Source organism: Dama dama, chromosome X, assembly GCF_033118175.1.
Source record: "Dama dama isolate Ldn47 chromosome X, ASM3311817v1, whole genome shotgun sequence".
In the NCBI taxonomy this organism is placed as follows: domain Eukaryota; kingdom Metazoa; phylum Chordata; class Mammalia; order Artiodactyla; family Cervidae; genus Dama; species Dama dama.
Genome location: NC_083714.1, coordinates 98,806,220 through 98,945,304, shown reverse-complemented (window position 1 = coordinate 98,945,304; position 139,085 = coordinate 98,806,220). Strand labels below are relative to the sequence as shown.

Genomic DNA, 139,085 nt, shown 5'->3' with positions numbered 1-139,085 from the left:
CTATTTTGGTTAGCCTAAAGTTCAAATTAAATCATGTATTGGCCAGAATGACTTTCCCATACCTCAATGTGTGAATATTTTTTCCATTATTTTCCCCTATTAAGTTGCAACTCTTTCCATAAGGAGCATTGATCCAATGTTGCCAAAGTGGTTTATTTGCCTTCTCTGGGCCCATCCATGTCCCTCGGTGCCAGGCCTCCTTTTCATTTATATATTTGCCTAGTTGTCCACGTTGAGGGAAAACTAATCAGATATCATGAACAGGCTCGGAAGTATGTTAAATAGGCAAATGCTTTATAGGTTATACATTTTATCATTCATATCCAATTGTCACACAAACATTGTACATGTGCTTTAAGTGGTACACTTAAAGCAAGCAGTGTTATACATCATGAGCAGTTTATACTCTGTGACAACTTTACTGGACAATTTTTCCATCCTGAACCTTGGAGTCAAAAGTCTGATTAGAATCAAAACAATTACTTTCTATTAGAGGTCTGTTTTCAAAATCAGGTCAATATTCCAGGGGGTCTTTGCTTTCTTAACAGAGAGAAAAACCAACTTTAGTCTTGTATCAGTTTACTGTTAGTACCTAATTAAATTCAGTCTAATCTTAATCTTGAAATGTACTTTTTTTTAATCCAAAATTTATTTTTAACAAACCTTTTTTTTTTTTTTTGTCACTTTCTAGATCCAAACAAACATGTCCTGTATTTATTCATCCAGAAACAACTGTAGGACAAAATTTAACATCATTTTTCTTCAACAAAAATAGCTCCATATTTTATACCTTCTCTTTGTCAACATACATCCTACTTGTTTTACATACCAAAATGCGCTTATGATTTTTACATATCACAATTTTTAACCCTCGAAAGTTTCAACAAGACCATGAAACAAGTGATTGAAATGTTACGCCAACATTTTCTGATTGGCAAACATAAGAACATATTTTATAACCTCAAAAAACATACATTTTTTTCATAACATAATTTTTCTTTAGTGGTACAATACATATGTTTAATAAACCCAAACATATTTGGTTTCCCTCTTGGTCTTACGAGAATACAAAAGTAGGTAATCAGTCCATGGATTATAGCCAGAATATCCAAATTAAACATTCAATCTTAAAACCTTTTTTTGGAGGTGGGGGGAAGCCTTTTTTCCTTTGCATAGTTAACCCAAGGCCGAAGAGCCAGGCAAAGTGCACTGTGTTTGTATTTCAAGGACGTGATTTTAAAAAAAAGGACATAATAAACGTCAATCTCAAACTTTTTCCCAGGCATATTTTTGTTTTCTCAGGGTTTGAAAAAAGTGTTTTATCAAGTTAGCTTTCCAGCATATGCAAAAAGAACCAATTTTTTAAATTTCAAGACTTTCATCTTAATCAATCTTCTCCAGAGTCTGAAGAATACTGTAGCCATACATTGTCCCCCCAAAAAAATCATCTTTCTTTTTTAGGCATAAATTTACAGCTGAAGTTTTTCTTAATGAATTAAACCTGTATTTCCCATTTTACATAAGGCAACAAGAATACCAATCACACAAATGGAATATGCACTTATATACCAAACGACAGATCTATCATAAACCCTCTCTGAGGGTGACCGGTACAGAGTCCCAAACAAACACGTGCCCCCCCCCCAAAAAAAAAAACGGTCCTCAACAGTAGTCAGATGTCAGAACCAATTGGTAAGAAAGCCCAAATAGCACTTCATGCTCACAAATGGTTCTCAATAGCAGACAGACATCAGAACCAATTGGCAACAATGCTCACATAGCAGTCAGTGCTCAGAAACGAACCTCAACATCAGACACATGTCAGAACCAACTGGCAAATAGCACCCTGTGTCCCAAACAGTTCTCAATATCAGATGCACATCAGAACCAACTGGCAAGAATGCCCAAATAGCACTAGCACTCACAAATGGAAAGGTTGCCCGTGTGCACATTGGTGAACTTACCCAGTCTTGGAGCGCATCAGCTCATCCCAAATGCAAGTTTCCATTCCACCAAGAAAAGCGTACGTTGGCAGCCAGTACCAAGCAGGGGAGAAACAGGGAGGATCCTCAAAGCAAATGGTTTCAGCAGCTGCTAAGAACATCCCCCAAATCCCCTACCCGGGTGAGCGAACCACAAGCAGCAGGCTAATACACTGTCACAGCTACAGCTCTCCTCTGGAAGACCCAGGAGAGCCAGGTGCCTTGAAAGCACAGGAGCCAGCAATAGCCATAGCCAGCTGTAGACAGCCATAGCCAACAGTAGCCAGCCCCACATTGGCCACCAAAATATGTTACCAAAAGGTATGTGTTGGGGATCCAGCTGTTCGCTGCTCAAAAGTCAGTAAACAGGCCAGGCTGGTGGAAAGGAAATTTTACTTTATTTTCAAATGCTGGCAACTCGGGTGGGGGAGGATGGTGGACATCTGTCCAAAGGCCAACTGCCCCACCCCCCACCACAAGCAGAGGGTAAGAGTTTTTATAGACAAAGTGGGGGAGGAGGGTTACAGTACAGTCATCCTAAGGCAAGTGAGGAGCCCTGTTCTGCGGTCCCATGGCGACCTCATACAGCTTATGGCAGAAACCTATCGGGGGTTTATACCGACCTGCCAATGCCAAGAGGCAACTAACGTCTCGTTAGGGGACCGACCAGAAATGGGCATAGCGTGTGGACCGAACCCTCCTTTCTCCGTCAAACTTTTCGGTCTCTTTGACCATTTCATAACTCCTTGGGAACTAGAAGTACTAACCTAATCTATTGGATCATAGGCTTTCAAGGGACTTGTAATCTATGTTGCTACTGTGTACTGTGGCCTAGGTTCCAAACTTGGATTGGTAGTCAGGAAGCGCCTAGCCTCACTAGGAATCGAAAGGTCGGAAGCTAGATGGAGCTCTAACTCCAAGAGCATCTCTGAGGTTAAAGGTTCCTCAGATTGGAACTGCAATGGGTTTTTTTTTTTTTTTTTTTTTCCTTTGGTAACACTGGCTCTTAGTGGACTAGAGGAGCCTCTTATACTGGTGTGGTGATGCTTGGAAGGAACATCTGTTTCATGTTCATATCAGTCATATTGTGGTCAGGAATATACTCAGGGTCGTGCACAGACACTCAGGTGATGAATGTTTCCGCCAGCAGTCTTATCTTGGGAGGCATTCCGGAAGGTTACCCTGATTGCACCCCGGGTGGCATTAGAGGCAAGCAAGGTTTTAATGGTGAAGAGCTGGACGTCAGGTAGAGATGCCATCAGGTCTACCCCTGGTGCATCCCCACTCCGTCTTGGTGGTGGAACCAGGAGGAACGAGTATGATGCCTGTGTCGGCGAGGGACAGACTAAGTCCGACCAGGAAGGAAAAGCTTTTGGTGTAAATTCTGTCTACACCCTCATCTAGAGCAGGGAGGGACGCCTCCAGTAGAAAGATGGCGCTGGTCGCTTTTTTTTTTTTCTCTCTTACAGATGGGAGCTAACAATTCCAGCCTCACTCCCTTGAACTGTATCCTGAAAAACTAGGATAGATTTGATCCCCAGGGCTTAACGAAGACACACCTGGTCTTCCTATGTGATACTGTATGGCCACAGTACCCACTGGAGGACGGCGAACGGTGGCCAGTTGGAGGGTCTCTTAAGTATAATACTGTTTTACAATTAGACCGGTTCTGTAGAAAGCGAGGGAAAAGTGATATTAAAAGATAGATTTCTCACTCAGTTGGCTCCAGATACTCGCCGTAAATTACCAAAATGGGCGTATGGACCAAATCAGTCTTTAGATAATCTGTTACAACTGGCTCAGACAGTCTATTATGGTAGGGAATATGAGGAAAAGAAAGGCAGAGAAAGACAAAGGAACAGGCGGAAGCCTTCGCAATGGCTATGAAAACCTTTCTTAAACAGCCTGAGAAAAATGCCCAGAGGGACCCAGGTGAAAAGGGATGGGCTTGCTATTACTGTGGAAAGGAGGGGCACCTCAAGCAGGATTGCCCTCAGGCATCTAAGCCACCCCCGGCTCCATGTCCGGTCTGCAAAGGACCACACTGGAAGAGAGACTGACCCCAGAGGCATGGGTTTCAGGGGTCGGACTCTCAAGACAATCAATCAGGACTGAAGGTGCCTGGGGGTCCCCACACAAGCTCCCATCCTAATTACACCTGAGGAGCCCCGGGTATTGATAACTGGGAGGCCAATCCATCAATTTCCTTTTAGATACTGGGGCCACTTATTCTGTGCTTACTGAAGCCCCTGGCCCACTTTTTTCTCGATCCACTTCTGTAATGGGACTGTCTGGATGAGCCAAAAGGTATTATTTCAGTTATTCTTTTTCTTGCAACAGGGATTCTGTGCTATTTTCACACGAGTTTCTGATCGTGCCAGAATCACCATCACCCCTTTTGGGGATGAGCAAGGTCCATGCCTCTGTTTTCATGAATATGGAGCCCTCCCTTTCTCTCCCTTTAGTTGAACAAAATGTAAATCCTAGAGCATGGGCTGATGGAAAATCTGTGGGTCGAGCACAAAATGCTATTCCTGTAGTTGTCAAGCTCAAAGACCCACACTTATTTCCACATAAGAAGCAGTATCCACTGAAACCCGAGGTTAAGGAAGGGTTAAAACCCATCATCAAAAATTTAAAGGAGCAGTTTAAGTTCCCTGTAACAGTCCATGCAACACTCTTATTTTGTGTATAAAGAAATCAAATGGTAAATAGAGACTAGTTCAAGATTTACAAATAATGAATGAGGCATTTACACCCCATGGTGCCTAATCCTTATACTCTATTGTCTGAAATTCCTGAATGAGCCAAATATTTCTCAGTAATTGATTTGAAAGATGCCTTCTATTCAGTGCCTTTGGCGAAGGAAATTTCTATTTGCCTTTGAGGACCCTACCAGCCAGCTTCTCAGTTAACCTGGACAGTTTTGCCCCAGGGATTTCATGACAGTCCTCACTTATTTGGACAAAATTTGTCACGGCATCTACAAAACTTTAATAGCTCTGAAGTGGTGGTGTTACAATATGTCAATGATATTTTATTCTGTGCTGAGACAGAGGAAGCTTGTTCACGAGCCTCAGAAGATTTCTTAAACTTTCTGGCAGGCTGCGGGTACAAGGCTTCAGGAGAGAAGGCTCAGCTTTGTCAACCATCTGTTAGATATCTAGGCCTAATCATATCAGAAGGGACTAGGGCCATAGGCCCTGAGAGAATTAAACCTATACTAAATCATCCCCTACCTATGACTTTAAGACAATTGAGAGGATTTTTGGGAATCACAGACTACTGTCTTTGGATTCCGGGTTATGGGGAACTTGCCCGGCCTTTATATGAACTTATAGCTGAAACTCAGCAGGCCCAAACCGACAAACTGGTTTGGTCTCCAGATACTCAAAAGGCTTTTAAGGTTCTTCAGACTGCTGTCCTGCAAGCTCCCACTTTGAGCTTGCCCTCAGGGTCAGAATTTAATTTGTTTGTCACTGAAAGAAAAGGTATGGCCTTGGGAGTTTTGACACAACCCCAAGGGCCTCACCAGCAACCTATTGCTTATCTAAGCAGAGAATTAGATGTAATTTCACGTGGGTGGCCCCACTGCCTAAGAGTAATTGGGGCAGCAGCTTTATTAGCACCTGAAGCTTTAAAAATGACTAATGGACGAAACCTTACTGTACTGGCTTCTCATGATGTGAGTGGAATCTTAAATTCTAAGGTTAATATTTAGATGACAGACAGTAGACTTCTTAAATATCAGTCATTGTTGTTAGAAGGACCAGTAACTAAGCTTAAAGTTTGTGGAAATTTAAATCCTGCCACTTTCCTTCCTGAAAAAGAGAATGAAACACCTGATCACAATTGTTCCCAATTCCTAACTTTAAACTCTGCAGCTCGGGAGGATCTAATGGATACCCCATTAGACAAGCCTGACATGGAAATATTTACAGATGGTAGTTCTTCTGTTCGGGATGGAAAAGCGTAAAGCAGGTTATGCCATGGTGACTGCTGAACAGGTTTTAGAAGCAAAATCTCTCCCCCAGGGAACCAGTGCTCACTTAGCAGAGCTTGTGGCTCTGACCCGAGCTCTAGAGTTAAGCAAAGGGCAGCGAGTAAATATCTACACCGATTCTAAGTATGCTTATTTGACTTTACATGCTCATGCTGCAATATGGAAAGAAAGACAGTTTAAAACAGCAACAGGAGAACCTATTAAGCATTTCAGAGATATCAAGAGACTTTTAAGTGCTATATATTGTCCTAAAGAAGTAGCTGTTATGCATTGCAAAGGGCACATCAGGGATGGGAGTAAAGTAGTGGAAGGTAATCAGCTGACTGTCAAGCCAGAAAAGTGGCACTTTACGAAACCCCTTCACTACAGGCACCTTTGATCTGGACAGGCCCTGTGGAACAGGAAAAGCCACAATATACTGAGGAAGAATTAGAAAGATATGAGAAAAGAAGAGCAAAGATTACTGATAAAGGATGGTTACAGTCCAAGGATGGACGATTAATAATTCCTGAAAATGCTCAGTGGAAAATTCTTAAGGGTTTACACCAGAGTTTTCATTTGGGTGCAGAGAGTACTTACTAGATGGCTTCTCCTTTGTTTGAAGGTAAAAATGTAATGAAAACTTTAAAAAACATTATCAAAGGTGTGAGGTTTGTTAGAAAAATAACGCAAAGACTGAAAAGCTAGCAAAATCTGGATTACCACGAAGTGGAAAGTATCCTGGAGAGGACTGGGAAATTGATTTTACTCATATGCCAAAAGCTAATGGATATTCCTGCTTACAAGTTTGGGTAGATACTTTTACTGGATGGATTGAGGCTTTCCCCTGTCGTACTGAACAAGCTAAGGAGGTTATAAAGATTTTAATCCACGAAATGATCCCCAGGTTTGAGCTGCTACGGAGCCTTCAGAGTGACAATGGCTCCACCTTTAAAGCTGCTGTAACTCAGGGGGTGTCTAAAGCCCTAGGAATAGAATATCACTTACACCGTTCCTGGAGACCCCAATCCTCAGGAAAGGTTGAAAAAGCTAATGACATTATTAAAAGACATCTGCGCAAATTAACTCAAGAGACACAGGACAACTGGATTACAGTTCTACCCATAGCTTTAATGAGGCCTCGAACTGCCCCAAAAAAGGAGGGACTGTCCCCCTTTGAATGTATTTATGGGAGGCCTTTCTTACGCACAGACATTGTTATAGACCCTGAAGCTTTGGAATTGACTAGTTATGTAACTCAGCTCTCAGCTTTTCAACAGGCATTAACAGAACTCTGGGAGACGACTCTTGACCCAGCCTCTGAGTCAAGCAAGCCTCTATTTGAGCCAGGAACCGAGGTCCTCATAAAAACATTGGGATCTGGGGGCCCATCCTTTGAGCCCCTCTGGGAAGGCCCTTACCAGGTTATTCTTTCTTCTCCCACAGCTGTCAAAGTGCCAGGGATTGATTCGTGGGTACATCACACTCGAGTTAAGAGGTGGCACCCTGACCAAAACTAAGTGATGTCATTTTATGTCTTTACATTCTATGCTCTGACTTTGTACTTTTCAGATGGGCCTGATAATCTATGTGAGCCTACTCCTGCTGACTCCAAAGATCCTGAGTCTGCCATCTGATCCTCAAGACAATGCCTTCCTGTCCTGGGCTCACTCCTATGCTACATTCCACAATCGGTCTAACTGCTGGGTCTGCGGAGCACTCCCCTCTTCATCAGTGGAAGACTTCCTGTGGTGGACATCTCCACTTCAAGGACAAGACTTTCTCCAAACCCACGAATACCTTCAACAACAATCATATGTGATGTCTCTTCTTCATCTGATGACATCTAACAACCCTAAAATGGACTGGTGCAAGACTTTGTACTTTAACTATGGACATAATGTGACTTTTAATTTTGATTATACATTGTCTCGGTTTAATGACTATTTTGCTACACATAAGACAAATAGGTCTAGATCTGATGGTTTTTTACCTGACGTTTATAAAATATGGGATGAGGTTATATGGCTAACTCCTAAAAAAGGACGTCTAATGCTGGGAACAAACAGAGTCATCCCCAAAAGTTAGCCAACAACTTAATTACAATGATTGGAAACAATTGGGATTACTGCCTCAGGAAATATGCAATGTAATCATTCCCGTGTTTTCCAACCACAATTCAGGTCCTCCCTTTGTCTGGCCAGGCACTGATTGGGACTGGATATCTCAGTCACGCTGGCTTGCTCCAAATGGGACTTATTGGATATGTGGCTGTTACCTATGGTCATGGCTTCCCCCTGGCTGGATAGGGAGATGCACCCTGGGTCTAGCCTTTACTCACGGCTTCATATTTTCAGAGCTTCCAGAGAAGCCTGCTAATTTACCCTGCCTTAAAACTCGGTGGGCAAGGTCTGTATTTCACTGGTATGATTATTTGGCTGCAGTGTTTGTTCCCTCTTTGGGAACTACAGATGTTAATGCTACGAGTGGATGCTTTGACTAATTTTACTCAACAGGCATTGCAAGATTCTCAAAAAGCTATTTCAGCTCTTAATGCTGAACAAGCACAAATTAGAAAGGTGGTTTAACAAAACAGATTGGCTTTAGATATTCTGACAGCTGCGCAAGGAGGAACTTGTGCCACTATTCGTACCCAATGCTGTATGTATATACCTGATATGAGCACTAATATTACTCATTTTACTAAACACATGAACAAGATGACTGGGGCTTTGGATACTGCTGAAACCTCAATTGCCTCACTTTGAGAGACGTTAACTAGTTCCCCATGGTGGAAAACTATCTTAATTACAATAATTCTAATTGTTTTGTTTTTGCTGTTTGCTTCCTGCATCTGTAACTGTGTAACTGGATTTGTTTCTAGTCACATGAAAGCTTTTAAGTTACAAATGGTTGCTCAAACTCCTGCTATCGCTGCAGCTTCTTCCAACTATTATTTGGGGCCCCTGGATCAGACATCATCAGTATGAGGATTAGGAGAATATGTTGCCTCACCAATTTAGGGACAACACCCCTTGTCAGCTGGGAAGCAGTTATGGAATGAGAATGACGCCCCTTTTCCCGAGGCAACATAATTCTCCTAAAAGAAAAGGGGGGAATGAGAGGGTAACAGGCAGGAAGGCCAGGGGTCTCCAAACGGAGGAAATAGGCTGCAAGTGTCAGACATTTTTATCTCTCTTAAGCGGCAGGAGGAAACAAGCTAATGATATTTTTTTCCTTCTCTATACAAATTTAAAAGGAGGTTTCTCGTAAGACAAAACCCACTGCAATGTTGTGAAGTAATTAACCTCCAACTAATAAAAATGATTGAAAAAAATAAAAATAAAAGGAGGTTTCTCTTCAAATACTGTGTTGCCATAGTGACACCTGGTTTCACCTGAAGCTAACTATTCTCAAACCTTGAGTTAACTGATACATTTTTCTTATGGAAATATTTGTCTTAAGCTATGTTAATGTGCTATGCATTTACCCCAGACTCAGTCTTAAAGTTCTTCCGCCAAATGGCTCAGAACCTACTTGACAAACCAGTATGTTATACTCAGATATTGTTCCCCTAATCTATGTAAATGAAATTATTTGTATGGTAATCTGCCCTTCTACAAGATTCAAGTCAATCGTTTTATGGCCTGGGATGAATCATCTGGTGCCATTCTGAGTTTTAAGACATTCCTTTCTTTTCATTAACAGACTGCTAGCGGCTATATTGGAGAAGGAAATGGCAACCCACTCCAGTGTTCTTGCCTGGAGAATCCCAGGGATGGTGGAGCCTGGTAGGCTGCCATCTATGGGGTCACACAGAGTCGGACAGGACTGAAGTGACTTAGCAGCAGTAGCAGTGGCTATATAACATCCAGCCGAAGACTAGCAGGGGGGTACTCTTTCTGCCCCCTTCTGATGCCTGTGTCAGAAGCTTTCTCTGTCTCCTTTATACTTTAATAAAACTTTATCACACAAAAGCTCTGAGCGATCCAGCCTCGCTTCTGGCCCCGGATTGAATTCGTCTCCTCCGGAGGCAAAGAATTGTGGCGTTTTATCGTTCAGCAACAACCTTTCACAGTCATCTTCAAATTGGTCATCAGTGGCCTGAATAGCATTGTCAGGCGAGTGTATGCTCCTCGGTTTTTGTCTCGTCACAACAAAGATTTGGAGTAGCGGACATTAAAGCCCCCCTCCATGTGTCACAGCTCTCGGGTCTTGGACAGACCGTGTTATAGCTCTAAGGTCTCGAACGGACCGTGTTATAGCTCTTAGATAAATCAGAGTTACAGCTTAGTGTTACAACTCTATTTTATTAGACAATAGCAGGAAAATCCATCTTCGAGGTGTGAGGGCATGTTGACCCAAAGACGTGAAGAGAAGAGAGCCCCAGCACGCGGGAGAGAGAGAGCTAGCTTTGGCTCCTCTTTTTATGTTTCTCTCTCCCTGGGCCTGTCCTTTGTAAATTGGGCCAGCCAGGAGTGCTGTTTGTTTTACCTGAGGTCCTCACTCCGGTCCTCAGACCTTCCTTTGTTCTATTTTTATGGGCTTTTCCCTTCCAGGTGTTTTAGCCACTGCCATTCAGGACTCCTTTTCCCTATTCTAACTACCTAACATTCCCTTCTCAAGAGATGGGAGGTCCAATTCTTTGGGAATAGGGGCATTGAGGTCTTTCTGGCTACTTCCTGCTGAACTGGGACGGCAAGTGGCATTGGGCCTCCCCCTCTTGCTAGTCTCAGGCCTCGGAGTCCTCATAGCGGTGTCCATCTAAGGGCGAGTGATATTTTCCATGGTCGGCTGTAGTTTTATATCTTGGTTGAACTGGCACTGCATGTTACAGCTTGACCTGGGCAGAGACAAGACAAGTTAGACAATTAACAGTACATGGAACAATCAAAAGCAGCATCAATATGGCATAACAAGGACTAGTAGGGGCATTAGCCAATTTCAAATTTACATTGCCAGGATGGCTCAAGTCTCTCCTTATTCAGAGATCAAAAGATCTATCTCCTGTCTGCTTTGGAGTACTATCCCTGCCAAGTTGTGTTGGCTCTTTAGAGCTGTCTTGAAAAAATCTTGTCCCCAGAGACCAGATTTTAGGAATATTCATTAGAATGGCACTCATTTGTAGTTCTGAATAGGTATCTGAGATCTCCCAGGGGTTCACAGGTGTATTGAGTGTCCTCTTCTGTCTTCTTCCATGGCTTGACTCGTGAGTAGTGAATCCAGGAGTCATGTCCTGGTACCTTGACTGCTGTGGGGGTAGAAAGTATTACAGGGTAGGGACCCTTCCATGTGGGCTGGAGTTGAGTCTTTGGGGACCCATCTTTCCAGACTTTAATTAGGACTTGAGTCCCTGGAGCATATAGTGGTGACTCCTTAGAATCTTTTGGGTCCTGGTTCATACCCCACACAGAGAAGGCAATGGCACCCCACTCCAGTACTCTTGTCTGGAAAATCCCATGGACGGAGGAGCCTGGTAGGCTACAGTCCATGGGGTCCCAAAGAGTCAGACAAGACTGAGCGACTTCACTTTCACTTTTATGCATTGGAGAAGGAAATGGCAACCCACTCCAGTGTTCTTGCCTGGAGAATCCCAGGGATGGGGTCGCACAGAGTCAGACACGGCTGAAGTGACTTAGCAGTCATACCCCACAAGTGTATATCCTGTTGGAATTGTCCAATGGCCATGGTATAAGACTGGAGGGTCTGAACCTCTGGATCTAGGAAGAGGTCATTGACATAAACAAAAGGTCTCCCATATAGCATCTCATAAGGACTAAAACCAACCTGTTCCTTAGGGGCAATACGGGTGCAGAGGAGAGCTATTGGTAAAGCCTCCTTTCATCCCAGGGAGGTCTCCTGGGTTATCTTTTTTTATCACTGATTTTAAGAATTGGTTGGCTCTTTCTACTTTTCCTGAAGACTGAGGCCTCCATGTACAATGGAGATAATAAGTAATGCCCAATGCTTTAGTGACCCCTTGGGTGACCTTAGAAGTAAATGATGTCCCATTGTCACTTTGTAATGACCTGGGCAGACCAAATCTTAGAATGATTTCGTGGAGCAGTTTTTTTGCCACCTCCTCAGTCTTCTCAGTCCAGGTGGGAAAGCCTTCAATCCATCCTGTGAATGCATCTATCATGACTAATAGGTATTTATACCCTTGAGAAACTGGCATCTGGGTGAAGTCCATCTGCCAGTCCTCTTCTGGATAGGCCCCACGTGATTGGATGGGCTGGGCCAACTGGGGTCTTCAAGCTCCTTGGGGGTTGTTTAATTGGCAAGTGGGACAAGAAGAGACCACTTGCCTTATAGTCGTTTGGAGTCCTGTTCCTCTGAAGGACCTTTCTAGTTGTCTTTGGAGGGCCTTTTCCCCTAAATGAGTGGTGGCATGAAAGGAGTTAACCAACTTCCATTGGAGGTTCCCAGGCAGAAAAAGGAGTCCCTCCTTTTGGAACCACCCCATATGATGTTCTTGAAAGCCTTCACTCTTAGCTTTAAGAGTCTCACCTTCGGTATATGAAGGAGTTTCTGGTAAATCAGTCTGTGGAACTAGGGTGGTAATCCCTATTAGGTCATGGTTCTGTAATGCTGCTCTCTTAGCTGCCTGGTCAGCTGCTTGGTTCCCTTGTGACACTTCCGTGCTCCCTTTTTGGTGTCCTTTACAATGGGAGACTGAAACCTCAGCGGGCAGATGGACTGCCTCCAAGAGTCTAAGAATTTGATCACCATATTTGATTGGGGACCCTCGGGTGGTCAAGTGGCCCCTTTCTTTCCGAATAGCTGCATGTGCATGTAGCACCAGAAAGGCATACTGGGAGTCAGTGTAAATAGCTATTTTTTTTTTTTCCTTTTCCCAGCTCTAAAGCTCAAGTCAGGGCTATGAGCTCAGCTAATTGGGCTGAAGTACCTGGTGGCAGAGGCTTAGCCTCTATGATCTCAAAATTGGGGACTACTGCAAATCTGGCTCTTCTTTTTCTATCCAAGACAAAGCTGCTTCCATCAGTGTACCAGATTTCCTCAGGGTTGGTCAGAGGATCTTCTGACAATCCCTCTCGGGGTTTTGTCCAGTGGTCCAAGGTTTCTAGACAGGAGTGAAAGGGGAGAGAACCCTTGGGGGTAGGCAGGAGGGTGGCTGGGTTAAGAACCTCACAAGGGGATATAGTGAGGCCTGGATGTTCCATCAGCATTACTTGATAGCTGAGGATTCTTTGACCAGACATCCATAAATCGCCTCTCCCATTTAGGAGTTGTTTTACTTGGTGGCTGGTAAAAATAGTTAGTTTGCCCCCAAAGGAGAGTTTTAAAGCATCTTCTATCATGACTGCAGTAGCTGCAAGATTTCGAAGAGGGGGGGGCAGCCTTGGGCGGTTGGATCAAGTCTCTTGGATAAGTAAGCTACAGGCTGGGGCTCAGATCCCAACCTCTGAGTTAACACTCCCAAGGCTATTCCCTCTCTTTTATGGACATAAAGTTGGAATGCTTTTTCTGGGTCTGGCAATCTCAAGGCAGATGCCTGAGTTAAGACCTGTTTTAGTGTAGCCTCTGCCTTCTTTTGAGGAGTTCCCCACATCAGTGGGATTGAATCATCTTGTCCCTTCAAGCTTTTATATAAGGGCTGGGCAATTAGACCATAGTTGGGTATCCAGATTCTACAATACCCAGTTAGCCCCAGGAAAGCTTGCAACTGTTTTTGAGTCGTGGGGGAGGGCAACTGGAGGATCCTTGTACCCGATCAGAGGACAGCCTCCTAGACCCGTGTGTAATCTGAACTCTCAGGTAAGTGACATTTGTCTCGACCATCTGTGCCTTAGCACGGGAGACTTTATATCCCCTCTCTGACAAAAAGTTTAGAACCTGAATTGCATGTTGTTGTGCACTTTTCTCATCTGGAGAGCAGATTAGTAGGTCATCTACATATTGTAATATTTTCCCATTAGGTCCCAGGTCCAGATCTAGGAGATCCCAGCTAAGGGCCTGTCCAAACAAGTGAGGGGCTATCTCTGAGCCCCTGAGGTAATACTGTCCAAGTCATCTGTTGGTGTTTTTCTCCTGGGGCCTCCCACTCAAAAGCAAAAAGATATTGGGATTCTTTAGCCAGTGGTATGCAAAAAAATGCATCTTTGAGACACAAGACTGTAAACCACTTGGCACTGGGTGGGATTTCCCCCAAGATTACATAGGGATTGGGTACTGTTGGGTGGAGGGGGACTACAGCTTCATTTATGATCCAGAGATCTTGAACCATTCGCCAGCTTCCATCCTTTTTTTTTACTGAGAGGATTGGGGTGTTACATGGCAGCCTGGTGGGGACCAATAGCCCACAAGCAAGGAATTAATTTATTAAAGGCTGTAGACCCTCTCAAGCCTCTCTTTTGAGGGGATATTGTTTTCGGTTAGGAAACCGAGTGGGATCTTGGAGGACAATGATGACCAGTTCAGTTTGGTGGGCTCGTCAGGAATTCCCTGGTCCCACACCTGGGGGTTAATTTTGTCCTCCCATAGTTTTTGGTCCCTCTCTATTGGAGAAGGTGTAATGGATTCTTCAGTAGTAACCAGGAGCTGTAGAGCTCTAGGGACTGAAAAGCTTCCCATCACAAAGGTAGTCCCCAGTTTAGTGAGTATATCTCTTCCCATTAAGGGAGTAGGATACTCAGGGACCACCAGAAACTGGTGGGAAAATATTTGTCCATCCCAGCAACAAAGAAGTGCTTGGGTGAATCTTTTAGTAGTTGTTTTTCCTGTAGCACCCAAAATGGTACAGGTTTGGGAGGAGAAGGCTCCGGAGTAGATCAAGAAGTAGGTAGCCCCTGTGTCAACCAAGAAATTTTCGGACCTACATGCCACATCCAGTTGCACTCTTGGCTCCAGCCCTGTGATGGTTATCTGTGACAGGCAGGCTAGCAGGAGCAGGCCGCTTCAGTCCTCTTGAACCATTGTGAGGGAAGGCTTGGCGCTTGACCTTGAGGCTCTTGGGTCCCCAGGGCAGAGTGCCACCCAATGTCCCAGTTGATGGCATTTGTGGCAAGCCATTCTAGGAGACTTGTCACGGTTTGGACACTCTTTGGCCCAATGCCCCGCCTGTCTACAGATTAGACATTTGCCTCATGCCTTGTCCTTCAAGGACTTGGGGTGTGCCATAGGGCTTCCCTGGAGGGTGGCCAGCATCTGGGCATGCCTTGTCTCTTTCCTTCTCTCCCTCTCCTGGGCCTTGGCCTCCTTCTCCTGTTCTCTGTTATAAAAGGTAATGTTGGCTGTCTGTACCATCTCATCTAAAGAGGAAGCAGGGTCCTGCTGCTGTAGCTGTTATAACTTAATTCTGATATCTGATGCACATTGGGACAAGAGTTTGTCTTTTAAAATCACCTGTCCCTCGTAAGAGTCTAAGTCCAGATTGGTAAACTTTTGGAGGGCCTCTTTTAGTCTTTCCAGGAAGGCAATGGGGTTCTCATTGGGCTCCTGAGTTATTGCTGAGACTGGGCACAGTCCCACAAGTAATAGGCTTTCCTCTGTTTCCATGGGTGGACTTCCTTAGGGGGTGAGTCTTTCTGAAGCTTATCTTACCCAGAACTGTTGCAACCTGAGAGCCAGGCGTCCCTGGGTCAGGGTGCAGATCCCCAGGCAGGCTGAGGCGTGACAGCCTCCTAGAGACTGAATCCCCAGGCAGGTCGAGGCATGACAGCCTCCCGAGAATTGGGTCCCTGGGCAGGTTGAGGTGTGATGACCTCCTGGGACCCCTGGGACTGGCGGATCCCCAAGCAGGTTGAGGCGTGACAAGCTTTCGAGGACCAGATCCCTAGGCAAGTCAAGGTGTGATGACCTCCTGGGACCCCCAGGCTGGAGTTTGGGCGTCCCCAAGGTCTCCAGCGTGACCAGTGCAAGGTAGGATTAAGGGGTTGAATATTATACAGTACTTCCCTCCCAAGGCCAGCTATTTTCTGGTTGTCCTTCTAGAAGATTGTAGAGGCAACCTTGTGGGCCCGGATGGGGCTGAGGAAAGGAGCATGAAACGGAGGGAAGGAGGCAGAGCACAACCTTTGAAAGAATGACATAGCACAAGGGCATAACGTAAACCGATTAAAACCAATTGGGTCCAAGATGACAAGTCAAATTCAAGTAAACCTTAATCTCCAATATGTAAGCCAAAAGACACACCCAGAAGTGGCAGAACAGCTCTAAGGCACTGTCAAGACAGAGGAATGGGTGATTCCCCAATGGCTGGGATGATCCTCCCACTCATTAGCATATGAATTTATCCCACTCGCAAAACCTAGCCAGGTCGCATTCCTTGGCCTGTACCCTGTAGAATGGGCGCTTCTCTCTGAATCTTTTTTTTTTTTTTTTTAATCCAATTTTAGTATATGTGCTGCCGAAGCGAGCACTTCTCTCTGAATCTTAACAAATCCACCTCTCACTTATCGCTTTGTCTATCACTGAATTTTTGCAATGAGACATCAGAGCCTGAGCTTCATTAGATCCTGAAGCCCAGCATCCTGGGCTTTGCTCGGGCTCGAGTCCCGGGAGAGAGCTGGACAGGAGGAAAGAGCAGTGGGGAAAACGTGCCAAGAAATCCCCTTCAAAAAAAAAAAAAAGAAATCCCTTTCATAGCCTGCCGGAAAATCTGCTAAATACTTGACCTGTGCTCACAGTTTTCATTGACCTGATTCTTGGCACAGAGAAGAGTAGGGACAGAAGAAGCCCCACCAGCTTGGGTAACCACTGCTGGGGCCCAGCAGATAGTGCCTTTGGGACATACCAAAGAGTAGCCTCTCCAGAGTCCCTCAATTGTGCCCACTGCCACCCGCCTGTCCGCGGGGGGTTCAGGAAACAAGAAACAAGAGATTGTAAAGGAGTTAAGATTTCATTAGGCATATGTCCCTCTAGCCATAGGAGCGAGGACCTCCTACCTTAACCGGAGGTCTTCAGGAATCTGAGGCTGAGCCGCGTGAGCTTTCTGCAGAGTTCGTTTTTCACATCATATTGGTTGTTTTAGGTATAGTTAATCTTCAGTTCCCAGGTCTTATAACCTGGCCTCATCACTTGCGAATCTCTGCAGCCTTGCCTTATTCTGCTTTATTGACGATGCAAAAGCCTTTGACTGTGTAAAGAAAGTGAAGTTGCTCAGTCGTGTCCAACTCTTTGCGACCCCATGGACTGTAGCCTACCAGGCTCCTCCGTCCATGGGACTTTCCAAGCAAGAATACTGGAGTGCATTGCCATTTCCTTCTCCAGGAGATCTCCCCGACCCAGGGATTGAACCTGGGTCTCCCGCATTGTAAGCAGACGCTTTACCGTCTAAGCCACCAGGGAAGTCCTTTGACTGTGTGGATCACAACAAACTGTGGAAAATTCTGAAAGAGATGGGAATACCAGACCACCTGACCTGCCTCTTGAGAAATCTGTTTGCAGGTCAAGAAGCAACAGTAAGAACAATGGAACAATGGACTGGTTCCAAATTGGGAAGGAGTATGTCAAGGCTGTATACTGTCACCTTGCTTATTGAACTTATATGCAGAGGACATCATATGAAATGCCAGGTTGGATGAAGCACAAGCTGGAATCAAGATTGCCAGGAGAAATATCAATAACCTCAGATATGCAGATGACACCACCCTAATGGCAGAAAGTGAAGAACTAAAGAGCCTCTTGATGAAAGTGAAAGAGGAGAGTGAAAAAGCTGGCTTAAAACTCAACTTTCAAAAACGTAGGATCATGGCATCCAGCCCCATCACTTCATGGCAAACAGATGGTCCAGAAAGAATGGAAATACTGACAGACTTCATTTTTGGGGGCTCCAAAATCACTGCAGATGATGACTGCAGCCATGAAATTAACAAGATGCTTGCTCCTTGGAAGAAAAGCTATGACCAACCTAGGTAGCAAATTAAAAAGCAGAGACCTTTCTTTGCCAACATAGATCTGTGTAGTCAAGGCTATGGTTTTTCCAGTAGTCATGCATGGATGTGAGAGTTGGACTATAGTGAAAGCTGAGCACTGAAGAATTGATGCTTTTGAACTGTGGTGTTGGAGAAGACTCTTGAGAGTCCCTTGAACTGCAAGGAGATCCAACCAGTCCATCCTAAAGGAAATCAGTCTTGAATGTTCATTGGAAGTACTGATGCTGAAGCTGAAACTCCAGTACTTTGGTCACCAGATGCAAAGAACTGACTCAATGGAAAAGACCCTGATGCTGGGAAAGATTGAAGGCAGGAGGAGAAGGGAAAGACAGAGGATGAGATGGTTGGATGGCATCACCAAATCAATGGACCTGTATTTGAGCAAGCTCCAGGAGTTGATGATGGACAGGGAAGCCTGGCATGCTGCAGTCCATGGGGTCCCAAAGAGTTAGACAAAACTGAGTGGCTGAACTGAACTGAAGTTTCAGTTCCACTGTCCATTTGTTCCCATCTCTTTGTGATCAGTTCTTGGAATTGTAGCAGCTTAAGTCGTGGGTTCAGCCTGGTTATCATGTACTTAACTTCTCCACCTGGTGTTTTGGTATCTATAAGACAGATCACAGGATATGGCTCTCAGAATATTATCTATAGCCCTTGAGAAAGAACTAAAGGTTCTTGACTATGCTTAAAGATTACATTATTATTATTATTTAGTCTCCTTTGACAGTTTCCCTTTGTTTCAGCATTTCTCACTTCTCTGATTAAACTTATTCTTAGACTAAAGTTTTCCACAGGCAAAAGGCAGGGAGAGAATATTGGAGGGGCAGGGGGGAAGGACCATATGGTTCTGCTCCATTTGACTTCCTAAGGCCCACATGACCTCACATTCCACGATCTCTGGCTCTAGGTGAGTAATCACACCATCGTGATTATCTGGGTCATGAAGATCTTTTTTGTACAGTTCTTCTGTGTATTGCCAACTCTTCTTAATATTCTCTGCTTCTGTTAGGTCCATGCTATTTCTGTCCTTCATTGTGCCCATCTTTGCATGAAATGTTCCCTTGGTACCTCTAATTTTCTTGAAGAGATCACTAGTCTTTCCCATTCAGTTGTTTCCCTCTATTTCTTTGCACTGATCACTGAGGAAGGCTTTCTTATCTCTCCTTGCTGTTCTTTGGAACTCTGCATTCAAATGGGTATATCTTTCCTTTTCTCCTTTGCCTTTCACTTCTCTTCTTTTCCCAGTTATTCATAAGGCCTCCTCAGAAAACCATTTTGTCTTTTTGCATTTCTTTTTCTTGGGGATGGCCTTGATCACCACCTCCTGTACAATGTCACGAACCTCCATCCATAGTTCTTCAGGCACTCTGTCTATCAGATCTAATCCCTTGAATCTATTTGTCACAGTCACTGTATAATCATAAAGGATTTGATTTAGGTCATACCTGAATGGTCTAGTGGTTTTCCCTACTTTCTTCAATTTATGTCTGAATTCGGCAATAAGGACTTCATGATCTAAGCCATAGTCAGCTCCTGGTCTTATTTCTGCTGACCATATGGAGCTTCTCCATCTTTGGCTGCCAATAATATAATCAACCTGATTTCAGTGTTGACCATCTGGTGATGTCCATGTGTAGAGTCATCTCTTGTGCTGTTGGAAGAGGGTGTTTGCTATGACCAGTGCATTCTCTTGGCAAAACACTGTTAGCCATTGCCCTGCTTCAATTTTGTACTCCAAAGCCAGCCTTGCCTGTCACTCAGGTATCTCTTGACTTCCTGGTTTTGCATTCCAGTCCACTATGATGAAAAGGACATCTTTTTTGGTGTTAGTTCTAGAGAGTCTTGTAGGTCATCATATCATTCAACTTCAGCTTCTTCAGCATTAGTGGTTGGGGCATAGATGTGGATTACTGTCATATTGAATGGTTTGCCTTGAAAATAAACAAAGATCACTCATTTCTGAGATTGCATCCATGTAGGGCAAGTTTTCTAATCTCTCTGTGCTTCCGTATATGAGCTGTATGAACTTAGGCAAGTTGCCTAACCTCTCTATGCTTCGACTTCTGAGCTGTGTGATCTTAGCCAGGTCTTCTGACCTCTCTGTGCTTCCGTTTTTGAGCTGTGTGATGCAAGGCAACTTCCCTGACTTCTCTGTGCTTCCACTTCTGAGTTGTGAGGTCTTAGGCAAGTTGCCTAAATTCTCTGTGCTTCCACTCTGAGCTGTGTGATCTTACACAAGTTGACTAACTTCTCTATGTTTCTATATTTGAGCTGTGTGATCTTAGGCAAGTTGGCTGACCTCTGGGTGCTTCCACTTCAGAGTTGTGTGATCTTAGGCAACTTGCCTGAGCTCACTGTTTCCATTCTGAGTTGTGTGATCTTAGGCAAGTTGGCTGACCTCTGGGTGCTTTCACTAGATCTGTGTGATGTTAGGCAAGTTGCCAATCTCTCTGTGCTTCCACTTATGAGCTGTGTGATCTTAGGCTGGTTGCATAACCTGTCTGTTCTTCCATATCTGAGCTGTGTGACATCAGGCAAGTTGCCTAACCAGTCCATTCTTCCACTTGTGAGCTGTGAGTGTTTAGGCAATAGCTTAACTCTGTGTGCTTCCACTTCTGAGCTCTGTGACCTTAGCAAGTTGCCTGACCTTTCTATGCTGCCACTGCTGAGCTGTGTGATTTTAAACAAGTTGCGTGTCCTCTCTGTACTTCCATATGTGAGCTGTGTTATCTGATACAAATTGTCTGACTCTCTGTGCTTCCACATGTGAGCTGTGTGATCTTAGGCATGTTGCCTGAACTCTCTATGCTTCCACTTCTGATCTGAGTGATCATAGCCAATTTGCAGGACCTCTTTCTGCACATTTGAGCTGTGCGATCTTAGGCACCTTGCTTAACCTCTCTGTCCTTCCATTCATGGACATGGATGGAACCTTCTCTCTCATGTCCTTAAGAGCTCTGTCATCTTAAGCAAGTTGAAAAAACTTCACTGAGCTTCCACATTTGGGCTGTGTGATCTTAGGCACGATTCCGGGCCTCTCTCTGCTGCCACTTCTGAGCTGTGTGAGTTCAGGCCAGTTGCCTAAACCCTCTTTGCTTCCACTTCTGAGCTCTGTGATCTTAGGCAAGTTGTCTAACCTCTCTGTGCTTCTACCTCTGAGCTGAGTGACCTTAGGCAAGTGGCCTAAGCTGTCACTGCTTCTAATTCTGAGCTGTGTGATATTCAACTTGCCTGAGCTCTATGTGCTTCCACATCTATATTGTGTGACTTTACATAAGTTGCCCAACGTGTCTGTGCTTCCATACATGAGCTGTGTGATCATAGGCAAGTTGCCAGACCTTGCTGTGCTTCCACTTTTGAGCTGGGTGTTCTTAGGACGTTTGCCTGATCTCTGTGCTTCCACTTTTGCTCTCTGTGGTCATAGCCAAGTTGCAGAACTCTCTGTTTTTCCACCTAGGAGCTGTGTGTTCTTAGGCAACTTGCTTAACCTCTCTGTGCTTCCACTTCTCAGCTCTGTCAACATAGGCAACTTGCGTTAACATCTGTGTTCCATATGTCAGTTGTGTGATCTTAGGCAACTTGCCTTACCTCTCTGTGCTTCCATTTCTGAGCTCTGTCATCTTAGGAAAGTTGCGTAACCTTCCATGCTTCTACTTCTGAGCTCTGTCATCTTAGGCAGGTTGCCTAACCTCTCTGTGGTTCCATATCTGAGCTGTGTGATCTTATGCAAGTTGCCTAACTTCTCTGGGCTTCCACCTCTGACCTGTGTGAACTTAGGAAAGTTGCCTGAACTCTCTGTGCTTCCACTTCTGAGTGGTATGATCATAGGCAAGTTGCCAGACCTTTCTATACTTCCACATCTAATCTGTGTGATCATAGGCAATTTGTAGAACCTCTCCCTTTTTCCACATTTGAGCCATGCAAACTTAGGCAACTTGCCTAACCTCTCTGTGCTTCCACTTCTGAGCTCTGTCATCTTAGACAAGTTGCTGAGCATCCCTGTGCTTCCACATCTGACCTGAGTGATTTTTGGCAAGTTCCCAGATATCTAGATGTTTCCACTTATGATCTGTGCGATCTTCAGCAAGTTCTCTGACCTATCTGTGCCTCTACTTGAGCTGTGTGATCTTAGGCAAGTTGCCTAACCTCTCTGTGCTTCCACTTTTTTTTGTTGTTGTTGTTGTTTTTGTGCTTCCACTTCTGAGCGGTGTGATATTAGCCAAGATGACTAAATACCCTATGCGTCCAAGTCTGAGCTGTTTGATACTATGCAAGTTGCCTAATCTCTCCATACTTCCACCTCTGAATTGTGTGATCTTAGGCATGTTACCTGACCTGTCTGTGCTTCCATTTATGAGCTGTGTGATCTTACACAAGTTGCCTGACCTCTCTGTGCTTCCACTTCTGATCTGTGTGATCATAGACAACTTGAAGAACCTCTCTGTTTTTCAACTTAGGAGCTGTGTGAACTTAGGCAACTTGCCTAACCTCTCTGTGCTTCCACTTCTGAGCTCTGTCATCTGAGGCAAGTGTCCAACCTGATCTGTTTCATCTTAGGCAAGATCCCGACCACTCAGTTTTTCCATATCTATGCTGTGTGTTCTTAGGTAAGTTCCTGACCTCTGTGCTTCCACTCCTCAGCTTTGTTATATTAGTCAAGTTGTCTCACATCTCCATGCTTCCACTATGAATTGGTGGTCTTAGGCAAGTTGCCTAAACCCTCATTGCTTCCACTTCTGAGCTCTGTGATATTAGGGAAATTGCCTGACCTCTCCTTGCTTCACTTCTTACCTGTGTGACATTAGGCAATTTGCCTAATCTCTCTGTGCTTCCATTTCTGAGCTGTATGATCTTAGGCAAGTTGCCTGACTTCTCTGTGCTTACACATCTGAGTTGTGAGATCTTAGGCAAGATGTTTAACTTCTTGTGCTTCTTGTGCACTCAGCTTCTGAGCTGAGTGATCTTAGGCAAGTTGCCTGAGCTGTCTCTGCTTCCAATTCTGAGCTGTGTAATCTTATTCAACTTTCCTGAGCTCTATGTGTTTCCACATCTGCATTGTCTGATCTTAGACAGATTGCCCAACCTCTCTGTGCTTCCATATGTCAGTTGTGTGATCTTAAACAAGTTGCCTGACCTTGCTGTACTTCCAATTTTGAGCTGGGTAATCTTAGGACATTTGCTTGAGCTCCCTATGCTTCTACTTCTGTTCTGTGTGATCACAGCCAAGTTGCAGAACTCTGTTTTTCCACCTAGGAGCTATGTGATCTTAGGAAACTTGTCTAACCTCTCTGTGTTTCCACTTTTGAGCTGTGTGATCTTAGGCAAGTTGCCTAACCTCTCTGTGCTTCCACTTCTGAACTGTGTGATCATAGGCGATTTGCAGGACCTCTCCATTTTTCCACATTTGAGCTGTGTGATCTTAGGCAACTTGCCTAACCTCTCTGTGCTTCCACTTCTGGGCTCTGTCATCTTAGGCAAGTTGTTCAACCTCTCTGTGTGTCCACATCTGACCTGAGTGATTTTTGGCAAGTTCCCAGACATCTGGATGATTCTACTGTGATCTGTGTGATCTTCAGCAAGTTGGCTGACCTATCTGTGCCTCTACTTAAGAGCTGTGTGATCTTAGGCAAGTTGCCTATCCTCTCTGTTCCTCCACTTCTGAGCTCTGTCATGTTAGGCATTTCCAACCTCTCTCTGCTTCCACATATGAGCTGTGTGATCTTAGACAAGTTGCATGACCTCTCTGTGCTTCCATTTAGGAGCTCTGTGGTCTTAGGCACATTGCCTGACCTCTCTTTGCTTCCACTTCTGATCTGTTTGATCTTAGGCAAGTTGCCTGACCACTCCATTTTTACACATCTATGGTGTGTGATCTTAAGTAAGTCCCTGACCTCTGTGCTTCCACTTTTGACCTGTGTGGTCTTAGGTAAATTGCCTGACCTCCCTATGCTTCCACATTTGAGCTGTGTGATCTTATGCAAGTTGCCTCACTTCTCTGTGCTTCCACTACTGAGTTGGCGATCTTAGGCAAGTTGCCTAACCTCTTCTGCATCCACTTCTGAACTCTCATCTTAGGCAATTGATAACTCTGTGCTTCCATATATAAGCTCTGTGATCTTAGGCAAGTTGCCTGACCTCTCCTTGCATCACTTCTTACCTGTGTGACATTAGGCAAGTTGCCTAAGCTCACTGTGTTTCCACTTCTGAGCTATATGATCTTTGGCAAGCTATATGATCTTCTCTGTGCTTACACATCTGAGTTGTGCAATCTTAGGCAAGTTGTCTAACCTCTCTGTGCTTGTGCCTCTGAGCTGAGTGATCTTAGGCAAGTTGCCTAGGTTGTCTTTCAATTCTGCTTACAATTCTGAGCTGTGTAATCTTACTCAACTTGCCTGACCTCCATGCTTCCAAATCTGTATCATGTGATCTTAGACAAGTTGCCCAACCTCTCTGTACTTCCACATGTCTGCTGTGTGATCTTAGACAAGTTGCCTGACCTCACTTTTATACCACTTTTGAGCTGTGTGATCTTAGGACATTTGCCTGACCTCTCTGTGCTTCCATTTCTGCTCTGTGTTATCATAGCCTAGTTGCAAAACTCTGTTTTTCCAACTGGGAGCTGTGTGTTTTTAGGCAAGTTGCCTGACTTCTCTGTGCTTCCACCTCTGACCTGTGTGAACTTAGGAAAGTTGTCTAAACTCTCTGTGCTTCCACTTCTGAGCTGTGTGATCTAAGGCAAGTTGCCTAGTTTCTGTTTGCTGCCACTTAAGATCTGTGTGATCTTAGGCAAGCTGTGTGACCTCTCCATGCCTCCACTCTGGATATGTTTGATCATAGGCAAGTTGCAGGACCTCTCTGTTTTTCCGTATCTGAGCTGTGTGATCTCAGGCAAGTTGCCTAACTTCTTGGTGCTTTCATTTCTGAGCGCTGTCATCTTAGGCAATTGCCTAACCTTTCTGTGTTTCCATATATGAGCTGTGTGATCTTAGGTAAGTTGTCTGACCTCTTTGTGCTTCCACTTCTGAGCTCTATCATCTTAGGCAAGTTGCTTAACCTATTGTGCTTCCATATGTGAGCTGTGTGATCACAGGCAGGTTGCCTAAGTTCTCTGTGCTCCCAACTCTGAGCTGTGTGATCTAAGGCAAATTGCCTATATGTACTTCCAATTCTGAGCTGTGTGATCTTAAGCAAGTTTCATGACATCGCTGTGCTTCCATTTCTGAGTGATCTTAAGCAAGTTGCTTACCATCTCTGTGCTTCCACTTCTCAGCAGTGTAATATTAGGCAAGTTTCCTGACTTCTCTGTACTTCAACATCTGAGCTGTGTGATCTTAGGCAAGTTGCCTATCTTCTCTGTGTATCCACTTCTGAGCTGTGTGTTCTTACACAACTTCCCAAACCTCTCTGTGCTTCCACATTGGAGCTGTGTGATTTTAGGGAAGTTGCCGGAACTCTCTATGCTGCCACTTCTCAGCTGTGTGATTATAGGCAAGTTGCCTAAAGTCTCTTTGCTTCCACTTCTGAGCTCTGTTATCTTAGGCAAGTTACACGACTTCTACTTGCTTCCACACCTGAGTTGTATATTAGGCACATTGCCTAATTTCTCCATGCTTCTGCTTCTTATCTGTGTGATCTCAGGCAAGTTTCCTGACCTCTCTGTACTTCAACATCTGTGTTGAGCTGTGTTATCTTAGTCAAGTTGCCTATGCTTCTACTTCAGACCTCTGTGATCTTAGGCAAGTTGCCTAAACCCTCCATGTGTCCATTAATGAGCTGTGTGATCTTATGCCTGTTGCCAGAACTCTCTGTGCTTCAACGTCTGAGATGTGTGATATTAGGTAAGTTGCCTAATTTCTCTATGCTTCCACTTCTGGTCTGTGTGATCTATTTAAGTTTCCTGACATCTCTGTGCTTCCACATGTGAGTTGTGCTATCTTAGGGAAATAGCATAACTTCTCTGTTTCCACATCTGAGCTGTGTGTGTGATTGTAAGCAAGTTGTTTAAGGTCTTGGTGCTTCCACTTCTGAGCTGTATCATCTTGGAAGGTCCCTACCTCTCAGTTTTTCCACATCTATGCTGTGTGACCTTAGGCACATTGCCTACCCTCCCTGTGCTTCCACATTTGAGCTGTGTGATCTTACACAAGTTGCATGACCTCTCTGTGATTCCACGTCTGAGCTGTGTGATCTTAGTCTAGTTGTCTAACCTCCCGTTTTCACTTCTAAGCTCTGTGATCTTAGGTTGCATAACATCTCTGTGTTTTCATAATTTAACTGTGTGGTATTAAGCAAGCTGCCTCAATCTGTTTCCATTTCTGAGCTGTGTGATCTTAGGCAAGTTGCCTACTCACTCTAGGGTTCCACTTCTGATCTGTGTGAACTAAGGCCTAAGTTTCCTGACCGTTCCGTGCTTCCCCACCTGAGCTGTGTCATCTTAGGCAATTTGCCTGACCTCTCTGTGCTTCCACTTCTCAGTTGTGTAATCTTAAGCATGTTGCCTGAACACTCTGTGCTTCCACTTCTAAACTCTTGTCATCTTAGGCAAGGTACCTAACCTCTCTGTGCTTCCATGTGTGAGCTCTGTGATGTTAGACAAGTTGCCTAACCTCTCTGTTTCCACTTCTGAGCTCCGTGATCTCAGGCAAGTTGTTTAAGCTCTCTGTGCTTTCAGTTCTGAGCTGGGTGACCATAGGCAAGTTGCCTGACCTCTCAGTTTTTCCACATCTATGCTGTGATCTTTGGAAAGTTGCCAAACCTCTCTGTGCTTCCACATTTGGGCTGTGTGATCTTAAGCAAGTTGCTGGACTTCTGTGTGCTTCTACTTCTGAGCTATGTCATCTTACGCTAGTTGCTTCAACCCTCTTTGTTTCTACTTCTGAGCTGTGATCTTAGGCCAGTTGCCTAAGCTCTCTGTGAATGAAAACCACAATCACAGAAAACTAACCAAACTGATCACACAGACCACAGCCTTGTCTATTTCAATGGAACTATGAGACATGCCACGTAGGGCCACCCAAGACGGACGGGTTATAGTGGAGAGTTCTGTTAAAACATGGTCCACTGGAGAAGGAAATGGTGAACCACATCTCAAGGCAAGAACCCCATGAACAGTATGAAAAGGCAAAAAGATATGACACTGAAAGATGAACACAGGCCAGTAGGTGCCCAATATGCTACTGCAAAAGAGTAGAGAAATAACTCTAGAAAGAATGAAGAGACAGAGCAAAAGCAAAACACCACCCAGTTGTGGGTATCACTGCTGATGGAAGTAAAGTCTGATGCTGTAAAGAACAATATTGCATATGAACCTGGAAAGTTAGGTGCATCAATCAAAGTAAATTGGAATTGGTCAAACAGGAGATGGGAAGAGTGAACATTGACATTTTAGGAGTCAGTGAACTAAAATGGACTGGAATAGGTGAACTTAATTCAGATAACCATTATATCTACTACTGTGGGCAAGAATCCCTTAGAAGAAATGGAGTAGCCCTCACAGTCAACAAAACAGTCCAAAATGCAGTACTTGAGTGCAATCTCAAAAATGACAGAATGATCTTGGTGTGTTTCCAAGATAAACCATTCACTATGACAGTAATTCAAGTCAATGCCCCAACCACTAATGCTGAAGAAGCTGAAGTTGAATGGTTCTATGAAGACCTACAAGACCTAGAACTAACACAAAAAAGATGTCCTTTTCATCATAGGGGACTGGAATGTAAAAATAGGAAGTCAAGATACCCAGAGTAATATGCAAGTTTGGCCTTGGAATACAAAATGAAGCAGGGCAAAGGTTAATAGAGTTTTGCCAAGAGAACGCACTGATCATAGCAAACACCCTCTTCCAACAACACAAGAGACAACCCTACACATGGATATCACCAGATGGTCAACACTGAAGTCAGATTGATTATATTCTTTGCAGCCAAAGATGGAGAAGCTCTATACAGTCAGCAGAAACAAGACGGGGAGCTGACTGTGGCCCAGATCATAAACATCTTATTGCAAAATGCAGAGTTAAATTGAAGAAAGTAGGAAAAACCACAAGACTATTCAGGTATGACCTAAATCAAATCCCTTACAATTATACAGTGGAAGTGAGAAATAGATTCAAGGGATTAGACCTGATACACAAAGTACCTGGGGAACTATGGACAGAGGTTCATGACATTGTACAGAAGGTGGTGATCAAGAACATCCCCAAGAAAAATAATGCAAAAAAGCAAAATGGTTGTCTGAGAAGGCCTTATGAATAGCTGAGAAAAGAAGAGAAATGAAAAGCAAAGGAAAAAAAAAAGAAAAGCAAAGGAGAAAAGGAAAGATATACCCATTTGAATGCAGAATAGCATTCAAACTAAATAGCAAGGAGATAAGAAAGCTTCCTCAGTGATCAATTGAAAGAAATAGAGGAAAACAACAGAATGCGAAAGACTAGACATCTCTTCAATAAAATTAGAGATAACAAGGGAACATCTCATGCAAAAATGGGCAAAATAAAGGACAGAAACAGTACAGAATTAACAGAAGCAGAAGATATTAACAAGAGGTGGCTAACAATGAGAAAATAAGGAAACAATTCCATTCACCATTGCAACGAAAAGAATAAAATACTTAGGAATATATCTACCTAAAGAAACATAAGACCTATATATAGAAAACTATAAAACACTGATGAAAGAAATCAAAGAGGACACAAATAGATGGAGAAATATACCATGTTCATGGATTGGAAGAATCAATATAGTGAAAATGAGTATACTATCCAAAGCAATCTATAGATTCAATGCAATCCCTATCAAGCTACCAATGGTATTTTTCACAGAAGTAGAACAAATAATTTCACAATTTGTATGGAAATACAAAAAACCTCGAACAGCCAAAGCAATCTTGAGAAAGAAGAATGGAACTGGAGGAATCAACCTGCCTGACTTCAGGCTATACTACAAAGCCACAATCATCAAGATAGTATGGTACTGGCACAAAGACAGAAATATAGATCAATGGAACAAAACAGAAAGCCCAGAGATCAATCCACGCACCTATGGACACCTTATCTTTGACAAAGGAGGCAAGAATATACAATGGAGAAACGACAATCTCTTTAACAAGTGATGCTGGGAAAACTGGTCAACCACTGGTAAAAGAATGAAACTAGAACACTTTCTAACATCATACACAAAAATAAACTCAAAATGGATTAAAGATCTAAACGTAAGACCAGAAACTATAAAACTCCTAGAGGAAAACATAGGCAAAACACTCTCCGACATAAATCACAGCAGGATCCTCTATGACCCACCTCCCAGAGTAATGGGAATAAAAGCAAAAATAAACAAATGGGACCTAATTAAACTTAAAAGCTTTTGCACAATGAAGGAAACTATAAGCAAGGTGAAAAGACAGCCTTCAGAATGGGAGAAAATAATAGCAAATGAAGCAACTGACAAAGAATTAATCTCAAAAATACACAAGTAACTCCTGCAGCTCAATTCCAGAAAAATAAGTGACCCAATCAAAAAATGGGCCAAAGAACTAAACAGACAGTTCTCCAAAGAAGACATACAGATGGCTAACAAACACATGAAAAGATGCTCAACATCACTCACTTTCAGAGAAATGCAAATCAAAACCACAATGAGGTACCAGCTCACGCCAGCCAGAATCACTGCTATCCAAAAATCTACAAGCAATAAATACTGGAGAGGGTGTGGAGAAAAGGGAACCCTCTTACACTGTTGGTGGGAATGCAAACTAGTACAGCCACTATGGAGAACAGTGTGGAGATTCCTTAAAAAACGGGAAATAGAACTGCCACATGACCCAGCAATCCCACTTCTGGGCATACACACCGAGGAAACCAGATCTGAAAGAGACATGTGCACCCCAATGTTCATCACAGTACTGTTTATAATAGCCAGGACATGGAAGCAACCTAGATGTCCATCAGCAGACGAATGGATAAGAAAGCTGTGGTACATATATAAAATGGAATTAATCAGCCATTAAAAAGAACACATTTGAATCAGTTCTAATGAGGTGGATGAAACTGGAGCCTATTATACAGAGTGAAGTAAGTCAGAAAGGAAAACACCAATACAGTATACTAACACATATATATGGAATTTAGAAAGATGGTAACAATAACCCTATGTGCAAGACAGCAAAAGAGACACAGATGTATAGAACAGTCTGTTGGACTCTGTGGGAGAAGGCGAGGGTGGGATGATTTGAGAGAATAGCATTGAAACATGTATATTATCATATGTGAAACAGATTGCCAGTTCAGGTTTGATGCATGAGACAGGGTGCTCATGGTTGGTGCACTGGGATGACCCTGAGGGATAGGATGGGGAGGGAGGTGGGAGGGGGGTTCAGCATGGGGAATACATGTACACCCATGACTGATTCATGTCAAGGTATGGCAAAAACCACTACAATATTGTGAAGTAATTAGCCTAAGTTAAAATTAATAAATTAAAAATATATAAATTTAATTAAAAAAAGAGCTATACAAAAAAGATCTTAATGACCCAGATAACCATGGTACTGTGATCACTCACCTAGAACCAGACATCCTGGAATGCGAAGTCAAGCGGGCCTTAGGAAGAAGCATCACTACGAACAAAGTTAGTGGAGGTGATGGAATTCCAGTTGAGCTATTTCAAATCCTAAAAGATGATGTTGTTAGTGTTGCACTCAATACACCAGCAAATTTGGAAACCTCAGCAATGGCCACAGGACTGGAAAAGGTCAGTTTTTATTTCATTCCCAAAGGGCAATGCCAAAGAATGTTCAAACTACTGCACAATTGCACTCGTCTCACATGCTAGCAAAGTAATGCTCAAAATTCTCCAAGTGAGGCTTTAACAATACGTGAACCAAGAACTTCCAAATGTTCAAGCTGGATTTAGACCCCATGGACTATATAGTCCATGGAATTCTCCAGGCCAGAATACTAGAGTGGGTAACCTTTCCCTTCTCCAGGGGATCTTCCCAACCAAGGGATCGAACCCAGGTCTCCTGCATTGCAGGTGGATTCTTTACCAGCTGACCCACAAGGGAAGCCCAAAGGCAGAGGAACCAGAGATCAAATTGCTAACATCCACTGCATCATAGAAAAAGCAAGAGATTTCCAGAAAAAGATCTACTTTGGTTTATTGACTACACCAAAACCTTTACCTGTGTGAATCACAACTGTTGAAAATTCTTGGAAGAGATGGGAATACCAGACCACCTTGCCTGCCTCCTGAGAAATATGTATGCAGGTCAAGAAGCAACAGTTAGAACTGGACATGGAACTATGGACTGGTTCCAAATTGGGAAAGGAGTACGTCAAGGCTGTATATTGTCACACTGATTAAACTTTTCTTTTTTTTTCTGATTAAACTTATATGCAGATTACATCATGTGAAACCCTGGGCTGGATGAAGCACAAGCTGGAATCAAGATTGCCAGGAGAAATATCAATAACCTCAGATAGGCAGATGACACCACCCTTATGGCAGAAAGCAAAGATGAAGTGAGGAGCCTCCTGATGAAAGTGAAAAAGGAGAGTGAAAAAGCTGGCTTAAAACTCAACACTCAAAAAACTAAGATCATGGCATCTGGTCCCATTACTTCACGGCAAACAGATGGAGAAACAATAGAAACAGTTAGAGACTTTATTTTCTTGGGCTCCAAAATCACTGCAGATGGTGACTGTGGTCATGAAATTAAGATGCTTCCTCCTTGGAAGAAAAGCTACGACCCACCTAGACAGCATATTAAAAAGCAGACACATTACTTGGCCGACAGAGGTCTGCTTAGTCAAAGCAGTGGTTTTTCCAGTAGTCATGCACAGAAGTGAGAAGTGGACCATAAAGAAAGCTGAGTGCCAAAGAATTGATGCTTTTGAACTGTGGTGTTGGAGAACTCGAGAGTCCCTTGGACTACAAGGAGATCAAACTAGTCAGTCCTAAAGGAAATCAGTCCTGTATATTCATTGGAAGGACTGATGCTGAAGGTGAAGCTCTAATACTCTGGCCACCTGATGCCAAGAACTGACTCATTGGAAAAGACCCTGATGCTGGGAAAGATTGAAGGCAAAAGAAGGGGACAGCAGAGGATGAGATGTTTGCATGGCATAACCAACTCAATGGACATGAGTTTGAGCAAGCTCTGGGAGTTGGTGATAGACAGGGAAGCCTGGGGTCACAAAGAGTTGGACATGACTGAGTGACTGAACTGAAATGTACTGAGGGAGACACAGCAGGGGCAGGGCCTCAGAAGAGCTGGAGCTGATACACAGAGGGCCTGCAGGAGGTTAAGAGGGCTGGGTGGGAGAGAGGGTGGACCAGAGCGGGAGGATCCTGGAGACGTCTGTGGACATTACAGAGGGCTGACAGGAGAACAACGCTCAAAAGAGCTAGAGCGTGCCTGTTTGATAGAAGTAGGGTGGGGTCTGGAAACAGCGGGGAATGGGGTCTGGAAGTCAGGAAGTGTGAGGCCTACGTGCACCAAATGGGCAGGACCGACGGAAGTGGCCTATAAACACAAGGGCTGCAGACCGAGATACCCTGGGTCTGGCTGGAGACTGGGTCCTGCACTAGCAGCTGTGTTGCTGTGGGGGCACGTGGTGGTGGAGTCTCTAAATTCAAGGCTAGGGCCCTGCTGTGACATTGAGAGCTACAGGCATGGGGCCGGCAGCCCATACCTGGCACTGAGTCCATCAAGGAGTGCTGCAGTTCTACCACCATCAAGGATCACTAGGTTCTTGCTGAGGCCTTGGGAGGCCTGAGAACTCAGCATTTGCACCCCCAGGGAGTGACTTTGTGTGAGAGAGAGAGCATTGCCACCTCTGTGCAATGGCTTGCACAAAAGGGACAGTTTGTGTGTCTCCCATGAGGCCATCAAAACCCCAGTGGAGGCGTCTCCCCACACATGTAGGTGTCTGCACACAAGAGACAGTGTTTGGGGCCAAAGTCTATCCAGGAAGTTCTCTTTCCCACAATCCCCACCACACCCCCAAATGAAAACTCATTTTCTGGTTATTCTGTGGTACTCTTAAATACTGAGAACAGTGAGCATCGCAGAGCACAAATATGGCTGTGGTGCAGAAGAGGAAACTAAAGGTACCTTCTTCAAGGAAGCTGGGTCTCCTGGATCCCTATTTCCATCCCAGGTCCCTGATGAAGCCACATGGAGGGGGGAATTATCTTCACAAATGCGGGGGCTGCTATCTAGGCAGACTGTTCGTTGTGAGGTCAGATTTCTCAGCCTTGGCAATGGGGACATAGAAGAGAGGGCTCAGAGGTACCACATACTGAACCACCCCCTCCACCCCAGCAACCTGTGTTCACTCCTTTTCTAAGCCCGTTCCTCTTCTGTCTGCTTGTGATTCACCACTTGGCCCCTGCACATCCTTATTCATGTACTATTCCCATCTTGATTCATAGACCCCCTCCTACTCACTCATCCACAAACCTTTATTAGAGACCACTCTCTGTGTGACTCCAAATGTGATGGTTCCCACATCCCTGAAGAGGGCTCTGCCCCTTGTCCTAGGGAGCGACTCCTAGGGGTGGCTCAAGAAGTACATACACAAGCATTTTCAAAACTGGCTTTAAATACTCATCAGAGCGCCATGCAAAGGGATTGGGGTGACAGCGTGTTACATATGTGAGTGGGGGTTGGGGTGCCCTGAGAGAAAAGGGACCCATCCATCAGGGCAGCTGGGGTGCCCCACCCCCAACCTGGGATAAGAGAACAGATAGAGGCCCTCTCAAGGGTCCCATAGGCCAACTGGGAGCCAGCCCTCCCTTCGAGGTAGATCATCAGGGAGGGGACCGAGGAGGAGCTCCCACAGTGGCGGTGATAGGTGGTCACTTCCTCAGTGGTACTGCTGATAGCTGGGGTAGCCTGGGCCTGGGGTACCCTCCTTAGGGGGCAGCTGGCCAGGGTCCTCCAGGAACGGGGGTGCTGGAGAGGAGATAAACAGGTAAACGTGAGTGGAGTAGACAAGACAGAGCGTTTCCCACCTTTCCCTGACCAGCTTCACTGGGTACTCACCATTGCGGAACTGCTGGGCAGTATAGCGAGTGAGAAGGATGCCAACACCCTCAATGAGGGCCAACAGGATGCCCCCCATCATTGCCGAGCCCACCATGGCCAATGGGCCACCTGGAGAAAGAAGGGGGCGGGGGGGTGGAGAGCGGTGAGAACAGGCAGAGCAGGGTGGAAGAGGCTGGGGCCTGGGGTTGGGATACTCACTGCGGGCAGCCAGCACAGCCCCAGTCAGTGCACCACTGGTGATGGAGTTCCAGGGATCTTCCTTGCCCCGAAGCCGCACCAGACCACAGTCGATGGTGGAAAACAGGCCCCCCCACACAGCGAAGCTACCTGTGGGGGAACCAAAGCCTAATCAGTGTCCATGGGGAGTCCTGAGAAACCATGGCTCAGGGACTCCCAGGGCCTGAATACTGTGGCAAAGACTGGGGAGAATAACCAGACATAAAGGCAGATGGCAAACTCCTAGAGGACAAACTCCATCTGTCTCTGTGGTAGCTCCTTCAAGCTCTTTATAATCCCCATCAGCACTCCCTTCACCTTCATAGGGAGCGGATACATGGTTACAAGCAGATTTGTCTGCTTCAACGTGGCTTTTTTTGGCCCTGTCATGGGACCTTCAAGATCTCAGTTCCCCAACCTGAGACTGAACCCAGGTCACAACAATGAAAACCCAGAATCCTAACCACTAGGCCAACAGGGAACTCCTGTCTATACGGCTTTTAACAGAGCAACTCTGACCATCCTAACTACCACATAGAATTGGAATCTGACCTGGGTTTCGGAGAGAAGGAAATGGGTGAGGAGAGCCAGTTAACAATGATAGTTAAAATATTTACAGAAGTCTTACCATGTGCCACGACCTGATCTACACACTGCATGTTACTTGATTTCTGAAAATTTATACTAGTTAATATTGTCAAAGTGCTTAGCAAGCAACCAGCACTTAGTAAGTACTATGTAAGTTACATAAACTACAAAACTGATTGAGGTGGTTACTGCTTTTATCATTCCCATGCTACAGGTGAGGTTCAGAGAGGTTCAGCCACTAGCCCAAGGTCATACAGACATCAGGGAAGAGCCAGGGCCTGGATTTAAACTCCAGAACTCACCCGTACGAAATGGCTGAGAAATATCACTCCCCCCAGGAAGCCCCAGGCAGAGTTGGGGCTAGAATCTGGACCCTCAACTTGCAGTCTAAGACTCCAAGGAGCAAGCATCCCCAACTCTGTTATCACACCTGTCTTCCCAAACCTCTCACCTCCAATCTGGGGGGCTCTGATCCTTACAGCATTGACACTGCCTCTCAATCGGTGCCGAATTCCCTGAGGGAAAGCGAGGAGAAAGGGAGTCAGAGCAGGGTTCAGGTCACTGGCAGATAAGGTGTCTAGTTTTAAAGAGAGGAATGGAGGCAGGAAACCTGTTAAGAGCCTCAAGGGTAGAGATGTGAAGAAGTGGCCAAGAACTAGGGCCCACTACAAGTGCTCCCAGAGCTATGATAGGAAGTTATTCATTCATTCAGTACTTAGCACTGATGTGCCAGGCGCCATGGTATATGCAGGGATACAGCAGTGAACAAGGTATACCTGGCCCCTACCCTCTCAGAGCTCACATTATAGTGGGAGAGACAGATCCTGAATAAGGATACAGATAAACAAGATAGCTTCAGGCAGCAATCGGGACCCTAGAGGAAATAAGATAAAGAGCTGAGAGGTGGCTGAGAGGACAGGAAAGGCCTCTTAAAGGAAGGGGGCATTTGTTCTGAGACCTTGAGGATGAGAGGGAAAAACCTGGACAAAGATTCAGGAAAGAGAGTGCCAGGAGTTGAGAGGAGGTACAGAGCTAGATAGAGAAAATGCAGGGACCTTGGCAAGTGGATGGCATTTAAAGTCATGACATTTGATGAGATCTCCCAAGATGGGAAAAGGGGAGTGTTATCAGACAGACAGAATTGATTATGTTACATTAAAAGCATTTGCTCAACTTTAAGGCTGTCCTCCTCCTGCCAGTTAAACTGTCACTTCCCTTTTCCCAGGCTTCTCACCCAGAATCTGACTCTAGGTAAAATCTGACTGACTTTGCACACAATTAAGTTTTGGTTTTATGACCCTTTTGACAGCACAGCATTTTCGAAGAGCTCCAGCAGGGTGAGGGTCAGAGGTCATGTTTGCAGTTCCCCCAAACTCCCAGATCCTGGAGCTAGGCTTGGCATACAGTAGGTAAGCAGACACCAGAATGAATAAGTGCACGCGACTGGCAGTTCCAAGCAGTTTCAGAACAGTATCCCATGTGGTCAGGGCAGGACCTCAGCAGCACCCAGGGAAGGCTAGGACTCACGACAGGGGCATTGCGGAAGCCCTTAATGGCCTGGAAGACTCCACCGCCGATAACACCCATAGTGAAGGCTCCACCGCAATCATCCACAATTCGCCATGGGCTGCAAGCGGGAAGGGGAGGATGAGGTTAATGAGAGCGCTCCCTCATGCCAAGTCACAAGATCTCTTTCCAACTGGGAGCAATTCATCACCCAAATGAGAACTAGCACTTCAGATAATACTGGGATTATTTCCCCCCTCATTTAAGCAAAAAATAATGCGAAGAGTGGAAAACATCAGTCTTGGCCCTGTCCACTCCTCCCCTTCACAGCCAACCAAGGAATCAACCAACTCCTTGACTACTATCAAAGATTAAATGAACTGATGAGAAGCAAGGAACTGGCACGTTTGAATTAAGCTACAGGTGTTGTTGGCACTGTTCCTAAAGCAGAATGGGGTCGCACCCCTTTTTCCGACAATGAGCACGTCCAACAAAGCCACGCCCTCTTCCCTTCTCACCCTCGCACAACTGGGAAAAATCAAGCACATACCGTGCGGAGGACCCAGCACCCCTCCATGACCACAATCATGGTCATGGCCTGGAGGCTCATCCAGGCCCCGCCACCATTAACCAAACCGACCTGGGAAAAACCATGCGTTTTTCCAGGGGATTTCCACTCAACACCGCACCACCCCCTGGCTGGAATGGATTCGACCAGCGTGTCTTTGACAGAGGGACTGGGAGGTACGGAATCAAGGGAAACATGGAGTGGTCCGTCCTCCACCGCACCTTCTCCTGCAGGCACACAATTGTGGCCCCTTTTAACGGAGCCCGAGTAAGAGAAACCAAGTGGAGAGGAGCAGAAGACAACAAAAGTCTAAATGTCTTCCGAGTCTGGGACGTGGCGCTGTGTGGCCCGTGCCTCCCCCACCCGCCTCCCACCCCTGGCCGTGGCGCCGCGGCAACAGTCCCGACACCTATTGCCCCTCGCTGTACCAAGGTTCCCGAGCATACTCCTCCATGGCGCCGGCGTCCGGCCGCGCAGTATCGCTAAACCCCTGCCGGGCCACACCCCCACTGGAAACGTATACAGGCGCCCGAGCTTTCCACCTATCCCAGGGCAGCGGTTCGGTTGTTTCGCCAGACTTCAGACCAAAGCGCACTCTCATTGGGTAGGTAGGTTTGCGTCATCTTTTCACTACGTGAGCGTCGCCCTCTAAGCTCGGGGAGAGAGAAACTCATTCTGTGCTTTGGGAAAAGAGAGTCGTCTGGTCCTGGCGCTCATAGAGACGACGAGAGAGAGGTGGCCAGTTGGACAGTCGTCCACTACTTGCGTGACTGCATTGGTAATGTTGGGGTGGGTGCATTTTTTGGAGCTGGAGGAAATGTTACACTGTGCTCCCCCATCCCAGCGCTTTGGTTCCTCCCACCCAGCCGTCTTTGGGGGACGTTGGGTGAAACCATTTTGGGTCGCGGGGGAGCCGCGCTTGGCCCCTTGGGCGATGGGCGGAGCCTGGGCCTAGGACGGAAACCCGGTGCTGGAGCCACTGGCCTGGGAGAGCAGAGTTGGTGAGAGTGTTGGTGATATTGCTGTTTACAACCCTTTCCACCTTTCAGCGGGTAGGGTCTGTCTCCCTTCTAGTGTAGATCGGTAGGTGTGGGTCCAGATTGAGTATATGCTGCGGGGAGGCGCTTGGTTACTCTTGTAACCAGATTCAGTCCTCATCTGAGCTGTTTTTCAGTCTGTCTGTCCTTCCCTAGGCCTGTCTGCCATCCGCTATGCCGCTGCCCGTTGCGTTGCAGACCCGCTTGGCCAAGAGAGGCATCCTGAAACATTTGGAGCCCGGTGAGAGAACTAAGAGAAGAGAGGCCTACCATGTGCCGGCCTTGACAGGCACTTTGTTGTGGATACTGCCACTTGATATCTAGCATGGGCCTATTGTGCACCAAGCAGTGGGGCGGCAGGCATTTCCTTGTTAACAATACGTATTACTGACCCCTATTCCTCTCCTATGAGGAGGAGGGGAGGTGGGGTGGGGAATAGACATTTCTTTTTTGGAGGGGGGGAGTAGACATTTCATCCTTAATACTGACAGTTGATGTGTATTTTGGGGTCTTCTGTAGCCAAAGTTTAACCCATCAGTTAATTCCTGGAAGTGTAATAAGGATAGCAATAGTAAGCTGACACCTATGGCAGCTTCCTGTGGGCCAAGTATGGTGGCAGGGTGCTGATACTTTGTTCTGTACCATACTAGTAGATAACATTATTTCAGATCTGCTGTGGAACTAGGCACTGTGTGCGTTGTCCATATCTTATTGTTCACCATGTCAATAGTTGACATGTATTTTGAGTCTACTTAAGTGCTTATCATACACATGTGGTTAACAGTATGTAAAGTAATGATAAGATCTATCATTTAGGCCTACTGTGCTGCTGTTGCTAGTATTTATACCTTATTTATCAATAATAGTAAAAGCTGGCATCTATTTTGGGCTAAGGTGTGTGCCAGGTACTAGAAAACTCATCTTATTTTCACTTTATTGATAAGCGACATCTATTACAAGCCTGTTGTGTGCCAAACAAAGATCTTTGGTTATTAATAATACTGATAATGATATTGATATGATATTTATTTTAAGGCTGTTTGCTACCAGGCCCTGTACTAACTGTATGTATCTTACTAACAATACTAATGACTGTAGCTGACATCAATTTGGGGCCTATTGTGTGACAGGCACTATGCTGTTGCTGACATATACATTTCATTGTTAATTATATCCATGGGTGAAATCTGGATAGGACTACTGAGGTCCAAGTACTCATACACCGTTCTTTATTCTGTTGATAGTAGCTGACAACTATTGCAGGCATTAGGAACTGAACAGATTCAGAGAAGTATTTGGATAAATCCCTTGCTGTCCAAACTTGCTAGTCAATATATAGGAGTCAGAAACCCCATATTTGCCAGCCTTGGAAGCTGAATAGATTTGGACATATTTTTAGGTAAACCCCTTGCTGTTGAAACTCATTTTATCCAAATTTGCATAGTACAGTGTCACATACTATTTGAACTCAGAAGCTGAATAAATATGGATACTTTTTTTTAAATGTATCTAAAGTCTGAAACCAGATAAGTTTGGGTAGTGGTACCTGTAAACAGAACAGATTTGAGTAAATTTTTGGTAAATCCTGATATTCGGATACTTGGATTTGGAACATGAGCAGTATTTGCTCTGGCATGTGAGACCTGGTGTGCACACACACACATAGCCCATGTGAATGTGAGTGTGTCTCTCCAGGCCCTGATTGCAGGATGGGAATCTCCCTGGTCCTTACTGCTGTCCTCTTAACTTCCTTGTCCTGCCAGAACCAGAGGAAGAGATCATTGCTGAGGACTATGACGACGATCCTGTGGACTATGAGGCTACCCGGTTGGAGGGCCTGCCACCAAGCTGGTACAAGGTGTTTGACCCTTCCTGGTGAGCCTGACGACATGGGGGTGAGGAGGAAGAGCTAACTTCTGACTTCACCCTTCCTGTGCTATCCCTGGGTAGGGGTAAATGGGGGCCACTGGGGAAGAGATCTGGGGGCGGGGCTCTTCCCTGTGGGGTCCTGGAATGGGGCAGGTATAGGCAGAGATTGGGGGGAGACGGGTTGAGGCTACAAGGAGAGATCTATGACATTCCTTCCCTCTCTTCCCCACCCCCCACTGCCTCACAGCGGACTTCCTTACTACTGGAATGTGGACACAGATCTTGTGTCCTGGCTTTCCCCACACGACCCCAACTCTGTTGTTACCAAATCCGCCAAGAAGCTCAGGAGCAGTAATGCAGGTGAGTTGGCAGATACAAGGGTGCCTCAGGGCCTTCTAGTGGATCAAGGAGGGGCGGATAAGACCAGAAGGCCCAGCCCAGGCAGGGGAGGCTGTTGGAGGCCGACGCTGCTGGAGGCCAAGGCTGCTGAGTTCCGAGGTGGGAGGAGGATCACAAGGCTTTCGTGTCCCCAGATGTTGAGGAGAAGCTGGATCGGAGCCATGAGAAATCAGACCGTGGCCACGAGAAATCAGACCGAGGTCATGAGAAGTCAGACCGCAGCCATGAGAAGTCAGAGCGGAACCATGAGAAGTCTGACAGGGACCGGGACCGTGGTTATGACAAGGTAGATAGAGAGAGAGAGCGGGACCGGGACCGCGGGTATGACAAGGCCGACCGAGAAGAAAGCAAAGAACGGCGCCACCATCGCCGGGAGGAGCTGGCTCCCTACCCCAAGAGCAAGAAGGGTAAGCTGGGGTGAGGCAGGGCAGGGAGGCACCAGGGGCCCACAGTGTAAGGAAACCCTCACTTGGCTTCTCGTGAGTGCCAGAGCCTAGGGCCTGGCAACCACAGGCTCCACTTCTGGGGATGGAAGAGCTCAGTGACACGGGACTCCTTGTGCCCCTGTGGAAGACCTTATTCTGCTACGTACTTCCACAGCAGCAAGCCGGAAGGATGAAGAATTAGACCCCATGGACCCCAGCTCATACTCAGATGCACCCCGGTAAGCGACCACCCAAGACCCCTTCCTTTTTCCTTGACTCACTGCACCACTGATCATTCCTTTCTTCCTCACTATCTCCTTTCCCCCTTCATCTCTATCATCACTATCTCCATGCCCCCTTTGTTGGGGGTGAGGGTGCCTGACATATTACACATATATAGACATTTCCACCCCTGACCCTCTGTCACTCCCCAGGGGCACATGGTCAACGGGACTCCCCAAGCGGAATGAGGCCAAGACCGGTGCAGACACGACAGCAGCCGGGCCCCTCTTCCAGCAGCGCCCTTACCCCTCCCCAGGGGCTGTTCTTCGGGCCAATGCCGAGGCCTCCCGAACCAAGCAGCAGGACTGAACCTCCACCCACCCCCACCCACCCCTGGGTTTTTAATAAAAGCTTTTCAGTGGATCATGCCGAAGAGACCTGAGTGCTTCCTTATCATGCCGAAGAGACCTGAGTGCTTCCTTCTCTCTCTCACACTTTTGAGACTTCCCAACCCAAACCAGCAAGATGCAAAGCATGTTTTATTTACAAAAACTCACCTAAGAAATACTGTAGGGATAGCAGGGACATGGGGGTGGTAGGGGCTGGAGGCTGAGGTGGTTGGGTCCTGTCTGGGCCCTCATTTAGTCATGTCAGCCCTGCATGGGAGGGGGTGGTGGGAACAGGGGATTCAGTGTCTACCTCTCCCCACCACTAATACTGATCAGAAAGTTTGGTCCTGGCTGGGCCAGGGCAACAAGGGAGAGTGAGGCCAGGCCAGCGTCTTCAGTCCCAGCGGCTAGGAGCCCTTCACCTTGGTGAGCAACCTGTGGTGGGAACGGGAAGGAAAAAAAAACACAAGAGAGCTGGGGTGGGCTGGCAGGTGGGCATCCTGAGCAAGCGAGGGTGTCTAGTGAGGCTGGTAGTCCGAGGTTAGTAACAGCCCACGCGGAGAGAGCAGGTCCCCTGGGTCAGAAAGCTACACGTGGACTAAATAAATACAATATCTTTATTTGGCATTGGGTATCCTGACATTGTTCATTACAGTCCCTTAAAAAACAAACGAAAAAATCAGAACAAATTAATCAAAAATAAAGATCCAATGGCCCTATGTACATATAGCAAAGACAGCCCAGGCATCTCTCATGTGCAAGCACACGCACGCACTCACAAACAGATGCACACACATACTCCCCACACACCCTGGGAGACAGTTAAGGGGTTAATAAGCTTTGGGGAGTGCAGGGGGGCAGGTTCCACATGTCAGCAATTTAAAGACACCCTTCCACATGAAGTAAGGGTGCCTCATACAGCCAGTGGGGTATCACAATTGTGGTTGGCAGCTTTATTTTCCTCTCCAGATGTCTCAGAAAATAACCCTACATCCATCAGCTTACAGTCTTAGATTCCATGAGACTAGGCCACTTCAAGGACCTCCCTTCTTTTTTTCCCACAACCTGGATCATTCATCTGATTACACCACAAACCCCCAAACCACTTACAAACCAATGGCTCCTACTGCACCCTCCCCCTGAGTGGGCTGATGCAAAAATCTCAGCTCTCATCCCCCTTCCTCTCTCCCTAGGTGCTCATAAAAGGCCCTTTTTCAAGTCCCTGTGTCAGGGAAGCTGCCCCAAGGCCACAAAAAGACTGAGCTGCTAACATGATCCAGTGTAGTTGCCAGGGAGGAGAGAAGGCCTCGAGCTCTGGGAATCAGAACCCCACAGGTAGGCATCAGTCACTACTAAAGAGCTGAAGAATTTTTGTCCAGTTTGTCCCTACAAAGGTGGAGGGATTGCTGGGACTCTCCCAGGCTTGAGAGACAGGACACCTCTGGCTGAGGGGTTAGACTGGGGCAGAGGAGGCAGCTCTAAAAACCCCTGGCTACGCGGAAGGGTTCATGTGATGCCCTGCCCTAGTCCCACACCCTTCCGGAAATTTCAGTGACCTGGAAGAAAAGACCCTTCCAACCCCAGAGGAGCCAGGCCCCAGTGGCAACTTGAATCCTGCAGATGCCCAACACCCTCCACCCAGAGTCCCTCCCTGTCTCCCCCCCCTCGCTGCCACCAGCCCTCACTTCACCAGCACTGACTTTGGCAGAAAGGGCTCCGTGCTGAGGTCTCCATGGTGGGAAGACAGCTGTGGTGGCGGTGGCTGCCCGGGAGGCTGCTGGTGAGTGCAGGGCCCGGAGGTGGGGGCAGAGGCAGAAGCTATGGCTTTGGCTGCACCTCGGGGCAGGCTGTAGAGGTAGACGGCACCGATGACCAGCCCCGCGCCCAGGGCAAACAACGGGTCCACATGGAAGCCAAAGAGGCGGATGGAGGCAACAGTGGACAGCACAATGGACAAGGAGGTGGCAAAGCCCTTGAGGATATTGTCAGCATACTTGACGACAACAGCCACCAGGAGCCCACCAAAGGCCTGGTTGAGCACCACGCCCCAGACAGCAGGTGTATACCCAAAAAAGAAGCCACGGCGGGCTACAGCTGTGCCCTCAGTCCACCAGAGCCCCACCAGGCCCAGGGCTGTGCCGAAGAGGCCCAGCTGCAGATTGCGCAGCCACACGGAGCCTGAGCTGCCTTTGAGGATCTTCTCGAAGTAGACACCTGCAAAGCCTGAGGAGAGACAGGAAGCCACCACAGCCGCGAGGCCCACCCCAGGGTTCTGATCCAGTGGCCGTGGACCCCCACTGCCAGCTTGCTGTGCCTGGACAATGGCGACGCCAGTGAAGAGGAGCAGCAGGGAGGCCCACTGCAGCCGGGAGAGGCTGCGGTTCAGCATGAGCACGGAGAACAGTGCTGTGGTCAGGATCTTCAGCTGGTACGTCACCTGCGAGTGGCATGTGGGAGGCACTGAGGGCTGATCCCGACCCCCAACATGTGCACATGGGGGATGGCGCCCACTGTGGGCCCCCAGGCACAATGGAGGGACAGGGTAGAGTAAGTAGATGACCATAAAAACAGCAAAGATATCCAGCCACTGGCCACTGACTGGGATGTGACTACACAGCTCTGAGGTGCCTCCCAGAAAGTACACTGGAGGATGGCTGTGCAAGGATGCCCCGGGCCACAACCAAGTCCACATCCCAACCCCGTGTCCCAGCTGTGTGAAAAGGGACGAAGCACTTGCCTTATCTGAGCCCTGACATAATCATCTGTAAATACGACTGACATATTTGAAGTAGCTCACACAGCACGTAAGGAATGAATTGTAAACATCCAGATGAGGGAGGTCTTGATAAATACATATTGATACAAATGAATCCATCATGAAATAACATCAGTAAACATTTACATAGAGCTTACTGTGTGTGCCAGGTGTGGGTCTAAGCACTTCATATGAATTCATTTAATCCTCACATAAGAAGTGTACTATTGCAATGTCCAATTTAAAAATGAGACAGAGAGCTTAAGTGACTTGCCCAATATCACACAGCTGGAAAGTAGCAGAGCTGGGATTTGAACCCAGGCAGCCTGGCGCCAGAATCCAGGCTCTTTAACCAATTAAAGAGGCCACCTGTAAATAGCCTAAAGCTTATCCATCACCAACCAAGGGCTCTTCACAGATATTATTTCTTTTAATCATTCCAGCATCCCCGTGAGTAGCTACTATTACCATTTCCCTTTCCAGTTCTCACAGATGAGGAAACTGAGGTTGAGGAAGAGCCAAGGCCATTCCACAGGAGACACAGCCCCTGCACTTTGCAGTACTTCCTCCCCAACATCCTATATCCCCACCCCAGCCAGTTCTTCTGGGGCCATGCTGGGCTTTGGGCTCACCTGGAAAGTGGCAGCTGGCAGGTTGGAGATGGCAACATACTGGAGGTTATTCTGCAAGGTATAGATGAGAGAGGGCACTGCAAGCTTGAGTGTGTCCATGTACTGCACCAGGACAGCCTCATGGAGGAAAAGAACCAGGTGCTTCACGTTACCTAGACGGAGGGAAGAGAGCCCTTTTTAGCACTGACTACCAAAAGATGGGGATCCTCTAAAGGACAGGAGTGGGCCTGGTTCTGTGTCTCCCCACCACACTGACTTCCTGAGGGCTAGAATGAGGTCTGTGCTCACAGTTTCTCTACAGTACAACGTCTCCAGCAAGACTTTTGGATACTCCAGTCTGGGAACCACAGACCATATTTCATCACTCATCTTAGAGCCTACCTCCCTGGCACAAAGCCCCAGGGCAAGCCCTCAGTGCAGTGTGTGCAATGAAACTATCATCACTAACTAGGAGCTTGTGAAGTAGATGCTCTAGGAGGGTGGGTGGAAGGCTGTTTACCAAGGATTGTTTCAGACTGAGCTTTTAGACTTTTCCTAGATCCTTCCTAGCCTGAGAGCCGCCTGAGAGCAGGGACAATCTTCCACTTGGCCGCTGCTTTCCGTCAGCCTCCCACACATCAAGCAGTTGCCCCTGTCAAATGGAAGAGTGCAGGTTTGACTATGAAGCAGAAAGTGTGGCTGGGATCTGCTCCAGTCAATTCATGAGAATACTTTCCTATATAAGAAGACCTTTACAAATCTCACCCTACTTTTTTGCAGCTCATTTTTTAAGGCTCATCTGAGTATCCTTCTTCAGGGAAAACCCCACAACCGCTGTACATGGTTATTGCAGGAACTCCTGATGTTCATTCACAAAACCCTGTCCTTGCCCTTCATGGCATTAAGTCCCAGGAGTAATTATTGATCTCTAACCCCTTACCCAAATCCCCTGCACCCAGGGGTTTGGGTGTTCAAAAATGTCCAAGTATTGGAAAGGTAACATGATATACATGCTATATATTTCACATAACACACACCACACATGTGGGGCTACACACCATAATCAAGCACATTCATATTTCTGCAGTGACTCATGGACACAGTCATGCCAGATGAGAAAACTAAAAAAAAAAAAAAAAAATTGGGCGGGGGACAGGCTGAAATCATAGATAAGAGATGAAAGCCTGTGATTAACCTGTAGCTGTTTCTCCCTGTCTGAAGTCTCCATCGCTAACATGTTTACCTCCACAAGCCAGAACAGAGTCTGCCACAGTGTTCACTGAAACCTTCTCAGAATCAATCAAGAACACAGGAGGTGAGTACCTAAACTGTTGCCTCCCAGTGTCCTAGAGCTAATGAATGGGTGAGAATGTTTTCTGCAGTGTAAATACCTAAGGCAGAGCCACATTTGAGGCCTTTATAGATAAATGATTGGGCAACAATCATTTAAAAAGAAGGCCTTTAGGGAGGTGATTAAATTAGTAAATAAATCCAACAACTTATAGGAAACACACAGGACAGAAGAACATGTGAAATGTGACCACTGGGAGGCACTCAGCAAAATTCAGGCTACCCAAAGTCTATAAGACAAATGACCTAGTTTCTTCAACAAATTAACTGCAGAGAGAGAAAAAAAGAGTTGAGAGGGAAACCTAGAAATAGCAGACCCAGAAGACACCAACCAATTACAAAGCACTGACTTTATTTTTTTCAAAGCACTGACTTTATATAAACCTGATTCAAACAAAGTTTTTAAAACTTTTATGATATTTGAGAAATCATTACAAATTTGAACACTGGGTATATGATTATTTGTTAACTTTAAAAAGTATTAAGTTTTTGATGTATGACTTCTAGATATTGCAGTTATTTTTTTAAATGTACCAAAATATTTACTCAAGATAGTAAGAGGGAATTTATTTCAAAATAATTCTTCATGTGGAACATATTTCAATATAGCATGGTGGGGGTTAGGTAAACAGACACATAGATTGGTAGTGAGTGGATAATTACTGATGATTATCTATTTAATTGCAGAGTGGCCATGAGATGATAATTGTTGAATTTGTGTGACAGGACATAGTTATTTTATTATTTCCTCATTTTCTCTGATTTTGTATTTGAAATTCTCCATAAGGAAAAGTTAAAGAGAAATCAATAAACCATTATGTAAGGGTCACCTGCTACCTTATAGGGACAGACCATCTCCCTCCTTCAGTGTTTTATGGGCCAGTTCCTGGGGAGTTAGGGGTATAAAAATGTGGATGCAGCTACTCATAGCTGGAGGTACAAGGCAGCCAAGCTGCACTTCCACAGTTGCCAGGAATTTTCATAGACACAGAAATACTCCCCCAACAAACCCTCCATGTGGGTTCAGACACACACAAACACACAGAATACCCTCCACAGACTCCAATGAGACCCTTCTCCCTGGCTCATACCCCTCTTCTGTGCGAAGAGCAGCAGCAGGCAGGTGAGACCTTTGAGCACTTCAGCCATGACCACAGCAGTGGTGGCAAAGAAGCGGTCCCCAGGCAATGTGCGGGCGTAGCGGATGCTGAGGATGAGGGAAGCATTCTGGACCACCAGCACGGCTAGGGATATGTATTTGAGGCGCCGGTGAGCTGTGGGGAATGGAAGGAGCAAGGGGGAAGAAGGGATCAGAAGCTGTTGTGGCATAACCACACCATCACTCTCCCCTCTCCTTTATCAAGCAGGATCCTCCTAGCCACAACTACTTCTTCCTTCTGCCTGCCTATTCTGACCCATGGGGGTCCGATCCCTACGCCAGCTTCCACTGCTTCAGCCACTGGCAGGAAGAGCCAAAATGCGAGAAGTGGGCCTCACCCTGTCCAGCCTATACCTGGAATCTTTGCTGAGGTGTCAGGAAATAGGTGGGCCAGGTCCTAGACACCCACCTCAGCCCTCTCTCTTCCTCTCCTGGGTGAGAAGCAACCCTGCCCTGGGCAGAATACCAACTGCTTCCTTGACATTTATTGAGTGTTACTGGGTGCCTATCACTGGGATAAGGGATTTATATGGATCACCTCAACAGACCCCTACACAGCTCTGATCTCCAAAGGAACTATCAGTATTCTCACTTTATGGATGAACAAGCCAAAGATTTAGGAACTGTCTTTCTTTTATCTAAATTACTCTATTCCCTCACATTCAGAATGGGCTCTCCAACCCCTCCCTCCTATGATGACTGATTCCTCCCTGACCCAGAATGGTCTAACAAATACAAGAAATTATTCTTCCACTGTCCAAAGGATTGAACACCATAGAGTAAATGGTTTCTCCACTAACAATGGTCTGGGTCCCTTAACAATATAAGGAAATATTTCCCTATACACCAATCATCCTTCCACCACCGCATACCCCTACCTCCAGCCAAGGAATTATTGCTTGTCCTACTCACTCACAATCAATTCTCCTTGCTATAAGGAAGGGCCTGGCACCCTCGGAATGTCCTTTCTCCGCCACAGAAGGAAAACTGTCTGTTCACTGCAATATACAATGAACTACCTCCATTAGGAAGGGACCCCCAGAACGTTCTTCTCCCCATATAATGGACATCCCTATCTTCAAAATGCACTAAGTCTTATAAGGGAAAAGCCGCCCCACCCTAACTCACAACAGCCCCTGTCCCTTTACAAGGAAGAAACCACTACCCTCTCTTCTGTAAGGAAAAACTCTCCCGCTCTCAGAAAAGTGTCTCCCGTGTATAAGGACGGACCCCCCCCCTCCAACACACACCCTGAGAATGGTCTCAGTGGTCTTAGCCTCTTTAAAGTGAAATACCCCTCTCCAACTCAGAATGGTCTCTACACTCCATTTGCAGAAAGGACCTCCACACCTTCCCAGGAATGGTCTCTGCCCCGCCCCCAAAACACACTTCCTCCCCTCTACCCCACACACACATAGGTCGGTCCATACGGGATGCTCCCTCTCGCCTTAGTGAAGAATCTTTCTAATCCCCCAGAGATCCCGACCTCCGGCGCGCCGCTGACCGTTCAGCCACAACCTGTCTCACCCGCAGTCGTGGCCCCAGGCTCCAACGCCCCTGCGGAGACAGCCCCTGGCCCGGCCGTCGCGGTGGAACCACCAGACCCAACAGCTGCCATGTTGGCATCTGCCTGGCCCGTCCCCTCGGCAACAGCCGATCACTTCCGCATCCGTCATTTCCGCTTCCGGGCCTCCCCAGTGCGGGTGGGGCGAGCGAGAGGCCGACCGCGTCATTGGCTCTCCTCGTCCGTCCTGACCGCTAGTTTTAAAAGCGGCCTTAGAATTTCCAAATTCCACCGGGATCCGGAGACTGGGCATGTAGCCGGCTCAGTTTCCCGCCGTCTTTACAGAACCTTTGGCCCATTCCCGTTACTAATCCCACCCTCGTCTTTCCATATCACCAGCTCATTCTGTCTCCTCGTCTCATTGACTCCTATCTTGGCTCTTTATTGCCACCGCCCTTTCTGCATCAAAACTCCTGGGTCTTTCCCGGTTGGCCTGAAGTTCTTTTCCCTTCTTCTGGCGAGCTCCCCACCCCCCACCGCACCCTGCGCCCTCTGGAGAGCCCGCAGGCCTCTGGAAGGGAAGTGAGAGGGGTCAGGGGCAGGTGATGGTCCGGCAGATAAGCAAGCAGGGCAGTTGTGGATATGCTAGTGAAAAGGCACAAGGGAGTTGAGACTGAGAAGGGAAGACAATTGAGTCACCATTTAGAATGGATAAGTGAGAAGGGGATAGGTAAGCCAGGTGAGGGGCTTACTTAGCTTTATTTTTGGCCGCGCCTTTCCAGGATCTTAGCTCCCCGACCAGAGGCTGAACCTTGGCCAAGGCAGTGAAAGCAGCAAGCCCTAACCACTGGACGCCAGGTAATTCCCTAGGGGCTTCCCAGGTGGCACGTGGTCAAGAATCTGCCTGCCAATGCAAGAAGCCTAAGAGACTTGGGTTCAGTCCCTGGGTCGGGAAGATCCGCTGGAGGAGAGCATGGCAACCCACTGCAGTATCCTTGCCTGAAGAATCTCATGGACAGAGGAGCCTTGCAGACTACAGTCCATAGGGTTGCAAAGTCAGACGCGACTGAAGTGACTTAGCACGCAGCACGCATCTTTTGAAAGCATGGCAAGAAAGGGTACAGCTGAGGTCAGGACAAGATTAGGGTAGGGCAAGTTAAGTCAAGAGTTAAGGATTAGAGGGATGAGCAGGTAAGAAGACAAGGGAGAGGTGAAAAGGCTGGGGCAAAGCAGGTGACTACACCTTGGATGTTATTAGAAAACAAGGGCTAGGAGGATTCCTATCAGTGCTCAACCTCCACCACACCCCCACCAGTGCCCAAATAGGGCTTTTCTTCTCCCATGGAGGAGGATTTCCTCCCCTGGGGTTGGGGGAAAGGGGTTTTTTCTGCCTCTGAACTGGCCATTGACTTGAGAGTGTGTTCCAGATGTCTTCAATGTCTACCATATCTCCAGAGGAGCCCTTCTGCACATATTGGGTGCTACATACGAATTGAGGGGAAAATCAAGTTTTTCTTTGTGGTCCTCCTTGCATGCTAGGTCACTTCAGTCGCGTCCAACTCTTTGTGACCCTATGAACTGTAGCCCACCAGGCTCCTCTGTCCATGGGATTCTCCAGGCAAGAATACTAGAGTGGATTGTCCTGCCCTCCTCCAGGAGGTCTTCCCAACCCAGAGATCAAACCCACATCTCTTACATCTCCTGCATTGGCAGGCGGGTTCTTTACCCCTAGCACCACCTGGAAAGTGATCCTCCCTAAAGGAACCCATAAAAGATCTTCAGGATGGTACCACAAGACTGAGGCTTCCTGAAGACAAAGGAGAGATCCAATCCATCTCCCTCTTGGTTCAGCATTCAGTAGATGCTCCACGAATGCCTCACTCCATCTACAAATGGCCAGTCACTTCTGATTCTATTACGTTTATTAAATAGTGGGTTTCCACACATGGCTTTTTAAATAATCCAGGCAGGGGGAGAAGGAAGAGGAAGATAACAGTTGGAGCTCCCCTTCCCCAATAATAAGTATTTACATTTCAGCAACTGGACAACCCTGGCTCAGAAGGAGGCAGCAAGAATCTGAAAAAGATGGAGGGTGGGGCCCCAGGAGAACAAACAAGACTTATTTCCCCCACCCCATTCCCCCCAAAAACCATCCACCCCAACCTAGTGGACTCTAGTAGTGTCCATCTCCCATTCCCTCCCAAATCATGAAAGTGGGGTTTCTCCTCACCAGAATAAGGGCACTTGGGATAACAGAGTAGGGTCCCCTCACCAAAAAAAGCCCTGGGACAATAGGGCTTACCTCCCCCAGAATAAACAACCCTGGGCTGAGGCAGGCAAGCAGCTTGACTATGGGACCCGGGGCTAGGGGAAAGGGTCCCTTTGCTAAAATAAGAGCCACTGGGGTATTGGAAGGAAAGCACCCTTGCCCAAATCAGAGCATTTAAACTAAGTTTGTGTGGTAGTAGCAGGAGGTGCCAGTGTAGGGGTTACTACTCATCAGAATAAGAGTCCTGGGGGTTCAGAATGTAAGTAACCTCAACCAAATAAACAACCTTAGCAAAACGAGAATCAAAGAAGGAGCCCCTCCAGAATAAGACAGCATATGTTCTATAAAGAAGACTCCTTAGAAGAACTGGAATGGGAACTGGGCAAACTTGGGTTATGTCTTCTTACCCCTGATCCCCAATCTCTGACCCTAGTTAACACTGGATTTTTAGAGACCTGTAAAACCAGATCAACAGATAACCATCTTTCCCCGTGGCATGGCCACAGGATGACTATGTCAACTAATGGGAGCCCCAGCCAGCACTAGGGCAGTAGGGACCAGTCCAAAGGGGTGGGACCCTCTTTGGGAGTGTTGAGGGATGCATCCTCGGCTGGTGTCTGCATCCAGGGGTCCAGTAGGATCTCCTCCAGTGAGGGTCGGGCAGAGGGTTTGGGGGCCAGGCACCGGCGGATTAGGGCACAACAATCTGCAGATCAGAAGCACACAGGAGATTAGCAGTGAGTTGGGGGCACCAGTCCCTGGGAGGGATAAAGGCTGGTGGGCTAGAGGGGGTGAGTCTCACCTGGGGAGACATGGGCAGGGAAGTGGAGTTCAGCCTCCAGAATCTCCTGGTCTCTCTCAAAGGGAATGTCCCCACATACCATGTCATAGAGGAGGATACCCAGTGACCAGACAGTGGCTGGCAGGGCGTGGTACTGGTGACGAGAGATCCACTCCGGGGGACTGTACACCCTTGTCCCTGCACGCAAACCACAGATTAGACCATTTTCTGATAATGACCTTCTCCCACCCCACCCTCCCCAGAAATTTGGTCCCTTCACTAGAATTAAGAGAACTCACTATATGAGCATGGTCCCCTCACCAGAATAGAAGCTCATTGGAATAAAAGCACTTAAAAGATACAGTTGGACCTCCTTACCAGAAAAAGACTACTCAGGGTAATAATAGGATCCCCTCATCAGAATAAGAGCCCAGAACAAGACCAGGGCATTATCAGAGGATGGACTTTATTAGAAAGCAAGGCTTGAAAGTACTTAATATTAAAAACCAAGAACATTATAAAGGTACACTATAGATCAAGGGTTACAGAACACCCCAGCATTGGAGGTCAAAAGTCAAGAGGCCAAAAAGATAAAAGGTGAAAACTCCCTCCAGAGATTTAGGGAAGCCTTACTTACCATCAAAGTCAGTATAGGGTTCATCATGAAGTAGGGCACCAGAACCAAAATCAATGAGTTTGGTACAGCCCCGGCGGAGGTCCATCAGGATGTTCTCATCCTTGATGTCACGATGGACAACTCCACGGGCGTGGCAGTGCCGAACAGCTGCCACTACCTGGGCAAAGAGACAGCGGCTTCGGCCTTCACCCAGCGGGCCTTGCTCTGTGATGTAGTCAAAGAGATCCTGGGCAGGCAGAGGCCGCTCGAGGACCAGCATGAAGCCCTCTGGTGTCTCAAACCAGTCAAGCAGGCGGATCACACCAGGGTGCCCACCGCCTGCACCCACCTTCCATAGCAGTGCCACTTCCAGTGGGCATACGACTGAATCTGACTGTGGGGGGAAGCAGGGAGAGAAAAGAGAACACAGATGTCAGGCTAGCAGCTTTGAGGCTGACTTCTCAGATCTATGATCTCAACTTAAATCACAGGTCCTCAGCCTCCTGACTATGTGGCCTTAAGCAACCCTCTTCCTTCCTGGGCCCACAGTTCTCTCATCTTAAGGGCTTAAACTCATATAGCCATTGGGAAGTTGATTCAAGTCAAAGCCTATGGTGGGGGGGGTGAGGGAGAGAAAATTGGAAGACTGGGATTGACACATACACACTACTATATATAAAGTAGATAATTAATAAGGACCTATTGTATAGCACAGGGAACTCTACTCAATACTCTTTAATGAACTATATGGGGAAATAATCTTAAAAAAGTGGATATATGTATAACTGATTCACTTTGCTGTACACCAGAAACTAACATGCTGTGAATCAACTAACTTCAATAAAAATTAATTTAAAAATAAACCAAAAAAATTAAAAAAACCAAAGTCTATGCACATCTGGCATGTAATAGGAGCTCAGTAAATTTTTCTTTATTTTGGCCATACCCTATGGCTTTTGGGATTCTAGTTCCCCAACCAGGGACTGAATCTGAGCAGTAGCAGTGGAAGTGCTGACTGTCAATCACTGGACCACCAGGGAATTTCCTCAGTAAATGTTTGAAGAATAAATGAAAGTGATTCCTAACAAAAGCAGAAGCAACTGATGAACACTACTTTGTAGTAATTTATCTGTTTTGTCTACTGACATCTCCAAAGAAACTAGACTAGCACCTTACACACAGTAGGTGCTTGATAAATGTTTGTTAAATAGATAAAAAGCACTTTATAGCATAGGATCTGACACAGCACTCAATAAATACTATTATTGTGTAATGGTTTGTCTGCTTTGTTCACTGACACAGCTCAAACACCGAAACAGTGCCTGGTATAGTTGTTAAATAGGTGAAATCAATTAGTAGAAAAGGATCAGCCCAAAAAGAATGCTCAATAAATGTAATATATTGCCAAGTATCTAGAACTGTGCCTGGCACATTCTAGGTGCTAAAATACTTTTGTTAAATAGCTAAAAGTAATTAACTGCAAAGGAACTGGCATAAACAAAACTCAATAGTGTCATCATGTGATATTTTGTCACTGTCACCAAGCACCTAGAACCATGTTGAATACAAGTACTTAGTGGAGCTTGGAACATAGTAAGCTTTTATGACGAAACAAAATCTGAGGCATACCGTCAGTGCTCAATAAAAGGCATACATGTTACTGGCCACAAAATCCACCCCATGCTAGAAGCTTTGCGGGGACACATGGACTGCCAGAAGCAGTCTTCCTGTCCGAGGTGGGGCCCTCTCCCGGCCAATCTACTGATACGCACAGTCGCAGACAGGTTTTCTCACGGGGCCGAAAAATTCCGCTACTGCGCAGGCGCACCTTCTCCCTCGGAGTCCCACGGCCTGCACAGGCGCAGTTTCCCCATAGCCCACCAGGGGGCACTCCAGCCCCTACAACTTGCCCAGACCCGCCCAGTTGTCCGTTAGAGCGCTAGCTGTGGAAGAGAAGCAGCCACCATCACCATGGCAACCAATGACCTCTGCCCCTCTTTTCTCACCAGCATGCCCTGCGGGCAGCCCCCGAGGCAATGTTTGGAGGAGGATGAAAAAGGAGGGTGGGAGGGGAGAATCCAGGGCTCTAGAGGAACAGGGGTGAGTCAGAACTGTATGGAGGTGTGGATGTCACCATAGGGGAGTAAACATGGACTGGTAGGAGTGTTCTTCTCACCGTTACAGGGCCCAAAGAGTCATACAAACCATAGCAAGGTGAAATCCACCATCAGAGATGGCGTCGCCAGGTCAAAAAGGACTCCAAAGATACTCACCAAGGGGGACCAGCCCAGCACGCGATTCCGGGGGATCACTTTGATAGCCACCTGAAGAAGCAGGCTGAGGTGAGGGGGCCAGCAGATGACCCCCAGACATCTCCCAGTCTGGACCCTCACCCTAGTCTTTCTGGTCCCAACCCCCCCCCCCCCGCCCCCCACACACACCACAATCCTAAATGAGCTGAAGCTTCTCCCTTCCAAGTCTCCAAAACCAAGTACACCTCTCCCACCATCTTTGGCCCTGGGCTCTCCCTTCTCAGGCTTCAGGATCCCTCACGCCAGGTGCTGAGTTCTGAACTTCCTAACACCCTAAACCCTTGATCTTCCTATCTAGCCCCAGGATACCGCAACCCTGTAGCGGGGTGCTGGACCTCACGACTCCACCCTGGGCACCTGACTCCAAAATCCCCCAAAATCTCAGCTCTAGGTCCCCACCTTCCCCATATATATACATTTCTCCCAGATCCCAAGGTCTAGAGTCCTCATGAATCCCCACTCCCCAGTCTCACTCCCCTGGACCTCCAGAATTCTTGCCCTGAAAATTCTCCCTTCCCCCATATACCCACCTGGACTTACACACACACATGCGTGCGCGCATCCGCGCGCGCGCACTCGGACACCCTCAACAACCGGATCCCAGCCCTCATGACCCTACCACTCACACAGTGTAGGCTCATTCCGTGGTCAATTAGCATCCCGGCCCCGGGGCTCCCGCCGCCGCCACACACACACCTGGCCCTCCCAAGACCCTCGTGGTGGATACCTGGAGTCGGTCTGTGACGCGATGTCCTGCGAAGACGGTGCCAAAGCCCCCCTTACCGAGGAGGGGGCCGAGTTGGTACTCGGCCTCGAACGCTTCCCGATCCTTGCCTCCTACGCAGGCGGAGGCGAGGAAGTCAGGGTGGCGGCGTGCAAAGGCTGGCCGCGACCCGCGACCCTTTCCCCCTCCCCCCGCCCCGCGCCGCCCTCAACCACTGCAGCCCGCCTGGCCTGGTTGCACTAGGGGGAGCCTTTCTCACCTGGCAGCGGCGTAGGAGTCATGGGGGCCACCGCGAGCCCCTGCAGAGGCTTAGTCAACATGGAGGAGGAGCTGCGCAGATTGAGCCCGCTGAGCCCACAGGGTGTGGACGCCCGGGGCAGTGAGTCCGGGGAACCTGGACTAGGGGGCGCCAGGATGGAAGGTAAGGAGACTGGTGGCCCAGAAGGGCCGGCAAAGAGCGCAACGTTAAGATTCGCCGCGCGCGCCAGCCCTGACGCTACTGAGACAGGGCACGCGCCTCCCGAGAGAGTCGCCCGGGGCGACGGCCCCGCCCACTTGGCTTTGATCAATCCGGACGCAGCACCTGCTGTACCCCAGCCAATCGGAGCCAGCCCTTATTTGCATACCACCCTCAACGTTTCAAGTACCCCTTTATGCAAATACATGCCCGTGTCTTCCGCGGGGGCGGGGTCTGCATGCACACGAGGGGGGCGCGTGTGGAGAAGAAACTGGTTTTAGGAATCCCTTTCGCAGCAACCGGGTTTGTTTTGGTTGTGCGGCATTGTTTTTATGTGTCTGTATGTGCAGATATACACTTAAAAAAATACACCGCCCCCTTTCCTAGGAAGTTGGTTGGCCGCCACTGCCTCGAGACTAGCGCAGAGATAACGCCAGGCCTTCTAAGGCTTCTAAGAATCAGCCTGTGGTTATCCATGACCCTGTCTCCGAAGAGTACTCTTCAAACCAGGTCCAGAGCCCTCTAGGCGACAGGTGTCCTCAGCCCGGGAAGTCAAGTCAGGGATCCTTGAAGAACCTGTTCAGCCGTTAGGGAGGACTAACCTGACCACCACTGCCTTGGAGCCCTTAACATAGACAGACCTGGCTAGACCTGGCCATGAACCCAGTCAGCAAGTACAGAATCTGGAATAGCGAGGGGGGTGGTTCTTGCAGGTAGGAGCAAGCCAGGGTGGTAGTGGCTTGGGATGTGTTTCTGGACTAGACACACACAAGGACTGCAAGAGCTCAGAGGTGGTAAAATGCCCTTAGCCACAAATTTGGAAATAACAGGCCTCATGCTACAGGAAGACAGACATGCACTCCAAAGACACACAGTACAGTACCATGTGAGAAATACACAAAAACATATTGCCAGACACATTCCCATGAGCTTGTCCTAAACACAGAGAGATATGTACTGTCACAGACTGAAATCCACTGTCAGGGAGGCATGCTGCCAGAGTTATGTCCCAGGATGACACCAGTGATGCAGTTACAGAAAGGCACTCCAGACAGATTCACATACACCTACACTGCCATGTGACAAGGACACAGAAATGTCCCGTCAGACACACCACCAAAACTTGTCACAGACACTTGTACCATCAGACATGCAGTGTCACAGAAAGACTAGTACTATTCCAGAAATGAGATCCAGAGTCTGTCACAGGAAGACACACAGACGCTCAAGACATACATGCACTGCTCCAAAGACATACATATACTTATGTGATAGAGCCACAGATAGGCAGTATCACAAAAACAGACATGGATCCACCCAGTCGCGCTCTCTCTCTCTCTCACACACACACACCAGCAGACATGCAGCATTGTCACTGAAATTATCCAGAAATAGCTACCCAGAATCTGTCACAGTAATACAAACGGACATTCATCCACCCTATCGGAAAGAAACCACAGATGCACTGTCACAGACAGACCCACGCAGACATGCACTTGTCTCAGAAACAGACACAAACTGTCAGAGATTGAGTCCCACATGCAGTCCCCATCTGACACACCTGGAAACAAGCCCTCATCTCACACACAACTAGAGAGACATTCTGAGATGCACAAAGGCTTGGACTCACCAGTCTCACACACAAACACTCAAAAAGCAAATATACACGGGTACTCTCCCTTATTCATCCAACATTTATTAGGGGTCTACTGTAAGCCTACAAGGCCCTAGAGGGGGTGCAGATACTAAGAGATACACAGGTTAAGTCAGGCATCATAGCCCTGCCCAAGAATTTGATAGTACAGTTACTGGAGAAGAAATAAAGACATATCTGTATATAAAGGTGAGAATGTAAATGGGGGTCACACAGGGCTTCTCAGAAGGAGACCCTCTACCCATCTTGAAAGACAAAGTTGAAGGCTTGGGACAGAGAAAAGGCAAATTCCAGGCAGAGGCCAAGGAAAACTGGACAGAGAGGCAAGATGAAGTAGTCAGGGGCCAAATAGTGCAGAAACTTCAACTTCAGGATAATAAATAATACCTGCTAACATTAGAGCTCTCAGAATGTGCCAGGCACTGTGCCATCATACATTATGTTGACCATATACACTCTCTCTCAATGCTCACAACAGAGAGAGCGTGAGGTAGTACATATTTATCACTCCTGTCCTATACATGGGACACTTGAAACTCAGAGAGCCTGCAACTTGACCAAAGCCACATAGTTAGAAAAAGCTGGTTTTAAACCAACTCTCCAACACAGTGCTTAACCAGTGGATTCCAGAGACACCTGCAGATAGCCACACCCTCATCTGCAGAGCTGGACATACATCCTTCCACAGGGACCCCATTATTGAGGGACACTGAAGAAAAGAACTGAAAAACCTGGGGCCAGCCATCCTTCTTTGCCTTGGCTTTACCTCTAGGAAAGGCAGGGACAGAAGTGTCAAGAGAACTGGGAACATGAATAAAAAAGGTTTAGCTATTCCTCAATTTCTAAAACCCGGTGTGCTTGTGTGGGGGGTCCACCCTCTGGTCACTTCCACTAAACTCAGGTTGCTATGAAGCGACTGTTGTGCCTGTCCAAAGCATTTCCTCATCAAATACAATGAAAGAGCAAACATATGGGGGCTAGAGGCAGGCAGAGAAGTTGGACATTCAGTCCCTGCCATCAAGTTCAATTCTCTGCTCCCATCACACCCCAGGAAATAGGGTGGGCAGGCTACATCCTGTAACAATACTGAGGCAGGGGCAGTGGGCAAAGACAGAGCTTTCTTGGTGGTAACAGGTCCAAAGGCTGATTCAGTAAGCAGTGAATCAAGTAAGAACCAACTCTGGGCCTGCAGAGAGACCCCAATGGAGAGCATATAGCCCTTACAAGTCAAGCCAAGGTCTGTGCCATCACCGCCTCTGACCAAACGCTCACCCACCCCCTGCCCCACACAGAACAGAGGCGCTCAGGGGAAACTGACATTTGGTTTTATTGTGCCAAGGACATTACAGATGGTGGATCTTGTTGACACCTGCAAGGCATGAGTGCCCCATCTGCTGAGGCTGCTCCCAACCCCCCCACACACTCAAATCCTGGGTGGCGGCCATGATCCTCGAAGGTGCCCCCCACCCTGAGATTCCAAAAAGACTGGTGGTGGTGGTGGAAGCATAAGGAATGCAGCGAGGTCAGAGTCTCGTCCAAAGCCCACTTGACACCTGCCCCCTCCTGCCCTCCCACCCCACCCTGGCTCATACTCTAAACCCTGCCCATCTCCACAGAGCTGGAGGCCAGGTACATCAACCACATCTTTGTGCCCCGTGGCCTACCTGCCTCCAAACCAGAGAGATGTCACCTTCATAGAGCCAATGCTGTTGTCTACATCACTGATTGATTTCATAAGATAAAAGTATATTTTAATAAAGAAAAAAACTCAACATTGAAGGCTCAGACATTTTAAGGGTACTGGGAAGGGGATTTTTTCCCACTTCTTCCTCCCACGTCCCTGGTATCATTTATGAAGGTAGGGTGACAAGTTTCTGATCTTGGAAGGAATAGGGGGCAGGGAGACTTTGCTATCTGTCTCTCCTCGGGGGCTGCCTGGCTGCCAGTTGGTTTGTCTCTGTGTGCCCCTCGCCTACCTTCAGCACCCTTGCCCAAGTCCCCTGTGGAATGCAGGGATGGTGCTGTGCAGGGGGAACAGGGCATATCAGCTGGCGAAGAGACAGATGATGGTGGTGGTGGCAGCGATGAGAGGGTGCACAGGGGTGGGCCAGCCAGAGGGAAGTGGGGAGGAGCCAAAGAAGCGGAAAGAAGGAAGAAGGCAAGATGGGAGAAAGCCAAAGAAGGTGGGGTGGCACCGGAGGGCAGGAGTGGTAGGGATTGGGAAATGGTCTCCAGTCTCTGGGTCTCCATCAACTCTTGTCTGGGGGTGGGTCTCTGTGCACTTTGTTTTTCTTCATACTGTCTAGGTATTCCTGTTGGGACACTGCCAGCACCGAGGCTAGGATCTCATCATCATCCCAGTCATTCAGACCTGCTGGGCAAGAGGAAGGGGAAAAGAATGACACAGCACTTTAAGCCTGCTTTCTCCTTGCCCTTTGCTGATTCTTGGCTCTGGAGAGATCCCGTTCAGGCCCCTACCACTTTTTTCTCTAAGGGGAAGGCTCCTCTGAGCCTACAAAACCCCACTCAGATCCCCTCTGGGGCAGACTCTTGGGCCTGAAAAACTCTCTTTTCCTGAGGAGATGTCCAGAGGCTCCAGAAGCCCCCTTTTCAGGACCAGCTGCTTCTTCCATCTCTCCCCAACTCCCAGCTGGCCCCTAGACCCTAGACAGAAGAGGCTTACCAAAAGCGGAGGGGGACATCTGCTGAATGAGGGCCCGGCACTCCAGAGCAGGATAGAGGGACACGAGGGGGGAAGTAGCCCGGTCGGCCCCTGTCGAGAACTGGCTGCTTGTACCTGGGGCAGACAGTCAAAGGCAGGGCTCAGGGCCTAAGCAGGACTTCCTGACCCCTACATGCTCCCTATTAGCAAGTCACTGACCTGGTGCACAGGGTGAAGGAGGTTTGGCAAGAGCTAAGACAGTGCCTGGGGAAGGGGGCTTGATGCCCAGCTCAGCATGCAGCTCAGGGTGCTCAGGTGACGATGCTGAACTCCGCTGCCTTGGGGACCGGCTGGTCCACTCCTCAAGACCACTGGAGGCTGCTGCTGTGGCAGAGCTGCATGTGGCGCTGGCTTTCCGGGGCTGCGGTGAGGAAGGTGGTGGTAAAGACCAATAGCAGTTGCAACCGTCCTCTGCCCCATTCCCGAAGGGCTCACCCCCTCCCAGAATCCTGGCTATGAAATAGCTTCTACATAGGCCACCAACATTCTTGGTAACATAATGGACCACAGGATCAAGGTAAGCACTTTAAAGCCCCTCTCACACCTTTACAGCCAGTCTGACAGGAAACCTGTTACTCCACCTTCAAAATAGATCCAGAATCTATCCCCTTCTGACTGCCTCCCTTGCCAGTACTACCATCAATCATCAGGGCTACTATAGTCATCTTCTCCTTGGTGGTCTCCTGCTTCCACCTTTGCCCCTTCAACTCCATTTTACACTCAGCAGTCAGAAGGATCCTGTTAATTCTAAGTTCCCACTCTTTTCCTGCTTATAACCCTCTCATCATTTTTGCTTCACTCAGAAGAAAAGCCAAAGTCCTCACCACAGGCCAAACTGGAAGGTCACAAGCCTCTTCCAATATGGCACCCCCACCTTTCCGACTCCATCTACTACTACATTCTGTTCTGCCACACTGGCCTCCAGGCTGCTTCCAAATCACACCAGGTGTGTACGCACCTCAGGGTCTTTGCTCTAGCTGGTCCTGTCTTCCCTGGTATAGGCACGTAATGCCCTCACCTCTGCAAGCTTTTGCTCAAATCTCACCTGGTCTGAGGCCAACTCTGACCACACTAATTAATACTGTGAACTCCCAGCCCCACTCAGTCCTACTCATCCCCTTTACCCTGCTCTACATCTTTCGTCCATACCACCTCTCAAATGATTTATTCATTATGTTTATTTCATTCCACTCTGCATAAATGGAAGCACCACAAAGACAGACCTGAGACTGCCCAGCTCACCAATGTACTATACACTAAGAACAGTGCCTGGCACAGACCTGCAATAAACACTTGTTCAACGAATGAGTCAGCTCTTGCCGACATCGATTAATCATTCTATAAACTTCTTGTGACTCCTCAAATACCTGGCTGCCCTGCCTCACTCCCTGCCCTAAAAATTCAACCTTTCTGTGTGAAGACTGACCAGATCCCCCACCTCTACTGGTCTTCCAGTCAGAGTCAAGGGCTCCACTGATGCATGTGTCTCCCCCTCAAAAGACAGGATCACTGAGGGTGGAGCATGCAGGACCTGATTTTACATCCTCAGTACAGAGTCTGGCACACAACATTCAGCAAAAGCTTGTCCCTCTGAAACTATCTGTGAATCTGGCATTTTACCACTAGTGGCTGCCCTCTCTCACTTCTTAAAAAAAAAAAAAGCTTATTCTGCACAGTTGTTGAGAGTTCTAAGGCACAATGCCAAGACTAAGGCCAAGATGAGGTAGAGAAAAGGCTAGGAACTTCCTTCTCTCCCACATGTCAGAATTGCTTAGTTTGTTTCTGCCTGTTTGGGGACAGAACATGGGAAGTAACAGGTTCTTCGCCAGGCTAGTGACAGACCCCAGGACCCACCTGGCTGGGGCCACGGACTTGGCGAGCCTGTTTTTCTTGATCCCGCAGCCACTGCAAGTAGGATTCCCGGGCCACCTGCTCCTCAATGGCCTCATTTGTGGCCTCCCAATCTGTGGCCCGCTTCTTGTCTTCCAGCATCTGCTGTTCAATCCATGATTCCTCTGATGTTTTTATGGCATTCTTCATCAGGGACTGCTCTGCAAACTGCAAGGAGTGGGAGAGGAACAGGGATGTGAGGTGACACTCTGAACTCTGGCCAAGAGCCAGAAGAGGCTCAGGGAGGAGGGCTCACATGCTCAGAAGAGAGGCAGGAAGGCAGACACTCTTACTAAGCACCCCCCTGGGCAGGCTGCCTATTCATCAGGGACTGGGGGAAGGCAGGCTTGGGTTGGGGGACTTGTCATTTCGAATTCCTATATTCAGAAGTCCTGCTGCCACCTCCAAGACACCTCAACTGATGTACTAAGTCTGGGGCAGTCAGGTGCCCTCCAGCCAGGGCTAGAATTTAAAGTCGCCTCACCAATTAATGACTCAGTTGTTGAGGCCTTCTTCACCTATGCCCAGATGGGACAAGGAGAAAAGATCACCTAAGAAATGAGTCCTGTGTGCACAGGGTAGATTTGAGTATTGGGGTATTTAAGTAGACAAGAGGACAGTGTCAGCATGGTGTGCGGTACTATGAGTTGTGGAACACCGTATGAGAGTGTCAGGCTGTGAGACACAACAGATTTTTTAAAAAGGAATAATTCAAAGTATCAGTGCATATCCCACAGAGTAACAGTAAATTTCGTTCAGTGAAAGCTTATTTTAATGCACATATACACACCATACACCAACATGTATATACACTAAGTAATGGTATAAAGTATAATTTTTTACCCATGGATAACAGTCCAAAAAGAATGCAAAATGCTTTTAGAATAAGCCAATTAAAAATGGGCAAAAAAGTCTAGACACACAATTTCATCAAAGAAGACAGCAAATAAGCACATGAAAAGATGCTCAACATCATCTGTCATTAGGAATTGCAAATTAAAACAAGGTGCCCCTCAGTTAAAGGTATCAGTAAGAACCATAGTGTCATACAGATACAGATGGTTACAGACAGAAATATTTCTAGACATGTGTATACACACAGGTTAGTATAAACATATACTTCCTTGCTCTATCAGCTGAAAGGGCCTAAAGCAAGGATACCCCAATAGCAAAGAGCATACTCAGCACCCAGATCTTGGTTTCTAATTTAAGATTCTCCAATAAAAGGAACTAGGGCTCCTTGGAGAAATGGCTGGTTCTAGAAATGGGGCAAGAAATATACAAGATGAGCCTCTAGCACCTTGTAGTGTCAGAAAGTTAAGTATTCAAAATGAAAATGAAAAATAAAATAAAAATGAAAACAAACAAGCCAAAAAACACCCCCTCACAAACACACAAACTCTACCACAATGATGGGGATATTTCAAAGAGATGCAGGAACCAACTAAAAGAACTCCCAATAGCCAAAACTGGAAAAACTTGGGCATCAAAATAAAAATAGTACTGGATTATAACCCAACATGTAAAAGTATTAAATAAATATCCATCATCCACAATGATATAAATAAATGACTAAATAAATGAGAATGAGATAAATCTCCCTTGCAGAAGGATTTCAAATAATTTATGTAGATACTCTGCCCTCAAAGAGATGGAGTATAACCCTCACCTTTTATTTTTATTTTTTTCACTGCAATGCAGGAATATAACCCAGGCCTTTGGCAGTGAAAATGTGGAGTCTTGATGACTATTCCGCCAGGAAATTCCCTAATCCCTACTTCTTTTTTTATATTTATCTATTTATTTGGCTGCACTGGGTTTTTTAGTTGCACCATGTGGGATCTAGTTCCCTGACCAGGGATCAAACATGGGCCCCCTGCATTGGGAAGGTGGAGTCTTAGCCACTGGACCACTAGGGAAGTCCCCCTAATCCCTACTTCTTAAGTGTGGACTATAAATGACTTCCTTCCACACAGTACAACATGGAAAAGGGAGTCGGGGTAGGGAAAGAGTAATTTTACAGTGGAGAAAACTTGATAAAACTACTTCTGCCAGATGATCAAGGTCAACATCCACAGTTACAAATCATGTTTACAGTACATACTGTTGAGATGATGTGATAAAAATGGCACTTTACCACTGTGATCCCCCTCTCTAAAACCCATAACCTCAAGTCTAATGAGAAATACATCAGACCAATTCCAAAAGAGAAACAACCTACAATATACATGACTAGTACTCTTCAAAACTGCCAAGGTCACCAAAAACATGAAAATGTGAGAAACCATCAAAGACAAAGGAGCGTAAAGAGGTATGATGACTTTTAGATAATAACAATGTAACTGGTTCATAGAACAAATGTATTACACTCATCTGACATGTGTGAATAATAGAGAAACTATGCAAAAGGGAGAAGGGTATGTGGGAACTCTGCACTATCTTCTTAATTTTTCTGTAAATCTAAAACTATTCTAAATAATTAAATCTATTAAAAAAAAACTTAGGGCACTCACAGTTTTAACAAAAGGAAAAAGAAAAGACACAAGTGATCAAATCACTAAAAGTCAGGAATGACTCTTAAATGCACAGTGTTACCTAAAAGAAGCCACTGAGAAAACTATATATTGTATGATTCCAATTATATGACATTCTAGAAAAAGTCATAGAGTCTGTAAACAGATGGAAAACAAATTCGGAGAAACTGTCACAGCCAGGAGGAGCGAAAGGAGACACGACAACTAAATGTAATACAGTATCCTGAATGGGATCCTGGAACAGATAAGATCATTGGGGAAAAACTGAGATAATTTGTTTTTCTTTTATCCCTTTCTGAAGGTATCATCATTTGTTGTCGTCGTTTGGTCACTGTTGTGTCCGACTCTTTTGCAACCCCATGGACTGTAGCCCTCCAAGGCTCCTCTGGGCATGGAATTTCCCAGGCAAGAATACTGGAATGGGTTGCCATTTCCTTCTCCAGGGCATCTTCTGCACCCAGGGATCAAACCTGTGTATCCTGCATTGGCAGGCAGATTCTTGACCACTGAGCCACCTGGGAAGCCCAAAACTGAGGTAATTTGAACAAAGTATGGTCTTTAGTTAATATATCAATATCAGTTCATTAATTGTGACAAACATACTATGCTAATATGTTAATCACAGTGGAGTATATAGGAATTCTCTAATCACAATAATTACATAAATCTAAAACTGTTCTGAGATTAAAGGTTTATTTAAAAAAATGAAACCAAAAAACCTCTATGGGGACTTTTGGTGGTCCAGTGGTTTTAAGACTTCACCTTCTAATGCAGGGGGTACAGGTTTGATCCCTGGTTGGGGAACTAAGATCTCACATGCCTATCAGCCAAAAAAACTAAAAAATAAAACAGAAGCAATATTGTAACAAATTCAATCAAGATTTTAAAAATGGTCCACATCAAAAAACCTCTATGTTGGAGGGTGTGTTGTGTTAGGGTGTGTTTCCTAAAATGAGGCAGGAGTACTTTTGTAGGAAGTGAAACCTCAATAGAAGATAGCAAAATCCCCAACAGACAACTGTTTGAGACAGAGAATGAAAATCTGTCAGTGTGTGCTGAGACAATCTACTGCCCTTTCCTGGGCACCTAATAGGTACCAGACTCAGTGTTAGGCACTTTCTATATCACCCAAGCTGCCAGTCAAATCACTTGTACAACCTGACTTAGATACCAAGGCCAGCAAGTGGTGGGGCCAGGCCTACACTTCAAGTCTCTGTGACCACAGCTGTCTGTACGTGCTGAGGTTTTGAGGAGGATCCATGTGGGTACCAAAACACCTAGACTGAGCCCTGGTTCACAGTTCCCAAGTTTGACTCCATATCTCAAAATGCCAACTCTCAACAGGCACAAAAGATAGGTGAACCAGCTCAGACAGGCAAACTGAGACCACAAAATGAGCCCTGAGGGATCACCTTGGATAACTTCCTAATTTCAGAGGTGAGACCTTAGGGGCGACTCAGAGAGGTTAACAGGACATTTTTGTGGGCAAGGGGCAAAAATGAGGCCCCAACATGAGATTTCTGGTCTTCTGGTCTATCTCCAGTATACATTCTAGGCACAGGGACGTGCTTACCCCTGGTTTGAATGATGGCAGGCCCAGTCCCACACCAATGGTGGCCTTGTTAGGATTCACCACTGAATTGTAGTGGATATTCCTATGGTAGCTGACACGAATGGGTTCATCCTCATTTTGATGGATCCCATGGAATGTATTGATGGGTTCTGCAGAGAAAGAGGAGAGAAGATTCACAGTGGGCTGGGTGGAACAGGCTCAGACCAGGAGTGATCAACTGCTCACCTACCCACCACAGAAGTACCTGTGCTGTACTGGTACACCTCCACAGGCCGGTTGTACATCTCTGCCATGGCCTGCATCTCAATGTGGTTGCCATGGCAGTTGTTTTTCCGCTTCCGGTTGATGTAGGTGGTAAAGTCCTCTGTGACATAGTTGGAGAAGTAGTCAGCATTCTTCATCTACAGAAAAGATCAGATGATCAATGTCTATGTGGAGAAGAGATCCTCCCATTCTGCCCCCGCCCCAAGGTCTCTGCAAGGTCTCACCAGATAGTCCATGCAGTGCTTTCGAACAACCTCATGCATATCCTGGTCTCCATATACCTGGTCAGCTGTGGGGGCAGAAGGAGAGGCTGGAGTCAGAGCTACCACCAAAGAAGAGTTCTAAATCAGAACATCCTTGGGGGGTGAAGGGCTGGGGGCCAGGGAAACTTCCTTACCTACCCTAAGGAATGGAGAGTTCTTGGCTTTGTGGGCTAGAATATGATCATGAAAAAAGAGGCAGGCAAGGACAGTCTTTACGAACAAGAGTACAGGTAAAAGGGACAGAACCACAGGTATCATGTGTAGATAACCGGCCTTAAGCACCATCGATTCCACATACACCACCCTTCGCTCTTCACATGAGGACACTGAGGCTCGGGGAGTTTGTGATTTGACCAAGGTCACCCAGAAGTCAGTCCATGACAGATTCAACTATAGAATTCAGTTTCCTGACTCTCAGGAGTCATTATGGCCTTTATAAGGTGAAAAAAGAAGGAAAGGGAAGGGTTAATAACTGGGCTTTAAGCCCAGTTCTGTTAGGTACCAGTAAACAAAATGACCCAAGTGTTCTGAGCTTCATATGCCTCAACTGTAAAATGGGATCAAGCTGGGTAACTTCCTGGCAAGCCTCTTGTGGGATTAATGAGATAATAGGTATGAAGCGACAAGCCCTAGTCTTGGGACAGGGCAGTCACTCAGAGACCCTGTCCCATAGTGGGGCCTGAATGTGGGGTACTATGAAGGTGACAGAAGTGAGTAAAATTCTGACCCTATCCGCCAGAAGCATGTGGTCTACAAGAGAGATAAGACACATATGCACCTAACTTAATTAAGGTCCAGGCATCACAGGGCTTTGGTCACAATAAGAACTAGGCTCTCTCTGCCTCAATTGAGGATGTTCACACATGTTTTTGGCTGACTACTTGTCAAACACCAATGCACTCTTAAAACAGTTTCCCACTCCTCCAAGGCACCCCATCACCAGATTTATCAAAGATGCATACAGACTTCATCTGCCTGATCACATTGGGCTCCCACTGAGGGCAGAGAGCAGTTCACATACAAGTCTACCCCCAGGCTCAGAGCCTGGTGCAGTGCAAGAAATGCAAGTTTGCTGAGTGGATTGGGGAGGCTAGAAGAGTCAGGGAGCCTTCTCTGTGAGAAATTAAAGTGGGCTTGAAGATGAAGTATGCCTGATGTCCACTGGCTAAGACGAAGAGTGAATGTCCCTTCATCTCCCCAGAGGACCACTTCTCTGATGGGATCTCCCTGTGACACTGGAGCAGGGGCAGGTCCTGCAGCGAACACCACAGAGTTCTTCCATAACAGCCAGTCTACTTCTGTGAAGAATCGCCAGAAGAACGCCTTTGCTGCCCTTCCCCCTTCCCCCTCCCTGAAGGGTTCTGTGAGATAAAGAGAAAAAGGCAGCTCTGAGATAGAAAACGGGGCCCATGCCTGTCTCATGTCCTCCTGGAGGTGCAGAGACCAGAGGGTGATGGGGAGTGGGGGTTGTGAGGTGGGAAGGGGTAGCCCCTTTACCGATGTAAACAAGGATGTGGGTTCTGCGGCCACACTCTCCCTCACCCCCCTCCCCCTCTGCAGCACTTCCAGCAAGTCACATGCCCTGTGCACAGACTGGGGGCCCCCTGCCACTGCCTTTCTTAGAAGCCAGGACCACAAACCCGCTGTGGCTGCCGGAGCTGCTTGAGGAGCTATTTCCGTAGAATAAACCTGGGGTGCTGAAGAGGCAGTGCTGTTGGCAGCTGCAGTAAACAGGAACTGAGATGGGAGTGAAGGGGTTAAATAGGCTTGGTCTGCCAGGCTCAGGAAGGTGGCTGAGATGTTCCCAGGAAAGCAGGCAATAGGCATTTCCAGTCCTGGGAGGTGCATCTACCACCATGGAGATGCCAGATGTAAGGAGTCAGGGGAAAGGGGAGACAATGGGACCAGAAAGGGAGTTGGGAGAGAACCTTCCCAAGAAGTTCCCATTTCCCTGCCACTGACTCCCTGCTTGACAAAAAGGCTCTTCTGCCTCCTGTGTGGTACTGGACAAGGCCTTAACCTCTCTGGGCTGCAATGTCCTCATCTATAAACTGGGGAAAATAACTCCTTTTCCTCTCATGGGACATTGTCAATACTACAGGGGATGGTCTGCCAAATACCTGCTGCTACTGCTGCTGCAAATGTTCAAGAGATGGGGCTCCGTTTGTCATAAGGAGGACGATGACTCCTTCAGATAGCCAGTCACCCACAAGTCAGCTAGAATTTCACCAGAACCACGTAAGTCCTTCCTCATTTCTGCTGCACTTCATCAGCCAGAGGAAAGTCCCAAACTCAGAGTCTAGGTTCTCTCTCCTCATGCAGGCAGAACTGGTTCTCCACCTTTGCTGAATCCAAAGGTCCACTAGCCTACCTTGTGCCCGTAGTTCAAATCTTTAGCAACCAAATTAACATCAAATCAGTAACACAGGCCTCACAAAATAGGGTCCTTAAGTGTGGGCAAAGGATGACCTTCTCAACTTACCTATAAAATGTAAAATACCACCTTCCCTCTTCAATTCTAAGATGCACCAACAGGTGGTACAGAACATGTATTTAATCATAGCTTTTGGGAGAGGGAAACCCACCTCACAGGTTATAAGACATACCCTAGTTTAGGGATCATCAATGTGGAAGAAAATGTCCATCTCTGAACCAAGGAAAGAGAGCAACAATACCTTGCCAATGAGAGACAGTAGAAGGACCGTCTCGATGACATAAAAACACCCAGTGCAGGACTAAGAACACAGGAAATCCTCACTGTGGAGATGCTTGTCTGAATTTGCCAGCCCTACCTCTGTCCTGCAGAAAGCCCTCCTCCCTCCCTAGAGATTGGCACATGGAACTAGGGACTGAGCTGGACTTCCCTGTGGGGGCCAAGGTGGAGGAAAAGAGCCCAATGGTCCTGCAGAGGTAGGGGAATTCAGAGCGCTTGTTTTGATAGAAACTGAAACTCCTCCTCTTGCTGACACTGCACTTGTGGGCAATTTGCACCTGCTCTCCCCTCCCAGAGTCCAGTTGGAAGGGGGTCCCCCACTCCCTCACCTCTGTCCCCAACCCAAAGAGGGCTCACAAATCTTCAGTACATTACTACAATTGGTTCCGCCAAGGCCTTTTCACATCCCAGCTCATTCCATCCTTACCCTAAAAAACCCTACTTAACACAGGAGGGATACTAAGGTACAGAAATGTGGCACAGCTGGCTCAAGGCCACACATTGGGGAGGTTGAAGGAGAGGCCAGGTTTTCAAGGAATAACTGGTAACTTTGAGCACTGATGCCCCAGGAGACATTACCACCACCAATCTGGCTGTCACCTTAGCCACCTGACTCCCTAGGTCAGGCTTGTCTGCCTCAGTTTCCCTACCAACACAAGCAGGAATCAGCTGGAACCTAGGAAAGGCCTGCAAGTGGTCAGAGATTACAGATATTAGGACCTGTACCCCTCACTAAGGCCACAGAGGTCAGCATGAACATTCCCTCCCCATACCCTATGTATGTCCTTTCTCTGAGCACACAGAGACAGCAGCACAGAAATGCACATGTGCATGCACAGAGTCAGTAAAAGATGTTCCTTGAGGCCAAATACCCACACAACCACCACAACTACAGAGAACTGTCGCATTCAAAAAGTAGATGCCCTTGCCACCAACCAGCAAAGACTGAAGGCTGGACAGAATTCGAGGCTGTACAAAATGAAGACCCCCCCACCCCCTTCCTAGCCTTTGCCAGGGGTTGGTACGAGTGGGGAAGAGCCAATGGCTCTAACAGACTTGTCTCAACCTCCCTCCCCTGCTACCTGGGGGAAGGTCCACCAAAATGTAGTCACTATTTGCTGAGAAATTATATGGAAGAGCAAGACAGGAGAGCCTGGACTATCTAAACAATTTAAGTACAAGGCCCTGCCATTTGTTTTAGATGCACCTGGGAATTGCCTCCTTACCAAGCTGCTGCCTGCCTGACTGCCTGCTAGAAGAACCACAGCCAGTTCCACTGAGAACAGAAAAGGAAGCTTGGTGCCTGCAGGGAATCTAAAAAACCACACACACAAACATGTATACACAAAGCAGTAGCAGGAGATGGGACCTGCTCTGTTCCCTGCTTCTCTCATGGCCCAGTGGGAACCCTGGCCCCACCGAGGAGATGAACCAAGAAAAAGGTCTCACCTGCCTGCTGAGCAGCTGCAGTGTATACCTGGCCAGTGGCCCCAACTACCACACCCTCAGTTGGGGAGTCAGCAAAACTCAGCCCTCTCAATAGCCTGGTCTCAAGATGCCTGCTCCCCTACTCAAGAATTCCCACCGCAAAGATGGAAAAACTGAAGGAGGCAGGGCAGAGAGGTCAACAGAAGCCGGTGTACATGGTGGTCCATGGGATTCTTCTCCTTCTGGCCTGCTTCAACCTCAAACACGAATGTCTGATACTGGCTGTGTGACCTAGATAATAAGGTCCTGATCTTCTCTTGAGGCCTGTTTCCCATTTATAAAACGACAAATTGATCTAAGATCCATTCCTCCAATGCTGATAGTCCACGTTCCAAGACCAAAAGGCCTTGAGCAGTAGACCTAGCTAATGTTTCTGGGCCCCATCACCGAAACATGCAGAGCCCCAGCTGCATCCCCACAACCCATGCAAGACACCCACACACACGGCCACCACTCTGCCCACAGAGGCCAAGGCCAGGGCCAGGGGTTTTTGCTGAGTCAAAGCCATATGCAGAGAGGGAGGGAAGAGAGATGCAGACTCACGTTTCCAGGAGAAGGTTATCTGAGCACAGCAGGGGCAGGGTGGACCACAGGATACCTCTGGGACCCAGGCTCCCACTTTCACTCCAGCCCAGCCTATGCTGATGCCCACGAGTCTCCAATAGGTGGTAGGAGAGAGAACTGGGCACAAGCATGGGATACTGGGGACACCTAGACCTCAGAGGCAAAACAGAGGGTAAAAACCCACCTGCCTCAGGATTCCTAAGAGTAGAGGGCCACAGGCTCCTAGCTGCAAGAAGCAAGGCCCTAGAGATCAAGGAATACAGCCACAGTCACCCAGCCAGTTGACTCCTAAGAAGCTAGGGCTTTCCTAGGGTCATAGAAAGAATGTGTCCTTTGGATACATCTGGGTTCCCATGCCAGTTCTGCCACTACTTACCCTGGGCATGTCACTTCCCCTTCCTGAGCCTCAATGGGAGGCTCTTCTCACCTGGTCTCATGGGATAAGGATCCCAATTTTGCAGGTGAACCTGAAGCACCACGTGGAATGCCGAGCAATCAGTCAGGGTCAAGGAACAAGAGTGGTCTCTTTGTCTCTCCCCGTTCCAACTCCAACCCTCAGTTCTGTGGTCCTTCTACTATTCAACGTGTGACAGGAAGTTAAAAATTGTCACCCTTCTCACCAGAGCCTAGAGCAACTACCACCTGTCCCTGTCCCAGCGAGGCTGGAAGCAGAGGGGCAACAGAAAGCATGAGGATAAAGTCCCCTCTGGGGTTACATGTCCTGTGCACTCTGCCCCAGGGAAACCTCCACATGAGGCCTAGAGACCCAGGGGTCATGTACTTCTCAGGGAGAGGCCATGGGGCTTCTGAGGTTTTACAAAGAAAAGCTAAGTGCAGCCCAGTCAGAGGAAATGTGTAGCCATAGTGCTGACAGGGAGAGGCCTTCAACCTGTCATGGTCAGCTCTTCTTGTAAGCTTAGGCCCCTTACTAGAAGGTCTCAATGAGGGGGAAGGGTCAGAAGGTGTGGGTCAGAAGGTGTTTGGGAAGAACAGTCAGATGGACATACACTTAAATTTTGTTTCTTACATGGGTTACTGCCAAGCCTGGTCTTAACTAGGCCCAAGGCCCACGTCAAATAACACCCAAGACACAGATGCCCAGCTGCATTCTCTGACCCTCACTCCACCAGCAGCCTTGCTTACCCCACATTCAGACTAAGGTCTTGGCACAGGCCTAACACCTAATGGGTCCCCATCTATTCTTTATTTGCATTCCTTTGGTCCAAGATGCCCCCCAAACCTATCTCTTTCTCTAGGAAACATCTCTGGGAGAACACGGACTTGAGCCACAGGGATGAGGGAGTTGGAATTTTCCCAGCCCATCAAAGTCCACTGCCTGAACCTCTTCTGCTTGGTAGAATAGGGAGACAACCACTCACCCCACCTAACTTTCTATCACCCACTCAAACATTTGTGATTCTGAGGCACCACTAAAAACTGCAGAATCAACACCATTTCAAATATGGGAAAACGGAAGTTATGAGTCAGGGGGAGAACTAAAGGGCTTCTGACTCTCAGGTCAAGGCTCTTATCAGAGGGGATGTTTCCTTGGGAAACATCAGAGCTCAAAAGGGAGTGAATCACACTCCCAGATTCCCTTGGACACCAGCATGCTGCTAAGTCGCTTCAGTCGTGTCCAACTCTGTGCAACCCCATAGATGGCAGCCCACCAGGCTCTGCCATCCCCGGGATTCTCCAGGCAAGAATACTGGAGTGGGTTGCCATTTCCTTCTCCAATGCATGCATGCTAAGTCGGTGCAGTCATGTCCAACTCTGTGTGACCCCATGGACAGCAGCCCACTAGACTCCTCTGTCCACAGGATTCTCCAGGCAAGAATACTGGAGTGGGATGCCATTGCCTTAACTTCACAATTGCTTGCTGAGTCACAGATGAGAGCCAGAGAAGCTTCAAAGAGCCAGCTCAGATTGGACAGTAGATGGTATTAAGGAATTATTAATTTTGTTATGCATATAATGACATTTTTGTTATGTTAAAAAAGAAGAGAGTCCTTATTTGTCAGAGAAACATACAGAAATATTTACGAATGAGATGATCCATGTTGGGATTCTGTTTTAAAAATCTTCGTTTCAGGAGAGTGAGAGAGTGAGTGGGGTAGTGATGAAATAAAGTTGGCAATATGTTAACAATTATTTTGAAGATGAGTGATGGGTACACAAAGGGTTCACTATTCTACTTTTGTGTAAGTTTTTTTTTTAAAGTTCTGTGATCCCAAGGTGACAGCTGTGTGCTGCAGTTAAGAGCACAGGCCTCTCACTAACCTAACCCAGACTCTGCCTCCTGACTGCACTATGTACTCTCTGACTCTAGGTAAGTCACTCTCTATTTCTGAGCTGCTTTTCTCATCTGACAACTGGAAGCAATGGTCTTTCACTTATCTAGCTTGGAGGAGAATTAAAAAGTTTTCCTGTAGCACCTGAGCAGTTTGTCCCTGCTGCTGCTGCTGCTAAGTCACTTCAGTGGTGTCCAACTCTGTGCGACCCCCTAGACAGCAGCCCACCAGGCTCCTCTGTCCCTGGGATTCTCCAAGCAAGAATACTGGAGTGAGTTGCCATTTCCTTCTCCAATCTATTCCTAAGTAATGTTATTTTCTCCATCACTATTACTACTGTTATTATTACTTTCACACCACCACACTGCCTCGTGACTGAAAGCTAGAGGCCAGCTACTAACTTAGGCTGAGGCCAGGAGTCCCTAAAAGACCAGCTAACTCTGCCCCCAACCCTGTCACACAAGTCACTCCTGACAACTGCAACATAGTTCAGGGGCAGCCCTAGGCCCCCGAAGGCTAAGGCAAAGACTCACCTACAGCCCGGAAGAGACAGGCACCATCCTCCTTCATCTGCTTGATGATGAAGCCCTTCTTGTCTCGCAAGGCCTTTTCAAACCAGTGCTCCTGCTGGAGGGAAGAGGTAGGGATCATCAACAGGAAAGACCCATACCCTCACCCCCAAGGCCCTGTCCTTGAGCTCTTGAGGGACCCAGATGATTGGCTGAGAGGACAATGGACAAGGTCCAGTTCTCTGCCCTGTTAGACCACTCCATGCATGTGGAGCAGGAGACCCTTCTAGCGAATCAGTCTCGTGTAAGCAGAAGGCTTGCTCCTAGAGGGGCCTCATCTGTATTCTAACCCCCTGCTGATCATCCTGGGAATCCCATGTTGGGCCTATCCCCTAGGCAGCCAAAGGCCCAGACCCAGCAAGTGCCAAGGGGGAGAACCCGACTTGACCTAGAGGAGATTCACCTGGGGACCCTCTAGTCATTTAGGGTAGGGGAGATATTGAGGAGGGAGTAGACTGGCAAGAGCCTAGATCCAGAGCCCCACAATACAGCCAGAAAATTCCAAGATATACTGTATAAAGCAAAATATATGCAAAGTACAATCTCACTTGTGACATTTAACATATACATATATATAGGCATAAGTATACAAACACACACGCACACAAAGTTGGGAACACTTTACACAACAAAATATTATCCCTAAGTGCTGGTATTACAGGTGATTCTACTTCACCATCTCATTTATAACAGGTATACAATATATTATCCAAAATTCTAAAAGCTTTTAAAACCAATTCTTTATCTAACTCATTTAGCATCACAATCTGACCTGAGCTGACAAGAACCCATCTATTCCACTTAAAAGCGAATATTCAAACATTTCCATGCAGAAACATCCAGGTGTTTGACTTTGAGGTGCTGCTATAGACCCCATGGAAAGTGTTACATAATACACAGTTTACATCCAAGTGACTTTCCTAAAATTCTGAAATATTTCTAAATTCAAAAGTACAGCTGGCCCTAAAGGTGTGGGTTAAGTGAACCTGTACAAATGTGTATTTACAAACGTTTTAATGAATAGGTGGAACATATAGAATGTTTAGGGTAGTGAAACTATGCTACATACTGTAATGGTGGTTACATGTCATTATACAATTATCCAAACCCATAGAAAATGTACAACACTAAGAGCAATCTCTAAGGCAAACTATGGACTTTGGGTGATTATGACGTGTCCGTGTAGGTCCAATGACTATAACAAATGTACCACTTAGTGGGGGACACTGATACTGGAGGAAGTTCTGCATGTGTGGAGTCAGGAGGTATATGGGAACTCCCTGTACCTTCTGCTCAGTTTTGCTATGAACCTATAATTGCTCAAAAAAAAAAATAAAGTCTATTTAAAAAATGTCCGCGTGTCACTTAAAACATTTTCCATCTCAACGCTAAACAAACCAGAAGCAGACCTTTCTTAGCCTCCTCATGCCATCTGCTGGTCACCAGAAGAAGTCAGCCTGAGCCCGCATCAGGCCCAGGGGCCAGAAATCTCAAGGCTGCTCCTTGGGCACACCACCCAGCCCAGGGATTTATAAGATCTGGGCTACTGCTGATCAGACAGAGGGGATCACCTCTCTGCAGGCCATTTTTAACTATTGCAGATGAGAGAAACTCCTGGCAAAGTAGGAAGCACAAGATCTAGAGGATAAAAGCTCTGGGTCCAAGCCCAGCTCTGTCACTGATTTGCTGCATGAGTTTAGGTAATCTACCTGAACTCTCCAAACCTCAGTTTCCTATCAAATGGGGGATATCTGAGCTGCCTGACAGAGCTGTCAAGAGGCTTAGAGAAGTTTCAGGAACTGAAAAGGCTTTCTAAACAACATACCATGCACTGGTGAGGGGGTCACCAGAAAGAGAAGGGACAAGACCAGCACACACACAGGGGACGTACAACTGAGAGGCCCTCAGAAAGTCCTAGGTGAGTGGCTAGACAGGAGATGAAGCACGGGGGACAAGAGAATACCCTATAGTGCCACCATCAGGGCCCACACCCCAGGAAGGTGTGGCTGGCTTTCCAGAGATGACAAAGGCACCTGGAAGCTCTTAATGGGCTTCCACAGGCAGCACAAACTCTTGTTTATGTACAACATTCCAGCAGTCCAGGTGTCCCTCCTTCCCCAGAGGCTGTCACACTGGACTAGCCTGCTCCAGCCAGTTCCCCTATCCCTGCCCTGCAGGTCAGCCATCTTCCAGCATCATGGCACCTGCAGAGAAGCTGGAACTATGACTACAATCCCAGACTGGACAGGAGAAGTTCTAAAGAAGCAGTGCACACAGCAACCTCCTGACCTCAAGTATTGGGGGGGGGGGCGGGGAGAGATCGACAGGGGAAAAGGGGGTCAAAGAGCACGAGAGGTGCTCCTACCTGTTCATCCAACAAAGGTTTACCAAGCAGTTACTAAGTCAGACCCTGAACTGGCAATGAGGACAGAAAAATGAATCAGATTTGGTCTCAACTGTGATAAATTCATAAACTGCTAGGGGGTGGGGAAATAGGCAATATCTACACACAAGTATGAGCAGGGCTTTAAAAGAGGTGAACACAGGGTTGCTGTGAAACAGAGCAAGGGACCTGGGTCAGTCATTAAGGCTGGCATCTGAGAGGAGGTGCCACCTGAGTAAAGAAGTAAAATACCAAGACCTCCAGAAATGCTTAGTAATCACTTCTGTCATTCCACGGATGCCAGAGACCCAACAATGAGTTCAGCAGAGCTAAAGTCCTGGAGAGGACTAGGCAAGTAAGCAGGGCAGAGCCAGGAAAAAAAGATGAATTCTTATTAGCCAAATGCCTACCATGCCAAGTGCTAGATGCAAAAGGTAATCTCATTTAACTGTCCTTACCACAGCTCAGGTGGCAGGAAGCATTATCTTCATTTTATAAAGGCAGAAAGGAACTGGGACTGGGGCATCAGCAAAGCCTAATGTAGAGGCAACAAGAGAAGCTTCATGAATCACAGCATGGAAACACACCTGGCAGCCCATTTGGGAAAATCCTGATTTGTCCTTAAAAGTGGAGAAGGCCTGTGTGTTCCCCTCACACAAGCAAGGCTTTGGTCCTGGGGCAGCCAGACTGGCATCTGGGTCTGGATATGGAAGCCAGACAACTAATCACCCACTGCCTTTGGCACCAGCAGCCTTTGGAGCAGGCTCTGGCTGAAACCCCTTCTCTCCCGCTGTGGGGAGAAAACAGGGAGGTCATGGTCCTGGGCTTCAAAGAAAGCCTAGAGTCCCAAGAGCTCAGAACAGTCTTATCCTTTCCCCAGCTAGACAGGAACCTCCAAAGAAGGTGCCAACTTGGATGCTGTTTAGGAAAATGGCCCAGGAAGGAAGGGTTGGCGGGAGTAAGAGGTGGGAGCAGGCCCAGCCATAAGCTACATCAATGCCCTGGCCTAAGAAAGTCAAGTCCAGACCCTGGGATTTCACTGGCGGTCCAGTGGTTAAAACTCCACAGGGAGCATGGGTTCAATCCCTTGTCAGGGAACTAAGATCCTGTATGAGACACGGCATGGCAAAAATAATAATGAACTGAAATAAGAAAGTCCAGACCCTGAATCTTGCAAGCCCACTGCTGAACCTGTGGGCAACTCCCTCCACATCTCTGAGCCTCCAAAATGGGGCTGGGTAAAGCTCTCTGACACGACGGCATCTGAGGAACAAAACTGCAACCTACTGCTTCAAAGGTTCAAGAGAAGTTGAAGCAGCCCGTGGGACCCAACTGACGTAGGTTCCAATCCAACTCCAACAATTATTAGTCAGTGATTAACTGCTCTGAGCCACAGTTTTCCAATCTGTAAAATAGGCTAACAAGCCTCCCAATAACAAGGATACTGGACAGACTCAAATATTACAAGACTGGTCAGTATGAGAGCACTTAATGAGTTCCCTTTCTCGCCCTGGAAGGGAAACAAGAACATCCCTGAATAATGATCACCCAAAAATATCAGGCCCTAATCCCTGGAACCTGTAAATTTTACAAGGAAAAAAGGTCTTTGCAAATGTGGTTAAGGATCTTGCGATGGGAGATTATCTTGGAGTAGGGTAGGACCTAAATGCAATGCAATTTCAAGTGTCCCTAGGACAGCAGAGGAGGATCTGACACAGCCAGGAGAGACCACCCGTACACAGAGAAGACGGGCAGAGGTGAGAGTGATGTGGTCAAAAACTAAGGAATGGTAGCAGCCACCAGAAGCTGGAAAAGGACTGGATTCTCCCCTAGAGACTCTGGAAGAAGTTTGGCCCTGCCAGTGCCTTCATTTTGACCCAGTGGAACTGATTTTGGATTTCTGGCCTCCAGAACAAAGAAAGAATAAATTTCTGCTGTTTTAAACCTCCAAGTTTGTGGTAATTTGTCACAGCAGCCACAGGACACAAATACAACACCCTTGTAGCACTCCCCGGCGTGAACTGTGAGGCAACACGGCATGGCTCCCACCCCAGAGGATCCACCTCAGCTGCATCCCACCCCCAGGGAAAGGGTTAGAATTAAAGCTGCAAGGGCCTGGAATCCCCCATCCCAGCCTGGGAAGCTGCTGACCCTGTCTATCAATGAATGAGTTGCCAATGAAACAAGGAGGCGGCAGGGGGAGATGGCAGCAGCAGTGGTAGCTCATGGACAGACAGATGTGTGGGAAGAGCCCACAGCCAAGAGATTTTTAGTATTCTGGACTACACAACTCTGTCCCAGCAAGTCTGGTGCCAAGACCACCCCTCTCTCCCCCAAAACACCCAGAACACTGGCTCTGCTCCACGGGCTAAACATAGGCAACCCATCTAGTGAGAACACAGATGACACACTGCTCTTTAAGGACTAACAGAGCTCTCCAGGGCAGAGGAATCAGAAAAGAGCAAGGCCCCAAACCTACTACTAGGCCACTGAGGTGGGGAGGGAATAATTTAAAAAAAAGATGCAGGGGACTTTCCTGGTGGTCCAGTGGCTAAGGCTGCACTCCCAATATAGGGGGCCCATGTTCAATCCCTGGCAAGGGAACCAGATCCCACATGACACGACTAAGACTGGGTGCAGTCAAAAAATAAAAATAAATCTTTTTTAAAAAACGAAGATGCTATATATTCTGCAACAAAAAGAAATGAAGTCCTGATGCATGCTACAGCATGGATGAACCTTGAAAACATTATGGTAAGTGAAAGAAATGAAGTCACAAAGGATAAATGATTCCATTTATATGCAATGTACAGAAAAGACCAATCAATCAAGACAAAAGTAAATGAGTGGTTGCCAGGGGCTGAGAAGGGATGAAGGGATAGGGGACGATGATGATGATGCAGGGTTTCTTCCTGAGGTGAAGAAAATGTTCTAAAAGAGACTGATTGTGATGACAGATGCAAAACTCTGTGAATATACTAAAAGTCACTGAATTGTACACCTTTTGATGTGTGAAAGATGTCTCAATAAAGCTGTTAAACACACACACACACACACACACACACACACACACACACACACAAAGGCCTACAGCACTGGCTGGGCAGAGGGAAGCTGGTAACTGCTTAAAACTTCATAGCATACCCCCAAAAGCCAAGGGGCCCCATTCAAGACTTTCACAATGGATGAGGGGAGTAAGGAGCAGAGAATTAAAGACATTACAGAGCAATGAGTACAACCTCTTTCTTCATCACTACCCATTTTATGGATGGAGAAATTGAGACCCAGAAAAAGTAACTGCAGAAGATACAGGACTCAAACTCAGACGCCCAGGCCGAGTCCAACCACTTGCTGCTATACCACTCTGCCTCCTGATCAGAGGAATCAGCAGGTTCATAAGTGCCAAATGAAATTGTTGCAAAGGCTCCTAGGAAGAACCCAGATAATCCTGGGGAAACTACAGAAGAAGAATCAGCCAAGGTCCAAGGTGGGCCAGGTCAGATATTGAGTCAATAACCCTGGGCATGGATGTACTTTTGGCAGCTAAGCAGGAGTCCTGGGATTTGAAGTCAGACCTATCAGGTCCAAAGCCTAAACTTTTTCTACACACAAACCTACCTCTACACCATCCAAAAGGGCTCCTAACAACCCCCAAGCTAGCTGGCCACAAAAATCACTGTGAGGCCAACCCTGAGCCTCACACTAACCAGACTGTTTGTCCTGACCACCAAGCTTGGATGGCTGAGAGGGAATATGGGAGTGGGGGAGGAACCCAGTTCTTCCTTGAAAGACACCTACCATACCCTGTCACCTTCAGGCCCAAAGGGCTTTGGTGTGAGCTCCCTGAAATCCCAAAGTTAAACAATGCCCCACCAACTTTTACCTCATCAATAAGAAAACTGTGGCCCAGGGCGCATAGGCAGAACAATTCTGGTTCATCCAGAAAAGCCCCAGCAGAGCCAGAATGGGAAACCTGGAAGCTTGGCTACAGTGCCAGGTCCACCTTCTTCCACCATCTCAGCACACAGGCCCCCTTCTCAAAATGCTCTGTGAGGTCCTCAAGCTCAGGACCCTCTCAAGTCATTCTTTTCATAGGGGAGACTCTGGCAAGGCAGCCATACCCAGGAAAGGAAATCCCTGACACCACCACCTTCCTAGCACTGAGACCTCTGGGGTGTCAAAAGGGCTCTTAAAGGCAGTAGATATAGTAACAGCACCAGGACAGACAGGAAGTCTGGGTGGTCACAACAAGGACCAGAGTCATCATGTGGACTCCTTCTCAACAACTCTCTCCTTTCCCAAGGGTCTAAATGGCCCTTTGGTCACAAATGGCCCCAATGATGGTTCAGGACCAAGCCTAGGGCAGCAGGAAGAATCTCTCCTATTTTCATCCCCTAGTTGAACTAGGTGAGGCAAGAAGCACCTTCTTTGTCCTTTTGTCCCAAGAAGTAAAGAGAACACGAAACCTTTCCTCTGTCACTGGGAAGGGAAGGTATCATGCAACCACACAACTTTACTTCCATGTTCTTATGGGGACAATACAAGGGAAGAACTCCTAGCCTAAGAGATGGCAAAGGGGATGTAAGGAGGTGTCTTTCTAGTCACCATGGTGGCACATGACTTTCTCTCTGTCCCTGAAACTCCTTATTTCTGTGGGAAATAAGGAAAAGGAAAGGCACACTTTATCACGACCAGGGAGAGAAGAAATAACTCCTGGTCTGGACCCTGAAAGATGATTCATCCTGCCAGGAGAAGCAGTAATGGGAACAAGGATGAGGGCTCAAGACAAGGCCTTGGACCCTGTGAAGCATAGAAAGATTTACCTGAGCCAAGGGGGGAAAGAATGTGGGTGGAGAATCCCCTGCAGTGGGGATGTGCCAAACCCCTTCCCTCTCTCTGGAAGAAAAAAGCTTGTTGAAAGCTATTCAGAAAACTCAGAATATTTCTCTGATCCATAAAATTAGAAGCACAGCTGAATCAGGGAGACTCAGCACATCCTCCTAGTTCTTGAGGATAGGAGTCCTTTCTTAGTCCTTATGTCCCCAGGACGTACCTGACAACCTTCTCATAGAAAGTAAGGGCAACTTCCTAGCCTGAGCTAGCTCAGACAGGGAATTCTTATGACTGAGAAAAGTATCCAGGTCCTCTGTCCAATCAGGGGTGGCCTCAGGCTACAGTGGGGTGACATCATATTCTTCTCCCAGATGAGAAAGGATTGTCTGATTGGGGGAGTGAGGAGGGAGGGAGAGCCTCATACCCAAGAGGAGAGCTCAAGCCCCTCCCTAATGGAAAGGATCTCTTGTCCCAGAGGGGAAGCTCAGGCCCCTGGGAGGGGACTCAGACTCCTTCCCTCAGAATCCCATCTTACCCATGTCCCCAAGGGGAATGAGCAGCCAGAAAGATTCAGTTCAAAGTGGAAGGTGGGCTTAGGCTCAAGTCCCCAAGGCAGGAAATTTTATGACCCCAAAAGGCCTCTTAAGACTAGGGTAGGGACTTTCCTGGTAGTCCAGTGGCTAAAGACTCCATGCTCCCAACACAGGGGGCCTGGGTTCAATCCCTGGTCAGGGAACTAGATCCCACATGCCGCAACTAAGAGTTCAAATGTCAAAACTAAGACCCAGGGCAGCCAAATAAATAAACACTCTTTAAAAAAAAAAAAAGACTAGGGTACACATATGCTGTTTTAAGTGAAGTGACAGTTCTTTCAGGGTAGGTTCAGATATCAGGTCCTAAGGTGGGAGAGGTGTCTCATGAACCCGAGGCAAAGTCAAACTCCTGAGGGGATATGCAGAACCCTATTCCAGAGGGACTCTATCCATGCCCCAAGGGAAAGGTCTCAGGGCTCAATTCTGGCCCGGGGAGACCACCTATTCCTAAGGAGTGCCTTAAGTTCCTTGAGGGGGAAGCGTGGACCTCATCTCTAGAGACATACTGGTCAGTGAGGTATGTATGCATCTCTTATCCTTGAAAGAAAGCTCAAGAATCCTTGGCACAGTGGGTCTCAGATGCCCAAAGAGAATACTCAGGCCAGTCCCTGAGTAGCAAAGTCCCCTAGAGACCTCTGGGGGGATATCAATTTCCTGAAGAGGGCTTCAGACCTAAAAGCCCCAGGCTATAGGCAGGGGGAATCCTAGGCTCCAAAATACAAAACAGTGAGTCTCATTTTCTTGAAGAAAGGTTCAGGCCTGGGGGAGGGGTGTCCAGCCCTTAAAAAAAGCTTAAGCTCCTAGAGAAAGATTCAGACTCTTGTCTCCAAGGAGATCTCAGATCCCTTAGAGAAAGCATAAGACCCCTGTCACTTAGAAAGGGATGAATCTCATGTACCCTAGTGGAGTTTCTCCAGGGTGTTGGTTTTGATCCTAGTCCCCAAGTGGAAAGAGATCATAGGAGAATATGTATGTGTGTGTGTGTCAGGTCCCTGACTTCTAGAAAAGGGAGTCTCAGACTCCACTGCTGCATGGCCCTGTGCTGTATTCCCCTGAGGAGGAGAAAGGGTTGCCCTATATAGTGTCTCAGACCCCTGAAAAGGATTTAGGTATCCTGGGGACACTCGTTATCTCTGAGGTCGCCACCTTACTTGTATTCCCAGGAGGAGGACTCTTAAGAATCTCATTCCAGGGGAAAAGAAATCTCAAGTCACCAAACACAAACCAAGGTCCTTTGGAAAGTCACGAGACTCCCCTCTCAGGAGACATTCCATTCTGCTCGTCTCTCCTGGGGAGTGCCTACCTATTGGCCCTACACTATGAGGCACCAGGGCCCACAATCAACTACGGGTCCTAGAAGAGACCACAGACCCCATCTTTAAATCCTCCATCTTATCTGCGGCCTCTAATCCCAAATCCCGGGGGGGGGGGGGCGGGGGGGGAGAGTGTCTCGCAACCCCATCAGCAGGGAAAAGAGTGCCAGACTCAAGAGAGAAGACATAGGCCCCTTGAAGCAGGCTCAAACAGCCTTCCTTGGGTCCCTAGCCAGTCTAGGGATCCCATCCACCATATTCACTCACCTCCCCCACCCCAATGCCCATACCTGCTCGACGGTGGCGGGGTCCATGGCCTCTATGCGCGCTGCAGCCGCTTCATATTCATCCTCACTGTTGTAACCTGCGCCGACCTCCTCACGCTCAGGACTGCCCCCGCCAACCGCACCAACCCCGGGGGCCTGACGCCGCCGCTTGCTGTGACCCGGCCCTGAGCAGCAGCCGCCCACACCCACGGCACCGCCCACGCCCACCACCACACCCGCCGCGCCCACGCCCGTCGCTGCTGTACCCAACGCATCACCAGGACCGCCGCCGGGACCTCCAGGGCCCCCGCAAGGAGGTGGAGAGGCCTGCTGTGGCCGAGGGCCCGCCACGGCGCCAGGCGGCACGGCCAGCGCCCAGCGGTGAAGCGCACCCGGTGGCCCCGGGAGAGGGCCTTGAGGCGGTGGCGAAGCCCGAGGACGGGCCCCCACGACGCCCGAGTCACGGTCGCGGTCGCCGCCGCCCACACCCGTGCCGCCGCCGCCCACGCCTACACCCCCGCCGCGGCGAGGCGCCGGGGGCAGCGGTCCGGGCGGCGGCGGCTCGTTGGCGGGGTCGCCGTCGGGAGGCGGCGGCTTCTTTTTGGGGAGAATAGTCATGGCGGCACCGCCGAGTAGCCCCCAGCAAACCCGGCGCGGGGGACGCTGGGAGAGGACCCGGATTGGGGGGGGGGGGCTACAGTTGTGCGCGAAGGACGACGGGATCGCCGGGACCCGGATAAAGAGCGCGCGGCACCGGTTCTCGAACCGTCGGCGGAACGCGGGTCACGCGGCAGGAGAACCCGGATGTGAAGTCCAAGATTAAGGCACCGCGGCGAGCTTGTCGTAGCCTCTCCAAGTCCAACAACTTTATTGCTACGCTCGTTCCGGCCTACGGCTTCAAAGAAAACAGAACCAAAACAAGCACCTCTTCGCCCCGCCCCCTCGCAGGTTCTTGAACTACCGGGTGGGGCCTGGAACGTTGCGCAGGCGCGCTGGGGCACAGCCCCGCCTCTCGTTCGGAAGTACGTGGGCAAAATCTTCGTTGCCGCCACAACAATTGCGAGCACCAACCAATCGAAGCGGCTGCGTGGGTGTTCGATGATGCCCACAGGCCAATCAGAAGCGGACGTCGCCCTCCCCTGCCCTCCGTCTCAGATTTCAGTCAAAGTCGGCACCCTTGTTCCTTGCCTTTCCCTTCGCTGGTTCCGTCCGGCTCTTCTTTCCCCGAGGCTCTGACTCGCAGGCGGGGGCACTGCGACAGAACAGCGTGGCTTGCCCCACGCACAGCAAGTTTAAAATCGCCTCCCTCCCAGGCTTTTAAGTTGGCTGAAGTCAGCCGGACTGACTGCAAAAATATCAACACTCCCAGAGCTTAGGAGCTCCTGAAGCGTCAATTCCGGTTCCACCCACCTACAAATTCACATCCGGTGGAGAGGCGGGCGCCGCTTCACCCTGGCAACAGGCCGACTTCCGCGGTGATTGGTTAAGAGATGCCACCACTCAAGTCGGAAGGGCCAACCTTGGGACAGACATGCATCCTGGGGACAAGTGGGTGTTTGGGAAGCAAACACGCCCTCTCTGGCATCCGCGTCCTCTCGCCCTCGCGTTGACCTCCCCGCCTCCGTGGCTAGCGCGCAGGCGCGGTACATATTTTTTTTTCTTTTTTTTCCTCCTCTGAAACTGTTTACCTGAATCGAGCAATGTTTATAAATCAGCTCGGTCACCAACCAGCGTCTAGCAGTAAAGTTGGTAAAATTCCTGCCACTGAACGGATGGAGAACTACAAGGTAATCCTAGCTGTGCCTCTCCTATCTGAGTGATCTCTGACAAATCATTTAATACCCACCCCATCCTCAGTTTCTACTTTGTAAATGACAATGATAATCCCAATTCAAGGATCAGAGGTTAATCCTTGCAAAGGGTCTGGTGCTATGCCTGGCACATCACTAAATTAGTCTGTACTGTGGTGCAATGGAAAGGACCCCAAGCTTTTGAGTCAGGAGGACCTCAGTTCCAGGCACACGTGGACCATTACCACTGTATGACCTTGAGAAAGTCAGTGTCTCAAATTTGAGGTTACCCATGTGTAAAACGGGAATGATAATGCCTGCCCAGACTACCTCGAGTTGAGTTGAGTTGAGCTCATGAACGAAGAAAGTGTTGTGAGAGGTGAGGGCTCCTTGCCAGTCTTAGGAGACAAGCCATATAACAGGCCATCATACAACTCTTCTCAGTGCCACTTAACCTTCTCCCTCAGATGCCAACCCTAGTTAAAGGTCTTCCCTGAAAGGTGTCAGTAATTAATAGACTATAATGGTATTTTCTGCTTATGAGACTAAATTGGAGGAGAAGGCTCATGTTAACTGAGCTTCTTGTGTTTAGGGCACTGTGACAAATGCCTATGCAAATTATCACACCCAATCATCTTATGACCGTCTCACTTACCCATATATCCCACTCCCTACTCAATATTTGTCCAGCACTATACATCTAGAAGTGAACTTATGATAATAATTGTAGTCAACCTTCACCAAGTACTATGTGCCTGTCACTGTGTGCTCAACAGCTCTGATGTTCCTTTTGCCAATGAATGAATGGCACCCCCCTCTAGTCTTTGCCCAAGACAGAAACCTGGGAGTTAACCCTGTTTCCTCTTCCTCAAATCCCACATATCTGTCAACCCCAAGTTTTGCCAATCCTGTATCTGCAATCTCTTGACTTTCTAACTCTTGCTGCCACCTACCTGGTCTAAACCACTATCATCTGCCAGCTGGACAACTGCAAAAGACTCATCACTGTTCTTCCTCCCTCCAAGACTGGTTCTCTGTAATCTACTCCCCACAGTCAAAATAATCCTTCTGAAAAACAAACCTCAGGATGACTTTCCTGTTTATAAGCCTTCAGGGGTCCCCATTATCCTTAGGATGAAGTCCACATCTGTATCATAGCTTCAGAGGCCTTTTGTTATCTGGCCTACATCCTCACCTGGCCTCTACATCCTCACCTTCATCACAGCCTCACACTCTCCTCACCAGCTGTGCTGAACCACTTCAGTTTCCCAAGGCTCTGAGCTGGTGCTCTAACCTCCAGGTCATTTAACATGCTGTTCCCTCTGCCTAAAACGTTCCACTCTTTGGTCTTTTGCCTGGCCAATTCCAATTCATTGTTTGGCCAGGTTAGATTCTCCTGCCATCCATTAATCTTGGTTTTGCTACACTATGTTGTAATTGCTTAATTGCCTTCCACACTCACCCCTGTAGATCAGAGATGTCTATTTTGCCCATTTTTGTACACCTCGGGCTAGGACGTGATATGCAGTTAATAAATATTTGGTGCATAAGTGAATGATTATCTCTATTTCACAGATTAGCAACTTGAGGCCAGAGAAGATAAGTGATCCTCTCACCCAGGGACTGGAACCCATGTCATCCTGAATCCAAGGGTTGTCTTCTCGGTGCTCCACAGAGCACAGTTACGCTAGTCTAGAGTATCCAGTGGCCCAAAAGAGAGAGTAAAGGTAGGGGACATCCACAAGGAAGCGGAATTCGCCAAACCAAGAGATGCTTTTCATCAGGGTTTAATTCAGAACTGTTTGCTGTCAGGAAGCCTAGTTTTAAGTCTTCTCTAAGCAAGTGTGTGCTGCCTTGGTTCTCAGTTTCTCTATCTGTGAGTGAGGGGCCTGGAGCAAATTATGTTCATGGGGCATGTCTCAGGATCTCCTAGTCTATCTCACTGGCTGTAGATTTACCTTTTCTAAGCACCCTCTTCCACTTCTCCTAGATCCCCGTCTTCTAAAATACACCAGCAACCATCCACCTCCCATAACTTTTCCCACAAAGCCCTTCTACTAGTTAAAAGGAATTGAAATTGGAGTATTTTCAACACCCAGTCCAACCCAGCCCCAAACCCACAGAGCCAGGAGGTGCTCATCCTCATCTCTCCTCTCAGGTTTTATTGACTGATGGAAACTACATCTTGGTCAGCCACCAACTCCACAGGGACAGTGCTGGGGACAGGGAACCTGAGATGATGCCAGATTTCAGCCTGAGAGCAGACAGAGAGTTCTGGAAGGTGACCCAAGAGGGAGAAGAGAAAGGAATATGTGAAAAGGCATTGTGGGGTTGGAGGAGGAGATCAAGAAGTTTCTCCTGCCACCTACAACTCCTAGAGTTCAGGAATAAGCTGGGCCTCAGTCCCTGATGCTTCTGGACTCGTGCCCAAGAACATGGAGTCAGCCCATGATCTCTAAACACAGCCCAGTTCTTGCTGGCTGCCAGACTTTTATCTCAGCCAGTCCAGACTCCAGCCCAACCCAGGAAGGAGGTAAACCAGAGAAGAGAGAAGGAGGCATAGTTAGAGGTGGCCCCTATGATTAGGGCAGATGTAAATGCTGCAGCAAACTGGGCAGAGGCTTTGCATAATGTCACGGCAGCAGCTGCTATTGCTAGAGTTTGCTGGCGGCCCAGTGGAGGACAGGGTTGTGGGGACCCATTTCCAGCAGCCAGGGAAGGGGAGTGGTGTTTGTGCTATCTGTGTGTTTGGGGAAAGGCAGCCTAACCCCTCAGCCAAGGTTTAGGGGTGGCAGGTCACTGCTGAAACCACAGCCCATGAAACCTGTGGTTGCATTCCAAGCTTCAGAATTTGGCAGTTGTTGGGCCTGGTGGAGGGTGGGGTCTTCTTCTAGAGGCCAGATCATCAGTGAGAGTTCTCTTCTCTGAACCCCCAAACCTCCATAGCTCAGCCAGAGAGAAGAGGAAGTCTCACCTCTCCTTCTTGTGTCAGAACTGGGGAGGGGAGGAGCATGCAGGAGGCCAGCTTGGGTAGAGGGGCCAGTCCCAGTGTGCTGGGGCAAGGAGGTTGAGGGTCTGAGGAAGCCCAGCACTTCGGCTCCCGCAAGGAAAACTGTCTGGGGTAGGGGAAGTTTTCCATTCCCTGGCTATTTCCCCACCAGGTAGGCCATTCCATGAAACTCCATTGCATAGTTCTCAGTGGGGGGCAGAAGGGGTCCCCAGGCCTTCCCTTCTCTACCTTCCCAAAATATGGCTTTGGAAAGGAGTCCCCAAGAATTGGGAGGGCACTCTGGATGGGCAGGCCTGCCTGTCATAGGGAAGAGATCTTGACAGTCTCGGGAAGGAGGCAAGGGGTACCCAGGCTGGAGTTCCTGAGGGTGCTGCTGGCCCCACCACCACCACCGCCAGGGGAGGAAGGTTGGCTCTCATCTGGGGTGTTGGCAGGAGGGGTGGGGATACTGATGATGGCAGCCACGAAGTCCCGGCTGTCGCAGGTCAAGTCAAGGCTGTCATGGGGCTTGGCATTGAGGCTTGAGCGGCTGTGGATAAGGGTGGGAATATGGAAGGTTCTTAAAAAGTCATCTTAATACTTGCCACAGCAATCATGACATTTACTGAGTGCCTGTTGGGTCCCTGGCCCTGAGCTCAGTGCTTCCCCTGCACCCTCAATTATGGTGGTGCCAAATGAGTGCTCTGGAGTCAAAAAGTCCTGACCCCACTTTAACCTCTCTAAACCTGTCTTCTCTCATCTGGAGCATGGAAATACTATTTCCTACCTCAGAGAGTTGTGGGGATTAAATAAGATAATAAATGGTGCAAAGTGCTCAGAATAGTGTCTGGAACACAATGAGCACACACATAAAAGTGTTCTCTATCGTGGTTACTCCTTACAGTGTCAGAATCTTCACAACAGTCTACAGGAAGACGACACAACCTGGTCCCTGCTCCTTTCTGATTTTACCTCCTCCCACTCTTCCCCTCTCTCACTCCACTCTACACATAGAAGGTTCCTGGCTGTGCCTCTAACCTGCAGACCCATTCCTGCCTAGGGGTCTTTGCAAAGGCTGTTTACTCTAGCTGGAAAGCTCTCTCTCTATATCCATGTGACTCACTCCTTCTCTTCCTTCAGGTCTCAACTCCCAATGTCACCTCAGCAAAACCTTCCCCAACCACACTATTAAAACTGCATCACACCCTGTTATACACTCTCTATCCCCCATCCCTGATTTATTTTTCTCCTTGCCACATAACATACTGCATTGTGGATAAGAATCCACCTGTCAATCCAGGGGCCAGAGGTTCAATCCCTGGTCAAGGAAGATTCCACATGCTGTGAAGCAACTCAGCCCATGCACCACAACTGCTGAGGCTGTGTGCTGCAACTATGGAAGCCCACACACCCTAGAGCCCACACGCCGCAACTACTGAGCCCATATGCTGCAACTACTGAAGCCCACGTGCCTAGAAGACTGTGCTCCACAACAAGAGAAGCCACCACAATGAGAAGCCCAAACACCACAACGAAGAGTAGTCTCCTGCTCACTGCAACTAGAGAAAGCTGGTGTGCAGCAATGAAGACACAGTGCAGCCAAAAATAAATAAATAAATAAAACACACTGCACTATCTGTGTTTTTGTTTTTTAACTGTCTCATCCCACTAGAATATAAGTTCCATAATGTCAGGATTTCTGTCTGTTCTATTCACCTCCTAAATTGAACTAAACTCCAAACTAAAATGAACTCCAGAATGCCCCAAACTGTGCCTAGCATATAGTAGGTGCTCAAGAAATGTTTGTTGAAAGTACAAATGAAAAATGAGGCATTCCAAACAAGCAAACTTCCAGCATGGAGGAGTTTGGATTTGAGCTCAACTGGCGAGATCTGGAGTCATGAAATCTCAGACCCTGTGGTCCAAGCTCTGAGCTTCCCTGGGGAAAAGGGGGCGCAGCAGGTGGGGGTCCTCACCTCTGAGGGGCAGGGCTCCTCCGCAGCCCTGCCAGCGTGTCCAGCTCCTGCATGCTACCACGGCTGACCGAGGCAGTGGAGTTGGCAAGGCGGATGGCACGACGCTTGGCCCTGCGGGGGCAGCAAGAAGATAGCAGGCTGCCAGCTCCCACTGGCTGGGAGGACACGGAAGTGCTGCGGCTGGTGCGACTACCCAGCGAGACAGCACCCAGGGCCTCGCTGAAGGTTAGCTCGTCCGTGAACTCATGGCACTGTGGGCAGAATGGAGGCATGATCACAAGGCACCACACAGACACTGATCTCACCCCCAGACCCTTGCTTAGGCCGTTCCTTTCTGTCAGTTGCTCTCTCTCCCCTTCCCCTGCCCACCCTTCAAGACTCAGCTCTACTGGGGCCTGTTCCAGGAAGCCCTGTGTGATTTCTACAGTTAGTAGTGAGCCTCCCATTCCAGAAGGGAGCTAGCTTGGTGGAAAAGGGACCCCCTTCATTCTGCCATACCACCTCTCATTAGGCCTCACCGTCGTCTTCTCTAGACAATGCAGCAAGTGGTGATGTTGCTGCTCGAAAGCAGAGCGGTTCCTGACACACAGTGCCTGCTCCTCCCCACCGCCACTGTCCTGGAGTGGATAGAGCAGAGGGATAGGGTCAGCCCCTTCCACCTCCTGTCGCTGCTCACCTCTCACCCCAATCTGAGCCCCTATCCACCTCAAGGCTCCCATTCTGCTTGTACTGCAGGAAGGCATTGGTGGTACCACTCTTTGCCAACCGAATCCTTGCCAGGCGCACCTTCTACAGAAAGAGGAGGAGAAAAGATCAGGTGGGCAAACAAAAGGAGACTGGCTTGGGGTATGGGGAATAGTAGGTACTCAGGTGGAAGGTGCAGTTACCTGCTGTGCTCGGCGCTTGTCAGCACGCTGGTTCTGGTGGTAGATGCGGCTAAAGTTGGACACAATGACTGGCACAGGCAGAGCAATGACCAAGACGCCACTGAGTGAGCAGATGGATCCAAAAATCTTGCCAGCAATGGTGCTGGGCACCATATCTCCATAGCTGGGGCCGGGGGAGGTAAGCCAAGGTCAAGAAATATGCCCACCCACCCCTCAGTCCCCCATCACATCCCATCCAATCTGACTCACTCTGCGACCCTGGCCAGGCACTCAAACTCTCAGTTTCTTGCTCTGCAAACTCTGTAGGGAATGACCTCCCTGGCCACCAGCAGGGGTCAAGTGAGAAATGGGCCCTCAGCCCCTACTGTCTGCTGTCCCCATCCAAGATGTGCACTGGGCATCTGAGTCAGCTAGAAATCTATTAACACCCAGAATAGGGGAGAAGGAGGAAGTCACAGGCAGTAAATATAGCCTCCCAGAGAAAGAGTCCCACCACCACAAGTCAGTTAAAGGGCTCTGAGTCCTAGGAGCAGTTCTCTGTTGGTGTTGCTCCTGTGTGTCTTACCTTCTCTAGGTAGGATCCCTTCTTATCCCCCCCAGGGGAAGCCTTGAAACTGTCCTCATATGAAAAAATAGGGGGGAGCTTTGAAACTCCTCCCTCTCTTTCTCCATACCATGCTCCTCCCCCCCCAATGGAGATGGAGCAAAGCCAATCTTACCAACTTGTTTGGTTGGGGGTTGGGGGGGTGAAGCTCAGAGAGGTTCCATAACTGCTTTGCTCAAGATCACAGTGTACTTTTGTTCTAACCACAGAACCAGATCTGCTCCACAGAAACGCAGTCTCTGCAGTCTTCAGCCTCTGGGCCTTTGCTCTGGCTGTGCCTGCCCCCCACCCCAACCTCCCCCACTCCCAGGATGCTTCTTTCTTATTTCTTTCCTTTGACTCATTTAAAACTCTCTCCAACTTGACCATTCTGGCTCTGTGACGTGTCATCTCAGACTATGTCCTCAACTATGAGACACCCTCCCAGGGTTGTTGAGAAGATTGAATAGGATAAAAAGATATCAAAATACTCAGTTCCAACCTGTTCTCAGTGCTCAGTATTTGTCGACATAATCGTGAACCCCCAACTAGAATTTTTCTAAGAAACCTCAAATCAACTTTTTGTACCTCTACTAAGGTACTGAGTAATCCTAATGCATTCACTCAACAGATCCCAAGCAGTGACTGCCTACCTAATCCCAGTGATAGGAATTTAGAAAAGGATCACAGTATCTGCCCTAGACAAAGTCTTTAAGAACAAAATAAGTTTGATGATTTCATCTGATGCTTTTATCCCATTTCCTCTCAAGGACTAAAAAAAATAACACTGAAAATATCTTGTTCTTGGGAAACATCAAGGAATCACCAAGCCACAAAGGTACTGCCCCACACAGCTGATGAATCTAAAGGGTTGGGAGACATGAGCCCTCAAGATGGAAAAGAGGGTGCTAGAAAGCCAATTTCTATTTATCCTGCACCAGAAACATGAAGAGAATTTTCACAATGTGACTGAATCGTCCCTGGATGTTGAAAGAAAGAAAGTGAAGTCGCTCAGTCATGTCTGACTCTTTGCGACCCCATGGACTATAGCCCACTAGGCTCCTCTGTCCACGGGATTTTCCAGGCAAGAGTACTGGAGGGGGTTGCCATCTCCTTTTCCAGGGGATCTTCCCGACCCAGGGATCGAACCCAGGTCTCCCATGTTGTAGGCACACGCTTTACCAACTGAGCCACCAGGGAAGCCCATCTGGATGTTGAAGGGGTTATCATTTCTCATTTTGCAGAGGGGAAAACCGGCCCAGGGGGTAAAATGTCAACAGAAACAGTGCAGCTAAGACCATCCTGGAATCCAAGTCTCCTGACAAGGAAAATAAAGGCATTGTCAGAGGTGGAAGGGATTTGGAGATTAATCCAACTCTCTCAATTTTACAGATGACAGACTGGAGCTCAAATAGAGAAAGAGATCATTGATCTAACCTTTTTTAATTTTACAGAAAAGGTGAGTATAATTGATTGACCGGGCAGCTCCCCACACAGGGTCTGCACTCACCCAAGTGTGGTCATGGTGACAATGGTATACCAGAAGGCCGCGGGGATGCTAGTAAAGTTGGTCTTGTTTGTGCCCTTCTCAGCATAAAACATAACAGTGGCGAATATGATGATGGCCATGGTAAGGGAAAAGAGGAGGAAGCCTAGCTCAGAGGCACAGCTCTTGAGTGTGTAGCCCAGAATCCGCAAGCCCTGTGAGTGCCTGGAGAACTTGAAGATGCGGAATACCCGGAACACCCGCAGGGTGACAAAGGCACCTGAGACATCCTCGTTCTTGGGCATGAAGAGCCCGATGTAATAGGGCAGGATGGCCACCACGTCGATGAGGCTCATCACACTCCGCAGGAAGCGGCAACGGCTGGGGGCAGCAAACAGCCGCAGGAGGTATTCGCCCGTAAATATGAGTACACAGGCCGTGTCCATGCAGAAAAAGGCCAGTGGGAAGCGATCGCCACAGGGCTGCTCCTTTGGTGGCTGCCGTGTAGGACCACGGCACGGAATGGTCTCCACCACGTTGGCGATGACCGACACGGCGATGAAAAAGCCGGTCACATAGTAGAACACAAGGGCCGCGGTGCTCGTATGCGGGTTCTCGAAGGCCCGCCAGAGCCTCTGCCGCAGGGAGCTGCCAGCCGGCAGCGTTGGGCCATCCCCGGCCTGCTCGGCCTCCTCGTCCTCTGCCAGGCGTTCGGCGTTCTCCTTCTTGCGGTCCCGGTACTCTTCGAGGCAGCAGTCGCCCACGAGCTCAGGCACCAGGCCATAGAAGGCCAGCTCTTCGTCGAAGGCCTGGATGCACTCCTGCCGTGGGCAGTGCAGCCGGCCCGTGCGGTAGAAATTCAGCACATGCCGGAACATGTCCGGGTCGCGATCAAAGAAGTACTCGCCCGAGTCGGCGTCGTAGAAGAATTCCTTCTCTGAACTGCCCAGCAGAGTGTCTGGGTAGCGGTCCAGTGTGTTCTTCCAGGTCTCAAAGCGCCGACCGCTCACATTCACCACCAGAACCTCATCCCCTCGAGATGCCTTCACCCCCGGCGCCGGGGGCAGGGGCTGCTGGGCCAGGGGCAACCAGCCCACAGCAGCCGCCCGCGCGAAAGGCAGCCAGGTGGCCACGCCTGCCGCCATCCTGCCGCGCCCCAGGCCCACGGAGACTTGGGGGAAGCCTTTAGGAAAATGTGGCTGTCTCCAGGGTGGTGGAGGCTTGGAGAGGCCCTGGGCCACTCACACAAGGAAACTGGGGGTGTCTAGAGAGGCCAAGAGGAACCAGGAGGAGGAACTAGAGATAGAGAGATGGGCAAGGGCTTGGGGCGTGTGTAGAGGGTCTTAGAGGGATCAGGGGGTGTCTTGAGGGGGTAAGAAGGGGCTAGGGAACATGGAAAGGAGCAGAAAGGGGGCATCTACAGATGCCAAGAAGGATCCGAGGGAGGGTTCAGAGAGACTGAGACGGCTCTAGAGGATTCTGAGAGATATCTGGGGGTGTCTTGGAAGGAGCAGGAAATACTGGGGAGTTGTTCACACTCTCAAGAATTCTGAGGGAAGAAAGAAGGAACTGGAACCACTTAGTGGGCTTGAAGAGAGGATTGGGGCATCCAGGGGGTAGAAACAGAACCAGAGGTGTTTGCAAGAGGCTGAGAGTGTCTGGAAGGGGATTGTAGAGGGTCTGAGAGAATTGAGGAGGGCCGTCCAAACTCTCAAGACTTCTGGGGAGAAGATAAGGGGATTGGAGCCCCCTCGTGGATCTAGGAAAGGGGTTGGTGCATCTAAGGGGTGACTACAGAGCCAGGAAGTTGTAAAGAGGCTGAGAGGTGTCTTGAGTGCCTAGTGCTGCCAAGAACAGCCTGGGGGTGGTGTGTCCACACTCTACAGGAGTTCTAGGGAAGGAAGGAGAAGTAGGGACCCTAGCAGGGCTGGAGAAGGGGGTGGGGTATCTAAAAGGGGAGATGCGGGGTCACGTTATTTTGCAAAGGCTGATGTGTCTGAGAGAGAAGGGTATCCGGCCAGGCTGAGAAAGCCTGGTCCACGCTCTCAAGAGTTGCGGGGGGAGGGAAGGAACCTGGGAAACCCCTCAGGGCTGGGACTCAATTGGAAGGAAGTTGGGCACAGCCCCAGAGCTCCCAGAGAATCAAAAAAGGCTAAGAGGAAGAGGAAGGGGGGTCCCCCTCAAAACGAACTAGACAACGGGGTGGGGTGTTGAAAGGATGTTGGGTGTGTCTCAGGAAGGGGGTTGTTGGACCTTGCAGGAGGCCCACGGGGAAGGCTAGGATCAGGCTGCGTCCTACCGTTGGGGGCTGGTCTAGGGAAACCACACCCCGAGGGGCTGGCGGTGTGTGCTGGGCATCGGCAAAAGCAGCATTGGCAGCTGGAGGAGGAAGAGAAGCAGCCACGGCCAGGCCTGGGAGAGGAGAAGGCAGCACAGGCAGGAGGAGGGGGCTGGGTCCCTGGAAGCAGGCTCTGGAAGGACACGGTCCAGCAGGACCTTTGGGACTGTCCCAGGGTGGGCTAGGGCATGGGGGCTGGATCAGGCAAGGACAAGGACAGCACTGTTGGTGGCCCCCTCCCCCTTCCCCAAGGGCCGTCCTCACCTATGTCCCCGTTGCAGCAGCAGCAACAGCGGTGGGGCTGGGGGTACCAAACACCGGAGCTCCTGCCCCCCTCTGCAGAGCTGCTCCGAGTTCTCCACCTCCTCTGTCTCTCTCTCCCCGCCCCTCTGAGCTTGCCGGGAGATGGAGGGAGAGGCAGGGAGGGGCCTCGTGGCTCCCAGAGACCCCTCCCCTAGGACAGCCTGAGAGGGACCCTGGGGAGACTCCGCCTCCTACAAAGCTGGTTGGGCCTCAGTCGCGTCATCTGGAAAATGGGGGTGGCAGGGAGCTTTGCCAATTCTCCCCACCTCCTTCCTGGACTCCCCCCTCTTCCTGCCCAGATCTACCCCCTCTGCCCCCAGGGCCCCCGCCCCCATCCGTCTGAATCAGCAGCACTTAGCAGATCGATCGATGGGGAAGCATCGGTTAATGGCCCCAGAGCGCAGAGTGCCATGGGGAATGATGCAGCGCTGTGTCCCCACCCTGCCCCCTAGGCTGGAGAAGGAGGCGGGGGATTGGTGGGGGGTGTTTTTCTAGACACCAAACCCCCAAAGCTGCTCCTTGGAGGTCCTGGGTTAGAGTCCAGCTCTAAGACACCTGCTGTGGGACTGCAGCACTGTCCTCCGTTTTCAGATATGAAACAGGGGTGGGAGTGGGGGCATAAGGGGAGTACAGATGGGGACAAGGCCAGGTAGCACGCTCTCCCCCAGGCAGTCTCCATTCTGAGGTGCAGTCTCCCCCATTTGTCTACATCCAGGAGCCTCAAATCACGCCTCCTTCCCTAGAGGGCTCTGCTCCTGGGCAGCAAGAGTGCCTGAGGCATGGGTGGGTTCAAACCCCAGCTGTGCCACTGATTTGTGTCCTTGAGCAAGTGACTTGCATTGTTTTCTTTGTTGTCCATGGAGTTACCCCAACATGAGTGTCATTGGGAACATTAAATGGAGTGATGTGAGAGGGGCATGGCACACAGAGGACACCTCACCTTTAGTAATTAAAGGTATGTGGCAATGGGGGAGCAGGACCAATTTTAGCCGTTCAACGGACTTGTACACCCATGTAATCCTCCATTTGTTCATCACAATCCTGATCTGTCCGTGTCTCCATCCCTCCTCCTACCCACTGCCCACCTACCCATCCATTCCTCCACTCACACAACCAATTTCTCTACCCTTCCTTCTACCTACCCATCTATCCATTTAGATGGGTCTATCTAGTCATTAACTCACCATCTAGTCACTATCTATGTCATCTAGTCACCTATCCATCTAGTCATTAACTCACCTACCCATTCACTCATCCATTTGTATATTAACCCCATACACCTATTTATCAACCTATCCATATGGATTCCCCACCACCACCCATCTATCGGTCCATCTATCCATAGCTCTAAAAGTGAAAGTCGCTCAGTAGTGTCCGACTCTTTGTGACCCCATACAATCCATGGAATTCTCCAGGCCAGAATACTGGAGTTGGTAGCCTTTATCTTCTCCAAGGGATCTTCCCAACCCAGGGATCAAACCCAGATCTCCCGCATTGCAGGCAGACTCTACCAGCTGAACCACAAGGGAAGCCCAAGAATACTGGAGTGGGTAGCCTATCCTTTCTCCAGCGGATCTTTCCAACTCAGGAATCAAACCGGGGTCTCCTGTATTGCAGGCAGATTCTTTACGAACTGAGCTATCAGGGAAGCCCATCCATAGCTCTACCTATCATTTATTATACCTACTCTTTAGGCTTCCCATTAGCTCATCCATCAACCTGCCCACTCATCCATCCACACATCCCCCTAGCCATCCATCTGTCCATTTATATCCCCACTTGTTCCTCCTCTACCTATCCACTTGTCCAGCAACCCATTTGTCCGTTTATTCACCCAATCACCTATCCATCCGTCCATTTATTTCCCATCACCAACCCATGCAACATTCTACTTTGTCCGTCAGTCCATCCAAGCACTTATCCATCCTCCCATCTGTCCACTCATCTATACCCACACCCCAAACAGATTCACCCACATACATGTCTGTGGGTATTTCTGCTCCACTCAGTTTGACAGACTGGTCAACAGTAACTGGAGACAGGCTGGCTGAGGGTGGAGGAAGAAGAGTAAAGGTGCACCCAGTGACCACCCTCCCCCTTCCAGTAACCTCCCTACCCTAAGCATATCCCTCATAGTTGGAAAGAATCAGAGCAGACAGTGAGTGGGTGGGCCCATCTGGCCAGATGGTATTTTGGCTGCACAGCCTTTACACACACACACATTGCTAGAACGCTGAACATGGACCATGCCCCACCCAACATCCCCAATCCCAAATGCAGAGTAGCCAGGCTTCCAGACATAAATTAAAAAATAAAATTAAATAAAAAGAGTTGGTCTCTTGGAGGGAGAGCTCATGCAGAGATGAAGGCAAAGGCCCCTGGGAGCCAGGACCAAGGAGGAAGAGAAAACCCTGCCCCTCCCCTCAGGATTCCCCACTCCCCAGGGGCCTCAGCCCTAAGACAGGGTCACTGACACCAGCCATCAGGCCTCCAACCCCTTTAATGTCCAGTCTCCCAACCTATTTGATATTGGCCCCAGCCCCCATTTTCCCACCAAAGCCCAAGGGAATGGTGTCCTGGGAGCCAGGGAAGGAAGGGAGTGGGTGCAGCCTGCAGGTCTTTAGCTGGCTTCTCCTGGTTCTAGGTCGGGGTCGGGGGACCCCACGCACTCCTTGCTGAGCCGCACAATTTCCTGGGACAGAACTTCCATGTCCTAAGAAACAAAGGAGCCATCAAGGGTCAGAGAAGGTGGCAGGCAATGGCACCCTCACCAAGGCTGGGTGTCATTCATCTCATCCCCTCGATTTCCAGATATGTCTAGCTTGAGACAAGAAGGTATTTGAAGAAGTCCCAGAGCTCCCAGCAGTGGGCTGGGCTCAGGAAAGGTGTGTGTGAGGGGGTGAGGGGTGCCTAGAGCCAGGGATATGGACATGGGAGTGGATCATCTGCTGTACCCCTATCCCCACCACCTTCCTGTCTACTAAACAGTGAGCTTGCTTCTCTGAGGTAGGGGCTGGACCTGTATCCTTTCTGACTTACCCTGAGATGGGAAAATACTTGGATGGCAGGGTGGGTGAGTGGACACATAGGTGGATGCATGGGAGATCCATGGTAGGCAAATAGGTGGACAGATGAACTGTTCAGAGGACAGATGGAGGACAACAGGTGGGCAGGCAGATTGCTGAGCAGGTGGGTAAAAGTAAGACAAGGGGTGATTGATGATTAGGGGAGAGAGAGAGATATGTCAGGAAATGGATGCAAAGACATGTGCAGATGATTAGACAGGTAGCAAGGCAGATGGGCAAATAGTTGGTGGGTTGATGGGACAGTGGCTGAATGTGTATGACTGGATGAGTGCGTGGATACAAGGACAGAAGGAAGAGTGAAAGACTAAAACTGAGAGTGAATACATTAACTGGATGATGGGAAGACGAGGGGGAAGGAGCACATGGTGAATGGGGTGGGTGAAGGGTGATCTGGCAGATGACCCAGGGGCTGCATCGCTAGACAAAGGGGTAGGCTGGTAGGCCACACTTGCCTTGTGCAAATGCATATTCTTGGTCAACTGCTCTTCCAGCATGTTCTGTAGCTTCTTGTTCATCTCCCGAAGGTTCTCATCACCTGGCTTCACTAGGTCTCTCAGGACGCTGCCCAGCCCGCTGCGGTCTGTGTGGCCTGCTGCCACAGATACATCTGCAAGGACCCAAGCTAAGAACCACCCCCTTGGCCAAGATGGACAGAGACAGAAAAGGAAAGAGGGAAACAGGGAGTGGGGGAGAAGAATGGGTGGAGAAACCTAATGGAGGGGCAGAGGCTTTGCCATGTGAAACCCTGGTTTCATTTACTAGCTGTGCAGCCCTGAGAAATCAGAATAAGAACTAACACATGCAAAAATGCCTATGACTGTGTGCAACACAGTCAGCTCTCAGCACGTGTCAAGTGGTATTGTTCTGATTAAGGTTTAATAAAACAGGCAGAGGAGAAGGTCTGAAAGAAAGGGACAAAAGAAACAAATATGGGGGTGGGGGAAGGAAGAGGAGAAAGGAGGAGAGGGGAGGAAGAGCAGGGAGGAGGGAAGGACCCTAAAAAGGTTATGCATCCAGAGAATGAAAATTTCCCGAGGTGGAACCATCTAGACAGGTAGTAGGAACAGTGAGCCACAATGAAGGGGGGGGGGCGGAGATGAGGCAGAAAGAAGAGAAGGGAGAGAAAGCAGGGGAAGAAACACAGGGAGGAGAAAGGAAAATGGGAAGGAAAGACACTCAAGATAGGAGGGTGGAGAGATGACAGAGCCTCAGACAAGAGGGAGGAACCGAGAAGAGAGATGGGGTAGAGAGGAAGGCAGTAAGGTCCTGGCCTGCCTGGCTCCCCCCTCCACCACCTGTGGTCTTTGCAATAACTTTGGTGATTTCCATCAGAAGAGAGAGGCCACAGCTCTGGATGGCAGGGAAGGCAGGAGCAGGTGAGGGGCTGAATGAGGGGTGAGGGCTGGGGAGGGAGCACTAACCAATCCGGCTGTCCATGACGTAGGTCTCAATGATGGCACTCTTCCGGCAGAGGTCCTCTGCCATGGATGCACTGCTCACCTCCAGGTGCTTCACCTGCAGGGTGGCCCAGCCCACCTCAGACCCTAAACTGCAGCATGTTCACCCAGGAGGAGGGGCCTGGCCAGATACTGCCCCATCTCCACCCCCAACTCCTGCCACCCCAGCCTCCTTGCCAAGGCAGGCCAAGCAGGGACAAGCAAGCAGATGGCACCTTCTCCTCCAGCATCCATTTCTCCTGCTGCATCTCTGCCAGGCGCTGAAAGAGCTCAGCCACTTCCTCATCTGACAGCTCTGCTGGCCGTGGGGGCTGGGCCTGAGGGCTGCTGGATAAGGACTGCAGGGAAGAGTGGGGGAGAGGCCAGCCCAGGCTCAGCACTGTCACCCCAGATAGGATCTGGGACTGAGGAGAACCAAGCCGGGGGTGGGCTCTGCAACTGGGGCTGCAGACAAACTATAGACAAGTCTTGGCACCCTCAGAGACTCTGGATCCCCCTTTGCCTAAAGAGGGAGAGAGAAACCATCACACCAGAAACAGTATAGACTTATTGAGATCATGAAGGGAGAGCCTGGGGCCCCTGAGTTCTCCCAGTTGGCAGGAGAATCAGGGGAGAGAAGAACAAACTAAATGACACCACCAGGAAGCCCACAGGAAAATCCCAAAGGTGGGACACTTTCTGCAGGTTAACTGGGCTGGTTTCTTCTACAGGTTGATGTCATGAAAATGAGGGATCACACTCGATTCAAGAGATTTAAGGGACATAAAGCAACCAGATGCAGCAAATGTGCTCAAAATTGAATGCTGGTTTTCATAAGACCAGCAATAAAGGACATTTTGGGACCAACTAGAGAAATCTGATTAAGGTCAAAGTACTACAGAAGATCTGTGCGTGCTCAGTTGTGTCCGACCCTTTGCAATCCCATGGAATGTAGCCCGTCAGGCTCCTCTGTCCATGGAATTCTCCAGGCAAGAATACTGGAGTGGGTAGACATTTCCTCTTCCAGGGGATCTTCCTGATCCAGGGATCAAACCCACATCACTTGAACATTTACCAATTAGGATGGGAGAGATCAGTTGGTTACTTGCAATCTTATTTGGGTTTAAAAAAAGAGAGAGGGGTCTAGAAGGGTATGAACTAAGAATTTATAGTGGTGATCTCTGGATGGTAAAGATGTGATTTCCTTGAATTTAAAAAAAAATCTTTGCTGTGTTTTTTCAATTTTTCTACAATGTATGTGCATGCATGCTCAGTTGCTTCAGTCATATCCAACTCTTTGTGACCCTATGGACTATAGCCCACCAGGCTCCTCTATCCAAGGGATTCTCTAGGCAAGAATACTGGAGTGGGTTGCCGTGCCCTCCTCAAGGGGATCTTCCCAACCCAGGGATCAAACCTGGGTCTCCTGTGTTTCCTGCATTGCAGGTGGATTCTTTACCACTGAGCCACCCAGGAAGCCCCTCTATAATGTACACAAACTACTTATAGAATGATAAAAAGGTTATTTCCAAATATAAGGGTCTGGCAAGGAAGCTGACATAGACAACAATAATAAGTGATAACTATGAAATGGGGAAAAAAAGGATCTCCTACATGGATAATGCACCTACTATGAGCCACATATTTTATGGCACCAGGAAGAGTAGAATTAGCCCAGAGATGATGAAACAGGGTCAGAGAAGATAATTTGTTCATCCTCCATTTAGCAATCTGAATCCAAGTTTGTGAGCTTGAGGAAAACTTGACAATATGTGTGTGCTGGGCCCAGAGTAGAAGATGGCAGCAGGGAAGGGAAAAAGGAGGACCCAGAATTTGGGTAGAAGCTGGGGCTGTAGGTTCTTCCCTGCCCCTTACCCTCGCTGGAACAGTTGAGCTCTCCTTCTCCCGCAAGATCTCGCGGTAGCTGAAGGAGGAGACGCTACTGCTGTCCCCAGTCTGGGTCCGGCTTGGTGAGTTCATCTCTGAGAGAACCAACTCCTCGAGCCCTGGGCAGAGAAGGAAGAGAAATCTGAGCCCCAATCCCCCAGGGTCCCAGGGCAGGAAGAGGCAGAAATAGATTTGACAGAGATGGAGAGAGGCAAAGAGACACTCAGGCACGATGCAGACAGTAGGGTAGAGAAAAGCAGAAACAGAAAAAAGAGCTGTTTCTCTAAGCAAACACACACCAGAAGTGAAAAAAAGGTGAAGATAGGGAGAAAGACGTGATGCGGTCACAAATGGGCATAAACTGACGTTTGCACTCAGACTCAAGGTACAGATAGCTGGAGAGGGCATCGGGGCACCCATATGTGCAGAGAGAAGACCCCAGACAGACAGCAAGCTATAGCAGATGATAGAAGCTAATAGAGATGCTGGTTTAAGACACAAGTCAGAGTAGTGACACAGAGAGAAAGGATGACGATAGACTCATAGGCATACACCTAAATCTTCATCTAGTGGACAAATAGAATGTATGGCACACAGTTTGAATCTGTTTGTTGATTTGTACACCAACTTGCAACAGAAAAGAAATAAAAGTCCTCCCTTATAAAGAGAGGTAACTTCAGGAGACTGAATGCCTCAGCGAGACAGTGATTTGGTGAGAAATACACCCGTTTTTGACAAATCACTTGAAACACAGCCACTAAACATGTGCCTCTGTTCCTGCAGCTGCTTCTGAGTGTCAGGGAGTGGGACTGACACTACAAGCCAAGGATCTCCAGCAAGAGCAGGGTGGCTGGGGAGGGACAGGCAGCAAGTTTTCTCTCACTTGTGATACAGGAAATGCACCAGAGCCATCACTGCAACTTATTTATTTAAACATAGTTTTAGGTCATTTCTTTGTTTAAAAAGAAAAAGCAGTCTGAGGCAACTCAAATTTTTATGTTTTATTTTCTACCTTAAGTGGTAGAAATAATGTAGATTTTAACTGCATAATGATCACATAGTAGTGCTGCTACCTGATTGTAAGTCTGTCTCCCCAGCTCAACAGGAAACTCCTGGAGGACTGAGACTTAGGGCAGGGGGTTCCTATTAGGGACCCCAGATGTGAGTGTGAGGGCTCAGTCCATATTTACAGAATGAGAGAATGAACACAACAGACTGAGAGACACTAGGTGAGGTGTGGGAGTGTCTGAGGGGTAGTGAGGAGACAAACAGAGACAAAGACAGATGAGAGAGACTGAGGAGAGAGACAGACAAAGGAACAGAGAGAAGAAAAGAGCAGGATGAGAAAAACAGAGAACTAGAGAGGGAAATCTGGGAGAGAAAGGCAGATAGAGAGAGATGAAATGAGGAGGCAGAGAGATAGAAACAGAAGAGACACAGCAAAAAGGAGAGAGAGCCCAGAGAGAGAATGCAGACAGAGAGAAACAGAGGAGGGAGAGATGCAGAGAAAGGGTAAAAGACAAAGTTCAAGAGGGACAGAAGACACAGGAGTGCCCTACGGCCCAGGCTCTGCCTCCCCACACCTCAGCCTCCCCTGCGCTCTGGGCCCTTCACCTGAGCGGCTCTTGCTGTTCGTTAGGATGTCTTGCAGCCGCTCCTGCAGCTTATCTGCCCGTTTCCGCTCTAGGTGCAGCTGCCGTTTGAGGTCCTTGAGCTGTGGGGAAAGGGGGAAAGAGGGGGGCTGAGGCGTGGTGGGCCCACAGGTGGGGGTACCACAGCACAGGAGTGGGCCATGCGTGAACACCTCCCAAGCATGTGCTGTCATACCGCAGCACTACCCTTCTTTTCCAGGATTCGCTGCCCATCCACTGTGTCCTTCACTTCCTGTGGGAGAGAGACAGCATGGCTGTGGGCGCCAGCATGGCTGCCTGTAGTGTGCTCCCTCCCTGCCCCACAACTGCATGCTGAGGCCCAGGGTGTTTCAAGGGCTCAGGAGGGACCAGGGACCTGCTTCAGGCTGTTGATGGTCTTCAGGTGACAGTCCCGCTCCTCCTGGGCCTGTCGGAGCTGCTCCTGCACACCCTGTAGCTCCTCCTCCTTGCTCTGCAAAGCAGAGGGCAGCTCAGGCCAAGGCCTGGGAAACCTCCATCCTCCCACCAGAGGAATGCCATCATACAACAGGCACCTTCAGCTCACTGGCGTGCTGCTCCCGACACTGCCTGAGGGCTTCCTCTTGTTCCTGCTGCTGCTGCTGCAGAGATTCCTACAAGACAAGTCCCAGGTCTGACCACAGACCCCAAGAGAACATCACGCCCAGTGAGGAGGGTAAGGGATTGCAGTGGGCCCCTGGATGTGCAGAGAAGATACTCCCACAGGGAACACTGGATGCAGAAGTGTCACATCGAGGACCAACATCTGCATTTACATCTTATTTAATAAAACATAACATAGCACTACTGCACGCCAGGAATGTTGTGCGTGCTAAGTCGCTTCAGTCGTGTCCAACTCTTTGTAACCCCATGGACTCTAGCCCACCTGGCTACTCTGTCCATGGGATTCTCCTGGAAAGACTACTGGAGTAGGTTGCCATTTCCTCCTCCAGGGGATCTTCCTGACTCAAGGATCAAACCCACATCTTTTTCTTCGTCTCCTGCATTGGCAGGCAAGTTTTTTACCGTTAGCGCCACCTGGGACTTTATACATATTACCTCATTTTATAGAACCCTCCCATAGTACCTAGACAGCAAGTACTATCGTTATCATTTTTTTATGGATGTTGAAAACTGGCCACAGAGAAGTAAATAACTTGTCCAAGGCCACACAGCTATAATATAAAGCAGCCTAGCCAGGATTCAAACCCAGGCAAACAACTGGCTCCAGCATGTATGTTCTTCACTGCCATGTAACACAGCCTCTTACGTACTATCATCAGTTTTCCAGAAAATGGTAGTAAAAGTTCTGCTTGGAACAAAAGTAGAATGATTGTATTACAATAAATTCCTGACAGAAATACAGTGTAAGAAGGAAGAGGTGCCTTTTCAAATTTGCACAGCTGACATTCTGCCCTACTGATTGATGACCATGCCCCAGTCCCCTCCAGAGGGGTGCCGCTGACCCAGGGAGTGCGGTGAGGATGCTCAAGTCCAGAGCATCTCAGAAACTTCCAGGGCCTGACCACTCCTGGTCCCCTGGTTTGCCATGGGTACCCTCCCAACCAGCCTCTGAGCATCCCCTGGCACCAACTCACCTCAGCCTCCTTCAAGCGCCGTTCAAACCAGCCCTTGGCTCCATCCATAGAGTGTACCTGAGCTTGAAGTTCTTCTACTGTCTGCTGAAGAGTCTCCAGTTCCCGCGTTCGAGCCTGTGAAAGAGCCAGCCACCATGGGCCAAGTGGAGAAGTGGGAACCTCACTCATGCCACCCTCTGACCCATCAGCAGTGCTTCGCTCCCCAGGTTTTAGAGACAGAAGGGCACCATCACCTACCCACCCACCTTCTCCTCACGGATCTGCCCACGCAGCTCCTCCTCCTGCCGCTTCTTGTCTTCGTGCAGCTCACGGAGCTCACGCTCGTAGCGGGCCCGCACTCCCAGCACCTCCTTCTCATGCCGTAGTCGCACTGCTCCCAGCTCTTCCTTGTGCTGGGATTTCTCCTGCAGTGTCTCCATGGCCAGCTCATCCAACATGGCCTTCCGCTTCTCAGCACTCTGGTGGCCAGGCAGGAGGACGCCAGTCAACCTCCTCTCCAAAACCAAACAAGGGCAAAGGAACAAGCCAAAGTGCACCTCTTCCCCAGCCTCACTGACCAGGCTAAGCCACCCACCCCTCCTCATAGAACTGGCTACTTTCTGCCCCCTCCCATTCTCTTGGGTTGGCCCCCATCACCTGTGCCCCTGCAGTCTGGGCTACCCCCTCAGTGTTGCCCACCTTCCGAGCCTCCTGTAGTTCCTGGATCAATTGCTCCTTCTCCTGCCCAAGTTCCTGGAGTTGTTCCAGCAGCCGACTATTGGCCCGCGATGACTCCTAATGCAGAGACAAAGGGAGTGAGTTTGATAAAGAGCCCCCAGGAGGTGCTGGTCATCCAGGACACGTCTGGTCAAGTGAGTGATGGTCTCTCCATTTCTAGATTAGAAACATGCAGAGATCCCTAGCTGCTCCTCAGCATTTATTCTCCCACCATTATTCTGGTTTCTATTATGAAATCAGATTGGCTATCCTAACTAACTGAAGAGGCTCAATCTCGAGTGAAATGACTTGGCCTGGGACACACAGGTGCTAATAAGCTCGGCGGTCATACTGGAACCCAGGTCTGTCCGACTCCATGGTCTTCCCACCGCACCCCATGGGAAGTTCCACTGAGCCGGAACTAGGGAACTAGGGGGAGACAGGTGCAAGCCAGAGGTGTCACCTGGAGCTGGCAGTTCAGGTCATCTTTCTGTCCCATGAGGTCCTCATACTGAGTCTGCCGCTGCTGCAACTCAGCTGTCAGTCCAGCAGTTTGTTCCCGGAGCATATTCAGTTCTTGGGTCTTTGCTGTTTGGATCTGGAGAGAATGGTGGTAATGAGAGTGGAGTTAAAGAGGCCCCAGGGGCCAGTCGCGAGATGTTCCCAAGGAGACAGGGAGAGAGGTGAAAAGACAGCCAGGAGGAGAGAGAGAATTTCAAAGAGAAAATCAATCAAAGTGATCAAGAGGGGATTGGACAAATGTGCTATATTCATACAATGAAATAGTACACAGAGATAGCAGAACAGATTAGTGCTACATATGGATAAACCTCACAGATAGAATGCTTCAAGAAAGAGGCCAGACATAAGATTGGGTGTCTGATTCCATTTACATGAAGTTGAAGAACAAACAAAACTAATCTATGTTGCTAAAGGTCAGAGAAGTGCTTACTTCTGGGAAGTACTGACTGAAAAGAGGTAATAGGGGCCTCTGGGATGCTGAAAATGCTCTATATCTTCCTCTGGGTGCTGGTTACACGGAGATAGAGAAATATACACACAGGGACAATTCACTGAGTGTACACTTAAGATTAGTACACTTCTTGGCTTTTTACCAATGAGAAACTAGAATGTAAGAAAAGCAGAGATGGGGGACCAGAGAGAAGAGGGGTGGAAGTCGAGAGAAAGAAGCTGAGAATGCAATAAAAGCAGAGGCAGGAGAACAGCATGAAGTCCAGGTGACCCTACCCCAATGTGGATCACAAGCAGAGGGAGATAGGGGAACTAGGGAGGGATCAGCATGGGCTCCCATGTGTCCTGTACCTGCTCCAGGGCAGCCAGGCTAGTTCTCAGAGCATTATTCTCAGTCAAAAGTCCTTCCACTTGTTCCTGCGCATCTGCACTCTGAAGGGACACCTGGCCCCACCCCACAACAAGTGAGAGTGGGTCCAGAACCAGAAGACAGGACCTACCCGCAGCCAAGAAAGAAAGGACACACATACACACACCCACAAGAACCGCGACCAGGGGGAGCAGGACCCCTGGGGCCTTACCTGCCTGCACAATACCCGCTGAACCTGCCCTCACCCCCACCTCCCCAAGCCCACTCAGTACAATATACCTGATCCTGTAGGGCTCGCAGAGCTGCTGCATGCTCCAGGCGCTCCCCTTGCCGCTGATCTCTCAGCTCTGCCAAGCTCTGTGGGGACCAGGTCAGGGGAGTCCATTCCAGACCTCAGCCTCCCCTGGGGTACGTATCATACAGACCTCCTCTATGGAAGGGGGAAGCATGTTGCCAGCACTTGAGGGTCTGGGGCTACCCAGCTATCAGCGATCTCAGGCTCACCCACACTCTAGGTCATTATCCCCGGGGGCTTCACACACCCCTGTATACATCCCAGTCCTAAGCACCTCAGAAAACACCTACAGTCCTAGGGAATCTCAAATTCACTCAGCCCCCAACCATGCGAGGTCTCACGTTGACCCAAAGTCCAGCACAGGGGCATCAGGATTCTCAGACACACTCAACTCCCAGGGACTACAGCTTCACCCAGACTCCTGACTCCAACCCCAAGGGGTTTTAGACACAAGCAACTCCCATGTCCCTAGTCCCCAAGAGTCTCTGACCCACCCAAACTCACAGCCCCATAGCCTTCAGGTTTCAAACTGATACAACTGCATAGTTTCCAGCTCCTGGTGAGGTCTCAGACCGACACCTCACCTGCCACTCCTGCCCCCAGTCTCTGGGGATCTTCAGATCCTGCTAACTGAAGACCCAGCTTTATCTAGACTTCTGTCCCCAGCTCTGAGGGGCCTTAGACCCACAGCAACTATATCCCCCAGTCCAAGGGACCTCAGACACATTCACTCTAAAGGGAAGCCTAGAGACTTTAAAGTCACCCAGCCCCCCACCCTTAGGAGCCTCAAACCACCCCAGACTTTTGCTCCAATCTCTGGATGTCTCAGACTCACCAGTTTTTTTATCCACAATCCCCAGGATTCTCAGGACCACCCAGATCCCATGATCCAAATTCCTAGGTGTCTCAAGACCCAAACCAGATCCCAAGCTCTGAGGGTTTCGAATGCACTCAGCCTCCAGGCCCAGCTGGGTCCATAGTTCTAAAAGTTACCCAGCCTCCGGAGAGTTCAGACTCACTCCAACTCCTGGTCCCAGTCCAGTGACCACAGATTTCTTCAGATTCCTATCTCTAATACCCCAGCAATTCAGATTCATCTACACTTGTGGCACACAGGCCCCCAGTCCTCAGCCCCTCTGAGATTTTTGATTCATGCAGAGTCCTAGCCCAACCCCTAGGGCTCTCAGGGTTCCCCAGTTTCCACTTTCTTAGCTCCTAAGGGGTCCAGGACCCATTCAGTCCTTATATTTCTAACACAGGAACTATCAGACTCCCCAGCTAGCCTCTGTGGACCTCAGAGTTCCCCAGACTTGCAGCCCTGTCCCTGTCCCAGCGATCTCAGAAACCAGCCCCTCACCTGATTGGCAGCCTCGAGTTCCTGCTGCAGCTTTTGAGTTCGAGCCAACTGGGCTTTGAGATCAGCCTCCTTCCGCTGTTGTAACTCCTCAATCTTGTTCCTGGGGGTGATTGGTGGAAGTGGGGGCACACTGATCACAGCCCGAGGCCCAGTCTCCCAGTTTGGCCCCAGGATCTTCGGTTAATCATGCTGGGCACTGCCATATTATCCACCAATATCCCCAACCCTGGTAGTTACCGGCTGTCATTGAATAGTGTCTCCTTTTCTGTCTGCAGACGGCAAAAACTTGGCACAGAAAGATAGATGTATATGGATCAGTTCCACTAGTCAAGCTCCTCCCTAGTCCCCCCAAACCCCCCCCCCAGCTCTGGAAAAAAGAAATTTACCTTTCTTGTTTCTTTTTCAGTTTCTCGGAGAGCTGGGGTTGGGGAAGGGGTTACAGACAAGTGATAACGATGAGAATAATATTAATAAAGACAAAAATTAATTTCATGTTTACAGACACTTTCCACTAAGGCCCTTCTGGAAACTGGGATTTACTTACGTTACTTCACGGAATCCTCAAAACTGTCCTGAGAAGTGAACACTACTGGCTTTACAAATGGGGAAATGGAGTCTCAGAAGGGTTAAGTAATTTGGTTGGGCAGCTGGTCGGCAGCAAAAATGTGACCTGTACCCAGCTCCTTTGGCTCCAAAGCCCAACATATGCCCCCAATCTATTGACTGATGGCCACATCATAGAATGGCTAGGCTGGGAGTCCTGGAAAGCAGGATCATAATTAGCTGCCTCACCACTGGGTCTCAAGTTCCTAAGAGCCAGCAGTCTATAAATGCTTGGATGGATGGACGGACAGATGGATGGACAGATGAATGAACAAGCAGAGCTGGGAGGACATAGAAGGATGGGATGGGACCTGCCAAGCCCAAGACACAGAGGGACATTAGCCCATATCATATTGAAAGCATATCTGTGACATAAATGTGTGTCTTTGCATTTCACAGATGATGAAATTGGGCTTTGAGAAGATACTCTGCCCCTCTATCCTACTAACGGAATCACGGCAGGTGGGGAGTGGGTGAGGGCAAAGTCCAGGGAAAGCTTAGCAGCCCCACCTTAGCAAGTTCTTCCTGCAGCCTGGATGTTTCAGCCTGCTTCAAGGTCTGCCAGAATGGATGAGGGAGGGAATTGTTATCAGCAAGGCAGGAGGTAGGGCCTGTGCCTTTCCCTGCCCTCCTAATCCATCAGCCCACAAGACAGTGATGTCACAGATATCACCAGGCAGAGCTAGGGCATCCACTTGCCTTCTGGCACCCCAGCCCCAACAGACCCAGATTCACCTCCAAGCCTTGCAGTTGCTCCCAGAGCAATCTCTTTTCTTCCTTCTCCATTTCCCATTTCAGCTCCACTTCTGCCAATGGCATGGGGGCCATGATAGGGGAAGTTGAGACCCCTGGGGGGTCCCCTTCACCCTCACAGGCAGCTGGGGACCTGCCAGCCTCTTTCCCATAGCGCTCCTGCAGGGCTAGTGGGCAAAACAGACATATGATGGATAAGGTAGTCTTTGAAGACCCCCGACTCACCTCAAATAGAGGGAGAACTGGCTTTCAACCCCTTAGGTAGCAGAAACCCTGCTCCAATGGTCACAAGCCTACAAAATCAAGGTTCAGCCCCCACTTCTCACAAATCTTTTAAGCCCCACTAACCACAGAAATCCTATCTACCATCAAATCAGCCCAAGTTAGTTTCCCAAGATTCAATTCCATCCTAAAGCCCCACCCAGTCTTCCAAGGTGATGGTGATACCCACCCTCCTCCACTTACAGCTGAATCCTTCTACAACCTCTAACCCCAGCCACATTCTACAAAGTCTCCCTCCTGATCACAAACCTACCACCCACCACCCCACAAGCCCAAGCTGCTCTCCAAAAGTCCACATATCAGGACACTCCCACACTCGATGAAGCTTTCTTTCAGCTTTCATCCCAGACCCCACTGACAACTTGGGCTCAGAATCTTCCTAATGCTCCTTCCTTCCCTTTCTCCATTTAGCAAACATCTCCTTTCTGATGGTCAACCTGCTAATCTATAAAACCTGCTAGGTATCAGGTGCTGAGCTAAACTCAGAAAGATTATCACCTCTTATCTCTATTACAATTTTCCAGGTGCATGCACTTGGTAGATGACAAGGCTTTGGCTCAGAGAGGTGAAATGGCTCGTCCAAAGTCATACACTGGTTCATGGCAGGGCCAAGCCTGATTCTGAAGCCTGTCCCTTCTCTGAGGGAAGACAACACCTAACTCAAGCCCCAAGGTCCCCACATTACCAGCAGGGTGTCCACACACCTGCCACGTTCTTCTGCAAGGCTGTGTTCTCCGCCTGCAGTCTCAGTAGCTCCCCATCCACAAGGCTCCCAGCTTGGGCAGCCCCTGCCCTGGCAGCCCCAGCCTTCAGTTGCTGGTTCTCCCGCTCCAGCTGTTCCATCTGGCTGCAGAGCTGAACAGGGGACAGGTGAGGTGGCAGAAAAGCAAAGAATCAGAACAGCATTAGCTGAAATATACACAGCACTTGGTCCATGTACTTTACAATTCATTTAGTTCCCATAACATCCTTGTGATGTAGAGGCACAGATGTTAAACAACCTCAAATTCACACAGCTGTGAAGTGAAAGAGTAACAGAAGATTTGAGAATACTGAGAACAATTTTCCACCTGCTCACGCCCAACCTCACAGTCACAATTCAAGACCTCAGGCTCCTCTACAAGTTGCTGGTCCCAGATGTCAACATCATGGATGGCCCCACTGCCAGCCCTCTTCTGTGGAGCAGTCTGCATCTGGGAGCCAAGGCACCACAGACAGCTTTCAGAGCATTTCCAGGGTCAGTATTGCCCACAGCTCCCTCTCATTAGCCCTGGGAGAGCTCATGGAGAAGAATACAATGCAAATCAAACTAAGCCAGCCCCCTGTTCAACAGGACAGTAGACCTGACAGGATCCTTTGTCTCCACTTTCAGATGAGAATACTGAGACCTACAGAGAATTTTTATTGACTGGCTTCTTTTCTACCCAGAACACCATTCCTTTCATCCAGTTCTTCATATGACTGGCTTTTTTGCAACCACCAGTGCTCTTCTAAAACGTCACCTTTCAAGTAATATTCCCCAACACAGAAACTATAATACTTGCTAGCATGGCGTTTTGTTCACTTTTTCCTTACTTAGCACAAACTGCAATTAAATTTACCTAATATGATTTTAATTTCTTACATCTCTGAAAAATTTTGGATCATAAATTATGATTCACAATTAAATTTTATTTCATAACATAGGGTCACAAGTACAGATTCCAAAGCCAGAGAGCTTGCATGTGAATTTCTACTCTGCATTTGATCTTGGCATAAGTTTTTTCATCTCTCTGGGACTCAGTTTTCCTGATAGTAATGATATCTCATCGTTTCGCCAAGAGAATTAAACCAGTGAATAATGTAAAGCACAACAAATAGGACCTACTCGTTTAGTCGTGTCTGACTCTTTGCGACCCCATGGACTGTAGCCCGCCAGGTTCCTCCATCCATGGGATTCTCCAGGCAAGAATACCGGAGTGGGTTGCCATTCCCTTCTCCAGGGGATCTTCCCGACTCAGGGATTAAACCCAGGTCTCCTGAATTGCAGGCAGATTCTTTACTGTCTGAGCCACCAGGCAAGTCCATAAATAGGACCTGGTGGTGGTTTAGTCGCTAAGTCGTGTCCGACTCTTGCGACCCCATGGACTGCAGCCTGCCAGGCTCCTCTGTCCATGGGATTCTCCAGGCAAGAATACTGGAGTGGTTAGCCATTTCCTTCTCCAGGGGATCTTCCTGACCCAGGAATCAAACCCAGGTCTCCTGCATTGCAGGCAGATTCTTTACCAACTGAGCTACGAGCGAAGCCCAAATAGGACCTGGCACACAGTAAATTCAATCTGTCAGCTATCAGTGCTATTATTTGTCTACTATATTATCATCTTTTCTCCCATTCCACTCCAAGAAATATAAGCTACTCAAGAAGGAGGACTATTCTGTACAACTATTTCCAGAACACAGAGCACACAGTTGGGGCTCAGTAACTATTTGTTGAAGGAACAACTGAGCTGAAATATCTTGGTAAATAAGTGGCAGAGACAGGCCTTGAACTCAGGCCTCCCTATGAGCACTTATAGCTTCTAGGAGGAGGAGGGAGGTGTGAAGGAGGTCCTATACTTGGCCCAGTGCCTAGCTCAGGGCAGGTGCCAGGAAACACGAGCTGGATTTATGGAGGAATAACTGCCCCACCTCACCCAGCAAGAACCATGATACCATTGAGGCTGGAGGAAGGAAGCAGTGAAAGGTGAGGCAATGATATCAGCTGTTATGTGAGCACCAGGAGTTCTGAATTTTGGGGGGCAAGGACCCACTGGGAGGTATTGTGGAAAGGAGCAATGTGGTAGGACCTGCAGGTCAGAACACTCTTCAGACCAGGCCTGGTACAAGAAGCTGGAAGTGAGGAGACAGCAAGGAGACTGTGGGAATAGAGCAGGTAATAGGTGGTAAGGGCTAAAGGCAGGGCAAGTCCATAGGATAGATATAAACCTTTTAAATAGTCAAGAAATATTTTAGAGGGAAAATGAACTAATAAAAGAGTATTATCAGCAGCTAACACCTACATAAGCTGATACTATGTGCAAGACTGTTCTAAGTGGTTTGCAGACATTAATTGATTCAGTTTGCACAAAAGCCCTGCCAGGCAGGTACTGTCATTATCAGCTTTTCCATTTTAACATCTGGGAACCAAGAAACAGGGAGTTTAAGTGAATTGTTCAAGGTTACAGTTAGTAAAAGGCAGAGCCGAGAGTTTAATCGAGGCCTTCTGGATCTTTACTATTACTTACTAAACTGCCTCTGGTATCGTACCTGCATATCTGCATACTCCATACTGCGTACCTGCATACAAACATACTTTGCTTTGTTTTCTTTTTTGAAGTCTCGAGCCCTACATTCTCAGGTAGAACCTTGGAAATACCTATTTTGTTGCCATGACACTTCTCCCCTTAAAAGATACTAAAAACTTAGAAGAGAAAAGGGAAGCGGCTTAAACATCTTTCCATCCCATACTAAGCATAAGAATTTTACCTGAGACTCCCCAATAACCTGGGGCTGCATAGCACCAGCCCCAAAATATACACCAGGAGACTTGAAGCTCAAAGAAAAGGAGTAACCTGGTCAAGAACCAGCTGACATTAAGGCTTGCAGCCTTCTAATCCCAGCAGTGAGTGGTCCCATCTGTCAAACCACTGCCCCCCAACAGTTCCAGGCCGTGTTTCAGCACCATGGACAGTGAGTCAGGGCCAGCCTCTGTCCAGCCACCCTCAGCAGCCCTCCAGCCATAGCCCATGTAGTCCCCACCCCTTGCGCCCCCCTCAATTATCCAGGGCACCAGCACCTTGCTGAACTCGGCCATAAGCGTGCTGTTCTGCAAGCGGAAGTCCTCCTCCTGGCTATGCAGCTTTGCCTGAAGCATCTCATTTTCACTCAGCAGCCCCTCGACTTCCTGCAGTGGCAGATGTAAGCCAGGTCTCCAACAGGGGTAGAAAGGATGGGGCAATAGGGCAAAGAAACAGAAATGGAGAAAATGACATTGAGGGGAGAACACAGGGTACAGAGAATGAGATGGGTGAAATCAGGAGATACAAGGGGAAAGAGAGATATAAGGAAGAATAAAAGAGGAGATATGGAGGGAGAGAAAGACAGGAGAGAGAATGAGAGGAAAAGAGGGGTATATAGAAATTGGGGAGAAAGGAAACACAGAGATGGGGAAAGGAGGTTAGAGAGGAAGGAGAGAGGGATGGGGAGGGGGAGAGAGAGAAAAAGAAGAGGTTGGACGATGGAGAGATAGGAACAAAGAGATCAACAGAGGGAGAATGGAACAGAGAGAGGGGGTCAGGGAAAGAAATGAACCAGGAAAAGAGAGAGAGGAACAGGGGAGTAAGGAAAAAGGAGTCAAGAGAGGCAAAGAAAGGGAAAGAAGAAATGAAACAATGGCAGAGATAGGAACAGGCGGGGGAAAGACAAAGAGAACGTTGGAGAGAGAAACAAGAATCCAAGACCAGGAAGACAGAGACAGAGAGAGGCTCAGAAAGGAGGATAAAGAAAAAGGGAGAAAGACACAGAGAGAGAGACAAAACAGGAACACAAAAGACAAACACAAAAACACATGGCTGGGAGGTAGTCACAGATGCAAGTGCACACACAGAGAAAGAAAGGCCAGTACAAGGAGATCCCAGCATACCGAAATATCCCCTCTAAGGCAGTCTACCAGACACATTTACCCGCCAGGGGTCCCCTTACCTGAGCTTTCTTGCTCTTGCTCAGTGCCTAAAGGTGAGGGGGATGGGAAGAGAGATAAGGTGAACAGAGATGGACTCCCTCACTAGGGTATGGAGAGATTGTGGCAAATGTCAAGGGGACACAATGATAACAGGGGTTGAGGGATGGGGGTGTCTATAACCACAGAACTCACACAACAATTTATAGCCCAAAGGAATGGAGTGAGTGAGTGAGGAGCACCCTGCTTACACCCTTTCCTCTAAGCTCTTGAGCTTGTCACAGGTCATAGTATTTAACCCTTCACAGACTGGATCTCTGGGCTCAGAAATTACGGCTTCATTGCTACATCTGTCCAAACATATCTATGTGGATCCCTCCAAAGAACCATGGAAACTGCTGTTCCTCTGCTGGGCAGCTGAAGACACTGCCAGTTTGGGAAATCAGCACCCTATCAAACAGACAGAAGCCCAGCTTTCTGGCTGCCAGACTTTCTGCATTCTGTATTCCTTCATCTAGCAAATGTTTGTGGAGCATATATTATGTATAACATTGTGCTATGCTTGGGGACAGAGCAGTGAAGAAAGAGACAAAGGAGGGCCTTGAATGCCTTAAGGGGCCATGACAGGTTATATGCTATCTCACCTTCAAAGGATCTGAGAGGTAGGTTTAGTCTCACTTTACCAACAGGACCAGGACGGGGTGGGGACTAGGAGCACAAGGCAGGAATGTGAGTAGAGGACAGAAGGCAGAGTCAAGGTGACTTACTGATGGATTTGACTATTTTGAATAAGTAGTTGAAATTAAAAATGAATTAAGTGATTAAACTAAAATTAATCAATAAATTAAACAAAATTAGATAAAATTACCAAACAAAGGAGACTTCCATGAGAAATTTCTGAATGATAATGACAACATGTAACGTTAGGTTACATGCTGGTTCACTGCAGGTGCTCACTGGACAAATGAATGAGTCAGATGGCTACAGGGAAACTTGGGTGAGTGAGTAGGTAGAAGGAGGTACCTTCTGAGCTTTGCTGAACTCCTTATCCAGGTAGGCAACCTTCTGTCGAAGACTGGTGAGTTCTGGTGTGGGGAAAGCAGGGAATCTCAGCTTCAGTTAGTGGTAAGGAGCTGAAAGGTCTTTCTGCCAGGCCTCTGAGGTATTTTCCCCCTTAGCCTCTGTCCCCCAGAGCCACCCCCATCTAATGAGACCCTCCTGGCTCACCAACACCATTCTTGCGTAGTTCATCTGAAAGCTGGTAGTTGTTTGTCCGGAGTTCTAGTAGCTGAGCCTGAGAGGGAAGCAGGGAGGGAAATGACCTGGCGGGAATGTGCCCCCTACCCTCATGAGGAGGGAACCAACCCTCTGAGCCCCAGAGACCCTGTTGCTCTTCTTGTGCCTTTTGAGTCACTCTTAAGACCTGTACCTACTGCATCCCAAATGAGTCCAGCTGCTCAGCCCCTGTCCCACCTTCATCAGTTCTACTTATGACCACGGCCAGCTTTGCCCATCTCCCTGCTGCCTCCACCTCTCCCCTTTCAGTCCAACTATGACCCGAGGCGATGCCACAGTGCTGTCCCAGTCCATCTCTTGTTTCTGTGTGTTCCATGGCTCTCTGTGCCCACAGGATGAAGTCGGCCTCCTCACCCTGGCTGGCCTCATCACACACTAAACACTTTGCAGTCTTCCATCAGAGGTGCTGTCTATTCTCTTGGCCCGAGTAGGGGGCGGGAGACTACCTTCTTCCCTCTTTCCCAAGGGAAGAGGGCTTGGTATTATGACCAATTTCACTGAGTAAAAAGGGGCTGCCCGGGGTCCCCACAAGCAAGGCTCTCAAAATGTCCAGATCCCTTTCAAGAATCGAGGACAAAAAAAAAAAAAGAATCGAGGACAAGTGAAGTATGGGCCATTCCATACTTCAGGGCACTGAGGTCAGTTCTTCCCAGAACGACCATCCCTTACAGCACCAGGACCTTTCCCTCTCTCCCATGGCACCAGACTCCATCCCTGGGTGGTCTGCTAAAGGGGAGAGGGCTTGGGCCCTATACAACCTTTCCTGCCCCTGTCCACTCCTGGATCCTCTCCTCCTGATCCAATGAGAACACCCCTGGCACCCACTTAAGAGTCTCTATCCATCAGAATCCAATGGTTCTCCCTTCACTCATGACTAATGGAATCAATCTTCCTCACTGAAGGGTCCCCTACACCCCTCAAGATCTCCCCAGTCATGAGCCAATGAGATGAACCTATACCCTTCAGGGTTTTTCCCCCCCAAGGCCTTGGATGGGTTAGGTGGATTACCCTTACTCACATGGAATAACCCTTATGCACAAGTTACAAGAGCCTTCCCCTTTTATGGTCCAATTATCTTGCCCTTCCACCCTCAGGGTCCTTCACACAGTGACAACTGGTTTCCTTCATTCAAGGACGAATGGATTATCTCTCTTCACTTGGAGTTCCTCCTGTCCTCCCACAGACCCTACACAGGGTTTCCCCCCCCCCTTGAGTCTACCCACGCACAAAATCCAATGATCTTCCCCAGTAAGGAACTATGTCAACAAGGGCCCCCTTTGGCCTTTCATCCCATCTCAGAGTCCCACCAAAAGAATCAAGTGGTCAGAATACTCAGTCAGGGTACCTTCCCAGAGCCCGGTGATCTCCTCTCCACGTGGTCCAGGGGTATCACTCTTTCACCTCCTCTGGTTCTCTCTCCAACAAGGATTAATGGTATTACCCATTCAGGGCCTTCATCACCCCAGCCCTAATGGGATCACCCCTAATCATCCAATGGTACCACCCCTTGCACAGAAGCTCCACCTCCCAGGAACAGTGACAACATGTGGGGTCTTTCCCCAGTGCCCTGGCATAGTGGTATCTCCCACAAAAATGTCTACCTCCCACAAGTAATGGTATTGCCCTCTCCAGGGCTCCCCCCACCATGACGCAAACAACTCAACGCCCGCTTCCTTCCTCTCCAGGCAAAATGGTTTCGCCTTCTCAGGATCTCCTTCCCTCAAAGCTCAGCAATATCATCGCCCACCTAGGGTGTCTCCCACACGAGCCCAAAGGTCTCGTCCCCTCCAGGTCTCAGTAAGGTATCACCCACGCTAGAACTCTTTCTTCCACCCACAAGACTAACAGAATTCAACCGCTGAGAGCCCAACAGTTTCTCGGAATCCAGTAGTCTTACCACTCGGAACCTCAGTTTCCCTTCTCCAAAACCCTTAGACTCAAGGTCCATCCCAACCAACCCCTGCTCAAAGCCGGTGGCACAATCTCTCTCTTCCCCGCACCCCCATCGCCTAGCCTGCTGGTCTTTTACCCGCCGAGCGGTACCTGCATCCGCTGAAACTCCTCTTCAGACAGAGCTTGCGCCATGTTCCTCCCCCCCACCCCCCCAACAGCTTTCTGCGCCGACGCGGTTTGTCTCTCCTGTCAGTAGAATTGGGTCGGACCAAACCACCGGGCAGGAATAGAGGGGGAGGAGTCTACTCCGGAAGTTCAGCGTTTTGGAAACCGAGACAAGAGAAAAAAAAAAAAACTGGCCGGTTAAGTGAATTGCAGTTTAGTATTTTACCAGAATCCAGGTCATTAGATCTGGCTTTTGAGCTATCATTAGGCTACTCATTGTGATGCGACACTGTGACATTCCTGTGTCATGGGACTCGTCGCTAGGGAAGTGTTTGCCGACCGAAAATCGCGCTTCCGCGGTACCCCTTTAAGGAAGATGGTCGGCTTTACAGTGGAAATGAAAGCGGAAGCTGTGCGCATGTTTTGTTCCGGCCCTCCTCCGGGTGACCCGAAAACGGGAATCCCGTCTCTCGTGAAGCCCTTGGCGTGTTTTTTGTTTGTTTGTTTTTTTTTAAGATTTGACGCTTTTTTTTTTTTTTTAACGTGATACTGTTAGGTAAAGGGCCCAGCCACCAATAAATTTAAAATATCTGTGAGGAAAGAATGGCAGTGAATCAAACGAGAAAGTTTCACTTAAGAAACAAAACTAGGATAGCAAAACATCAGGAACATTCAAATAAGTGTTAAAATGCATTATAAAAAATAAAATAATACTAATAAAAAAACAAAATGCATTATAAACGTCTCTGTGCTTACCGGCCACCGCTGCAAACCCTGCCACCCATGCAGTAGTTTTTATTTGGGAAAGAAAAAAAATTAGCATGTTTAGCAGCAACATATCTGGTACTAGGATATGCCTTATTTATCTTTTTTTTCTTTTTAGTGGGGCGAGGAGAAAAGCGATTTTATGCCATTTTAAACTTACAGAAAAGCAAGAATGGTATAAGGAAATGTGCTTAGTCACTCAGTCGTATCCGACCTTTTGCGACCCCATGGACTGTAGCCCACCAGGCTCCTCTGTCCATGGGGATTCTCTAGGCAAGAGTACTGGAGTGGATTGCCATGCCCTCCTCCAGGGGATCTTCCCAACCCAGAGATTGAACCCAGGTCTCCCACATTGCAGGTGAGTCCTTTACTGTCTGAGCTACCAGGGAAGCCCATAAGGAAATTACCTGTACCCTTCTACCAGGTTCATCAGTTGTTCACATTTTGCCACCTTTGCTTTATCATCCTGTCTTTAGATATAAAATTTTTGAACTATTGGCTTCAGCATCCATCAATGATTTCCTAACACCAACATTCCTTTGATATTTGTTAGTTACTAGTCTACTATAAGAAAGAGCTTTCTCTTCTTCCCCATTTATGTGTTTAGATCTGTACAGACTCATTCTTATTTTATTCCATAGATTATAATCAATCACTGTCATTATTTCCTTTGACGCTCAAATTGTCCCAGATTTGACCAGTGGAAGCTCCTTCAAGTTGACTTTTGTGTCCCTTTGACATGGCCCCATCATTTTTTTAAATTTTTATTTATTTATTTATTTTTTATTAGTTGGAGGCTAATTACTTCACAACATTTCAGTGGGTTTTGTCATACATTGACATGAATCAGCCATGGAGTTACATGTATTCCCTATCCCGATCCCCCCTCCCACCTCCCTCTTCACCCGATTCCTCTGGGTCATGGCCCCATCATTTTTTTTTAAAGCAATTCCATGCTTTCTAGCATTACAAGATGCTCCAGATTCAACATTATTCCTTTTTAGCCCCAGTTGAGAAAGTGTTCATTGCTACTAGAGTGTAATTTTTTCTATGCCCTCTCAGTGTACAGAGCTAAAAAATGCATGTATATGGACTAATTCATGTATACACACATACCTATTATATCTAGTTATGTATTTTGCTATAGGTATATATATTTTTAATTTTTATTTTTTTGGTCATGCCGTGTGGCATGTGAGATCTTAGTTTCCTGACCAGGAATAGAACCTGAACCCTCTGAAGTGGAAGCAAGGAGTCTTAACCACTGGACCATGGACCTTTTATTTTTTAGGTATATGTACTTGAAAAACATAAGTACACTAATAATAACTTCCATTTTAGCACAACACACAAGATTCATTTTAGTTTCCTCACTTTTCATATTCTTCTCCAACAGAATGAAACCTATCTCCCACTGTCCACAATTAATTTACTTATTTATGTAATCATAATGCACATTAACTCCAGATTGCTTACCCATAAGACTATGAAAAACAAATCTATCAACTAGAAGTCAATACTTTTTTACAGCTTCTTTTGTCTTTAGATTTCTGTTGGTTTCTAGTCAAAATACTGTGTTTAACAAGACTACCATAGCTTCAACACGATGCCGTTCCTTTTGTTTTTAAACTGATAGTAGTCAAAATACTGTGTTTAACAAGACTACCATAGCTTCAACACGATGCCGTTCCTTTTGTTTTTAAACTGATAGTAGTCAAAATACTGTGTTCAAAAATTGCTTGGCTTGGACTTCTCTGGTGGTCTAGTGGTTTAAACTCTGAGATGCCAATGCAGGGGGTGAGGTTTGATCCCTGGTCGGGGAACTAAGATCCCACATGCTAGTGACCAAAAAGATTTTTTAAAAATTTGCTTGGGTTAGTTCTCCCTCTCCCCAGCGCCCCTCCTCCATGAGGCTGCATGATTCATTTAAAATATGGTTAGGTTCCTTTGTTTTTGTTTGAATTCCATTTTGCCCTCCCCTCCACCTCCTTGTTGAGGTAACCAACCTATTTAATTTCTAATTTATCCTTTCTCTTTCTTTTCACACAAATGAGCACGTGTGAAGAGGAGCAGAAATGCCACCCCAAAATATGCCACTTTGGTTTGCATTTCTCTAATAATTAGCGATACTGAGCATCTTTTCACCTACCTGTTGGCCATCTGTGTCTTCTTTGGAGAAATGTCTACAAAATGTGGTACTTTGGTGTGTGACTTATTTTAAGCTGAAAATAACCAAGACCAGCCCGCTCAAAAAAAAACTTCTACCTCTCCTTTAGCCGCTTAGAAGAATTAAGATAGGTAGTCTGGCCCAGAAAGAGAACTATACGGAGATAACGTTTTAACTGAAAGACCCAGCATGGCCAAGCAAACATTTGACTAAGAAACATCTGCTCTTATCATCCTGCGAATTGCCCTCCTCCCCTTTGAAACCTCTCTGAAGCCCTTATCCTATTCCTTAGCTCAGTTTGGCATGTAAGCCTCAATTGCCCAGCTACCTTTGGGTCTCATACTTTTATGGGTATCCTGCACATATGAAATTAGTTTTTCTCCTATTTATCTGTCTTATGTCAACTTAATTATCAAACCAGCAAAGAACCTACAGAATAGAAGGAAAACTTTTCTGCTGTAACACATACATGTATATTATCTTACTTATCCTACATGAAGGGTAACATCCTGTAACTACTTTTTTCGCTTTGCATTTTTCATTTGATAATATCTTGTCTCAGGTACATAGTACCCCATTTTTTCAATGTATCATAATTGAACTACGCTCCTATGTTTGTGCATATAGGCAGTTTCTAATATTTTGCAAATATAAACGATGCCAAAAGGAATAACCTTGTACATATATTTTTTTATTATTATCTGAGGTATATCTTCAGGGTAAATTCATAGAACTGGGATTGCTGCATCAAAAAATGAATATCTGGGGATTTCCCTAGTGGTCCAGTGGCTAAAATTCTGTGCTCCCAATGCAGGGGGAGGGGGTTCGATCCCTGGTCAGGGAACTAGATCCCATGTGCTGCAACTAAGACCTGGTGCAGTCACATAAATAAATTAAAATTTTTTTTTCATGAATATCTAGTTTTAGTCGATACTCCCAAATTCCCTCCCAAATGGGCTGTTCCAAGTTCATAACCACTATCAACGTATTTGAGTACCTGTTTCCTCACAGCCTAGCCAATAATCTGTGTTGTTCTATTTTACAATTTTCTCCAATCTCAGAACAAAGAAATGGCATCTCATTGTATCCTTTTTTTTTTCTTGGAGCACATATGGGATCAAACCCATGCCCCTGCCTTTTTTTCTGTCATTTTCATCAGACTAAATGATCTGCTTGCTGTGGGAAAATTATTTCAGCCAGGTCTCTTTTTTTACTTTTTTAACGTATGAACTTTATTGAGATATGTTCTCTGTTTACCTATCTACCTATTTGTACAATTCAATGAGTTCTGACAAACACATTCCTTGTAACCACGACCACAATCAATATATAGAAAATTTCCATTACCCTCAAAAGGTTCCTTAGTTACCCATCCCAACCCTCCACTCCATCTCAGGCAACCACTGATTGGCTTTCTGTTGTGGGAGATTATATTTGCCTTTTGTAGGGTTTCATACAAATGGAATCAGGCAATATATACTCATTTGCATCTGGCGTCTTTCACTAAGTGTAACGCTTTTGTGATTCATCCAAGTTGTTGTATGTATCAATATCTTTTCCTTTTTATTGATAAGTAGAATTCCATACTATGTCGCTGAAGAGCATGGGGAGCAGATATGCTGACCTAAGTAACCCTGGAAAATGGTATTTTGACTGGAAACTCCAGAGCTAAAAGACAAAGGAAACCATAGAAAAGCACTTAACTTTGGTAAAGCTGTCTCTCGTAGGAATACAGGTTAACAATTCTGATATTGCAATCCATATACACTGGGATCAAACAATTAAGTAATGGGTGGTGGATGGCTGGAACTAGGTTTCTCAATGTTGGAATGGCAGGCTACAGATAAGCAAGAAGGGAAGGTTAAGATGAACAATATGGTACTGGAACATCACTATGAATTCATGTTTATCTTAAAATATATAGAGATGAATAGATACAGAAATACTTATAGATATGTGTGAATATATGGGTTAGCATGCATACATTGATTTTCTAGCTCATAGAATCATAAATGGGCTTCCAATTGTGGTGCATGGGCTTCTCATTGTGATGGCTTCTCTTGTTGCAGAGCATGGGCTCCAGTAGTTGCAGCATGCAGGCTTAGTTTGCCCCTCAGCATGTAGGATCTTCCCGGACCAGGGATTGAACTTGTGTCCCCTGCATTGGCAGGCAGATTCATAACCACTGGACCACCAGGGAAGCCCTCAATTGGCTTTTGAGTTGTACCTGTTTTCATTATCTTCTTTAGAGGTTGCCCTGGTGATTAGAAAATGCATCCTTCATTTATTACAGTCAACTCAAAGTTAATATTGCACCATCTCACATGAGACAGAAAAATCTTGCAAAGCTGTGGTTTCATTTCCCAAATCCTGTCTTGTGTTATTGTTATATGTGTTATATCTACATACATTCTAAATGTCACAATTCAACTTGATCCTTTTGAAGCATGTTTTTAGCATATTTTGGAGAAGATCTATAGTAACCCTTACTCTAGAGCTGAAGCGGCATGGTCTTAAGGCATGGTCTTTCTGGGGTGTCTGTTTCTCACTGGGGTATTGGGTAAAGATTCTCCACTCAGGCTGGTCAAAGTCTCTGTCTCCCAGGAATGTGCAAGCATCCATTCAGTTCATGTAAGCCCAGGACTGATCTTTGCTTGGTCTCGTAGTGCCTCACTCTAAACCTGCATAGCCTAGCATTTGGTCAAAGACCTAAAGCAATGCCTATAATGATTTCTGAAAGTCTGACTCTACAAAGCTTTTTTTTCCCCAGTACCTTGCCTGCTAGTCCTAAGGTCTAAAATCTGACCTCTCCCACCCAACTCAGCTATATTGCTATTCTCTTCCTAGGCTCCACTTCCAAGTAGGGTTCTGAACCTGACCCAGGCAGAAATAATGTACAATCCAGGCTCACTGTGTGCCCACCTTCAAGTTTTGCCTGCTAATTTTAGCATTTAACTGTGGATCCAGTCCAGAGTAATTATTATTGTGGTATTCTAGTGGTAATTTTCCATTTCTCTCATTCCTTCTATATTTATTATTTGGGAGTCTTATGCAAGGAAGAGTTGTCCCATCTCCAGCATTTATTTACTTACACAATCATATCACTGATTTATATAAGTATGGAATCATGGATATTTAGTTTTTGGATTATAATACAGCACTATTGTTATTTTTTTGCTGCTCAGATTGTCCCACCTTTGGCTGTTGGGAGTTCTTTCAGATTGGCTCCCACATCTTTATGACACAGTCTCATTTTTTTTAGGTTCTTCCTTACTTTCTGGCACCACACAATGCTCCAGGCTTGTCTTGTTAAATTTCTTTTCACCAGCCTTAAAATCAGTCATTTCTCCAAGGAGCCCATGTTCCTTTATTGGAGCGTGGCACTTAGAAACCAAGATCTGGGTACTAGATGTGCTTGTTACCTCTGGCATAGTACAATGCCTTCTCAATGGGCAGATTGAGAAACTGTCAGAGGAGACCACGAAAATATGACAGCTCAACCCAGTGTGGTAGGGAGCTTCTAAGACAGCCCCACCCCCCCCCGCCAGTGGTCCTACTGATATTCATGATCTTGTGTAATCCTCTCCCTTGAGTAATTTGCTTCTAACCAACAGAATGCCTTAACGGTGAGCGGATATCACTTCCATATTGGATTACAAGAGATTGTAGCTTTGTTTTGCTAGCGGACCCTTCTAACGTTGACTTTGATGAAGCAAACTATATATGTTGTGAGCTGCCTCATGGGAGGAAAGGCACATACAGTAAGGACTGTGGGCACCTCCAGCTGACAGCCAGCAAGGAACTGAGGCCCTAAGTATAACAGGCTGCAGAGAACTGGGGTCTGCCCCAAACCATATTAGCATGGAGCAGATTCTTTTCCAGTTCCCCTTTCAGATGAGCCCTCTGTCCTACCCACACCTCCCCTGACTGCACTCTTGTGACAGCTGCTGGAGTAGAGGACCCAGCTAAGCCAGCCTGGATTCCTGACCTGCAAAAACTGGGAGATAATGCATGCATGATTTTTTAGCCACTAAGATTGTGGTCATTTGTTACACAGAGAGAGATAGCAAATAGAGTATCCTTACTTGAATCCTAGAACAGGAAAAAGACATTTGGGAAAAAACCAGTGAAATCCAAATAGTCTGGACTTCCTAATGCTGTGCCAATGTGATTTTCCTAGCCTTAATAAATGTGCCATGGTTATTACAGCTGTTAACATTAGGGGGAGCTGGATTATAGCTATGAGAACTCTCTACTATCTTTGCCACACTTCTGTAAATCTGAATTATTCCAGAATACAAACAAACAAAAAATTTCTGGGTGTTATCTTTGTAAAATAAATCGAATATAGCAAATTTGAGGAGGAAAAAAAGCTATCAGAGAACCACCATTCTGGTGGTAAAGGCTCAGCAACCAGGCCCTAGGACTCACAGTATGTTAGGCTAGAAAGGTGCAAGGCAGTGTGGCAGTCAGTCTGACTGGGGAAACACAGGACCAGGCTGGGTCCCAGTGCTCAGGGGTCAATGTTTGATGGGGGTGACACAAGAGGTGGCATGATACCTGTCCTGGGAGTCAGGTTGAGAAATTCCAGGAGTACTTGTGTCTCTTCACTTCCATTTAAACGCCCCCCCCCCCCCACAAATGTCAACATCTGTTCCAAAACCAAGTTGTCTGCTTATTCCTCTACCGTTACGGTTTTTGTCTTTGCCATTTTCACCATCTGGAATACCTCTACTATTTGCCAGTAGATATCATCATATACTCCTTTTTTCTTATCAGTTTCAAAAGTGACCTTGCAAGAAAATCTCTTTCGGCTCGTCTGTCCTCAGTGACATTTTTCAAACCAGAGCCCTCACTTACCTAACTTTACCATTAAGCTCTTCATCCATTTACCAGTTGTGTACCTTCAGATAGTTCTTAAACTCTTAACCTGTGTTTCTTAAGACATGAAATAGGAATAGGAACCAGTACTCTCTTGATGAATATTCCTTAGAATAATAAATTGGGTACAACACTTGCAACCGACTGCCCAGCAGATAGTTGAGGACTAATTTTGCTTGTACATTGTTTTCCTCCAGCCCCTCTACCTAAATTGTTTTATTCATCCTCTCAAATCTGTTTCTTCCAAGAACCTTTCTCTCTCCTGGCCTTCATGAGCCATGCTAACTGCACAGACAAAATCAAGGACAGGAGACTCTTTGCCAAAGTTAAAAGCGCATCAAACACGCCTAGCATTTATTATTTTAATCACAAACCTACAGACCCCTCAGAACACATTCCTCGGGGCATGGCCCCAACAATTCAAAGCTGACAACCTTGGGTGTATGTGTAGGAGGGATGGGGATGAGGAGGGAGTGTCTCTTGATAACTCTGAAACGGGGAGGATTTCTCCAAATGGAGAACTGGGTAGAGGCCAGAGGTTGGGGGTGACTTAGCTTCTGAGTGGGGAGGGGAGTCAATTAAAAAATCAGATAAACAAAAAAGTGGGTATGTATGCTTTCGCAATCCTCCCCCTATGCCTCTGTCTTGGTGGGATAGGCTTCCACTTGTTCCCAGGCTGGGGAACTCCCTGGAAAGGCCCCTTCCTTCATCCTGTTCCTCTACACGTTGAAAAAAAGAGTACTGTGGTGCTGATTGTGTAAAACTGCACCAAGTACTCCCTAATCTCCATCACCTCTCCAGTCTACCCCTGAAAGGAAGCAACACTCTGCCTAAGGGTACGGGGTCTAACTCTCACTCACTCCTGATCTAGGTCTGGAATGTCAACCCACAAGATTTCAAGATCTGCCGCCTTCTTCAAGGGCAAGGTCAGCTTAAAGCCCTCCTAGGTTAGGTCAAGTTGGTCCCAGGTTAAGGCGGGGGGCGGGGATATCGGGGTTTGGGGGGAGCTTAAGTACCACTCCTCCCTGCAGTATGGAATGCTGGATGGGATATTGCTAAAAGACAAAGACTGTGGTCTCCACAAAGCTGCCTGATCTTACTGACTCCTCCACACCTGAAATACCTGTGCTGAGTTGTTCCTATAGGGAAGGGGCAGGGCCTGAGTCCTCCATTGTTACAAGGCCAGGACTGAGTTCCCAGGGGAAGGGGCTGGCTCTCATCCTCACTTCTGTTCCTTGCCTGGGCAGGGCAGGATTCACAGGGGAAGGGACAGGGCTTAAACATCTAGGCTGGGACCGCCATCATTTTGACTCCTCTTCCTTCCCAGGATGGACTAGACTGATGGTCCCAAGAGAGGGGATGGAGCGTTATCCGGACACATCTTTATCATAGGAAACCTGCTAGGACAGTCCCTAGAGGCCAGGGGCCAACCTCATCCCATTTCTTTCCCTCACCTGGGCAAGGGCGAGTCTGACGGGACAAGGTCAGGCTGTGATCTGCAGGAGACAGGCCCTTATGCCCCTACCTTCTCCATGCCTGAACACCTGCACTGGCCAGTCCTGTGGGGAAGAGGTGGAGCCTCATCAAGTCTCCTTTTCCCCGGGGTACACCTGGACAGGGCAGTCTCATGGAAAGGTGGGGGAAAAGGTGGGGCCTCATCCTAACAGGTCCTCCCTTCCTGGGTGGGGAAGTCCCAGGGGAGGGGTGAGGTGTGATCAGGACTCCTCTTCCATGCTGAAGCTGCTGCGGCGACTGCTGGCCTTGGAGACTGCAGGGGATACTGAAGAAAGCAGGGGATCAGAGGCAGCCCGCAGTGGGGACAGGGTGCCCCCTGACAGTCCCCCCACCACCCCCTCCTCCTCCTCCATCAGAATGTCCTCCAGCCCCAGGTGGAAGGGGTCCCCCAGATCCCCCAGGTGGTCGCTGGGAAAGTGCAGGTCCAGAAGTGCATCCGAGGGTGGTGGTGGGGGCTGCTGATGGGGAGCACTTTGGGCAAGGCCCCCCGCTGCATGAAAAATCGCTGTGCCTGGCCTGCCCTCCTCTTCAACATCCAGCTGCTCTGGCTTGAGACTGTCAGAGGCTGAAGTTGCAGCCAGCGAGAGCAGCCCTGGGGTGGGAGGCACCGGCAGACCATGGATCTGGGCCTGCAGCTCCAGCTCCTGCAAAACATAGGTGGGGGGTGTGTGGCACAAGATGGGGTTCAGAGGTCCTTCAGAGGCAGGGGATTTAAAAGTTAAAAGGGTAAGCTGCCTAGGTTCAAATTCAGCATCTGCCACTCACTAGTTGCATAACTTTAGGCAAGTTGCTTACCATCTGTCTCTGAGCCTCAGAGTCCCAATCCATAAAATGGGTATAATAATGGTCCCTGTCTCACAGGATTGTTGTGAGGATTAACTTAGTAAATGGAGAGAAGGCTCTTGTTCATGGCACAAGATGAACACCATGTCTGTTAGCCAATATTCATTATTATTCTTGTTAATGTTATGACTGATCTTCCCAGGTGGTGCTAGTGGTAAAGAACCCACCTGCTAATGCAGGAGACATAAGAGACTTGGGTTCGATCCCTGGGTGGGGAAGGTCCCCTGGAGGAGGGCATGGCAACCCACTCCAGTATTCTTGCCTGGAGAATCCCATGGACAGAGGAGCCTGGAGGTCTACAGTCCATGGAGTCACAGAGTCAGACATGACTGAAGCAACTTAGCGCTAGCACGTTATGATCACTGCTTATGATCGTCATCATCATCAACATGTGAGTCAGGAAGACCGGGGATCCCCCAAATATGCCCAGAGGGGAAATCCTGGCCTCTTCTCCCTCTGCTTCTGCCTCAGCAAGCCCCCACCCCCACCTCTAATATTGCCTCCTCCTTCCAGACCTGGATTCGGAGCTGCAGGCTGCGGTTGGCTTGCTCCAGGGATCGCTGCCGGCTCTCCAGGTCTTTGGAGCGCTGTTGCTCCTTCTGCAACTTGCGGATGTAATCCACAGAGGCTTTTAGGATGGTACCCTTGTTCCAGCGCATCTCCCTGTGGGGCCCGAGGGGGAGGAAAGAAGGGAATGCTGCATATGAAGTCTCTTGGGAACTGAAGGGGGCATTGCACCAGGTAGATGGAGCACCCAGCCACATGCTTGGAACTTGAAGTGCAGGCCCATCAAGGGTATGGAATGCTCAGATGAAAACCACCTGCCTGGAACCTTCCAATGATGCCCCATCACACTCCGAAGCCAGGAGACTCCCTGACCTGATCCCTTACCGCTCCTCTTATCGACCCCCCACTGCAGCCACATTGGCTTCTCAATGCTCCTAGAACATGGAAAATCATTCCCACAACCACAGCCTCCAGCTCAGTTCTGCCCTCCACCTTGAGCTCTCTCTTTCCCTAGACACCCAGATGGCTCCAGCCTCACCTACTCAGGCTCTTTATTCAAATGTTTCCTCATCAGCTGAGGCCTGCCCTGTCCCCACCCTCCTCACCCCAAACTGTGACCTTCCCCAGCATCCCCCCTTCTTCCTTCCATTCTTCATTCCTCTCTATCACACTCATCATAACCACCAGATTTTACTTATTTATCTTGTTTGCTGTCTGTCTGCCCCCACTAAAACATCAGTTCCATGAGGTCGGGGACTTTTTTGTGTTTTGTGCCCTCAGGGCCTAGCATGGTACCTGGCACAAAGCAGAAGCAGCTGAATATATTTCTTGAATAAATAAAAAGAAGTACTAAATAAGCAGAAAACTCATGCGGGGGTTGGACTAGGTACATGGACCATAATGTCATGCACCTAAAACTTTAGATTGGGACATGGTGAGGGGCTGCCACCCTGCTCAGAGTGAGGAAAGCTGGGTGAGAAAGAGGCAAATGAGCAGGACTGCCTGGGTGGTTCCCATTTAGGGCGGGCCCACCCTGGAATGACTTTCAGGGAGTGGGGCCCCTGCCCCACCTTCCACTGGCCCTGGGGCTCCCGGCCCAGACTCACGGGTCACTGGACTTGGGGATGAGGGTGCCCAACTCCTTGATCCTGTCGTTAATGTTGAATCGCCTGCGACGTTCAACTTGGAAGGCGAGGGAAAGAAAGAGGAGTCATCAATAGGCCGAAGAGGGAAGAAGAAAAACTGGGGAGTTAAGAGGCTGCTGCAGGGAGAGCCCCACCCCCTCAAGGAAGGCTGGGCAGGGTGAAGCAGGGCTGCATGGCACGTGGCCTGGGGTACATGCTCCCACTCACTCAGGTTGTGATTGTCTTTCTTCTGCCGTTCCTTCAAAAGGGCCTTGGCCTCCGTCTCTGGAAGAGACGGGGTGGTGGTCAGGGCTTCTGGGCCCGGGAAAGATGACAGACGACGGAGTGCAGCACATGTAGCCACTGCGGTAGGCTTTGGTGGGCGCAGGCAGGGGAAGTGACTATTTACAAAGTGCTACCCTTTTTCCGATTTTTAAAGAAACCATGGTGACAGGCCATTTGTTAAACCCAAGAGAAGAGGAAGTGGACTGAAAGCAGGACCATAGGCCATATGGCCAAAGGTGGCAAACAGCCCCCGTTACTGTCTGTTTAAACCGTCTTCCCCTAGAACCAGCCCCGACCTCCAGACCTGGTAGAAATGGGGCTTGCCCTGGGGTAAAGGATGATGGCACAGGGCCAAGACCCTGTTCCTTACCAGAGATCTCCCGTTTGATATTGGGCAGCTCAGCTGGACAGGAGTTGCTGACAGCGATGGCTGGCGTGGCCACGCCCTGATTACTGTACACATCAAGCAGATTCCCGGACACAGGCAGCTGTGGGCAGAGCGAGCAGAAAAACCATGCTTGGAACAGACCCCAGGCTCAGCCTCTTCTCCAAACCTAGTTCCTGACCCTCCATACACCCCAAAGATGGGCCCCCTCACACAAGGATTGCCTGGCTCCATGTGGGAACCCTTCCTTCTCCGTCAAGGGAATTTCATACAGTGACTCACAAGGAGGACAGGGTCAAGGGGACCTACCCTGCTTTGCTGGGGGACTGGACCCTGCCTGGCCTGTTCATTTTGACCCCATAGCCCCTCCAATCCCCTGGAGACTTATGAAGCCTCTCTCCCAAACCCCAGGGTTGGCTCTGAAGAGAAGTGCCAGAAAACCACCCTTCTCAGGTCTTTATCAGCTCCAATGCAATATTTCAGCCCCTCCTAGCATGACATTCCAATTCAGCATTCTTGGAACACTCCAACCCAGTCTTCTCAGACCTTGGGAAATTGTCATGGCAATATTCCACCCCAAATCTGGCCTTCTGGAAAGTTCCCCAGCCCGATCTCCAGTCTTTTGCTATGACTGCATTACATCACATTACATACAATCTCCAGCTGCCATTCACCAAGGTCCTGACTCTAACATCTTGCACATTCTGATCTCTCAGGATTTCTTTTCCAACCACTCAACAAGCACTGTTTTTACATCACCTAGTTTGTTTTCTCCTTCAAACTCTCCTGAATACACCCTAGGGCAAGAAACTAATCCATAAGCGATCAGTCCCACCTCTTAATGAGTTTTCATTTCTTGAAACCCCTACTAGTCCACTGGATCTGTCTAATATAAATCCCAATCTTTAGCTGTTGTCCAAATCAATGAGAAATTCTGATAAATTGATACCATTTTTACATGTGCTTCTATCCTCTTGATGAGCTAGAAAGAAGTAAAGCTATAGCCACTTGCTATGTCCCAAAGCAAGTTATGGGACTCTTGGAATGTTCAAAACCAGAATGTTATAGTTCACTGGTACATCTCTTACTCTAGAACACTTTATCCAATCTTTACAAGGACCCAGCCTCTTGGCACAGTTCACTGTAAGAGATGTGGTACGTTCTAATTACTTCAAGGTCCAAGTACATCAAATCTGGCTACATCAAGTTTGGCATATCGTGTTCCAATCACTTCATGGTCTGTGTATGTCCTCATGATCTGAATGTCTTAATACATTCAAAATGCTACAAGAGTCCTCTTCTTTTTCCTCACAGTGAAGCTTGAGTGCTTTGGTATGCCCTAATATGTCCATAAAGTTCCCACCGTGTATGTATCAAAATCTACAAAGTCAACCTGTTCATGCAGTCCAACGTGGCCCCAGGGCACTGATGTGCCTCGTTCTTATCATTCAGACCCCACACTCTATCTCAGTACAATTCAACATGAGAATCTCTTATATATAGCCAGCTTGGGTGTACATAAGCTATTCCTCAGGAACAGAGAGACACACAAATTTTTAGACCAACCTCCCCTCTCAGGGCCTCACCGTGCTGGGGAGCTGCAGCCCCGTGTTGCCTCCAGGCAGATAGCTGAGCATCTCATCGTTGTAACTGGACTCCAGGCTAATGATCTCATCGATGACATCGTCGATCTGGGAGAAGAAATACGGAAGAGCATTAGAAGAAGCTGGGGTGGGGGGAGGCTGTGAGGGTCGTCTGCAGCCACTCACCTCCTTCTCTGAGCTAGACCCGATGGTGAGCAGCGCCATGGGGCTGTTGGGAGCACTGCTGGTGGGACCAGGAGCGTGGGCAGCCTCGGGGGTGGGGAGCGGCTGGGCACTAGCACCCCCTGGTGGTGGGGTGAGGGCCTGGGAAGCCAGCTTGGGCCCAAGTGTGGTGGAGAGGTACTGTTTCACCTGCTGTCGGCGCGCCTGCTGTAGGTGATAGCGTGTTGGGTTCTCCAGATGGGTCTGCACCTGTGAAATGAAAGGGAGACGGGGTAGGAAGGAACAAGGCAGAACAGGGCTCAGAAAGAGCAACTCTGAGCCCCAGTTTGCCTCCCAGAAGTCATCTGTTTCTAGGCTCAGGATGGCAAGCCAGGCCCAGAATCTGAGAACCCTCCCCCAACCCCCAAACACTGGTAACTCTCCCCTAGGACCCAACTCCCTCTCTCAGAGATCTTGCACAGCCCCCCAAGATCTACCCAAGGCTGGCAGACTCCTTCAGCTTCTGGAGCAGCTTGTCACAGTCCCCAAGACTCCCCATGTCTGCAAAGCCTCTGACCCCGCTTAACAAATCTGGGAACCACACACACGGCTTCCCAAGACACTCCAATGCCAAAGAACTCCTAATGCATCACCAGACACAAAGTGCTTCCTACCGAGTCACTTCACAGACTCCAGGGCACTCGTGCACCTCCACAGGCCACCAAGACATCCTATGGCCCCCAAGAACCCCTCACAACTCCACGGGAACACCTTGGAAACCCAAAGCACAGTGGGACACTAGCACAGCCCCCTTTTACCAGTACCTGAGACCCTCCTTTAGAGCCCCTAGGACCTCACCCCAAAGCCACCAGGGCCAATCCTCAGTCACCAGGAGCCCCTCCCAGGGCCTCTGGATGTGGCCTTACCTTGAGCACCTCCCTGGGCACCTGAGCTGGGGGAGGACGACCCAGTGTGTGGCCCCCAGCAGAGACGCCAACCACAGAGATGGCGGGAGAGGCAGGTGCAGGACTAGGGAAGGAAGAGGCTGCGGCCTGTTCCCGACGCTCACGCCTCTCCTGTTCCTGGGCCTGGGCCCGCATTAGCTGCTGCCGCAGCAAGACCCGCGATGAAGAAGACGACGACATGGCAGGGGTCCTGGAGCCCCCTGCAGAAGATGATGCAGAGAGTGTAGCTGGGGTGGCTGGTGTGGCCTGCAGTGATATTGGGAGGCTGTGGAATGGGAAATACGGGGCCACAGGTAAGCTAAAAGTCTCAGCTCCCAGCCTAAGGAGTCACAGTGGGATGGGGCAGACAGAAGAACCTGGCCTGTTCTCTGCCTCCAGAGGCCACAACATAGAGGGGAGATACAGGAACCAGATCCAGTCGCCACACTCGGGGCTCACAGTCTGCTGGGGCAACTTTAGCCCTCAGTCCTTAGGGTGAAGCCAGGACTGGGGCCTGTTCATATATTGAGCTGAGATACCACTGTTCAGCTCTGGGAGCAATTTAAAGGAGAGCTGAAAGAAACAGAATTAAGACTGTGGCACAGAAGGCTCCTAAGCTCTATTTCGGGCTGGACATACTCCCTGATCTCCTGGGGGTGGGCATCAGGCTTCCGGGCAACGGAAAACCCTTCTTCTTCCCTGCTTAGGCCTCTGGTCCCAGGAGCTAGTCAGTCTTGAAAAGGAGATTTCACAATCCTCTCTTCCTGCCCCTCTTCCAGGTCCCCTCCCCTCTCTTAAAGCCCAGGCCCATGACTCAGCACATTTCGACTTCGCAAGCTTGGGGGGAAAGAAGACACCAGCAGGGGTTCTTAAAGGGCGGTGGGAGTGAATTCGTGGAGTTAGGCGGGAGGACGACCAGGGATTTTGGAACGGCTCCACCCACTTGGGGGCTGGACTTAAGCACGCCACGCCCCGGGTCTGGGAACTCCATGCACGCTGAAATTTTTATCTATGAATGGATGAGCAGGTGGGGCGGGAGGAAGCAGAGGAGATTTTGTCTGAGATACTGGAATCCTAGTTTGGCCTCCTGCTTTTTATATGCTCTTTCTGGCCCTTAATTTTACTCTCTGAAAAGTTTAGGCTGGTGAGAGAATGGGCTGGGCTGACACTGAGACCTCTGCTCATCAAGAGGGGATGGCGGTGCCTGAGGAATCGGGAGGGGAAGTCGGAAGAGACATACCTTGAGCGTAGCGATAGGGGTTGGCTTTTGAGCTCGTAGAAGCTGTCAGGATCAAGGACGTTTTCTAACTCGATGTCTGCAACAATCCCGGACTCCGGAAGCAAAGAGTTCAGGCTGAGGGTAGGGAAAAGGCAGGGGCAATGGTCAGTGATTGTATGCAGACATCATTCCCCTAAGGCAGACAGAGACACACAGACAAACTCACACTGAGAGAGAGAACAGAAGCACACACCAGGAGGGAGGAGAACCGAGTGTAGCCCTCACGTTCCGCCACTTTGCTGAAACCACCACTATGAATTACCCGGTCTTATTCCCTCCCCACTCTCTTTTGCTCCGTGTTACCCATAGTTCCTTAAGATTCAAAATAATAAGCCTGGATCCCAGCTCCTCGATCTAACAATCACGTGTACAACCTGGGTTTCAGGAAAATAGAAATGAAGAATTTAGGAGTGACAATTCACTTTGAGGGACTCCTGACTCCGCATTCAGAGTTCACCCAGCCCCCACAGCCCCCGCTGTTTTCCTAGCTGCTGAAGGTGAGCCCGCGTTGGTCCAAGTGGGGACATCCCTCTGCAGAACAGTCCATTGTAACACAAACTGAATGCATCACAAAGAGAACTGGGGTAGCTGATTCACTTACTGAAGGATCCGCCGCTTTGCAAAAGTGCCCCGCCCCCTCCCCAACAACCCGGCCCCAGCCAGAGTTTGTGGGATGCGAATAGGCATCCAAAAACAAGATGGGAATAACAGAGGCTCTCCTCGGTCCAATAATCTGGATTTACAAGAGGGAGAATTTGGGCGGATGATCTGCTTTATATGAACATTTTTTTCTGGTCAGAGGAGCCTGCCCAGCCCTCTCCAGTTTTTTGAATAAATCAAAACACAAACACAACTCCAATACTAAAACCCGCTGACACATAAAATGAGAAGCCATGAACACCCCTCCCCTTCAACTACTGCCACTACTGTGATGCTCTAAGTTGTTATAAAGACATTAGAAGATGGTTAATTGATATATGGAAAGGTTCCTACTCAACCCTCCATGCTGGGTGCAAGACCCTAGTGTGTGAGGGACATTAACATGTAGACAGATGGATAGGCATCCTTGAATTTAGTCAAAGATTTAGAATCCTGAAATTGCCATTGACTTCACTTGACAAGAATTCTTGCCCCTCCCCAAGAATCTGTCTTCCTCCCTTTCCTCACCCACAGTTGGGGCCCTAAAACCACCCAGGAAGCCGGGAAGAGGAAGCTCAGAGAGTCGCTGAGGCTCAGCACAATCCCAAGGCAGAAAGTAGGCAAAGCCCCCTCCCATGCTCACACATTCATTGCACAGAAGTTGGAAGAGGTGGGCACTGGGGCTGGTATAGGCAGGGTGTACACAGAGAGGACTGGGGCTTCCAGGCCCTCTGATAGAAGTGAGGCTAAGATGTCAGAGAAGATCCACCTAGGCAAGGATGGTGCAATTGGTGCTCATTCCAGCTCTAGGGTCAGATTCAAGATTGTCTCCAGGGCCTGAGAGACAGTCTGGAAAGGTGAGATTAGAAAAAAGAAAATGTCTGTGTGTGTGTAGGGGGTGAAGAGGGCTGGCTGAGCGACTAGTGCAGGCAGTAGCAGGAACAAGACCCTCCTCTGGATTCCGAAATAAGGTCTGAGGCCTTCTCTGAGATAAGAGGTGGCACCATCTCCATTGCTGTCTGTCTGACTGTCTCCCATTTGAGTCCCTATATGGGTGTTGGGAAGACAGCTTTTCCACTACCCAGCTGGATGGGTGGGCAGGTGAGGGGATTACTCTGATCAAGTCTTGGCTAATGTTGCTTTTCTTGTTCACTCACACACTCACAAGGATGGTTCCACGCAGTATATTCGAGATACCCCCAAATCCCTCCAGAGTCATGTTGTCCTCAAACACAGCCTCCAGCAACCAGCCACAGGGAGTCACCAAGCTCCCAAGACAGTACCTCTCTTCCAGGAGCCCTTCCCGGAGGGAAAAAGTCCCTTCAAATCAGTGCTTCACCTCAGAGTGTCCCCTCATACCCGACTCAAAGACCCCAAATGCAGCCTCTAGTTAGAGTCTCAGTACTCAAAGCTCAGCAACCCTAGACTAGTTTCTGGACACAACAGAATCAACCCCTGTAGACCTAGTCAAGAGGCCCCCCAAATCTGAACCAGGCCTCCCTTAATGCACTTCCATGACTCCTTTAAGCTTCAGTTCAAGCAGGCCACCGCCAGATTCCTTAGGCGCCCCCCCAAGTCGGGCGCCCAGACGTCCTCCAAGTCTAGGCCGAGGGCCTCCAACCACAATCCTGGGCCCCCGCTGCCCCCAGAAACCCCAGTTAGCACTACCGGTCCCAGGCGGCCCCGCACCTGAGCAGCTGGGCTGAGTCGGCCGGCCTGCGCTCCTCCAACAACAGGAACACGGCTCGAGGGCCCTCCGCGCTGGCCTCTACGCCGTCCCGAGCTGGCTCGGCCTCATGAGACATGACGCCCGGCCCCGGGTGAGCCCTGCCAGGCCGGTCGGGCCTCGGCCCGGTCCCCCTAACAAATTAAGAGTCCCCTCCCCCGCTCGCCACCGCCTCCTCCGCTAAGCCGTGGAGCGAGGTCTGCGCGGGCGGACGGCGTCGGGGAGATGGGATGGGCCGTGAGTCATCCCCCGCCCAGAACGGACCAACAACCCCCTCAACCTAACCCCGGACGACCGCCCTCCTCCCCCTCACACTCTTCCCCCTCCTCCCCGGGTTGGGGAAACTCCACAGGAAGTGACCGAACCGCGGACAGACAGCTAGCCGGGCCACGCCCTCCGGGTGAGGCGACCAATCATTGAGGGACGATTCAAGGACCCACCCTAAGCGACGCCTCCAAATAGCGAGAGAACTAGGTTCTGCAGGCCCTTATTCCGAGAAGGGGCCACGCCCTCAGAGACAGAGGCAAATCAATGAGAGGTAATTTGATTGAGGCACGCCTTCTCTTCGCAAATTATCCCTCCGCAAGATATTAAGCCGCGCCTTAGGTCCTCTGCGCCTGCGTACTGATGGCCTGTCGGCGCGAAGAGGGTCTCTAGGCTATGCTTCTACCTGCGGAAACGCGCCCCCTTCAGGCCAATGTTCGTAATATTTGCTGCCTAAACCGTGATCTAGCGCTGCCTCCTCAGTCAAAGCCATAGCCTTGAGGCCTTGTTGTTTTGTCAGTAAGTCGTGTTCGATTCTTTTGCGACCTTATGGACTGTAGCCCGCCAGGCTCCTCTGTCCATGAGATTTTCCAGGCAAGAATACTGGAGTGGGTTTCCATTCTTTCTTCTCCAGGGATCAAACCGAAGCCTCCTACATTGGCAGGCAGATTCTTGACCACTGAGCCACCAGGGAAGCCCTAGCCTTGAGGCCTAGGCAGCTGTAATACATTGCCTGGAGGTGCACACCAGAAACCCCACCCTTTCGGTGCCTAAAGCCCAGCTGCCCAGGCGGTCTTCCTAGAAGTTCTCCACCTACTCTATGTCATTTAGAGCCGTTGTTGTACTTGGCTGTTGTGCTACCCAGTAGGTGCTTAGTAAATCCATGACAGATGGATGAATGAGTGGAAGGATGGAAATGAGAATTGGTCCCTTCTGTCGATGACTTCTGGAATCATAAAGACCTGGGTTTGAAGATGGGCGAGGGACTTCCCCTCTCTGAGCCTCAGTTTTCCTGGCCTGTCAAATGGGGGGTCATAATACCTGCCTGGAAG

General features: G+C 48.3%; 8 protein-coding genes and 1 long non-coding RNA gene across 29 annotated transcripts; 2 read left to right on the top strand and 7 right to left on the bottom strand.

Moving 5' to 3' along the window:
• Positions 1-33,442: 33,442 nt before the first annotated feature.
• Positions 33,443-37,321, bottom strand: TIMM17B (translocase of inner mitochondrial membrane 17B). Its single transcript, XM_061136582.1, has 6 exons — positions 37,215-37,321; positions 36,240-36,339; positions 35,164-35,227; positions 34,107-34,235; positions 33,906-34,016; positions 33,443-33,815 (listed from the first exon to the last, which is right to left on the bottom strand). Exons 1-6 carry the CDS (start codon positions 37,238-37,240, stop codon positions 33,727-33,729), a joined length of 519 nt encoding a protein of 172 aa, XP_060992565.1. The 5' UTR covers positions 37,241-37,321; the 3' UTR covers positions 33,443-33,726.
• Positions 37,322-37,407: 86 nt separating this feature from the next.
• PQBP1 (polyglutamine binding protein 1) lies at positions 37,408-41,171 on the top strand. 6 transcript variants are annotated; one of them, XM_061136439.1, is made up of 7 exons: positions 37,408-37,564; positions 37,980-38,064; positions 39,587-39,698; positions 39,940-40,052; positions 40,226-40,498; positions 40,695-40,755; positions 40,951-41,171. In XM_061136439.1, exons 2-7 carry the CDS (start codon positions 37,998-38,000, stop codon positions 41,105-41,107), a joined length of 783 nt encoding a protein of 260 aa, XP_060992422.1. In that variant the 5' UTR covers positions 37,408-37,564; positions 37,980-37,997; the 3' UTR covers positions 41,108-41,171. The 6 variants fall into 6 exon arrangements, with proteins under 6 accessions (XP_060992422.1, XP_060992417.1, XP_060992421.1 ...); XM_061136434.1 differs by having other exon boundaries at positions 40,692-40,755; XM_061136438.1 differs by having other exon boundaries at positions 37,418-37,575; positions 40,692-40,755.
• An 88-nt stretch (positions 41,172-41,259) lies between these two features.
• On the bottom strand, positions 41,260-50,280 carry SLC35A2 (solute carrier family 35 member A2). Of its 4 annotated transcripts, none has more exons than XM_061136433.1 (5): positions 48,530-50,280; positions 46,935-47,117; positions 44,515-44,666; positions 42,828-42,974; positions 41,260-41,562 (listed from the first exon to the last, which is right to left on the bottom strand). In XM_061136433.1, exons 1-5 carry the CDS (start codon positions 48,618-48,620, stop codon positions 41,434-41,436), a joined length of 702 nt encoding a protein of 233 aa, XP_060992416.1. In that variant the 5' UTR covers positions 48,621-50,280; the 3' UTR covers positions 41,260-41,433. The 4 variants fall into 4 exon arrangements, with proteins under 4 accessions (XP_060992416.1, XP_060992413.1, XP_060992414.1 ...); XM_061136430.1 differs by having other exon boundaries at positions 42,828-43,564; positions 48,530-49,044; XM_061136431.1 differs by lacking the exon at positions 46,935-47,117 and having other exon boundaries at positions 42,828-43,564.
• Positions 50,281-50,410: 130 nt separating this feature from the next.
• On the bottom strand, positions 50,411-55,722 carry PIM2 (Pim-2 proto-oncogene, serine/threonine kinase). Its single transcript, XM_061136440.1, has 6 exons — positions 55,468-55,722; positions 55,212-55,321; positions 54,446-54,496; positions 52,194-52,566; positions 51,578-51,754; positions 50,411-51,481 (listed from the first exon to the last, which is right to left on the bottom strand). The coding sequence occupies exons 1-6, from the start codon at positions 55,526-55,528 to the stop codon at positions 51,318-51,320; spliced, it is 936 nt and encodes a 311-aa protein (XP_060992423.1). The 5' UTR covers positions 55,529-55,722; the 3' UTR covers positions 50,411-51,317.
• A 2,906-nt stretch (positions 55,723-58,628) lies between these two features.
• On the bottom strand, positions 58,629-84,808 carry OTUD5 (OTU deubiquitinase 5). Of its 4 annotated transcripts, none has more exons than XM_061136428.1 (10): positions 83,845-84,808; positions 83,603-83,676; positions 74,155-74,248; positions 66,527-66,591; positions 66,283-66,439; positions 66,039-66,187; positions 61,896-62,099; positions 60,201-60,402; positions 60,003-60,116; positions 58,629-59,693 (listed from the first exon to the last, which is right to left on the bottom strand). In XM_061136428.1, exons 1-10 carry the CDS (start codon positions 84,194-84,196, stop codon positions 59,569-59,571), a joined length of 1,536 nt encoding a protein of 511 aa, XP_060992411.1. In that variant the 5' UTR covers positions 84,197-84,808; the 3' UTR covers positions 58,629-59,568. The 4 variants fall into 4 exon arrangements, with proteins under 4 accessions (XP_060992411.1, XP_060992412.1, XP_060992409.1 ...); XM_061136429.1 differs by having other exon boundaries at positions 74,155-74,245; XM_061136426.1 differs by having other exon boundaries at positions 83,603-84,808.
• LOC133051803 (uncharacterized) lies at positions 84,808-89,979 on the top strand. Its single transcript, XR_009691919.1, has 3 exons — positions 84,808-85,365; positions 86,944-87,095; positions 89,262-89,979. It is a non-coding gene; the product is annotated as an uncharacterized LOC133051803 (long non-coding RNA).
• Positions 87,648-95,988, bottom strand: KCND1 (potassium voltage-gated channel subfamily D member 1). The gene is made up of 7 exons (XM_061136425.1): positions 95,892-95,988; positions 93,314-94,472; positions 91,221-91,383; positions 91,039-91,122; positions 90,852-90,950; positions 90,334-90,584; positions 87,648-88,907 (listed from the first exon to the last, which is right to left on the bottom strand). Exons 2-7 carry the CDS (start codon positions 94,432-94,434, stop codon positions 88,679-88,681), a joined length of 1,947 nt encoding a protein of 648 aa, XP_060992408.1. The 5' UTR covers positions 94,435-94,472; positions 95,892-95,988; the 3' UTR covers positions 87,648-88,678.
• Positions 95,989-98,412: 2,424 nt separating this feature from the next.
• Positions 98,413-119,101, bottom strand: GRIPAP1 (GRIP1 associated protein 1). Of its 6 annotated transcripts, XM_061137863.1 has the most exons (26): positions 118,950-119,100; positions 116,838-116,904; positions 116,634-116,695; positions 115,634-115,660; positions 114,729-114,836; positions 111,619-111,769; positions 110,615-110,799; positions 110,390-110,437; positions 109,663-109,694; positions 109,514-109,561; positions 109,277-109,376; positions 107,904-107,981; positions 107,606-107,698; positions 106,746-106,880; positions 106,265-106,360; positions 105,832-106,044; positions 105,587-105,700; positions 104,525-104,602; positions 104,347-104,442; positions 104,167-104,223; positions 103,954-104,053; positions 102,328-102,458; positions 100,689-100,811; positions 100,438-100,531; positions 99,469-99,623; positions 98,413-98,643 (listed from the first exon to the last, which is right to left on the bottom strand). In XM_061137863.1, exons 1-26 carry the CDS (start codon positions 118,989-118,991, stop codon positions 98,551-98,553), a joined length of 2,526 nt encoding a protein of 841 aa, XP_060993846.1. In that variant the 5' UTR covers positions 118,992-119,100; the 3' UTR covers positions 98,413-98,550. The 6 variants fall into 6 exon arrangements, with proteins under 6 accessions (XP_060993846.1, XP_060993848.1, XP_060993849.1 ...); XM_061137865.1 differs by lacking the exon at positions 99,469-99,623 and having other exon boundaries at positions 118,950-119,101; XM_061137866.1 differs by lacking the exon at positions 104,167-104,223 and having other exon boundaries at positions 118,950-119,101.
• Positions 119,102-127,093: 7,992 nt separating this feature from the next.
• Positions 127,094-138,067, bottom strand: TFE3 (transcription factor binding to IGHM enhancer 3). 5 transcript variants are annotated; one of them, XM_061135916.1, is made up of 10 exons: positions 137,733-138,065; positions 135,366-135,479; positions 134,108-134,411; positions 133,206-133,451; positions 133,023-133,127; positions 131,422-131,539; positions 130,995-131,051; positions 130,749-130,824; positions 129,651-129,798; positions 127,094-128,936 (listed from the first exon to the last, which is right to left on the bottom strand). In XM_061135916.1, exons 1-10 carry the CDS (start codon positions 137,846-137,848, stop codon positions 128,493-128,495), a joined length of 1,728 nt encoding a protein of 575 aa, XP_060991899.1. In that variant the 5' UTR covers positions 137,849-138,065; the 3' UTR covers positions 127,094-128,492. The 5 variants fall into 5 exon arrangements, with proteins under 5 accessions (XP_060991899.1, XP_060991900.1, XP_060991898.1 ...); XM_061135917.1 differs by having other exon boundaries at positions 133,392-133,451; XM_061135915.1 differs by having other exon boundaries at positions 133,023-133,451; positions 137,733-138,067.
• Positions 138,068-139,085: the final 1,018 nt, after the last annotated feature.

Bases quoted from the DNA above. Each gene is read 5' to 3' on its own strand.
- TIMM17B (XM_061136582.1), bottom strand. From the start codon at position 37,240: ATGGAGGAGTATGCTCGGGAACCTTG. The intron at 36,340-37,214 runs GTACAGCGAGGG...TCCCGCTTGCAG, and splicing joins GAGTATGCTCGGGAACCTTG to CCCATGGCGAATTGTGGATG. The intron at 35,228-36,239 runs GTGAGTCCTAGC...GCTTTCCCTCAG, and splicing joins GCTTCCGCAATGCCCCTGTC to GGAATTCGGCACCGATTGAG.
- PQBP1 (XM_061136434.1), top strand. From the start codon at position 37,998: ATGCCGCTGCCCGTTGCGTTGCAGACCCGCTTGGCCAAGAGAGGCATC. The intron at 40,053-40,225 runs GTGAGTTGGCAG...TCGTGTCCCCAG, and splicing joins GCTCAGGAGCAGTAATGCAG to ATGTTGAGGAGAAGCTGGAT. The intron at 40,499-40,691 runs GTAAGCTGGGGT...GTACTTCCACAG, and splicing joins CTACCCCAAGAGCAAGAAGG to CAGCAAGCCGGAAGGATGAA.
- SLC35A2 (XM_061136430.1), bottom strand. From the start codon at position 48,620: ATGGCAGCTGTTGGGTCTGGTGGTTCCACCGCGACGGCCGGGCCAGGG. The intron at 44,667-46,934 runs GTATGAGCCAGG...CCCTCCGTCTAG, and splicing joins GCTCTTCGCACAGAAGAGGG to GTAACGTGAAGCACCTGGTT. The intron at 43,565-44,514 runs GTGAGCCCAAAG...TGCCACTCGCAG, and splicing joins TGCCAGCTGCCACTTTCCAG to GTGACGTACCAGCTGAAGAT.
- PIM2 (XM_061136440.1), bottom strand. From the start codon at position 55,528: ATGTTGACTAAGCCTCTGCAGGGGCTCGCGGTGGCCCCCATGACTCCT. The intron at 55,322-55,467 runs GTGAGAAAGGCT...CCGCCTGCGTAG, and splicing joins GACTCCTACGCCGCTGCCAG to GAGGCAAGGATCGGGAAGCG. The intron at 51,755-52,193 runs GTAAGTAAGGCT...GTTTGCGTGCAG, and splicing joins ACCCTATACTGACTTTGATG to GGACAAGGGTGTACAGTCCC.
- OTUD5 (XM_061136426.1), bottom strand. From the start codon at position 84,196: ATGACTATTCTCCCCAAAAAGAAGCCGCCGCCTCCCGACGGCGACCCC. The intron at 60,117-60,200 runs GTCAGTGACTTG...TGTCTGCCCCAG, and splicing joins TCCTTCACCCTGTGCACCAG to GTACAAGCAGCCAGTTCTCG. The intron at 59,694-60,002 runs GTAAGCCTCTTC...CCTCTTGCCCAG, and splicing joins GATGTCCCCCTCCGCTTTTG to CAGGTCTGAATGACTGGGAT.
- KCND1 (XM_061136425.1), bottom strand. From the start codon at position 94,434: ATGGCGGCAGGCGTGGCCACCTGGCTGCCTTTCGCGCGGGCGGCTGCT. The intron at 90,951-91,038 runs GTGGATAGGGGC...TATCCACTCCAG, and splicing joins AGCAGAATGGGAGCCTTGAG to GACAGTGGCGGTGGGGAGGA. The intron at 88,908-90,333 runs GTGAGGACCCCC...CCTTATCCACAG, and splicing joins AGGAGCCCTGCCCCTCAGAG to CCGCTCAAGCCTCAATGCCA.
- GRIPAP1 (XM_061137863.1), bottom strand. From the start codon at position 118,991: ATGGCGCAAGCTCTGTCTGAAGAGGAGTTTCAGCGGATGCAG. The intron at 107,699-107,903 runs GTATATTGTACT...GGGTGGGGCCAG, and splicing joins TGCGAGCCCTACAGGATCAG to GTGTCCCTTCAGAGTGCAGA. The intron at 99,624-100,437 runs GTTAGTGCTCCC...GGGTCCTTGCAG, and splicing joins CGTCATGGACAGCCGGATTG to ATGTATCTGTGGCAGCAGGC.
- TFE3 (XM_061135915.1), bottom strand. From the start codon at position 137,848: ATGTCTCATGAGGCCGAGCCAGCTCGGGACGGCGTAGAGGCCAGCGCG. The intron at 131,540-133,022 runs GTGAGGCCCTGA...CTCTGCCCACAG, and splicing joins GGCTGCAGCTCCCCAGCACG to CTGCCTGTGTCCGGGAATCT. The intron at 128,937-129,650 runs GTCTGGAAGGAG...TATGTTTTGCAG, and splicing joins GCCTGCAGCTCCGAATCCAG to GAGCTGGAGCTGCAGGCCCA.